Raw genomic sequence first — 144,179 nt, 5'->3', positions numbered from 1 at the left:
TTTGCCTAGCAGAGAACAAAAACATTGTTTTCCTGAAAGCCACATGAATTAGTTTTCCAGGTGTTAAAAAGGGGCATTGGACATCAATAGAAAAGAACTGGAGGAGAGAGCTGGGTTTTAGAAGTTGTCCTTTGGACAGTGATCATATTTATTATAATATCTCCATATAAATTTTATACGAAAATAAACACTGAATTTGCAAAATAGTCCCAGACTTAAATGGCATTAAGGTCACACTCCAAGTGGATATTTTAAAATGTGCTTCACTTTACTGACTTTAATTACTGTCCCTCTCTACCTATTTTCAGATGTTACCTCAAATCTGATATGGATAAATGAAAACTTAATCTTTTCCCTGTTAATCCCTTTTGCCTTCTTTTTAATCTCTGTGAATAATGCTAATCTGTTTACTCAGCCCCAGAACCCAGGCACAACCTTTGGGTTGGGCTTGAGTCCAGGCCTTCACATCCAGGCTCTGTGTGTGACTTTGCCATCTGAGACCTCTGTTCTGGGCTGGAATAAATCTGCCTCTTTTAGTGAATATACCCTAACTATATATATATACAGCAAAAGCAAGCAGTTTAGATCAGATAAATTTTTAGCAGGCCACAGCTGGATAAAGTGAATCCCTAGATGAAATTATGTGGGCCTGGATCAAGGATTTAGCAACATGTAAGGACAGAAAAGGTGGAATATGAAATGATCTGGAGAATGAACTTTAAGGCATAGCATCATTTTGAGACATCTAGGCAAAAGTGTTGTTTTTATTCTCTCTAGAGTTAATAAGATCTGTTTCTTTCTATTTTATTTTATTTTTAATTTCTGAAGAAAGGTGGATCCCTGACTTTTGTTCTCTTTAAAACAAGAATTAAAATACATGTGTTGGAAGAATTTACTGAAGTCACCCAAAGTGTAGGTATTCAAAAACCAATGGGCTTTGAAGATGGCATTGAAAAGCACAGTTTTTACACCAGACAAGGAATAGGTGCAATAAATTAAATCTGAGCCAAAGGATTCTGTTAACTGTTGCTGGAGGAGGCAGTGGGCTGATTGTGACAGCTGATATTCTCTTCAGCCCCCGAAGAATTGAAGCTGTAAGAGTAGGCTACCACCTGAGAAGATTATGCTGTCTTCATGGCCCAGAATGCAGGCTGATATTCCTATGATTTGGGGAATTGCTTTTGAATCAACTCTGCTAAGCACCTGGGAAATCCCTTCCTTTTCTTGACACTTGAAGTGAATGATCTGTCAAGGCAAATGCTTAATTTTTTTAAATTATTTTCTAAAATTATTTTCTAAAATATGAAGTCATTTGGTATAAAAACTGCATGGATTTTTTCTTGTTTCATGTCTATGACAAGTCTAAATCTGTGTTTGATCAATGGAGAAGGAGGAAGACCTCTAATTTCCTCCTGTTTTGCATTTAAAATGTTCTCTTACATTCCTGTGTGAAAAAAACAGAGCTTTTAATAATAAGTTTTTCTTTTTGTTGTTTGTTTCTTTGTGTTGGTTGGGGTTTTTTGTTTGTTTGGTTTTTTTGTTTGTTTTTTTTTGTTGGGTTTGGTTTTTAGGTTAGGTGTTTTTCTTTGGGAGGGTTTTAATAAATTATAAAAATGGAAGTTTATTTTTAAGCAGGAAGTAATTAATTTTTTTCTTTTTGGTTTGCTTATATGGACTCTAATTGCAACTGAAACAGATTTTTATTTATTTGAAGAGGGCTATGAATGTTCATAAAATAGATATTTAAATTACCTGAATGAGTACCATTTTTTAAGGCAGAAAAGGCACATAAATTTATTCCATATTTCCAGACTTTTCTACTTTTCTGGCAATTTAAAGCACATAATTCTCACCTGCATTTTTCTAGCCTTCATTACACATCAAAAGCCTAACAAACACTAAATGAAATCTATTTTTTTTTTTTATTTTTGAATGACTATTCAAGCAAGCTTTGTTGTCCAGATATCCAAAATCTCTGTATGGTATTCACCGCTGAGGATAACCCGATCTCAGGAAGACTGAAGGTAAAAGATTTCATGGGCATTATTTAAGTAAAATTACCACCTAAGTGAAATGGGAAAACATCACATGACAACCAAAAAAACCTGTCTCGTTAAAAGATGTCTTAAGCCCAAATGAAATAAGAATATCATGGAGTCTAGTTTAAAATTGATGTGAAAATTTGGAAGAAATTTGCAAGAAACTTTTCCATTTTGTTTTAAGAAAATGAATGGCTATGTTCCCATTCCTGTGGAAAATTTTGGAGGTACCTCACATAATTTATAATTGATTTTCCACTAAACTGTTGAAGAATCATTTTTGCTTCTGTTGCTAAAGTGCAGCACCAGCAAAAAAACCTGCAGAACATCTTGGCAAATTCTTCAGAAGTTACTTCTACCTCAAAAACCTGAAAGTATGATTTTTTTGGTTTGTTTTTAGGGCTTCTTGGGGTTTTTTTTGTATTCGAAAAAGAAAATACTGTAAACGTGTTGAATACATTAGTTCCATAACGTATTCCTATTCAGTAGGCTCATAGTACTGTAGTTCATTTCAGCTGAACATTTCAAATGACACTTTAAGGTAAATCTTATAGATTTTAGATTTGAAATTTCATAATTCCTTTTTAGAGTGCTTGGATCTCATCTGTGACTTAAAAGCCATACTTGAGCAAGTGTCAGACTTGCGCTTGGTTTACTCTTTCCTAGATTTCTGAGAGTCTGGATATTAGGACTTTTAAATAATCACCTCATGAATTTTATTACTCTATAATAAGTCTCTCAGCTTTGACTTGCTCCTGAGTTTTCTCTAGAAACAAAAATGCTTTATTATCTGGAGAGCAACTTAAAAGAACTCAGGAATTTAATTTAGTGTGTGAGAACTTTGCCCAGAACTTGAATGCAATACAAAGAGCCATTAGAATCAACCTTAATTGAGAAGTTCACTAGAAATCAAGGAGAAATTTATCCCTTCACCTGAAGTACAGTTTTATCTGCACTGTTTTGGTGTCTCCTGTTTGATACAGACAGAGCTGAGATGTACATTTTTCATGCTCATTATTGTAGTCATGCTGCGGAGTATGAAGTCTTCAGCTAAAGGTGACGGTTCTTTGGAATTAAATACACATTTTACTGCTGATGTCAGGGATACTAGCATTTTGCCCTTTGTTTCCATAAAAATCAACCTGGAATCATTCCCCATTGTTATAGTTTAGCCCCAGCCAGCAGCCAAGCCCCACACAGCCCCATGCTCACTCCCCCAACAGTGGGATCAGGGAGAGAATTGGAAGGGTGAAAACTGGAAAACTCATGGGAGGAGATATAGACAGTTTAACAGGGAAAGCAAAAGCTGTGCACACAAACAAAGTAAAGTATCAAGTCATCTCTTCCCATGAGCAGGCAGAGAGTTGAGCCTTCTCCAGGAGAACAGGGGACTATCACATCCAAGGATGACTTGGGAAGACAAATGCCACCACTCCAAACATCCCCCACCCTTCCTCCCTGCACTCTGTACACTGAGCATGATGTCATATGGTCTGGAATGTTCCTTTGGTCAGTTTGGGTCACCTGTCCTGGCTGTGTCTCCTCCCAACCTCCCGTGCACCTCCAGGTTCCTCACCAGCCTCATGAAAAGCAGCAAAAGCCTTGGCTCTGTCTAAGCCCTGCTCAGCAATAGCAAAAATATCTCTACACCATCAACCCTGTGTTCAGTACAAATCCAAAATACCAACCACTGTGAAGAAAAATAACTGTACCCCAGTCAAAACCAGCACACCAATGCACTACACTGATTTTTCAGTCCTATCTCTGTAGCATCTTGTGCAAAATTACTTACATGGTTGTAGGAAAGCTAAATGAAAGGGTTTCTCTCAAGCAACAGATGTGAAGCTACTTTTTATTTCCTAGACCTCTTGAGAATATATTTTATGTTAGCTTTGGTATTAGTTCTGGTCATATCACTGATAGGAGAAAGTGTGTGAAAGATTAATTTCACTGCCAGTGCTCATATCTATACATTTCACTTGACAGTGGTGAAATTTACAGAGACTCTTTGAAAAATATTTCTGCCAGTATTTTCTGTTGCTACAGAACCATCATATAGCTTGAAAAGTACTGCTTAGGAGACAGGTGCATACCTTGGTTTCCCATTTCCTAACATCTAATGTTAGATCATGCATATTAAATATCTAAAATTTAGTTTTAATCAAGCTTATTTTCAAAGTGCCCATTTTTACCTGTTTCTAGATACACAGCCAAGACTGGATATTATTAAGTTTTTTGACTTGAAAACCTTCAAATAAATGCTAGAATATTAACTGAAAATTCTGAACTGAAATACCATTTACCTGACAATATTGTTACCACATGAGGTTCAAGCCAGTCTTGACTACTTTCTACATCTGTTTTATACCTTCAAATTAGAGCCTGTTCTGCACTTCAAGGAGGGTATTTCTAGTTTAGATATATTTTATAATTAATAAATTGATTCCTGTCTTTGACTTGATTATGCAGTGACTGATACTGGAAATTAAAATTAAACAAAAAATCCTAATTGATCATTGACATAGAATTTAGGGTTTTTTTCCCTTGCAATGTATATATACGGTTTTTGGGTTTTTTTCTTTTTTGTGATGATTGATCATTTCTAAAGCTCTAAACACACACATATATAATGCAGATCAAATGAGCTTCACCTTATTTAAGGTAATACCTATCTTTAGCTAGAGGGAAAGTATGAAATCTGAATTCAGGTTAGCAATCTATTATTGTATTGTTTCAGGTTTCAGAATAATTGTCATGCACTCTCTGTAATCAGAATTAATGACTCAAGGCTTCTTTGCTCAGATATTTTTGTTATGGTGGACTTTGGCTGTGAATGATCTCATGCTGGTATTTATAAGTCTGATGTCACTTTATTTCTTGAAATGACATTAGAAGTTTTTTTGATTTATGTGACTTATTTGTAATTCTTTAGGATGCTAATTCTAATTCTTTAAATTTTTTGAGATGACAAGCTTGATGGATACCATAAAAAGGAGTCCTTTTTATTTATTAATTGTTTAATTTGGTAGTAATAAAATGCTGGTTCACAATTAAATTGATCTGTAAGCTCACAAAGACAAAACTGTTGAGGAAATTAATGGAAAAAGAACTCTCATCCCTTCCTCCTCTATTTAAAAAAGAAATTATATCAATTTTCAAGCTAACATATCCCAAGGGAAAATTACTGTGTAACTTCTTACTCTCAAAACTGCTCTTCAGTCAGATAGAAAAGAATGATTTTCTCCATAGATCTTTCTCCAAAGATTTACTCCATAGATCAGGAAGAGTACTTAAATGCATGGAAAAATAAGAGGATACATCTACTTTTTTATCAGCTGCGTATTAACCTTATTTTCATAATTTTATGAGTTCCTTTTAATTACTGTGAAATTAGATTTGTTCAAGTGGGGTGATTGAGATGTAAGTTCCTCTGTGTAATTTGTTCAGGTTTTGTTTTGGTTTTTTTTGTTTTGTTTTTTTTTAAAGAGATGCTTTAGAACAGGAATTATATGCTGGAAGACACTTTTGGTTCAGATAAGTACACAAGTTTGGAGTAGGAGAATACAAATACATATAGGACTTAAGAGTGTATGATGAGATCCTCAGCTATTTTAAATATGTCTTTGAACAGATTCAAATGGATGAAAATAGTCCTGGATGTAAATGTGTTGATATAAACTAATCTACCTTTTTTATTTTTTTTAATAAAGTAATTTGATAAATGCAAAAGAAACTGTAAATACTCCTGACTAAGTTATCTTCCACTCTTATGTCTCATATTTTCATCTGCTGTGATGTCTCTGAGGCATACAAATTCTTTCTGATTCAATTTTATTTCTTTTTTTCTTTCTTTTCATTCTGATTTCACCTTGCCTTTCACCTCTATTACTCTTTTCCATCACAGAATCTGCAAACACAATCTCTTGTTTTGGAGCCAGTGATTCTCTTTGACCCAAATCTTTACCCAAGGTGTTACAAACAGTAAGATGCAATAAATATCAAATAATACAATATTCAATTCCGCACTGTGATTTGAAAAGTGAAAGAAAATTATTAGTGTTTTGTACAGCATGAAAGAAATTGTCACTTAGTCACATGCTGCAGAAATTTATACAGATAGCTGAAGCTCTTTTCACATGTTAGCAGTTCTGTATGCAAGAAAATTCTGACATTTTCCATTATCAAGTGATTTTTTTTAAAGTGCTTTTAGCTTTGCTAGAATTAACCTGCTGGAGTTGAAATTTCCTTGTCTGACCAGAGATGGTTTTATTCGTTTTAAGTTTCAGTTTGGCGGAAGATAAGTTTTACACATCATTTTACACTTGTTGCCATAACAATGATGATCATGAGTATAGTCTTTGGAGCAGGGACTTGCTGTGTGAGAGAAGGATGTTTTGAGTTTTAGGAATGGACCATTTACTTGCCCTTGAAAATTTGTTCAGTTTTGGCTAACTCATAATTATTTGAATAGTCTTAACTTATACATCCTCAGTAGAGTTTTGTTAACAAATTTTCACACACATTTTATGACTATTCCCTACATCTAAGGTGCACTTAGTTTTCTCAGACAGCAGATGGGCAATTTATACTGCTTGAAACATCTTCAGTCTCACTGAGGAAATACCTGTTTTCATTGTTTTCAGGATACTGCATGAAGAACATCCACACCATGCAAAATTTTACTGTTTTCCAGGCTGGCTTGTAATGACTGGTGCCACAGATGGGTGACACAATGGTTGGCTCTCACAAGGGATGAATAAGAGAAGTTCCATTGATATATAGTAATGTTATTGTGTTTTGTTGTTTAGGCGTCCCCTGTTCTCTCCGTAGTCCCCTTTCCCCCGTATGGTTGCCAAGGGATGGCCTTGGTGGTCGGGACATGTGGCTGGAGGGCGCGAACCTGGGCCCTTCCTTACACGGGGCAGTTGGGAATGGGGAAGGCTTGTTGCTAGGGGGAGTGGCATGGCAACACCTGGCCTCCAATCAAGTTGCAGGAAAGCAGCTTCCACCAATGGATGGTGAAGAAGAGTTGATTGACAGACTTTGGGAGGGGCCAAGGTTGCCTGAGGCAAATTCAGAGATACAAAAGGTGGAGCAGCCATTTTGTGCGTGAGCATGTGGGGTCTAATTCCATGTTCCCAGCTCTGTAATTTTGCCTTATTCAGTCCTTTGTTGTATTTTGTAAAGGTTGAATAAACCTTTGAAATTTTTAAAGTGAGCAGTTGTTTCTCACACTGGCTGTGTCTGCGTTGCACAGAGCAAGCACTGTTATTCTTGCCTCTACGTAGTGCTGACCTGCACGGCTTCTGATCCTGGAGTAGCTAGATAGTTTAGGTATCTGCATTTTCCTCCCTCATCTGCTGTAATTACATCCACTGCCTATCTGTACTCACCATAATCTTGCTCCCAAAATGTCAAGGAGAAGGTAGAGTGGAGGAAGGATATTCAAGAAAGATTGGAGGCTAAGGCTGATCCCTCCCCCCCGCAGCGAGTGTAGCTTTAAGCAATTTGCTTTAGCAAATCAGACTTTTTACCAAGTTCTTAGAGATGGTACAAGGGGCAGTGGTTTTAAAGTGATAGATTTAACCTGGACATAAGGAATTTTTTACAACTACAATTGCAATTTTACAATTGCAGTGAGACACTGGAACGGGTTGCCCAGAGGAGTTTGTGGGTGGCCCATCAATGGAAGTGTTGAAGGTCAGGTTGAACGAGGCTTTGAGCAAATTGATAGTGAAAGATGTCCTCAGGGGGAGTGAACTAGATGATTTTTAAAGGTCATTTCCAACTCTCACTTTCTCAGTTTTTTCTCCTGCCATTTATTGCATTAACTCAAGTTGTAAATTACTGTGTTGTGATTCTAGAAGTTGTGATTCAGATGAGGGCCAATAAACTACTTCAGGTCAGACTTCTATGATACAAGATAAATTTCAGGCAATTACACTAAAATTACAGCAAGGGTGTTATAATTGAAAAGTCAAATACTTAAAAACTGTGCCAAAATTGGAGATATTTGTTCTTTTTCAAGTAGAGCTATATGACTATATTACAATGGTACTTTTAACTGTGTTTTTGAATGTTAAACACTTTTCTTTGCTCCACTGATGAGGCAGTTAATGAATGGTAGATTAAATGCTGGATATTTTGGCTGTGGGACAAGATGGATTAAAAATGTCAGAAAGCAACAAATGAGAAAACAAGAGAGAAGGGGAGGGGCATCTCTTTCTCTTCATTTCACTGGCAGACAGCAAGGGTTAAAGAGGTGTGAGGAAAGGGAAGCTGGATAAAGATAGTATTGGTTTTTCGTGACTTTGTCTAAGACAACTGCGCTGACCCATCTGATTATTCCATGTGAGTCAGAAAGGTAACAAACCTCAAACAGGAGGCCTTTTACCCCTACTGGAACAAGAGCTTCTCTCCTTCTGTTCCCATTTTTTTTTTTTTTTTTCTACTTTAGTGAAATGATTAATACATTCTGTGTTTATGATTTTGGCTGAAGCACCTATTCCTAGAGCAGCTACGCCCTTCCAGCCTAATGATGGGCCATTAACACCCCATGGCTTGCATACCCTGCCTTAAAGGTCCTCACAGCTGGACCTCCTCAGTCCCAGCAACTGTCTCCATCCTCCCACTCAGTGCATTCAGGAGCCAAGCTCTCCACATGCCTATTCCCCTGCAAAGTCAGAAAGGGACCACTATTCAACAACCCATGGACCAGGCATGTAGCTTTAAGCTACAGCCAAAAATCTGAGTGGGAGGAACACCTGCAGCTGAACAGAAATGTGTCAGCAAAAGTGTTCAAACAACAAATTTTTATTCCCTGAGAGGGCAAACATAACCCATAAGTTGTAAGAAGATGAAGAGGGAGAGAGGTTTGGGGGGGTGTAAGTGAATAGGAAATAGAAAAGGGATCAGGGTAGCAAATATGCCCACCTCTCTAATATTCCTTAGTAAGATAGCTTGGTCCACTAAGGACTAAAACCCTCAAAATGCCAGTGTAGCAATTCTTACACACCAGGATTGTTGAGAAGGCTAGAAAGGCCCCAGCAGATGCCCTGCTGTGCAAATCCTGCTGACATGCCTTACTTTCCTGGGTCTATTTGGAAGCATAAGGGCTGTTTCTGAGTACAGAGGATAAAGTGAGCCCCCACCTGGACTACTGTGAACCGTTCAGGTCTTCCCAACCAAAGACAGACATGGAACTGTTGGAGCAATTCCAGAGGAGGGCCATGAAGTTGATAAGGGGACTGGAGCATTTTTATTCCTAAAACAATCTGGTCAGATTGGAGAAGATTGCATGGAGGCCTCACAGCAACATTTCAGTATCCTAAGTGGGCCTTCTGGGAAGTCAGAGAGTCTCTTTGTATTGGTAAGACAAAGAGTAATGGGTACAAACTGAAAGAGGGGAAATTTAACTTAGATATTTGGAAGAAATTCTTTACTATGAAGATGGTTAGCCTCTGGAACAGGTTTCCTGGGGAGGAGATGGCTGCCCCAACCCTGGTAGTGTTCCAAGCCAGGTTGGATGACGGATTGGCAGCCTGGTCTAGTGGGAGATATCCCACTAGATACCCACTAGATAACCATGGCAGTGAGGTTTGGGACTAGAGGATCTTTAGGGCCATTCCAACCTGTTAAGGTTCTATGATCTGATCCCATTTCAGGATTCAGCTGATGTTTCTTCTCTGGTGTCTCCTGCAGCTGGCCAACGCGTAGTGGCCAGGGGAGCAGGATTTTGGAGGAAGACCAAAAGAGTCATAGAGGCTACTGTTTACACAATTACTCCAGCCCTTCCTGCTCTCAAGGAATCACCAATTCTCTCAGGCCCAGTAGCTGTTGTACAACCAGCCACAAGGATTCTACTGGGGAATCCTCCTGTGGGAGGAATGTTTGGACCTCTCCCAGTGCAGGCTGACAGATGTCATGTCTTTGGAGGCTTAGGGGACCTCCTGAATGTTCATCTGAGAAACTTCCTCTTGACACTAGGGAAAACAGTATTTTAAATTGTGATGGAGGAAAAGAGAGAATAGTTAAAAGAGTGAATACAGGGACAAAAATATCAAGGTCAGGTGAAAAAAGATGGGATATTGAGGCAGCAGAAAGGTTGGATAGATGAAGTCCAGTTGCACAGTCTTGAGAGCTAGTGTACAATAGCCACATAAAGGCATGGACAAATTTTGTCATTTTATATTGTATGAGAATTGATCCAGGGTTTTAGATATCAACAGTACCAGGACATTGTGTTATTGTTTGTTTCTTTGGTACAGCCTGGAAGACTTCACAAAAATGCATTCACCTCATCAGTACTTGTGCTGCACTGGTAGGTTGGCTTCACAATCTGAACTGATACCTGGTAAGCAAAGTTAAGTGGGGTATTTGCTTTAAATGCCAGAACAGAACTCTGATTTAGATTCATACATGTTACTCCTCTGTCTGTCTACAAGGCCTGTTGGTTGACCTATTTTACTACCAGTTTTTGTCTGCTTTTCCAGGTGGATGTTGCTTAGTATATTGAAACTTACATTTTTTAAGAGGCAAGGATGGAAGGAAACAGAACATCTTATTGGATTGGTTAATGAAAAATATCTATGCTTATATTATGTCATTATTGGAGTTGGTACTTCATTCTTTGCCTCACTTTATTGTTTCAAAATTCAAACTAGCTGTCTTTGACTACTATATAATACTAAGCTGTGAATTTCAGATATTTATTTTAATGAAGCTATTTTTCATCAGCACCTTTGTAAGGGTTATATGTCTATTTTGCTTATCTCTGTAACAATCAATGAGATTGTTTCTGGTCATTTTATTTTTCATTTGATTTTTTCTTCTAAGGCCAAGTCAGTAATTATTTTATTTTCCCTATTCAGGTGTCTGCAGTTCACATTTTCATCTGAGATAACCTTTAAAATAGTCAATATTTTTCCTTAGTAAATTTATTTTTTTTATTCAGAATAATGAAGATTAACTATCAGATTCTCTCAATGACAATGCTGTCAGTTTTCTAATCTTCTTTAATTTTTCTATTTAACTATCCTTTAATGTTATGCCAGCAAATTATACTAATGGTTTAGAGGTTTCTTCAGCTTGTTGATGTAAGACTCTTGAACCTAAGATATCTGAGTTTGTAAATGTTGAGTTGTCACAAAGCCTGTCACGTCCTCCTTTGTGTTATGCATGGCTAATTATTTGATCTATCAGTAATGCATTCAGAAGTAGCTACAGAGCTCGTTTCCTTCCAACTTCCACTGAAATATCTACTGGATGTTTCTGCTTTTCCTTGATCCTACTTCACTACCCCACTGTCTGAACCTAGCTATTCACTTAAAATTAATTCACTGAGTTTATTCTTTCTGGAATAATTTTAATTGCCTTATTATTTAAAATTTGTTGATTCAGTAAAACTCATTCATTCGAGTTACTAATCTCATTACCCATTTACTTCTATTTGTTTTTTATAGTAATTTCATTGTTTTTTTTAATTCCCTCTCCATGTATACATACACATACATACATGTACTATATGCTTGTTTATGTATATAGGTGTAAATACAAAATTTATGTGATTGCTTTCACCAAGAAGAACTTCTTCACTCAAGTATATCTTTTTGATCCTGAGGGATCTTGGCTTCTTGGGCATCCAGCAAGGTGCTCCTGAAAAATTCCCAGTTGTTTTAACACTTCTTCATTTAAATGGATTTTCCCAACTCTAAATTCAACTCTTCCTCTCAGTTTCAAAAACCTGCAGGTTTGAAAAGATCCAGCAGGAGATATTTCAGGTTGGTGACATATCCTGTTTGCATTAAATAAATCAAACCTCATTTCATTGGGCAATTTTTCAATTTTACAATTTTTGTAAAAGCCATTAACTGTTCCTTATTTATCATAATGAGGTCCATTACGGTGAGTAATTGATAATGGACATTACTGAGTTACTTGATATCCCATGCAGGATTTCTGTGTTAAGAAAAAAAAAAATACATTACTTCTAGAAATTTCTGAAGTCTACTGGCTGTGTAGACTGAGAAAATGATCTCCAGGATGAAAGTCACTTTAGGTAACAGAATTTTCTTTTCTGCTTTTAACAAGCAGATTTTTTGAGGGGAAGCTCCTCGACTTTTGTGAAATGTGGTGGTCCATTTAAGAGACCTTCTATTTGGATTTTGTTTGTTTAGCTAATTAGTATTTTAGCCACAAATGCTGTGGAGCCCACTCAGTCATCTATGACTTTCTAATCATATAGCAGGATATTGGATGCAAAATATCACTACCACCTTATCTGATTTTCCACTGTAGCTTTTATGGAACACATTAGACTTGAAATACAATCCTCCAAAACCCATTGGACTTACCCCATCAGGTTTCTCTATTATTAATCACATAATTTCTTTTCTCTTACATGACCATTTCCAACTACCCTTATTGACTCTCCAGGCTCCACACGATAGTACTCATATTACCTCTCAGCATACTTACTTGCTTTTAGTTTTGTCATAAAAAATGATGTTTTTATTTGGCCTATGTGCTTGGATATGTATGTCTCGTTCTGTCATCATGATTCTCTCCTTTCATGTAGTTTGAGTAGATTAAGTCTTCCTGACTACTTCATCTGTCAACCAGAGCACTGGTACATATTTTGTTGAAATGAAAGCCATAATACCATGCAATCTTTTATTTATATAGAGGTTACCCTGCTGTTTTATTGAACCAAAATCTTCTCTTACTCCACCTACCACCCCTACTATTGAACTCCATTATCTTCTGCCTGCTTTATAATTTTACTTGAAACAAATGAGTTTATGATTTTTAAAGCATCAGCTGGGGTAGCTTTTTTTCTCCTTGTCTCAGCTGCCTAGCTGATTAATGTTTTTAGTGGCTGAAAATCACCTGAAATAAATAAATGATCCTGTCTTCAAAGCTTTTTAATTGCCTTTAGTGCTTTCTGTCGGATGGGAGAAGTTGTACTGTTGTTTGTTGTGTATTGTGGAATACATCTTAGGCACATGCCCAAGATCTTTCTGGGGCACTTTTGTGTACTCTGGTTTGAGCCAAACATCAGCTCTCTTAATTTCCCTCTGCTAAACGAATAGATTTGTTCTCACAGGCAGTTCTTTTCTGATGCCTCACACACAATCAGGTAGTTATTTGTACCTGGGAAACTGTGACATCTGCTGTCATACCGACAGAGCTGATCCACCGGGGAATCCCACATATGCACAGTATATGAACTTCAGTATCACAGATTTCTTCCCAATTTTGGCTACCAGAGTGAACCTCTTATAGAGGTGAAATCATTTCTGTTCACAAGGAAGGATACAGATAATACTAGATTTGGTGTTGGTCACAGTAAATGATGACTATTCATCTTCGTTGCTATAGTAAAACCACATGTATACAGCAAAACTTATAAACACTGCTCTGCAAATTCTGATGGAACCTCTGCTGCTAACTTCTCTATTTATATTTTACAGTGTCTGTATTAGCTAGCTGTTATTGTTCAAGTCAATCCCATCCTGTGTCAAGAATTGTCAGCAAAGTTCAAACACCAGAGGAAGAGCACACACCTCAGGCAGTATGCGTGAAAATCAACGCTGCGTTCCTGTAATTGTTCATGAAACTTCCAAACAGGAGGGTTTGACTGGGCCATATATCCAGCTCTTTCCTCTCACAATGATCTACTGCTCCAACTCCCCCTTTGGTCTCTCCCTGTTTGTCACCCTGGCTGCTCTATGGCTTGGTTCTACTCCTTGTTGTGGAAGCATTTTGAAATCATTACGCCTTTGTTTTCTGAGAAGCAAGATTTATAGGGAAGGTAATATCCTTTATTAGACTGTTTGGTTCATTTGGAAAAAACGGGCATTCTTGTGGGGTCAGAGTCCCTTCATTACACTTGTTTTCTGCCTGCTTGGTTTTTCCATGTCTGAAAGCACTGCTTAGAGAAAGCAGGCCTGCTCATTTTGTTCTTTTTGGTTGCTACATTTTCTTCCAGAGTAATAGAGAGAACACATGTACTTGTGTTATTTTGTGGAGAATTGTGTTCTTTTGCGGAGACTTGTGTGCTTGTTTTTCCAAAATCCAAAATAAAAATAATAAAACCAATTTTAGGCCAAACATCTGTATTTTGGCCCTGGTGTATGGAAACCTCACTGCCTCCAGGTTTTTTGGAAAAAGTCCTGGACTGATATGATCAACTTCTCTTTCTCTTAGAGGAAAAATAAAAATCTGCTTTACCAGTTATATAAGAGGCAGAGAAAAACCCTATGGAGAATAGCAAGATATATGTATTGATTTAAAAATGACAAATAGAAACATTCCAAATATTTGCAAATTATTTCTTCTGCTGCTTACACCCCAACTAATGGAAAAACAATCTGTATTGAGTCAGAGACTGTAGGTTTTGAATGTTTTTAAGGTCTAATGCAGTCCTGAATTCCAGACCCATGCAACTTCTCAGCTATCTAGCAGAGTTTACATAAGTTTTAACTGATCTGAATGCCAATATATTTTTGCTTGACAGCATAGCCTCTGCATAGTGGGCAAAGAGTTTTATACTCTTCTAGTAATTCCATTCTATGCTTTTCTCACTCTGCTTCTCCCTGAAATGACCGTGACCTTCGGCCAGATTTTCTTGAAGGTTATGCTAATCTTTGTTGGCAAGAGAAACAGTAGCTGGAGCAAAAAAAAGTGAAAGAGAATGCCACATGAGAATGAACAGCATGCAGAGAGTGAGAAGTTTCTGCAATAACTGGAACTGGAGCAGCCTTGTCAGCATGCAGTCCCTGGAGCAGTAAGAGGGGATGTACGCACTGAAATGTTCAAGAATGAAATCTTAATTAATATTCAGGTACTCAGAAAGGCATTTGGGATAAATCTTTTGCTAAGGCAAGTGGGTGCCCCTCAGGTACTTTCCATGAAGTTTTGTGTAGCTCACACAGCCCCTCATTTGGCCCCAAAACGAATTTCTTTCATGTTTAATGAATTGCAATTTGGGCAAATGAATTAGTTTGTCTCCCCGAGAGTTTGGTGTACAGCCTTTCACACATAAAAAAATTGTGGTTTTGTGCAAGGTCAAACAAACTTCCCACAATATTTTCTGACGTGCTATCAAACAAGGACATCTTAAAACATGGTCAAAATTAAACTGCCTCGTGTTAGATTTGTGCAGATCGGAGCTGGAATTGCTGTTGCTTCCTAGAAGATCCCAAGCGTTGCAGTTTAAGCCACTTCAGGCTCTTGAACATTGCAACATCTGTAGCATGGTTCAGGGCCAAAATGCAAACAGTTATGTCACATCTACTTTACAAGATGGAACGTGGTTTAACCAAGTGGAGGGGCAAGCATGCTGCAAGGAGGCCCCACAATATGTTTGTTTTTGTAGAACAGATGAACCCTAAATTAGTACCAGATGTCAGTACTAGGTCTGCTGTATGGGGAACACAGCAGGGAACAAGCAATTATGGTGGAGCCACTGTGAGGCCATATTTAAGGTTGCATTCTGTTTTACGTTGACAGGGAGAACTCAGTCTTTTTATATTATATTAAAACACCCTCCTGCTCCATTCAGCATTGGCCCATGTGTATATCTAACTGGGGGATGATAAAGAGCCTTCTGCTTTCAAACCAGGTTACTATCTGCCTTTGGATTGCCTAAACAGCATATGCATGTCCTATTTCTATTTGTGCTCTGCTCTGAGATCGTGAAGAGTGGTGCGAGCTTCCTCTTTCTTGGTTTGCTTCAACTGCCTTTGGCTTCGGATGTAGCTCTGCTCTCATCACAGGCTGCAATGTTTTTGGCCTTGTGATCATTTTTCTGTCATTTTGCTTGTTAGTTTGTTCATTGGTTACTTAGCAATTTTCTTTGTTTTCCTAGACTTTTTTTGTTGCCAAGAACTTTCCTCTTGGCAAACACAGAAAAGAGGAGATTTTCAGTTTGAGTTAAGCCATGTGGCTTCCGATAGCCTTTTAGTTCCCTGCCTCAGAACAGTTTTGTCCCCTATCCCACATGGCTTTTTTGTGACAAGGTCTTCTTGCTTGCACTTCCCATTACATGTGTTGAGGGCATGTGTCAGGAAGAATCTTTATTGTCAGTAAAATAATTGCTTCCAGAAATAATTCTTTATTCTGGAGACTCCTCTAACTCCAGGTCTGTCACTTACTCAGATAAAAGAAAAGATCTTCAGTATCATCTCTTGAACTTAATTGGGAATCTCTGAGGATTTCTTCAGACACCAGCAGGGCAATTCAGAGGACAAGGACTCCATGTTTGGAAGGCCTTTTTTTCTCATTAATGTCTGAGTAGTTTTCCTTTGGTGCAATAGAGTGCATAGGGAGTTCAAGGAAGAAAATTTAATCCAAAGTCTTCAAATAAATGTCTCTTTTTTTTCCCTTGCTTTTTAACTTCCATTATTTAGTGATCCCACAGGCTCCAACTGTAGAAGTATACTGTAAAGGGCTGTGATTTAGAATTTGGCTACCAATCTCTTACAATGCACAGTGTCTAGCTGATAGCACACACCTTGGCACGGTTTACATGACAACCTGCATCCTCCAAAGTAGCACTCACTCATGGCTGAGGTTATAGGAAAGGCCAGGGGGTGTTTGTAAAAAACAGTATGGATAAAACAACTTGGTTTGGGGTAGCTGTAGTACATGGCTATGAGGGCACAAGTTTGCTCTCAAGAGCATGCCATTCCTTCTAAAGAACAGAAAATAGACCCTAGGATGTTTTATTTGCTTGGTCCTGAAGAGGTTCAGATGTATGTTTCTAAGAATAACTCAGTGCTGAGCTTCTGTGATGACACAAAATCATCAAGAACAGTAGGAAGTTTTTGGTGCTCATCTGCAGAAGTAAAAATTGTATCTTCTGAGAGCTGTTGATCTGACTGTATAGACCCTTTTGCTCACTCCATGACATCACAGACACCTATTGCCATTCAGAGAAAGATTTCTACACAGTTTTGCCCACTGGAAATTATTCTTCTAGTAACACATACTCCTTTTACAGGATCATAAAAACTTCTTTTGATAGAAACTAATTTTATTTCTCTCTTCACTGTTCTCATCATAACCAAAGAGACTTTTAGGCTGTTGTTCCTACACACTGTGTGTGTTCATTAGCACTGGGACCTCCCTTACTACCATTTAGCTTCCTGGTTTATGACTTCTCCTTGAACACACTCCTTAAGTGAGAAACAAGTCTTATGGGATTCACAACCACATAATTAAATCTGAATCCTCAGCCCCTCAGAACAGATAAAAGGTGCTTTTCTCATTTGAGAGTCTCAGAAGAAAGAATCTCATCAGTCTCCTGGAGTCAGAGTCTACTCTTACAGACACCTACAGGTTTTATTAGCCTAATCTTTTCCACAATCAGGCAAACTCAGTGGTACCTGTCGGGGGTCTGGGTTGTGAACACAACCTTGCAACCTGTTACCCATTTTCTTCAAATGGTTCAAATGAGCCTGGAGTTCAAGTTTATTTGAAGATAAAAGTGCCACCTAATGAACTACAGCACCCTGAATCAACTATCTGCATCTCCTCTAGATGAGTCTGTAGCCTTACCTGATACTTAGGAAATTATTTAAAGTTGTTCCAAAAAGTCATAAGGTGGTCCAGGATTTTGTGATCATAGTGGAGGAGTGACAGGTTGTATTCCCTTTTAGACTCAGTCTGGTTTTTACAATCAAATGTTATATGTCTGTGAAGATTTGCACCTCTTTAATCCATGAATAAAAACTTAGTGTGCTGAAGATGTTAAAAAAATTGAATGATTGGCTCAAAAAATTAACTGAGTGAATTCATTCAAAATTTTCTTTAGTATGTTACTGCATACTTCAGAACTGAATACTTTTCAGTCCCCTCGGCCTTAACATCTCAAAAAGTAAAAGGAATGTATGGAATGAAAGTTTGATAGATTTACTGGAGTTAAAGCATATTTTTTCTTTCTGTTAGTCAACCAAGTTTTATTTTTTCAGTGGCAACTTTACGTATATTAAAGTAAGCTAATGATAAAAACATTCTGCTCAAATTCTGTCCTTTATTTCAAGGGACAAAAACCCAGTAATACATTACTTTATTTGATATGGTATTTATAGGGATAAAACCCATATTTTGCCTGGTTGGAGAAAAAAAGCAGTAAAGGAGTTCTTAAGTTATGAAAAAAAATACATTGGTTGTTGAACATTAAAATAATTTTAATGTTTAGGTGAGGCAATTCTAACTATATGCCAGCAGGCAAATCACCATGATTGTGGGGACAAAGTACTGATGAATTTTGAGGAAGGCATCCCTGAAGAGAATCCAAATTTGCCATGCTATTGGGGAGACATGCTGCTGTCTGTGGAAAAAAGCTGCTAATGGCTTTGCCTTTCCATGTTTTTTTTGCTCTGTTTTGTGTTAAATGTGTTACACAAGTAACTGGTAGCACCCTTACATGTGGTATTGTAGGACATCAGTCTGAGGGGGCTATGGAAAAAGATGCTGCCTCAGAAGAGGTACAGGTTCACCTTTAACATAAGAGATGCAATTTTCTGTGAAAATTCTGCAGATTTTCAGTGAATGAACCATCTCACCCGCGACTACTCTGAAAATAAGACATCTCTGTCAAGATTTGAAGGATCAAGTTCTAGATCCCCATTTTTCTAAGAGCTCTTTTAGCATACAAAGAAGGTGGAGAAATGTCTGTTTCCTCCTGCAGGTAATCATGCCAAGCATGCCAGAGCCCAGACTGCATTAGAGGTATTGTGCAAGGAGCTTGCCAAATGCAGACTTCATGGAATACTTGTTAGGTTAAAGGAAGGCTTTTTCAGGGTAAGAGAAAAACACTCATAACTCTAATGCTGATGAAATCTATTGTGTGACTCGCCCTGAGCAAATTCTTCCCAGCCAAGGGATTGAAGAATGAGATTTCTGATACTTCTACTAATTAAATGAGGAGTAAGGTGTTCAAAATGTTGATGTCTTGGATGATATTCAGTTGATAACCATGCAGATGAATGAGATTAGGGAACAGGGGAGATACAGCCTTGCATGATGTTCTTTTTGAAACTCATGGCACAATACATTGTAAGAAAAAAGTTCTGGAGCTGTTAGAGGTTTAGAGCTCATACAACACCTAACAGTTCACCTGACTTTTGACTTGTCTCTGAGTGAGAAAAGAGGAAACTTCCAAAATAGGTTGCTGTCAGTGTCTCAGATGTTTTTTGCTTTGGTTACTGTAATCTTCTGTCTGGCCCCATGGTTCCTCTGCTTTCTCCCTCACATCTGTCCTAAATGTTTCTGCTAGTCATACTCATTTCCTCCCACACATTAGCACTCCATTGATTTCCTGTCACTTGCCATGTCAAATTCAAGCTGCTCATCTTTACCTACAACACCCTTATTGTGTGCTCCTGCCTATATATTCAGTTTCATTTCCTCTGACTCCCCCTCCCACATCTCTGATCTGGAAATTACCTCTGTTCACAGGATTTGTGGTCCACAAACAAAGAAACTGAAGTTAAACTGTTTTTAATCAATATTGATTTATTAAAATCATCTTGATTTTAATCAGCTGGTTTCTGTAGCAACCCATACACTCCCAATAGAATTATATTGACCTAACGTATTTTTAGGTCAATAGAATCAAACCAGGACAGCTTTATTTGGGGGTATTCCTCTTATTATTTTATAAGCTTATGATACATGCATTAGTTAGCATTGGCATACAGAAGCTAAACTGATAAAACCCTTTTGAGAGCCAATATGAGTGTTGACAAGAAAACAATCTTCTTCCATTTTACACTTCTAAGATTTGAAAAGAATAAATAAATATCCTCCAACTGAAACAAAGCTCTCAGAGCATTGTTAGAAATAAGGAAGACCTGCACCATTGACATAACAGCAGGGCATGAAACTGTCAATGAAACAGAAAAAAGTTGATCCTTGGTGTTTCCTGGTTTCTCACACTTTGCCTAATTACTAAGACTTTTATTGGTCTGTAATCTGTAGGGAAGCTGTGCCTTCCTTTCCATCATGCTCCCACCTCCTCTTCCTAATTTCCCAGCATGTCTTTTCTACTTTTTTTGGTGTCTTTGTTTATTGCCTTTTGTAGCCATGGCATAGAGGTGATGAGCATCTAGAGCAGCACTAAGACTGATATAAAGAAGAGCTTTGCATGCTACACTTTACCAGCTGTAACTGTGTACAATTTTGACCATGGATGTTCTTATGTGGCAATCTAATTACCCAATATTCCATCTGTACATACCTGTGTGGATATGCACATCTGATCCTTGGTTATGTCCTAATATGTCCTTTGCTATGCCTTCTCCTGCTGACTTCTGATCTGGGCAAACATTACCTAGTCAGTTAGTAATTGCATCTAGTTAATTCAGTTTAACAACTAGCTTCTCAAATAACTCAAACTTCCTCATTTCCCTATCACTTTCCCACAGTGAAGTCTGATTATGTGGAGGATAAGGAGACTGGCCTTTTTCTCCTGTCCGTGCTAAAAGGAAAAGCTACAGCTACCTACATGTACACAAGGAGTTCTTCAACTTCTGGTAGCTTCCTGTTCCATTTTATGTACCTAGTCAGTCACCTAAATGTTTGTATGGAGGTTTCAGAGGCTTAAGACTTGTTGATTCTTTTCCCCATATCAAGAAGATACATGTTTGGGAGGGCTCTTCTTTTTTTGAGAGCCCAGGGTTAAACACTGGCTCAGTCAATTTAACGCTGTTTTCCTTATAAAACTGCTTCAAAATGTGTCAGTACTCATGGGAAATATCCTGACTGTTGCCATGCTACAGAGCTTTGCACAGGGCAGTCCTAAGGGTTCACTTCTCTTGACATAAAGCAGAAGAATGGAAAAGCCAAGAACATAGTGCACACTGCATATGTGTGTGCATGTTTTTGTGATGGCTGTGGTGGATTTTTGCTGAATTTGTTTGCTTTGAGACTGAAGGTGAAAACAAGTGGGATCTCTCTTTTACTGAGGTCACAGTAGGTCAAACACATCAGTGGTGTAAAAGTGGTTTGGCTTCCTGGTTCTCCTCACCTGAGCTAGCAGTGGCTGTTTATCAAGCACGTTTATTTTACTATCAGCAGAGATAAAGGAAGTTGAAGAAGGGGTGGGGGTTACACGAGAGGCCAAGGGCAGGGAGCTTTTCGTGCAGCCTCTCAAACACTTTGATTGTAGTTTGGGATTTTTCAAAGCTGCACATGTTGAGTAATATCTGCCAATAAACACAGCTCAGTGGGTGAGAAATCTGTCTGCCTCTTGCTGAGGATTAGAAGAGAAAAGACACCAAACGAGCAGTTTCTTCACATGTGGGTCATGCCCCTCACTGGGGTACTTGCCCCTGACCTAATCCTGTTCTACTTTGTCTCCCTCACTCCCTCCTGTCTTCCTTCCCCCTTCCACTCCTCTACTGCTGCACTACTGGTGGTCTGGTGCATGCTGCACAGATGTTTTCCCCATGCTATTATAAGATTATTTTTCAAGTGGCTTCTTGGAACAGATGTTCCAGTGTATGCACTCTCCTTCTCTTGGCTGAAAGTGCTCTTTGCAAAGAGCAGATTGCATTGCTGCTCTCCTTTTGATCTAAAGAGCGAGCGCAAGAAAAAATCCCCACACAAATGATGCTGGGTTTTGTTTTGGGCTGCTTGGCAATGGTGCACCTGGGTGTGTGTCTCCTGCTTCTTTTCTCCCCATCACTAGTGCTGCTTGCAGATGGTTTTTTCTGTGCCTTTCTTCCTCAGCCCATTTTTTTTCCCTTTGTGATCCAATACTTTACTCCCACTGCCTTTAAATTTTCTTTCATCTAACACTCTGGTATTCGTGCTTCCAAAATCATTCTCTACCCATTGCCAGCACCTCATCTTCATTTTTTCCTTCCCTTGGCAACTCTTGGACTGTTAGGATGGATTAGTCCCATGAGTTTGAATACAGAACCTGTTCCCTTTTTGGTCTTTTCATTTTGAATTTATATTCATTGCTTAGTTTCTCAGTTGTCCCAGTGAATTCACCTGGTTATTGTTGCTGCTGCTTTTTCATTTTATTTCTCCTATAGGATCAGGAACATTTTCAAGAATCAAATGTTCTCATGATGTCAAAGGAGCATCTTTTCCAAGTGCCACTTAATTTAGAGGTGTAACAAAGGCATGACATGACGAAGTTGTGAAATGTATGCTATGTTTTAGAACCCTGTAGCTAGACTTAACCCACTGAATCTCATCTTTTATGATTAAAAAAAATTAATTACAAAATCTTTATTTGCTCACATCCTGTCCTTTAAATAGGTAGTGTGTCAGCTTCAACTCTGTTGCCCTTAAAATTTAAACTTACATGAATTCAGTCTGTAGGGACAAAAATAAATATTGCTATTTTTTTCTGAGTCAATGACAGGGAATTTTGAGTGAGTTTCTAACTTACTATTAATCAGGTTAAGTTGACTTGGGATGATTTACATCAGGAGAGAATTTAGTTTGGATATGTCTTAAAAAAAACCTGCTCATTCTAATTCTTGTTTTAATATGGCCAACACTGTATGTACCCATTAACTCATTTTATATTGTCTTCTTATGGAAAAGTTCTTCAGAATTTAATGGGCAATGATAACCTCACCTAGGAATATAAAGGATTCTCTAACAGGAATATTATTTTCTGTTGCATTCCCAGTCTGCCCTAGATTTCTCCAGAAATGTTAATACTCCTTGTTCATTTATAGACTCGCAGAGTAAATTCTCCAGAACTCAGCTGAGCTAAAATTATGAAGTAACACTCCTTCCCAAGTTTTATTTTTAAACTACAATTGTAACCTAGTGAACCCTTCCCTTCTGAAGGTTTGCTCATAGGATTGTTCTAGGGTATTGTATTTCAGTGTGTCTTTGCAATAAATGAATACAAAACCAAATACACACACACACACACACACACACACACACACATATATATATATATGGGCATATATGCTTTGGCTGCATTCTCCATCCATTAAACTACTCCTACCTGTGAGCTAAGCTTGTAAGAGCTGTGGTTTTGATGCACTGCTCTCAAAGTAAGAATATCTGTAAAACTGACCTATGGGTATGAATTCACCTAGAATCCAAATAATACATTTCAGATAAATGATTCTATTTCCATTCAAATTTGGGGCCAGACTGCCATGCATCCTCCTTCTCTGGAAACTTAGAAAACTGGCCTTTCAGTACTACTGCTGGTAGGTTTCTCCTTCCTTTTGCGTTCTGCACTGAAGTATTAGAAAGCTGGCTGAGCCACCTCTGTAATGTTAGCATCTAAAAGGCTAGTGGAAGGGTAGAAAAATAATATTGAGTGGTTTAGTGATGATTTTCAACAGGCTTATGAAAGAAAGATCATATGACAGAAAGCATGTGATCTCAGGAAACTGGATTCTCATGCTTCAGGAAATCCAGTCCTGTTTCCTGACCTTTCTGTGTGATCGGTGTTGCAGATGACATTGCAAACATTGTCACATCCAGCATGAACCTGAAGTTTGCAGGAAAAAAAACCCAATAATCTCTTTTCAAACAAAATGAATAATTGAAAGTAGGCTGCAAAAACAGAGGCATGTTGGCCATCCAGGTAATTTCTTCTGACCCAAGCAAGTCAGGTGTCATTCATAACAGATACTGCATTGCCTTCTTGTTTTGATTCTTCGTTGGCAGAAATTTCATTGGATTGCCAGCCTATTCCAGTGTTTAACTCTTATTGCTGCCCATAAATTTTTCTGAGTCTGAATGACATTTATGGTAGCCATTGTACAGGTAGCTGCAGCAGGATTTGTCCAAAAACTCACAGGTGACAGTGGGAATATCGAGGCTGTTTCAGCTGGGCTCCTTCAAGCCTCTGATTCAGCTGTAACCTGTTATCATAAGTCCCATAGCAGCAGCCAGGGCTTGCTTTAATTTGATTTTGTTCATTTGGATTAAATAATGAAAATGAAAACTTGACACATATTTGCTCTCCTTTTTATGTAACTATTTCATTAATTGTGTCGAAATGAAAAACTGGGGGGTTGGTTGGTTATTTTAGTTGCTTTTTTGCCTTTTTGCAGACCTAAAATATAAAACATATGGAATTATTATTTTTAAAATGTGGAAAAATTCAGTGTCACCTAAACTAATTTCTACCTGATAATATTCTGTGTGAGGATGGTATTGTAGTTGCCTTTCTGATTATCCTTCTTCAAAAGAATACGGAGCATTAAGGAGGGCTTAAACTGCACATTTCCACAAGATGGTATCACAGATGTCTCTGATGAAGATTTGCTTCCACATTGAATATCTTCCTTACTTCCAAGATGGTCCAAGGAAGAGTTGATTATAAAACACTCTTGATCTGTGCTGGACAGAAAAATGTGAAGAACCACAACTCCTCCTGCAGTGAACATTTGCAGAAGTAAATGGCCACGAACAGCAGCAATCAAAAGCGGCACAGCCCCTGCAAAGCTTCTTAGGGATTTACTACAAATTTTTATTATCATTTATAAAAAATAGCAATCTAACCTGTAGTGATTGGCAGTTATCTGGATTTGGGTGAGTTGACAGTTGTCATGACTTTATTCACAGAATCATAGAATATTTTGTATTGGAAGAGAGCTGACAGACATCTAGCTACAGCTCCCTCTGCCACAGAGCAACCTGAACCTGCTTGCTCAAAACCCCATCCTAATCTACCTTGAGCCCCTTTGTCATTTTAGTTTTGTTTTTATACCTAGTCATTTTTTTTTATAACATCCTCCTGCACATTTCACTTTTGTAGTCCTTTGGAGGAAAAATTGCATTGCCCTGCTTCCAGATGTGACCACCCCAAAATTTCCTGTTAGAGGTATTGCTAACAGAGCTTAGGCAAAAGAAATCATGAGAAAGTGGCTTTCCAAGAGCATCCAGCCAAGGAACATCAGGACAAAGCGATAGCTCTAGGTTGCAAAAATGAAAACATAGATCCTGAATGATTGAATCTGAACACTTCAAGAAAGATTTAACAAGGCTAAAATCCTATTTCTTCTACAATCTATTATTTAATAATCTGGGAAACCAACAAGGTAATAAATTTGAGAAAACATTATTATTCATGATAGACTGCTGTCAGTGACTTGACTTAATTTTGTGTATTCATTAACAGTTATACTCAATCAGAGAACTTTGAAATAAGATAGCAAATCTTGTCCTATTTTATCTGAGAAGATAGAAGGGGAAGACTATTCATAGCAAAATTTAAAGGAAGTATTGGCTTAACTTGCAGTTTTGAACTCCAGTCCCTAAAGTGCACTGAGTCCTCCATGGGGGCTGCCATTAAATTTGGCAATCAGTGCATCTGCCTCCTACCCTGTGTCAGATACACCTAAAGATATATAGGCACCTTGAACCCCAGTCCCACAATTTATAGGCTGTGGATGAGGTGGAGTTCCATAAATTTAAGTTCCTCTTTCACGGTAACAGGTTTGTGCTCTTGGACTGAGATCTCTGTACTACATCTTTCTGAACCATAATAAATACCTTTTCTTTTTCTTTTTTTTTTTTTGTTTCTGATCAGCATTGTGATATCTATGATGTTCAGAATATGATGTTCCTGAGAGACAAAAGAGAGGAATTTTTTTATTTTTGTCCTTTTGTCCTACAATTGCCTTTTTATTCTATATGCACATTTTATAACACCTACAGCTTCTGCTTTGAGGCTTCCATAGAGTTACGGACTTGGCAGAGGCCTGAAGGACTAACTCACACTAAGTCTGATTTAACATCACTGTTCTCTTTTGTGATTTCCAGCTTTCTGAGTTCCCCTAGGCAACCTTTTCCTGGATTGTGGAATGGTTTGTTTGGTCTGACTCTTCATTGCTTAGAAATAGGGCCCTTACTTTTGGCTTGTAAGTGTAACTAAATGTCAAATAAATGCAGTAATGGTAAAAAAACCACATCCCAAACATGGTGATGATAAACTGACACTAAGTAACGTTTTCTGGGAACTTTTTCTGTTCCGTCAGGGTCTGAACATTCCCTTTTCTTCACAGTTACTGAAGGACATTCATGTCCTCTCTTTCTTGCATGCGTCTGGATGCCGCAGATTTGTCACACTCATCTCAGACAATCCTCCTATCCCTCTTCTTTTCCTCAGTCCAGCACAGCTCTGGATGTATCTGGATGCATCACCACCAACCATCTGGATGCTAATCTTACTGCAACTGTTTGCCCCTGGATATTTGAGGCTGCAATCTAAAATTACCTTGTAGGAAGGATAGGGTTAAAAAGTATCATGGGGTTCACAGGAAAGTGTTCAGTGGGCAAGGATAAGAGACATCTTAATCCACAGGATGATCTTTCTCCATCAGTACCTTACAATTCTCCTACGGGACTAATTATTAATAGTTCAGTAATCCTCAGCTGGCAAACGTTTTTAATGACAAGCTTCACTTCCAAAGCTTCTGTGTCCCTTCTCCCTGGACAAACATGTGGCAATCTATTAATATTAAACCAAATGTTGCTTATTTAAATGATAAATGGAAACCATGTTATTGTTTAACAGCTCTGTTTGGAAAGAGGTTTTGAGGTGGGCACGTAACAGAATGGGAGGAACCCAAGTGGCAACACAGAGCATTAAAGTTGAGGTGGTAACAAATGCAGCAGTCAGCTAGGAAAGGCTGTGAAAATTTACAGACAGGAGAATGGGGCTTTTTGATTTGGGAATCAGGTTTTAAGCCATATTTTTTGATTGCACAATTGAATTTAACTCTTAGCTAACAAACAGACCTAGCATTTGATGTTGCAAAGTCCATCTCACAGGATGTTTTCCTCCTGGCTCATAAGACTTATGAAATAGGCTTTTTTTTTTTTTTTTTTTTTTTTTTTTTTTTTTTTTGTCACTGCAGTGCAGTTGATTTCAGAGAAGGCTTGAATAACATTGCAGAAGTCTTCTTTTCCAAAGGACAGCCAAAACTTCCTTGGCTCACCTGCCAGTTCTATTCTGACTCGTGTGTCACACAGCTGTCAGCTCACACCACACAGTTGGATGACTACTGAGTTTATGAGAATATTTGTGACCACTCTTAATTTAGATGAAAGCTATGACTCCAGCAGCCAATGGCAGGCAAACATTGGCTGCCTAAAAGATATGAGCACTTTCTTTTATAAAAATGCATTCTAGTTTCTGGCACTTCCTAGATGGCTGAGCTCAAGGGCTGGAGAATGTGAGGTTGGGACACTGTGATTCAGCTGTTTGCTGTATAGCATTCATTATTATCTTGTGTATTTTCCCACAAGGACAGTTATAAATAATTTTGTAGTGATCAGATGGGAAAAGTAAGCACAATCCTTACTCAGCACAACTGGAGAACAGGCTTCCCATCACCCCTCCTCCTCCTTTCTCTGTCGACACCCTTGTTGTTCCCTGACCACTTTTACTACTGGAGTAGTGGCCCCAGCCTGGGTGCTGGTGGTGCAGGGACTCATCACCTGGGTGAGGAGGGTGAACAGGAGGGTGAAGAGACATGAGGAATGCAAGGAACCTGACTCTGCCTCCCCTTCCACATGCCAGCTGGAGCAAATGGCTCTAGGTCTGATTCAGGGTCCTCTGAAGTCCATGTAAATATTTGTGTTGATTTCAGTAGTTTTGGATCAGCACCTGTGTACACAGATGAAAGTAAGGGGTTTTTTTTCCCATAAAAGGACAAAGTCATGTTTTCCTTTCATAGAGAGAAAGGAAGCACCAATACTGCCTTTCCTGCTCTGTGCCTGGGATAGTCCCACTTGATGTTGCTGTGCACCCTGATTAGTTGTTCTAGCTGATCCCTAGAAAGTCTTACTCGGGCACACGCCTCCATTCTTCTTGTTCCGAGACAAAGGAATGATGCATGATGTTTTCTGCCTCGTAGTTTTCAATGTTCAAGGGGTAATGAAAGGCCAGGAACACTTAATGAAATGTGTCCATTCCAAGAGAGGGAAAATTAAGCCTTTGTTACCCAAGGCAACTGTAAGTCAGTGTGAGTGACACAAGACATTGATTCTTTAAAAGTACGTTCCACTTGTGATACCATGCAATTCCTGTTTTTCCTTTAAAGCCTTTGTACCTGAAGCTGTGTGGTTTAACTGATTCGTTTGGGGTTTTTCTTTTCTTGGAAGAACATGGATGAGGAGCTCACAAGCAAACAAAGTCTAAGGCTACAGTCCAGAAAAGTTTACAATTTCATAAGTCACAAGTCACTTAAGTTCATGTTTATGTTGCTGCATCTCTGAAAATAAAGTGTAATAAGGTCAATTCCCAGGCACCTGCATGATTTAAAAAAAAAACCCAAAAGGAATTTATAGCCCATGATTCATCAATTTGATTGACTGCAGTTGCGTTAATGATCTGCATTTAATCCATTTTCTTCACTTTAATTCTGTGGTTTCAAAGTCTGTCTCATAGGTTGATCAAGTCCCTCATTATAAAGTGTACTTTGAAATTTGGACCACAAAAACTTTCTTTTACATGTCATCAAGATCATAATGAAGATGAAATGAAAAAGATTATGGCAGTAATTCTGTGGGATTAAAAAATTATTTCATATTGTTTTTCAGTTGGAAGGAAAAGATGGCTTTCTGTATTCTTTTGAAATGCAAAGGAGTTCAGTTATTCTATTCCTGGAGTATGTTTCTATTGATCTCTTATGATTCATCTCTGGAAGAAGTTTCTGGATTGAACACTTCTAAATAAAAATCTTGTCATTTGGGGGAAAATGGACATTAATGGTGTTTTGAGAACCCTTGCAATGCTTTCATAAGTGACAATACTTTGATGAAGGCTAAGATTCTGTGTTCTGGTCAATAACACAAAAATTTCCAACTCTTTATGGACTACAAGTCCTGTTTGGGGCAAAGTGGTAGTGGGGAAGCATTGCAGGAAGTATAAGTATATTTGTGTGTAAATAAGGAGAAATTAGGGAGATGTTGGCACAGGACTATGCAGCAATAACAGATTTGGAGGTCAGAGAATTGTGCAAAAGCAAAGATCACAAAAATTTAGAGAAGTGTGTGGCACAGGGAGCAGCATCCTTTGCAGGAGGATAAGTTAACCAGGAGGGGAAATAGAGAATAAGAGGAATGAGATTTGTTGACTCAAGAGCCAAAATCCTGTTTAGCCATGGGAGAAACATAAAGGGTGGTTGATTAAATATCAAATGAATACTTGAAGAAGGTGAATACATAAAGTTGTGTGAGATGCCATTGATCAGAGCAGAAACTGATGCCATGTGAATTCTGCCAGGTTTCTGGAAGAGTCAGGACAAAAATTGCTGGCAGATATCCAATTTCCTTGCTCTTAGGCAATCTGTAGATAATTCTTTACAGTCCCCAGACCTTGTGAACCACCTTCAAGTGCTGTCTCTGGCACTGTCTAGAAGAATCCCTGAGAGTAAGGGATCAGGGTAGAAGTACCTGCTGAGAAGACAAAAGGGCCCTGCCCAAAGGACAGAAAGACCACTTTGGACACTTTTGGACTATTGATTGGTTTTTTAATTACTTTTCATGTTACAGCAGAAGCAAGGATTAGAGCTGAAGAGGCTTCTCTTTATTTTCTGTGGGGTTTTTTTCAGGAACAATTATCTGAGGACGCAGCAAGCCTGATTTTTGAGCTTCTTACTAGTTCCAGAGAATTCTCAGACACATGAGGATAAATAGTCTTCTTATATTAAGTGCGTGGTGCCATTTTCCCCTTTTCCAGCCTGGGCTCTTTTCTCCTCATGCTGGTAAACTCTGTTGATTCAAATGTCTTGGTTGCCTGTCTGGAAAGGCTGGGTGAGACCCAGACATATGGTAGGGGGTTGGCAGACAGCAAGGCTCCAAGGTCTCAAAGGTCTCATGTAGCTGGGGTACTTAGCACACATAGTTACGGAGAAACTGTTCATGTTGGCTGATGTTAATCAGCTGTAGTCAAGCCACAGGGAAGAAGGAAGGCAGAATAAAGAGGTGCAGGGGGAAGCTTTCCTGCCATGAACAGGGATAGGCAAGGAAACACACTAATTTCAGTGTCACCTCTGTAGGACTAGGCGACACCAGCAGTATGTATTCACAGTCTGGTAGAAGACCAGACTAAGAGCGTCACTGACCCGAGTCCTGTTCTGTTGGGAGGGTGCTTGTTGTCAGAAATTACAAAGGAATGGGTCAATAAATGCCTTCATTTGGAGCCTGTCAAAGTTTTGTGTGTTGTCCTCAGAGCTTACAGATGTACATCTCTTCCTCAGAGAGTGTGAAATGACGGCCAACCTGCCTTATGCACCAGAGACAGCTCTTTGATTAAAGAATCCTGGTACTTCTGGGTTGAGTCAAACTTTTGATATAGGGCAGAGTGGGACATTTTAGAATTGTGAGGTGCAAACATACAAGGAAAAAATTGAAAAAGGCACTGTCTATTGAGTATCAAAAGTTTGAGAGTAAGACTACCTGTCAGCAAACAGACTAGATTTGGCTCAGTTTAAGGTGTGCTAAAAGCCTGGACTGTGAGGATGGATGGGGCATTTCAGCCAAATACCATAATGAGCAGTGCCTGTGAATGCTGTTTTAGAGGTGTGGATGTGACCAAACAGTAATTCATGGTGTCTGCCAGAGCCCCAGGGCTTTCCAAAGAAGTGATTTTGAGAGTGGAACATCATATTACTGTGACAAAATACTTGTGCTGCCTTATCCAGTTGTCTTAGCTTGTGTATAAGAGACAAAAATAGGAGAAGTAAGAAATAATGTAAAGTGTCTAACGTATGACAAAAAAAAAAAAGATTGTAACAAGTATGGGAAATAAAATTGAAATGTAACTTTATCTGATTATGAAACTACACAGTGGAAGGAGGGTGACACTGGTAGCCTGTTATGTTCAATGAACTGTTAATGATGGATAGTGTACTGGAAAAAAATTAAGATCCATGGCTGTGAATGCAAGAGAAACACTGAAGAGTGACTAAATGTCACCAAGCCCTGGAGATAAGTGAGAGCTGGACTGTGCACATATCCACCATGTCTGCAGACAAATAGACAAATAGGTTATCATGGCTGTGGTCTTGGTCCTGGGCAGCAACAGGACCAAAAAATCACTCTTGAATCTCTCTCACTAGGGACTGGAAAAGGGAGAGTTTGAGCTTATGGTTACCTCTCCTCCCCCTGCTGCTACAGTTGTCTGAATATGATTGCAATTTTATATTTTGTCTCAGTAAGGCTTTAGCAACCTTCTACCTTCCTATTGCTACCTCAGTACCAACTGTCTCTGTTCTCTGCACCCACTTGTCCTGGCCCCCTGCTTGTCTAAGGGAAAGACACTAATGCTGCCGGTGAAGTGACTGTATATCCAAAATATGAAAACACAGCCTTTTTCATTTGTGTAAAGATATGAAGAAATATCCATAAAAAGACAAGCACTTCTATATGTAAATAATATCTGGTAAGGTGGTACAATGCATTTATTTTTGAAGAGGAAAGCTTTCTCCTGGAAATGTGGAACTCTTGATTACTTTTTCTTTTTAGAAACTAGACTTAGACATTCAACAGTCATCCAAATATTGAAGTCTTCTGAAAGTCGGGTTTGGATGGTGGGCTTTTCTAAAAAGTATGCCCTAAATCAATAGTGAGCAATTATAATTTCCATTTGCACTGAAGAAATCCTTTTTATAAGACTGGTCTTACAGTATAGTTTGTACCAGCTCACCTTGTGGAATTTCTCATTTACTCTAAAAGTAGAAAAAATAAAATTGAATCAATGAAACTGGTTCTTTGATACAACAGGTTAGGGCTTGTAACGCCAGCTATTATTTCTCATATCTGAGGAAGTCCATATCTGAGGTAAAGGCCAAATAAATACATGGAGTAATTACTCAGAAGAGAGGGGCTTGCATGGAGTGGAGGGAAATTAATTCTGGAAGAAGTCTCAGAAAAAGAAGATACAGGCAATCAAGACATGATTCTTTTAAGAATCACAGACCATTGCTTTGCAGAGTGGTCACAGTAAATCGCTGATTTTACCAGTGCATATAATGATGTTAGAGGTTACAAAATTCATCTAAGAACTAAAAGAGTGGCTCAAAATGAGGCTGCAACAGTACTTCAAAATGGTGAGCTGCACCAGACCAAGATCTTAAGATTGTGGAAATAAGAATTAGAAGGGAAGATAGAACTGAATGATCAGAATTTAAATGTACAGGTTATAGAAGACCTATTACAAAAGTTATGCTCAGGAAATATTTCTCCCTTCAAGAACATGGAAATACTAAGCCTGATAAGGTAAGCTAGACTTGAGTCTTATTAGAAAATCACTTTTTAGACTTATATTTTCTAACCTCAAGATTCTGTGTTTGAGGGAATTATTCTTGGGGTTTTTTTTGGGGGGAAGCTAAGGTCTGGGAGCTGTTCTTCACTAAAGAGATTTTTCTGAGACAATATTTTACTACACTTCTATCTTAGTTTCCCTTTTGAATGATCTGCCTGTCATTGTGGAATTTAAATTCTGTATACAAAACAAAACAAAACAAAACAAAAAAGCAAACATACTTAGATGACATAGAACTAGTGAATATACATGGGAAATTCTGCCTTTCTGTAAGCAGAAATGTAATAAAAAACATATTTAAATGAAAACAAAAATTATGGATATGTAATTGTAGGATTTTTCATGTTAGTTGAATTGAAATTGAATTGAAAGCTTATAATTTTATATATTGAACAGTACATAGGAAAAGTACAATCTTGATTTCACACCGTAATACCTGTGAGTCTTTTTTCCTCAAATAAGTATCTGTATTCTGATGTGTAAGACCTCTGTTCTGCAGCACTTCAGTATGCAACTGGGTCAATTTTGTTTAGGACAGCCATCAGCCTAAATGAATAGCACATTTGGATTCAAATTCCCCAAAAGGGGTAGAAAAATTAAAGTTACTGGCATATAGGTTCAGTGTAACTGCTTAGATATGGACAGATATTTCTAAGTTTGCAGGAGGGAGTTATTAGATCTAAATCTTATTTTAGATTCTGGTTCAGTTTATTACTTTGTCTGGCCAGAAATAAATGCATGTTTTAGATCTTAGGGATTAATCTTGCAAATATGTAATGCAGCTTTAATTTTACTACCTGAAAAAGTTTTAAGGCATGTTAATATTATCAGGCTAAGGTTCTCTGGGCAGGGGAAACCTGACTTTCTCATTGACTTCCAATTGGGATCAGCAGAGTCAGGATTTGCATTGGTATCCATGATATATGAGTTTATATACTTGATATAAACCATAAGGAATACAGATATGTTTTCAAGTGTCCTTTAGGGACTTCCAGACCACTTTCCTGTAATCTCGTGTTCCGTTTCAGACCTTGCCTTCTGACAAACTTCTACTCTAAAACCAAGATGCAAAAAAAGTTTAAGTGGAGCAATGGCCATCTCATTTGCTGTCAGAATGATCATAATAATGGGTCAGTAATCAGAGGAAGAGGACCATGGTTCTTGTATAAAGGGGATACATCTGTGAATAACATCTTAGTTGGCACATTCTTAACAGACACCAGATTGCTGATATCCACAGCTGACTGCAGTGCTAGGGCTGGAGGAAAATTAAGGCTGAATACCTTAAGGAATATGAGGCTTCTAAGAGTGTTTTTAGGAGGAGTGTCATGATCAATTTTAGATTTTAGATTTAATTAATTTAATAAAAAATAATTAATAAAAATTAGATTTATATTTTTTTCTCTAAGGTCAGTAATGAAGGAGATAAAACTATCACATTTTGAAGTGTAGAATAAAGGGCTAACTTAGGGTGGAGGGGACTTCTGCTGCTGCTGTTTGTTCTGCTGCTGCTGCTTCTTCTGCTACTGCTTCTTCTTCAGCAGAGCCAGCTCTGAGATCAGACCAGGTTGCTTAGAGCTTTATTTAGTCTGGTCTTGAAAACCTCCAACCTTCCTAGGTCTCCACTACTCAACTGTCCTACTAAAGAATACTTCTGTAGGGCAGCAGGAGCTGGTTCATGTGCTTTCTTGGGGCAAGCAGGGAAAAAGAGACAACTGCTTTCCCAGATGAGGTTTTCAAGAACCAGGATGAGAAGGTCCCAGAGAGCGAGAGGGAGGTGAGTTGCAATCTATTTCTGTGCATTCTGTTCCTGGAAGTGTGAGAACTTGGGTGTGGAACAGCTGTGGGATGTGATGTTGTGATATACCTAATTCCTTCAAAATAGTTTTGTGATACCAGCAGTGTTTGTAGAGTCAGTTTCAAAACAATATAACTGAAATATCTAATAGTTAATAGAAAGGTTAATGGTTACTTAGAGCAGTAAAATTATTTTTATGCAGCTAAGATAATAGGCACCTGAGTGACAAGAATCACACTAACATAGTAAAGCTAAATGACTAGAACTCAGCTTTTAAAACAGTTGAATGCCATTCTGATAACCACCAAGGTGTTTACCATGTCTATTGGATAGGGCATAGATAGTCTTATAATTGTATAAGTTATAATTATCGTTTAATGGTGAGAAATGTTCCGAACTTGTAACACAAAAATTTTAGATCCTTCCAAAACATGCATACAACAGTGCTAATAATCCTTTCAGAGCCTTGTGGAATAAAGTTAAAGGGCTTAGCAGACTTAGAATGTGCTAAATGAAGTCAGAAGTCAGTGAACTTGAGTAATGGTATTACCACTGTATATGTTTAGAAGGGAGACAAAGCTATCAAGTAATCTCTTAGTCTGTGAGAAAAGCTGGAAAGGACAAACCTATATTATTTCTTTAAATTACTTTCTTTTTTAACTTTTTTTTTTTTTTTTTTTTTTTGCTCCAGCCTATGGTTTTGGCGTGTTGAGTTAGAATCTTCTCCTTGGGCAGATAAGTTGAAGTGCTTTCACTGCAGGATTCCACCGACACATAAGATGTACCAAAATCTCTTTGACTGGAAATAATGATTGATGATGTGCTTATTTGGGACAGAAATTATTATGTGTTATAAAAATCTATGCAATGCATGCCAAGCAAAAAAAAGAAGCCTTAAATTGAGTGAGAACTAATATCCAATTGGGATGAGTAAGACTGGTTATTTAGGAAACCTACCATGATTTGTGTGTCGTGACAAAGGAATTTGACTCAACATCAGTAAGGTAACTGGACAAGTGGAACAACTTCAAAAGAGAGAGGCCACCCAGAGATTCACAGCCTCATCACTATTTCTAAGCAAACCTAGTCCTTGATTTATTATAAATATTCCACTGAGCATATTGCTACGGGATGATAGTGAACAGTGATTACAAGGGGAAAGAGTCAGGGGGAAGCCACAGAGGAGCACAAATTAATTTTTCTTCACTTAAGAAAGAGTCCAGAATGACACAAGTTTATGTGGATTAGAGACTGCACTTCTGGAACAAGATGGTCTGAGGGCATATCCTTTCAACACACAGATTTGACTGTGATGGAGCTGTGCTCAGACTGGAAAATGCAACTGCTGCTTATTGGTTTGACTTAGGAGTGGTGTCCTATATATGTTTATAAATCACTTTAGGTAAAAACAGCCCATATTACCACAGGAATCTATGCAATAGAAATTACTTCACTGATCACCCTTTTAGCCTCAGAAAGTGTCCATTTATCATGAAATTGATAAAATAAAAGCCTTCAATTTGAAAAGGGCATGATTAGAATATGCATGATTATGAGAGGAAGCATGAAGTGGTCTATGAGGGCTCTTTTCAGGGATATCCTTGCCTAAGCATAGATTTTTGCAAAGGTGTTGGAAGTGAAATGGAACATGCTGAGATCGGGAGGGTGTCACTAGGTAGTGTCAAAATGTCCCTGTGCTGACTGTTGGAGAAGTGCTAATGGAATTTTAAATAATCTTTTCTGCTCCTTAGGTCTCATAATATGTAGCTTTCTTTGCTCCAAGGACCTGAGTACATTATCAGAATTTAAGTATTAACAGGTTTCTAAGAAACATAATGCTGATAAACAAACAAGAAGTTGAAACAATAGGAAGATCTTGCTTGCTTTTGTCTGAATTTGATTTATCATTTTGGATTACATTGTTTTTTAATGAAAAAGGTTTTGTTTAAATTTAAATTGCTGTATGTTACATCTCAGAAAACAACCACTTATGAGTTTGTAGTATATTCTCCCTTCCCCCTCATACAGGATTCCAGATGAATTAATAACCAATTGTGTTCAGCAGTCCATAAATTTCTACTCTTTTCAGCCAACCTTTTATGAATATTTGCATGGGTTAGCAGAAATAGTTTGGTTATGAGAATATATTCTGGAGCGTTTAACAAATTTATTCACATTGAGCACTGTTGCAAAACATCATACATCTCGCTGCACAGAGATGATGTTAGAGACTTCAGGGCAAAAGAACAGAGGTTTCAGTGCCAGAATGTAATGGGTTTCTTGAACCAAAGGTGGTTAACTGTGGTTAGCCAAAAGTACTATACATCAAGAATGACGAATTGGGCAGAAAACAAACTCCAAGAATGTACAATAGTTACCATTAATGTCTCAGAGCATATGTCAGGCAAATCCATGGGACTTCTGCTGAGGGAATAAGCTGATGATCTTAACAATGCCCTTTCTCATAAGTACTCATGATGGTAAATGCTCTCAGAAGAGAATTTCAGGAGTCACCGGCTTTCTGTTTCTTGGGAGCAAATATAAAGCCAATTAGAAATGGAAAGCCACAGGAACTGTGGGTCGAAACCTCCAGAATGTTCCCACATAAAGAGTTGGTTGGGCAGCCTCATGAGCTTCAGAGTGCACTGTGGTGACACTGTGATGGTAAACCATGGGGAACAGAGGTGATTACTGCTAACAGAGATCTCAAAATCATCACTACAATCTGCTTATGACTGTAGGGAATTCTGAGAGTTTACCCTCTCTTCTATACTTATTGATTTATTCTGACTAATTGCTTGAATTCATCTATGGTAGTTGTTAGTTTGGGTTGAAATGTTTGCTTTTCATATCTAATTTTCCAAGATTAAAACAATATCTGGAGTGTAAGGGGATATAATTTAGCTAGTAAGTCCAGTGCCTGGGTCTTTTATGACCCAGCCCATATCCTATGGTTAATGCCAGAAATACAAGCACTCCTTTGTGTTAAATTGCAAGGTCTAAAATGCTGAAAGAATATTGTCTTTCATTAAATTAAACAATCCTTCAGCAGCTCCTCAGATAAGTCATATAACCAGTAATTTTATGCACATCATTAAAGGCTGAGATGCTCACTTTGAAGCTCAGAATCTTTGCCCACCTTCCAAACTCTAATAGGGCTCTTTTAATGGGTCATCTATTGTTGCCCCAGTATTACTGGTGCCCACTCAAAGAGTACTACTGGTGTCATGTTACCATAAATATTTGTGTGAATAAACTCTTAGTATTTCCTCTGGCACATCACATCAGTTTTCAATGAAGCAATGAACCTATTTGAAAAAATACCAGTCAGGTTTAACCCTTCAGTTGTGTTTTGTCTGTGACGGTTCTCAGATCCAAATAACTTTGCCTAGAAATATTTAAAAATATTTTCAAGATATATTAGGACATAATTATTGCACATCAAACTTTCCTGGATTATTGATCAGTATTTTTAATGTATTGAGACAGCTGCAGTATTTTCCAATAAAAATTGCTTTATAAAGTGTGCCCTCTTATAAATGGTCTACTGCAGAACCCTGAAATCTCATTCTTTCTCTATGTGTATACATTCACCTTTGAAGAAAGCATTTATTTTTAAATAAAGTGTAAGCCAAACTTTCTAGTTAAGAACTGTAGTAATTATATTCCTAGAAAATAAAAAAGTTTAGGTGGTATTTTCTGCTTGAAAATAGAAGTGATGAAGCAGTTTCACAGTTAAATTGCACCTTCTTAATTAAAATACTTTTCATTTACTTCAATTAGTTTCTTAAAACTCTTTTGATGACTTCTCATTTTTTCATTATGAGCAGTGAGAAAAGTGCTTTATAGAAGCTTTTGCATGCCTTTACCTCCCATTTATCTCTTTCAAGGCTGAAGAGCTCTAGATTTGTCCTCAAACATTGGCAGAAGTTCTTTTGTCAGAAATGTCTATGGCAAAGACTAATCCAAATTCTCTTTTTCTCCAAGTCACTGTGCAGGCCTGAATTTTTCAGAGGAAAAGTGGCTGGGTATAAAAAGGAAGAAAGATGATGAACTCCTTATTTTAGAGGGATGAAGCAGTGTGAAACTCTGACCTAGGAAGAGCATTGTGGATTAGAATTATAGAAATTGTTCCCTTTTTTTTTCCCCCAAATGTTACTTGGGGCTGGTGGAGGAAGGTTCAGTTGTTGAACCCAAAACAAGTACTTGTGGTCAGCCCAAAATCAAATTTTTGTGTGAATTGAAACAGAAAGTCATTGCCAGTAGGAATGCTCAAACCCTTATGGAGAAAATGCAGTTTCTACAGTCTGATCTCAACAGCAAACATTCTCAGCAAATATTCACCTTTTGCACCATATGCTTGCATGACCCATGGTAACCCCACATCCTGTTGCTGTAAATAAGAAAAAAGGCTTTCCTATACATGTTTTCATTTTTCCTGTTTCTGAAAGAAATGGGATGTTGTTTAACAGCAAATCTAATTTGGATGTGATTATTGCTGTTGAGAGAATAAGTGCTGGCTGGCTGGGTAGGGAGCCAGAAAAGGTTTCTAGCTACAAGCAAAGAAATCAAGAAGATGGGACTCAGCAACTCCATGCCCTTGATAAAAAATAATAATACAAAGTTTTGAGAGAAGGTCTCTCTCACAGGCATAAAGAAAAGACTTTTGCATGTTGGGTACTGAAGTGTATCACTGGATTGTCACAGTCCTAAAGGACCTGTAAGCAAGTGGGAGACATGATAAGCATTTGGTATTTGAAATGAGAAGATAAAGTAAGAAAGGCAAATAACTCTCACTTCTTTACACTTTTGTGTAGCTGCAAAAGAAGCAGGGGCTTGTAACTTTTTTCTGAGGGAAAAGACTGATGTTTTGCTCTCTTCACTAGTACCATCCTGGCTGTGGTTGGTCTGAAGGTTGGGAAGAAGGTCTGAGGCACTGTGCTCACGGCAATATTACAGCTGTATCCACCTCTGGGCAAAAATGAACTGGTATGAGAAGAGTAAACAATCACAAAATAACAGCGTTTTGGGGCTGAGGGGGAAGAAAATGAGGGAATTGGGATGTAGGTTGACCTTCTCAGGCCCCTCCATTCTTGTAGAGCACCATTTCTGTAAGAACAACCAGCCAAGCATAAGATCTTAGCCCCTGATAACTAAATTATTTAACTCCACCCTGAAATTCCTCAGATTGCATGCAGTCCCCAGGTTCCTTGGAAATTTTCTTTGGCAAAACTTTTAATGACAGTAGAGAACAAGTGCAAGACAAAGTGAATGCAACAGAAGACTGGCAGAGTTTGCAGTCAGCAGTTTGCATAACCTGCATGATTCTGAAAGTCGTGTTGCACTTCATCTTGAGTGGGTTTGCTCCGAGTCTGTTACGATCTCTCAGAATCGCTCACCCCTCCATTGTGTGCTGGTATCACTTCTTTGGCAAAGAAAGCGTGGTCTGTGCTAAGCCAGTAGCTGTTCCTGTACATGCCTGGAGTTGTAGCCTGACTGAGAACTCTCCCCCAGTTAAGCTGAAATGGAGGGTGTTCAGATCTCTGTGGGACTCTGTTGCTTATAAAAATAAGAAAGCATGTCTTATGACAGAAATTGTCATTGCCGAAACACATTCTTTAACTTGTAATGAAAAACTCACCATTGCAATTATTTCAGTAGCTCTGTTGGAAATCCTTTTCCTTTAAAGAATTTAGGCCAGAAAATTGGATGCATTTTTAATATATATTTTTTGGGAAAAAAAATCCCCTACAGAAAGCATGTATCCTTGTGAAAAGTTGTTGGTTTTGTTTGTTTTCCTTGCCAAATCCCTAATTTTCTATCACATAGTTCCAACATTTTTTTTTTTCTGAGAGCCCAAAGACCAAGAGAGATCAAATGAAATCTATGAAATGCTCTTAAAATTGAGAGGAGGAGTAAAATCCTACAAAGAAAAAAATGTTGTTTGGACCACAAAAGAATACTTGGGGTGATTACTAAGACTTGTCTGTGTCTTGTTGATTTGCCCTGAAACTGCTAAACAGCTAATGAAGCAAAAGTTCAACTTGAACAGTTTAATCTAGAGCTGACGGAAAAAATATTTGGAGTAAAACATTTCAATATAAAATGGCTTTTTTCCAAAACCAGAACTTTCAGGAAAAGCTTTCAGTTCCTTCTACATTTTCTTCTTTTTTTTTTATTGGAAACAAATATTTTGTTCTTCTATTAATATTTTTTTTTCCTCCCTCCCTGCACCCTACTTTCTTTTGCTTCTGAATGCATGTAAAGACTAATGTCTAGGGACTGTTCACTCCTGAAATTTTATTTAAGATTTTCTTTCTTTGTTTTGTGGGGGCTTTTGTTTGTTTCTTTCTCAGCTTTGAAAAGGCTTCAATGTTACAAATAGAGAAATCCTTGAAAATTCGCAGATTAGATTTTCTGCTGAATAAAATTAATGTTGTCCAAAGAAAAAGAATGGGCTCAAAAACTGAAATTTAATTTAAAATTTGACAAAAGCTTTGTAGTTCAAGCCACATATGAATGAACAATGTCAAAATGTTTTTTCCAGACCATCAGATTATTCTTGTTTTCCTGTAGATTGCAGACCATAGCATATTACCAGTTATTCCTGCTTGAGCTTAGTTACTGTGCCCAACAAATGTGGGACTTCTGGGACTGCTTGTGGACCTCCCTTTTGTTTGTGAGCTTTCCAAGGTTGGCAGATGCTGTCAATTACCACTTGAAACTTGACTGATAATCTTGCCACTGTGCAACAATGACTGGAGAGCTATAGGCATGCTCTGTATTTTCTTCAACCCTCTCAAGGCACTCACAGGAATGGTTGAACTTCCCTGTAGACATGCCTGGGGTCCTTCACAAACACCTGGGTTTGACACCAGGATTCGAGGCTGTAGGGACCTGGGTAGATGCTTAGACATTTTGTCTGTGCTGAACTTCAGTCTGCTGCAGATGAACTCCTGCCTGAGGCACCTTAGGTCTGTCTGCACAGCTGTTCTCACTGTTGAACAGAGATATCTTTAGATACAAGCTTAAATATTTTACTGACTCTAGACCTCAGTTAAGGTGAAATATCAGTCAGAGGAGTCAGTGCCTCTGGGACCACAGTCAACCAGCGGGCTCAACACAAATGAAACATGAATGCTAACTGGACATCTGAAACAGAGCCCCAAAGAAGGATAACAAATAACTGCTGGTCTTGGGTGAAAATAGGTGTCAAACTGTGGATGAGTCAGGCTCTCCCTGAGGTCTCACTGCAAAATCACAAGGTTTCTAGCCTGCCAGTTGGCAAGCACCAGTGCTATGGTCCCATCATGATGGAACCCACTGGCATTGGTGTAAGAAACTCTATTCCACTCCTCCTAATAATTTAATAACTTAGGTGTTCTCCCTTACTGTTTTTTAATTGAGAATGGATAATGGAAAGTCAAGAGACACCAAGACAAGAGTCAATGGAACTGGGTTATGATTATGAAAGAAACAGGAAGGATTTTTTTCTGGTATCCTGATTTTTAATGGATGGGTACAGGAAAAGTGTGTCAAGAGAAGGCAACAAGTAACTGTGAGATTAGGAAGAAATCCAAGAACTATTCTAGATTTTGAACAATATATGACCAAGGAAATGAAAGAAAGCAATTCAAAGGAATAAGTGAATCCAACAGAAGAGCTCTTGGTAGCTTTGGGGAAGGAGGGAAAATATGTAGGAGAGGAGAATTTAAAGCAGAGAAACATAACATAGGAAAGAAAAGTAATGATTTGAGAAATGTGTGTCAAATTTGATTCAGAAATAATAGCTTTGAGTAGGTGTTAAGGGAAGAAAAAAGATCACAGAGGAAGTGGCAGGGGCTGCAGAAAACACATGGAGATGGGAAAAGAATCAGGAGCTCAGAGATATGTAACTGTGAATTGTGAAGAGGAGTATTTTTGGGTGAAAGGCATGCAATGAAACAATTTTTTTCTCCTTTAGTTTTCCTCTGTTGTTTGTTTATTCCACTGCAGACAATCTGATCTTCCTCTTCCTGTCCATGTTGTTGTACCTCTGGCTTTGCTGGTTTGATAGCCATCCCTATCACTAGAGGATTTTGGTGTGCAGACACTAGAAAGATATGACTGTGCACAGTGTCGTCTGTGTGTGCTTAGCTGACAGCACAGGAATCAAGCCTAAACTGACTCAAGCAAATTAGGCCATTCCAGGGAATGTTCCTGAGAGCTGAAGACCACTTTTTGCTATGAAATTTTTAGCATGGATGCTGGCAACACTCTGACCCAGGTCAGGTAGCACTGTCCTAGATGATTCCCAAATATGGCTCAGGAGTTAGTGCGTGCCAAGGGCAGCTCCCAGTAGGCAGTTTGGATGCACTCGCCCCAGTTTGGCGGGTAAAGGAAGTGAATGGGATTGAGGCAGCCTGTTCTGTGCCAGATGTTGCTGTGGGCCAGGGAACATTCCTTAGCACATTTAGTTTACTAGCATGGATGCAGCCAAAGAGTGCATTGTTTCTTCTCTTTAAAAGAGAGGATGCAGTTGCTACTTAGCTTAGAACGAGGTCACCTTCCTTTGGATAGAAAAAGGTAGAGTTAGAAAGCTTCAGGAAGAAACATGTGAAAGGGAAGAGACAAGACACAGACAAAACATTGCACCTCCAGGCAAAGAAAGAATGGGAAACTACAAAACTAGAAGTGCATGTATAAGTCTGGAGTGGGGAGGGGAACTAAACTGAAGCTAGACCTGTATCTGGACATGCTGGGACCATTGCCTACACTGATGAAAATATCAGTGCTATATTTGTACAGGTGATGGCATGTGCGGTCTTTTCTGTGCTTATAAGCCCTGGGACAGAATATCAGGCATAGGAGTGGACAGTGTTACTTGTTTATCATCCTCTGTAGTGGCTGTGCTCGTGAAAGCACGTGTAGTGAGTTGTGCTGCTCTAGGCAGAACATGCAGTCTAGAAGCAACATGAATCTAGTGGGAAATGTGCAAACGCTGTACCTGCAGATTGGCAGATTGTCTGATGGAGGTACTTGGATGTTAGGTACAACTAGACCTGGAAGTAAGTACACAGCTTTTGGGTCTTTCTTCACTTCCTGCTAGAATTAGTTAAAGTCAACATATTGATGAAAAATGCTTTATAAAATTATAATTAATGTATTTTAAAAAGGTTTTGTTTTACTGGCTTTACCTAAATTATACCTTTGTACCTAGATCCAGCCAGTCAGCTAACAGAAATTATTGATTTAAAACAGCTTTTAATGTGAATACTCTGTCAATGAATACCATCTTCTGTTGTGCCAGAAGCGTTGCTTTGCTCTGTTAGCAAGGAGAGTCTTCAGGAAGATCCTGCATGTGTGCAGGACATTGGAGAGTTTAACAATGGGGTGCCTGCAGTGAAGTGATCTTGTTCAGTGAAATCCTCTGGCCTTGTACTCTCCATCTGTTTCCATTCAGGTCAAGTGCATGTGCTTCTCATTTATTACTGACTGTCATCTGCATGACAGGAGCACCGAGAGGCCCCACCTGAGATCAGCTCCTGCTGATTCTAGGTATTGTGCAGAGGCTTGTACTTACTCAGGTTATAGCACAAATGGCTGGGACAAAAAAAGGGATGAAGGGCTTCAGGTGGAAGATAAAGAGCTCCAATGCAAGTAGATTAAGATGAAATCATGCCCTCATGTCAATAAGAGTTTTGCCATTCATTTCTGTGTCACCTGGATTTCTACCCTGGCTGACTTGTCCAAAACTGTGGGGGAAGTCTGCATCAGAGACAAGAACTTGTCCCATGACATCACCCTTCCTGACAAAGGGGTGGGGTGATTAGATCTGCACCCTGCATGATTCTCTCAACAAAATTAATGGAAGTTTTGCATGTTGAGTGACTACAGGCTGGATCTGTTTGTTCCTTGTACATCTTTTCCCTTCACCTCTTGGTAGAACCTCTGAGCTCTGACTGTGTGAGATGGATAAACTCAGCAGGTTCACAAAGAAGGCACATATGAACCTTCTACAGCCTGAATGAGAGCTTAAGGTTGGAAGGAATCCAAAACCTCAAAAGGAAATTCAGCTGAAATGACCAACTTTTGCCTGGTTTGGGGTCAAAACCTAGGGAAAACAACACTTCAGATGGTTTCTATATAAAAAAACATGAAGCCACCCAGGTTTATAGAAAACCACTTCAAATTTTCTTACTGCACAGCCAGGTTCAGAAAGAAAGTATGGAAAATTGAGTAATACTGCTCAAGTTCCAGATTGATGGCACAGATTCAAAATATTTTAAACCTGCTGTACTCTAGGTTCATTTCACTTTCAAAGCCTGGCAGGAATCCAGCAGCTACCTCAAATGGTATAGTACCAAGATACTTACCAGACATTTGTAGTCTTCTCCACCAAACCAGTTGCTAAGCTTTTTTAGCTTTTTTGCTTTTTTTTTTTTTTTTGGCATTTGCATTTAAACCTCAGGGACTCGTGTTGATCCTACCAGAAAACTCATGACTTCCCGTGTTCCTTGGTGTTTTATTCTCAAGAATTTTAATTTCAGACAGGTCCACCCCAACAAAGGAGACAAAATGCTAAGGTCTAAAGTAAATACAGTACAAGAGTTCTCTTAAAAGATATACCATCAGCCTACAGTGCCTGTAAAAAGACAAGGCTGTAGATATGCAGCAAATCAGTAATTTTGGTAGAGCTAGACTTCATGAAGACTTGTTCTTGCAGCAGTTGACAGTTGTCAGCTTCATCTTCAGTACTGAGAGCCTTGTTTTCATGGTGAAATGTGAGACAATAATCCTTCCTTTGTGGACTAAAAATGCGTTTGCTAAAACTTAACGGTGTTAGATAAGGGTCTGCAAACAATGATTTATTGGCCAGTTACACAGAGCAAAAGGCTGGAAAAGAACAAACCTCCTAAGAGAAAATGGTCCTGATTCAAATCTCACTGAAAATATTTGCACTGCTTTCCCCATAGAATTTGAGTACTGTGCTTAAGCCTGAACTAGATAGTCACTAGCTTGGAATTAAGCCAGGTGAAAAAAAAAATCATTATGATTTTAATAAAACCTTTCTTGGGAAAATCTGCTAATGATGACACTTGAATGAAGCATCCAAAACAAAAAGTAAGAATTTAAATTTGCTAAATGTATTTAAAGGCTCTTTCCTAACTGAAAGTTTATATGCACAGACGTGCTTGAAGGATCTCAGGTAGAAGTTTTGTTACCTATGGCTCCAGTGCTGCTTGTTATCCATTGTGAGCTGAGATAAACTCTTCTTCACAGTATCTGAGCAATGTTCTTACCACAAATGTGAATCAGGATAGCATCTTTAGTCGATGAATAAGACCCAAGAAGAGATAACAGAGAGATAAAAAGTAGCTTCTCTCTAAGACAACACATTACACTCTGTTTTTAGCAGTCCTCTGGTTGCCTTTAGCCTTCTCTGAATCAAGAACAAGGTTTTCATAGAAAATCAATGCTGTTTTCAACTCTACTGAATTTAAAGTTTGCTAACGTTAGCCATGGCAATATGTGAAAAACATTCCTTCTGCTAGTCTCTTTAATAATGATGAGAAACAAAATTGAAATGGAAGAGAAAAAAATAAGGATATAAACTGCCAGTAAACTAGATATCATCTAATCCATGAAAGAAGAGAGCCCATCTTACACCATTTTACTTATGTTTCTATTGTGTCAGATAGTACAGAAGCTTGTAGGACACAGGTGCCCCGGGGAATTACCTGCAATTAAATCCTACCACTGCTGCAAAGGAAGAATTTTGTCCAACCTATGAGGGTGATAACTGCTTAGATAAGAAAAGTTCTGATTTCATTTCAGTGCTACCATCTGGTGGGCAAAATGCAGACAGCAAAAATCCCATTGCTGTAACACTGGAACATTCTGATACAGTGAGTTTTTGTTTTATTTTGTGAAAGAAACATAAGATATTATTAAAACAACTTGAACATCTGGTTTGGGGATAAAGTCATTTTGCAGTGTTGCTGCCAACCCTCAGGGCCAAGTGCAAGGAGAACAACCTTCCCTTCCAGACTCTCCATAATGCATAACACCAAACTAAAATTTCATGTCCAACACAAATGAAGAACAAAATATACTGGAGCTGTAGCTGTACACATCTAGGGAAATTCTGCTGATAGCTTGAAAGCCAGAGAATTGTATGAGATTGAAGCTGCAGAATTTTAAAAACTAACACCAGGGAAGAGGAGTCGTGTGTATTTTATTATGGGTAAGTTAAAGACAAAGTTATATCAGGCATTTTGAGGAAAAGAAATAGAAAGGAAAATCACTAGGAAATCTATGTGATTAGTTATTGAAAGGATCTGTTAAGACATCATAATGAAGTGCAGTGTTGTTTTCTCTGGTACACTTAGAACTTACACTGTGAAGGTGGAAATAAGGGTCAGATCTGATCTTCTCCAACTACTGTCTGAACTTTGGAGATCTGGAAGAAAAGGGACTAATTGTTCCAGTGTTGTTACTTACTTTCAAATGAATCTAGCCCAAAACCTCAAGCATTTATGCAAACTTCTTGCCTGTTAAGATGTATGTAACTGTCATAACCACACCACTTTTATTTTTACAAAACTTTGAGGGAGTTTTTGCAGAAAAACTTCTTCAGGGTAGAAGTGCTGGTGTTATTTAACCTTAGTATGGCTGAAATTTTACCCTTAGCATTCTTCAGCTTTTCTATACTGTCATTTTCTCAGGTGTAAATAAGAACTGGCCACTGATGTTTCAAATGCTTCTAGTCCCAACTCAAATGCTCTTTTTGGCCATCTGCCTGCATGCAAAAATGAGCTGTCTTTTAAAAAGTGATTGAAGTTGTATTATACCATCAGGGATTGCTGTCTCTTTCAACCTGGCATAAATTTATTAAAAGGAAACCCAGGTAGAAAAATTAATCAATAATGAGGTTTTTGAGCAGGTGTGAATACTGAGACTGATATAATCAATCCTTTGATTTAACTTGGCAAGCTTTATATAAAAATCTTCAGTAATTAAATGCTGATATTGGTGTTTTTTGAGTCTTGGGTAATGTAAATCTACTACTTCAGAAGGTCAGCCAGTAGGTGACTTAATGTCTCTAAAAACTTCCACTAATGAGTACAACAGTAATTCATGATAATTTCAGCCTTGGTAACAAGGTTCACAGAGATCTGGTCAAGCATCCCAGAACTCCAGCTTCATCAGGAAATTTGTATTGTGGTTGAACAAGAATAAATAGCCTTCTCTGAGATTTTTCTCTTATATTGGTCTACTGAGTTCCTGCCAGCCTGTCAACTAAAACAAATATTCATATCTTCCAGTATAGATTAAAGTGATTTCTATTTTTCCTATTACAGACTTGGCCCTTGACTTAGAAGTGATAGAGATCAGATGCAAGGAAGACTGAGGTGAGTTACTGTGTTATATGCAAAGAAATTGAAACCGTTTATTGTCTCTCGATAAAAAATATTCCTGAGATTTCTGAGGTTTAATCCCCTCAATACATCTCATGATGAAAAGGTGAAAAAATAATAGAAATTCACAGATTTTAATTCCAGAAGAGAAGAAAGAGCAACTGCTGTTCATTTAATCAGATTTCCTACAGCAAGTATTTCAAGGGAGTATGGAAGTTTGTGGAGCTTGTGGTGTGTTTTGGTTTCCTTTTTTATTAATGCAAGTGTTTTATCTTTTGAGATATCTCTTTCTTGCAGTACCCCAGAAATTCAGTGATTCAGTGATGGCTCCCATTAAGACCTTCTATACAGAGGAAATTGCACATGCTGGCTCAGAGATGTTACTTCTTCCATGTGTACTGTTCTGTATTTGCTGAGGAGCATCACTGATCAGAATATCTTTCGTCAAATGCTGAGGTTGAAAGGAGCTCTGGGAGTTTGATACAGTGTACTTTCCCTTTGATTTAAAGAGTTAACTGGGCATTTATTGTCAGAGATAGGCTACTGGTCTTAGCAGAGCTTCTCTGAGGCTGTGCTTGTGTTTATTAGAACACTCCTGTGAGGCCCAGTCACTGCTTTCCTTTATGGAAAAACCACCTCAGAACCCACGTGCCCAAAAGAAGAGCTGCTTCTAGTCTAAGAGGGCATGGAGCAGCTGCCTTTCTCCCTGGACAGAGACCTCAGAGGGAACTGGGGGTCAGGAACAGCTGCCTCAGGCTAGAGGCCATATCCTGACTCAGTGGTACTGTCTCTTGGATCCAGCTGAATTCCAAGTTTACCATGTGCCCCAGCTTCCATGGGGATGGAATTTTCTCTGTTTGAGAGGCAAAAGATTTTGGATCCCCCTTTACTGACCTATATTAATCTTTCCTTTTTATTTCAAGCCCCGCCTGTATAATCCCAGCCATAAATTATTTCCTAAATAATGCTTTATTTAACATATTTCTTCATTTTGATCGCTACGATATCTTTTAGAAGGAGATCTAGTTTCTGACTTGAAAACTTGACCTGATAAATTTTCCTTCCCCTCCTCAACATTCAGTAACCCTACTAGATTTGTGTGCATACATTTATTTATTCATTGGCTTTGAGTTAAGACAGTTCATGTGCAGGGAAAAGACCTAGAAACATGGCCAAAAGAAAAGGATGAAAAGAAAGCTGCAAGGATTTCTTACTCAGGCTTTAGTGCCTTTTGAGGAAAATTCTTTTTGACATTTTTTCACAGTTTTTGGCTTGTGCTTTGTGGTAGTTTGCAATAACCATTTTGAGGTAAATACTCCTTAGAGAGCATGACTGGAAAGATCTCCACATCACGATAAGGCACTGGTAGTACTGTAGGAACAATATTCCTTTGAGATGATCTAGAAGGTGTGCTAGGTTTTCTGTTGCATCATTTGATATTTTTTTCTGATGACCTACACAGATGGTTGCATGAAATTTGTCTTGGGCTCTGGTCTTCTATGGAAGGCATGATTGTCACCATCGGAATGACCTGATCTTTAATGAAGCTTTTCTGGCATTCCTAATTGTCTTCATTGTGGACTACTGGCCTTGCTGCTGTCCATGTCATTAGATGTACTCAGAGGGTTTCTTGCTTCCTCCACAGGGGGCCCAAATTGGTTTTTAAACTGAGAGCAGCAAAGATGTAGCCCTGCAAATACTGTGTATTTTTTGATATGTCTAGCAATACTAGATTTGAGAGAGGCAATTTCCTGTATTTAATGTTTTAACATGCTGAGTGGTGAAGTAATGACTATTTTCAATAATAGAAGTTTTTAGTGTTTTTTTTTTTTTTTTTTTTCCAGTGGAAGCTCATTCCCTTTTCATACAGCAGCTGCTTCCTACAGGGTGACTTTAGGGCTGCAGACATTACAAAGAGGTATTGAAAGTGACAATGGCTGGATGTGCTTCAAGTACATCGGAAGAGAACCCTACTGGCCCTCAAAGTGCCTGGGATGGGTGGCATGGGATTAGAGGATGGGGAATGGTACTCCTGTTGGATCTGAAGCTGGATCCCAAGAGTCCATCTGTTCTGGGCTTTTGTTACTTATCCATGCATTAGCAATAATTTCACATATATTCTGCCAATTCCCCAGGCTTGTCTGGTTGTAGGGTTCCTTCCGCCAGATTTTTCCGTCTGTCTTCTGGAGCCCTTCTCTGGGGGATCACTCCCACTTCCTTTATGTCAGAATGGATAACAAGGCACTTACCTCAGTAAGCCAGCAGAGTCTATCCAACCTTTCCCTGCAGGCTTCGCCTTGGATAACGAGTGGGATTGTCTCTGGCAAAGACTAGTGTCTTGTGATACAGTTCTTTTAAAAGCTCTGGTGAAATAGGGTTTACAGTGATACTGGCCTTTGAGAATTTGATTTCTCTGGTGCTGTTAATAGAGTTGTTTTTTCTCACCTTCGGCTTTTTGTCTCATAGCAATACTATCCATTCATTTTTTGAACATACGAATCGTTTCATGGCCAGCAATGACGTCTGGCGCTATAACATTTGATCGTGGACAGCAGAACAGAAAGTGAAAATGCAACCTCCCTATAGAAATTTTAGAGATTTCAGGGGAGATGTATGGAATATACAGATTAGAGGAGAACCTTCCTCCAAGTGGCTGGCTTTCCAGGCTTTTGTTATTGGTGCAGTACAGAATAAATTGCACTGTATCACCATTGAGCTTTTTGCTGCTGTATTTTGAATAGTACCACAGCCTAATGAGTGAAATTCTTGGATTTCAGTACTAGCTTTTTCAAGACCCAGTAAACTCTAGTGAAATTCCTTTTTCTTTTTTTCTCTTTTATTTTATTTTCTTTCCTATAGTATTCAGCTATGGAGATAAGCATTTCACCAGACCTATGGAACACATTCTAACAACTTTCCTGAGTTTTATATTACATATCAACTCTGTAGATGGGAGGGGGAAAAAAAGCCAGTCTCTTTTAGAAGACTTAATTAAAAATAAATGGAGTGGGTAAAAACTGCTTCTAACTTCACTGGACCTGGGAAAAGAATGATGATTACATAGTATTTTCAGTGTAAATCCTCCTATATACCTATGTTTGTAGATATAGTATCTCCATTTGTAACATAGGATTACTCAACAAGTCACAGATAACTGTAAGACAGCAGGCAAAACTGCAAGCAAATGACTAAAAAAAAAAATAAAAAATCAAAAGACCAAACCATAGACAATACATTTCTATAAAGGCAAGATAAAGTTCAAAGAGAGAGCTCAGACATTCATTTATGAGAGATTTATGACTGTACTAGAGAAATATTTAAATATGACAGTTCCCTTGTTTATGGGTAAAATAGCATGTTCCCACGCGATAAATAAAATGCATTTCAATATTCTTACACTAGTCTTTGTTTATATGAGTTTATTCCAGAATTCAGAGTAAAGATAAGGATTTGCTACTGCAAATAACTAAAGATTAATCCAGATATTGGTGTTGTTTCTTAGAGGAGTAGAAAGCAGATTTATTGAGAGCAGTGGAGCTGCTGTTGATGGTTTCTTATCTTTGGTATTACATTTTGTAATGTGTGGCAGAGATGAAAGCAGTGCATGGAATGGATGAATGATATTTCAATAATTGGTATGGAGCAGTTAGTAAGAAACATATTTTGTACCCGATGGTGGATAATCTTAAAGTATTCAGCTTCATCTTCAGTGCTTCTGTTGAACTCTGTTGAATTATATGTCCTTATTAAAAATTGGATTTCCCTTATGTCTTTTTCATTGTTAAAGGGAAAAGCATAGTGGTTTTGCCATCAAGAGTTGTGGGGTTTCCTTTTTAGGGAAGAAAAAAAAGGTGCTGTTCTGCTCTGTAAATTTGAATGCTGTGTTAAAGAGTGGGATGGAATGTGAGCCCTTTGACTTTACTATGGATCAACAGGCAGGGAAAAACCTGCTCACTCTTAGTGCACAGAAGAGCAGCTGCTACTCACTAGATTTCCTGGGAAGCATGGAAGCTGGAGGCCCTGTTCAGTCCAATAACCAGTTTGTAATCTTGGCTCGTATTTACATAGGAGAAATATCAATAGCCACTCAGTGAGACCATGAACAGCAAAGAGTGGGGGTTGCAGGGAGGGGAGCATCAAAGCTCCATTTAGTCTTCCAGCAATTTGAAACCTTTTAATTTCCAGCCTAACTTTAGTCCTAGACAATGTGCAACCACTGAGATTATTATTATTATGTTATTGTCTAGATGTTCAAATTTCTTCTCTCTGTCTAGTTTTTCTCTTTATGTCTGCTGAACTTGCAGTCATTGGGACATCCAGCACCTTTTGATTTGCTGGGCTGAGCAAACAGTTGGTTAAGGTCTTCTGCAAGGCAGGTTCTGATCAGCTGCTTGGCCATTCTCTGTACCTGATACATTTTCAATACATCTTTGCCACACATGGGTGGTCAGAATTGTATTGTATTCAGAGTGGAGGCTTGCCAAAGCTTTCTGGAATGACAATAATTCTTCCCTTTCTTTAGCAAGACATGCTAGAGTCATAGCTGTCATCTTCTTTGTGGCTGCATTTCATTAATGACTAATCATCAACCTTTTCCCCCTTCTGTCCTGTAAGAGCTGTCCTAACAAGATCCATAGCTATGAGCTGTAGCTAATAAGATAGATATTTTTTCTTTTGCAAGGCAGTGCTTGGATATTCCCATAAAAGTTTCAAAGGGGAAGTTCATTCTCTTCTCACTTTTTAGGAAAAATTGGCTGTTCACTCTGATCTCAGTAGCCAAAAGGTTATTTTAATAGGTGTGGGTTTACAGGTAAAGAGTTAACAAGTGAGGTTGGCTTGGTGGTGACTTTTCCCCTTTTTCCATGCTTTGCCGTGATTATGAGGAGAGATCCAGGGATTAAGATGATCAGAGTCACCCTGTGTCTGATGGTCCCACATCCTCTTGATTGACAGAGAGAAAGAATTCATCAGCTGAGTGTCAGGACCACGTTTTTTAGGCGATTAACATTTTCCTTGACAGTGCCACTTGGCAGCTGTGCTCATGGCCAGAGCTGGACCCTGCTTAGCCCTGCCTGCCTTCCCTCACACCAGCCTGGGCTGCCTGGGCCAGGGCTCAGTTATTAAGAAATACACACAAAATCTCACAGGTGTAGAGGAACAGAAAAACAGAACTGTTGGTGGTGCCCTCATTCTCTCAGCATCACACACCTCGAGGTTCCCTGATATCCCAAATCACCACTTGCTTCCTAATGGGCTCTGGTGCCCATCTCTCAAACTGTTAGCTCCAGAATGCCTATTGAAGAACTAGAGAGGTCACAGAATCACATAATGGTTTGGATTGGAAGGGACCTTTAATGGTCATTTAGTTCAATGCACCTGATGTGGACCACGTGTTGATTTGTCTTCTGTCTGGGAAATAAATTTAAATCCATCTATGCTGTTCTCTGTGTTGTGGTCATGGTAGTCACCGTAAGCTGTAGTTTGGGACATTGGCGTCATTGCTGCAAGCTTTTATCAATAGGATCCAGCACCATCAGTCCTTGATTCCTGGTTGATATAAATACCCCAAGGCTGTTTTCCCATATTTGCAGGGAAGAAGTGTCTATGTTATTTCAAGGATTCTTGGGACACTGGTTCTTCACTAGGAAAGCAAAGTCAGTGGAGAAGCAGACTGGATCTTTGGTCAGTCTTCAAAGACCCCCTTCCCTCTCTTAACCTCAGAAGAGCTTCAGCCATTTCCAGGATGTATCCCAGCCTGCTGGTTTGTATTCTTCTCCAAAGAAAGTAGAGAAAAGCAAGAGAAAGCTTATGGCCAGAATATCTAGCAGCCCATGAAGCCAGGCCTGAGGATCAGCAACAACAGAATCTATTTTTCCTTGCCTTTGCCAAACTTTTAACTGGTTAGAGGATTTTAAGAAGCCTGGATAATCCTCTGTCCCTGCTTCCAGTGTTAAGAGCTTAAAATCCTGACAAACTAAGCCCTAGTCAATGTCTTCAGAATGGATTTACTAGAACTCCATTAGGAATACACTAGGAATAGAGTTTATCTCTTCACAGCCTATTGATACATTAATGTTGCTACTGCTACAACTATAAATAACCAATAGTCATAAATATTACAGCTTATAAAGTACCTGAAGGACACCTAAGATTGATATAAAAGACTATGTATATTTTAGATAACACTTCATTCAATTTTTAATCTACTTCATGTTCACTTTCCTCAGGCATTTGTTGTTGACATTTGTTTTCTTGTCACTGTAGTCCAAATTTCTCTTTGAGGCATGATTCTCTGCCTTCTTCTCCTGAGTAATTTGTTTTGACTTTCATCTTTCCACTGGGTGTAAAATATGGCCATCAGCAACAAGTGGCTCTTTTGCATGGAAAACCCGTGTCTCTCTTTGTTTTGGTAAGACCACTTTGATGCATAAAAGTGGCTTTACTGCTCTGCTCCCAGTCCCATGATCCCAAAGCATTTGATCAAGTCTCTCAGTGGTTTCTTTACCACCAGAAAGTCCCTTTCTTATGCTGCTCATAACTCCCAAAAGGCTGCTTCTTGAGCTGGAGAGCAATAGGTCTTTAAGGTCTTTCCATTTACGCTGTTATCTTGCTGCCCTGTGCAGTGCAGGGACTTGAGCTGAGTGCTGCAGTATTCCCAAACTGCCATCCTCTGTAATCCAGAGTGCTTCCCAAAGGCTGTGGAGCCAGGTGTGAGGCGTGTTTATGTCCCTGGGCTGCTGCACAGTAGTCTTGCTGGAGCTGGCAGGCTGGCCTGGACCATAAGTGTGCTCAGAGAGGCAGGCAATTCAGAAACTCAGGAGCCACTTCTCTGTGTGCTGGCCACAATTCCTGCTTCCCCTGCCAATGTGCTTATGGTTTGGCATTTGTAGACACACCACAGCTGTCCAGTTGATAAACTGACACACTCTGGGTGGCCCTCATCTCTTGAGATTTTACAACTGCTGTTTGCTCCACCAGACATGAATTGAAGTCTTCCAAACTCTCCCACAGAGACTTTCCTGGTACTCTGGTGTCAAGTTCAGAACAAGAATCTGGAGCAGACTTTTTATTCCTAGTAACACTTGTTTTCCTACAGTGCTGCTCTCTTCAGCTACCCAGTGCCTATGATGAACACGTGTTTCTGTTCACTGGTTCGTCCTGCTCAGCAGAAATCAGAAGTTATTTACAGAACCTTTCAATCCATTAGGCCTCTGCCCTTGAGGAAAAGAGGTCTGTGGATGCACAGTGAAACCCAGGATTACAGATCAAATGCACTGCTGTGCATGTGCATTTATATGACCCTTGTGACTCCTTCTGGTGATTCCTGAATGCTCATTGTCCAGGTTAAAGAAAGAGGCATCACCTACTCATGTACAGTAAAATAACATTGAAAAATGCATATGTGTAGCAGTATTCTTGAGAAATACAACTGCTGGGCTGTCTGCATGTAATGTGAATTCTGTAGCAGCTTTCAGGGAGAGGTATGTGTCTCTCATACAACTTTTGCTTTACTCACATATTACTCCGGGAATATGTGGCTACTTCATCTAGTAAAAAAGGCAGGAAAAAGAATAATACCAAAAAGAGGTGATGTTTCAAGTGTGGGGAAATGAAATAGTTTTACTTTTTAGTGGCCACCATCAAAATCTTGTCAGGCTGGTTCTTTTCCAGCTCCACATCATGGCATCCAGGTAGCAGTGAAATGCATTTACAGATAACTCTCATTTAATGCCAAATTGATACCATGGTGGAGCAACTGTTGGATTGCAGACAGAAGGAGAGGTATTCATTTCCTTTTGCTTCTGCAGTAGATTCATTGAAATGTGTTAGCTCAGCTGTGTGCAGATATGCTGATGTAATCAAGCCAGGTGCATGCACAGGATTTTCTAACAGGAGGTGGAGATGAGTCTGGATCATGTAAAGAGGAGCTGGAGAATTGTGCAGGATGTTTAAAGGTCACAAGGATGCTTAACATTTTGTATCAGACACGTAAGGAAGAAAAATAGCACAGGGATAGAGTCATTAACGCACTAAATGGCAAGAAGGGTACAAGTTGAGCAGTGGAAGGTCCAGAATTCCAGGTTATGTATGGTGCAAAGGAGAGAGGAGGGGACTATGCTCCTGAGTTTTGATAGAAAAGGTTAAAGTAACTGGGCGTCTTATGGGAAAGGCAGGGAATTGAGTTAGGATTATTTAGGGAACATTTCACTATGCCACTTGAACCCAACCAGACTTTTCAGTAGGCAAATATTTGTTTCAAGCAAAACAGACCCAGAATCAGCTCCTCTAAAATGTATAAGGGGTTTGGTTTTTTTTCAGTCATTCAAGTACTGCATTCTAGTTCAGACTGTTGATTTTCAAGAGGATGTATTTTTCTCTTTGTCCTCTCGGGAGCAGAGAGAGAGATGGGACAAGGGTGTACAAGAGGACACGCAGATAAACAAGGCTGAGTTTGTAGAGAAGGGTCTTCCAGACCGATTCTTGTCACCAGTGACTTGTACACCACTAAAATTCTTAGATATCTTCTCAGATTGTATAAGTGAAAAAGAAATTACATAAACTGCCAGCATTTTTCTCCTTTTTTACTTTGAGAACCACCCTTGTGGGACAATTGTAAGGAATTTAGTGGGGTTGGCTCTAATAGGTTTCTGTGGATAGTACTCTAAAAATACAGACACAAGAGGAAGCAGTGTTGGGTTTTTTCTTGTTTTGTTTTTAAACAGTTACAGAATTCTACAAAAGGGATACAATTCTTTTAAAAGGCTTTTTAGGTTACTGTGAGAAACCTTCCAGTTTTCATTGCATTCTGTTCTACTTTCAGTATGAAGGAGGTGCTGGCAGGTATTTTCAGTGGATGCAAGCATGTGCTTTCAGTTCTCACGAAATCCCAGCTGGATTACGTGTTTGATCCACAAAACTTCCTGTGGCTTGATACCTGCAGGTTGATTCAGTTTTGCATTCTTCAAGAATTCACCGCTTTGACAGGGATTGTTATTCCATCCCTACAAGAAATGGCATGCTGCTGCAGCCCCAGAAAGTCCAGCTACAAATTCACTGAAAGAATAGTTGAACAAGGAAGTCATGTCCCCCTCCATGCTGCTCATCAAGGGTGGCCATCACAAATTATAGTCCCCTTTGGCCATCTCAAGCAATAACTCCCTCTGTTCACCCTTTCTTCTAGATCACAACTACTGTCTCTTAATATTAGTGGTATTATCCCAGTAGTCTGGGATACCAATGGTCTGGGATAGAAGAAAAACACCTTTTATTTTTAGTTTCAGTAAAAGTTTTGTGGGGAAAAAATTAAATCCTGCATGAAGTCCAAATCCAGTTACTTTAGTTTCCAGGTTCTATGGAGCTCTGAGGTCAGTTTCTCACAAAGAGCTGGGATGCAGGGCAGTGTGTGGTCTGACACAGAGTTCTGGCACCAGCTCACACAGGAAAGCCCTGGCTCATACCTGTCCCTCTTCAGCTGTCTCTCTTGTTCCACCATGGGCTTGCTCAAAATTAACTGGCTTATGCAATGAAAGCTGACCGAGGTCTCTGTTGGTAAATCCAGTATTACAGGCCTTTGCATAATAATTCCAGGACCAGTCTTTCTCTCCATCTTCCAAGAAATTTGATAGCTAAAGATTATGACACCTCTGCGGAGTGACTTTTCCAGAGCGGTGACCATTCCCTGTGGAAGTTTCTTCTGTCACTGCACGTCTACGGTAGCTTTGGAAACAATTTCTTCTCTCATTTTTTACCACACCAGTTTGGTATTACTAGTGCTGCTTCCAAGGTCAAATCTATATCAGAATTCTTTTTCATGGGGATCACTAGTAACCTCTTAAACAAATGACCTCATAAATGCACTTTTTGTCAAAGGCTTTTCAGAGAGAACAGTAACATAGACACATACACACACTGCAGCTGGGAAAGAAAGGCTCTTCTCAGCACTCTTCATGTATATTTTTTGTGGCCAAAAACTAGAGTGGGAAAGAAAAAGATAACATCTGAGTTGGGATGACCAAAGTACATAGAGAGAACAATTTAGTCTCTTTAAACAATGCAAGAAGTTAGATTCCAGTAGTAATTCAAGTGAAGGCAGGATGTTGGGCCAGATCCAAATATCCATGCAGTCCCAGTGACCCAAGCTATCACATGTGATATACCTCACTTCTTTATTTGCTTGATTATTCTGAATGACTACAAGGGCACTGGATGTGATAAAAAAGTGGACAATGTCCTGAGTTCAGCTGGAGTGAGTTAGGATATTATCTTTCTGGAGCTTCTCCCTACAGTAATGATGATACCTGTTTTGGGGTTAATTTTCTGTTGAATAAGCACGTCAGGTTTTAAGGCACTGGTCCAGACTGTAAACAAGTCAGTCTCTTTGGAGCCTGCTTTGGCAGCTCTGCTGAGGTTGCTATTTGTATTAAAATATTTGCTAACCTATTCTTCATAAAGCCAGGTATGTTTCCGTGAAAAGGAGAGGCAATGTTGACATCTGTCCTCTTGCCAGCAGCAGCAATCAGATTACCTTTTTATCTCAGCTAGCCCTCCCCCATGCTGATGCCCTAAATAAGGGACTGCTGAAATTCTGACCCAGGGCTCATTACATTTCTGCTCCACACACAATTCTGAGTATCTGTGCAAAATTCAGTCCCACCATTTCAGTGGCACTGAGATCAGAAGAAGCCTTACTGCTGAGAGAAATCAGTTATAGAAAACCCTGGAATGTAAATTTTAGATGAGTTAGATATTTTCGCATGTGGCTGACAAGCAATTTAAAGCACTAAGGAGAGTTCAAGAGGGAGTTAAGTGGTCCACATAGATATATGGATACTGGAAAATTTGGATGCATTTAGGATACAGGATGGACAAAGAATCCATCTCACCCCTGAGCTGTTTGGGGCTGTGACTGCATTTTGGTTCTCAGGTCATATTAAGTTTTCTGTAGCGAGTCTGGCTCCAGCTCTAATAGATCATTGTCATGGCTCTGTTCACATTACGAGGTTGGGGAGTGGAAAGAAAACAATCTCAACAATGTACGACCACCACAATTACTTCAATTGTTTTTATAGGTTACCCATAAAATTGTGGGCACTTTTCAGACCTAGAAAATGGCATGGACTTGGACATAGATCTTTCAGCCTAAAGCTTTATCCCAGCATCTATGCCTTCCTCTTTCAAAGCTCCCATTGATGGCAGTAGTAGATCTAGGGTGAAATGCAGGAAGTTCAGGATTATTATTTATGTTCCAAGATTAAATGAGGTGTCTACAAGAAGAAAAAGGACTTGATTCTGGGAACAGAAGGTCGCTGTCACTTTAGTATAAATGTGCAGACATAGTAGGCTTTACCTGGCTGAGGGCTTGATCCTTCCATTTGCCATTGGGTAGAATAGCTAGTGATAACTTTGCTTTCTTGTTCCCCATTTCTTTTCTTTTGATACACAGTTCAAAGTCTGATGAAGAAATGTGAAAAATATTTGATGCTGTATACACAAAAAAAAGGAGTTAATTCATGCACTCTGGTGTTTGATTTTTAAATGATGGGATATATCTTTAAGGCACAGAATTATTTTCTTTGATATAGGTATGATTTTTCAAAGCTGGCTTCTCCCACCAAAATGACAGGTTAAGGTTTCCTTTCTCTTCAATAGGAGCAAAGATACATAATGAGCATATTTGGTAGCATTCCCTGTCAAGGAATTAGGACTAAGGATTGCTGCTGGGTGGATCCTGAAGTGATTTATCAGCTGATGAAATTAGATGTGGATTCACTTTACTCAGTGCAGATGGATCAATTCATATCTGACCCTTTGTTCTGGGGATTCCTAATGACTTACTGATATAACTATGAGGGGTTAAGTATACAGGCAAAATTAATTACGTGGGAAGCGGTGGTATGCTTGTTACTCCAACTTATATTGTTGGAAATTCAGACAACCTTCAGAGCATTTCAAATCCTTTTCCCATTTCATACCTGAAGGTTGATCTATTTTTCTGAAGGCACGTTTATTCTTTTTTTAATGGTATTATTTGTATTGATGTAAGGTATTACCTTCCTCTGCAAACTTAGATATGGGGATTTCTTCAAGATGGGACTGTCTATAACAGATTTTTCTCAGGTGTCAGTCTCATATACGGCTGCCTCATGTTTTTCACTGACTACTGCTGTTAATTTCAGCCCATTTTCTTCTCCCCTTCCCAGTTCTGCCCATTCCCATCCATTATGGTTCCCTTTCAGTAATCATTAAGCTGAACTCCTTTTAACTTTTTTTCCTTATTTGGTGGTATGAATGGGCTTGCTCCACAGAAGACAAAGTATTCTACAGTATCTTCATTACACATTTTTTTATTCTCATGTAATTACAGGCTGAGTTACCTTGATGTGGATCTGATCCAACTTCTGAATATTTTGTTGGTTTTCATACATTCAGTATTAAAAATTACCTTTTCCTTTTAAAGTGACAAGCTTCTCATATTTTTCCCATCTATTTTATTAGCTTTCCTTTACAGTAGGTCAGGTTAGGTACATTGTCACCTCTGCTGCTTCTGTCATCTCTAATGTTAAAACTGACTTTTACAGAGTCTGTTTTTATCTTTGAGCTTTCAGAGCAAGGTCTGTATATGAGGTAGTTTTGTTTTCTTCTTTCTCTGTCTTCTCTGCTGTCTCTGCTTCTTGTCTTTTGGTTTGTCTTTGGCTTTTGCCTTTCTGGTTCTTTTTTGGCTTGGCTGTTCGGTAGCAGAGGCATAGTTAATGTGAGGTGGCTGAGAGAAAATATGAGATGGAGAAGCTCTTCCATAATTTAGTTTGATGCAAGATCTTCCATTTTAAGGTTAATTTTGAACCCTACCCTGACTTTTTCAAGCTGAAATTAATCCACCTGAAATTGCACAGGGAAACTTCTATGTCAGACTACAATTTTCCAGGAAAACGTGACTGATACTAGGCAAAATATTTGGGAGATAGAAAGATATTTTACAAAGTAGGGTGATCTCACTTTTTTGGATAATTTCCTGATGTTTATTTTAAAGAAATGTCATGACTCAAAACTATCTTGACCGAAAAGCTCCAAACTTGGGTTACTTTATTGTCCCTGGCAAGGATTGGTACTTTGGACTCGGTTTGGAAGGTGGAGGGGAGGGGGAAGTGTTTATAATTTAGATATTACTTACAACAATGTCTACATACATTAGAAACACATCAGCTTTCCAAATACCACATTCTGGCTTGTGCATTGTTTATAAACCACAGACCCAAGAGCCTTTGTGCTGTTTGACCAGTGTGCAGCACTACACACTCCTTTGGAAGCGCATAGCCAAAGGCTACCAGATGCCTGAACAGTTGCTATTATATCCATCGAGCAGGATGTGAGAAGCACTCAGTTTGAAGCATCTTCTGATCTCCACAGGAGTTTCTACAGTCTGTCAACTTCTTGGGCATCCTTAGGATTTTGCCGGCTGCCTCCCTCAGTGCCTCCCAAACGTGACGTCTCAATGAACCTTTCTCCCAGCCCACTGCTTGACTGGGAGTAGTTCCCTGCATTAGCTGTGGCTTTTAAGAAGCACTTACACATTTCTCTTCAGCCCCAGAATGCTCTAACCAAGAATTGAGTCCAAGGAGAAAAGTGTAGTTGAAAGGGGATGTGGAAGTGCCTGTGGATAAAAGGATAATCCTGAAATAATGTCATTATCTGAACTGTTCAGGTACTGGCAAATAAATATATGAAAAGTATAGAATTAGGGAAAACTGGACCTGAACACCTTGTTAGAGAAAATTACTTTGCTATGCCTCAATTTTAGTACATTCAAAGACAACTTTGAATGCTGCAGAAGGTCTGCATACCTCTAAAAATTCTGGTCCGTATTTCCTAGAGTCCCAAGCCTGCTTTTTTGTGTTGTTTTGCTCTTAACAAAACTGATATAGGTCAGGCAAGTACTTTATTAACTGGTATTACTGTGACACATACTAGGACGTCTTAGGAGTGAGTTTTGAGTGAGCTGTGATTCCACTGAATTGTGGAGGTGGCAGACTTGGCCTCCAGCTGCAGATGAGTGCCAGCAGGGCAATTCTGGTCATGGGAGCAGGAAATTCAGCAGAGGCTGCAAAACTCTCCCAAGATGGGCAAATTAGCCCTGACTAAGCTCCTTGCTGGCACAGTGAGTCAGCTACCGGTGTGCAAGCAAGGCAGCTTAGGTTAGATAAGTTTACATTGCAAAACCATTCCATCTGCCACGTAGAAAAGTGTTGAAACATATTGAAATTCCTCTAATAGCAGTACCTTTATTCATTATGAGTCTGGGAAATTGTACCACCTAGTAAAACCATAGTCCAGACTTATTCAGTGTGTAAATAGCCACAGTAATTAATTCAAACTAGTGCAATCACATCCATTTCCAAAAAAAGGAGACCACACACCTCCAAGGTACCAGTTCAAATGCTTCTCTTCTGAACATCCCAGTGGTCAGGGGAAAGTAGTGAAGCTGAAATGCTCTTTCTGAAAGCCTCTGCAGAGCAGTGCACTGATGAGGGAAAGTTGTCCTGTTATGGAGTGTATGCATTTTGCTGTTTTGGACCCAAGACCTCTGTTCCACTCTGGAGGAATGAGAAACAAATTTGTTACATTAGTGAAATGGGCAATGGCTGCCTCTTCAGTAGAGACCTGGTGTACTTCAGTAATTAGATTTTAGGTAAGTTATCAGGCAAAAGATAAATGGAGCTAATACATTTAAGTGCATCTTCTGAGAAGCATAAACTACCTTCTGCCCCAGGAGGGGGAAATTTTGACTGGTCAGGATTTTCTAGAACACGGTATCTTCTTCAAGAAGAGCACTTCCTTCAAAATCAGTCTCAGTTGCATTTGCTGTCTGTTTCAAGCAACAGCAGAAACACTTTGGGGATAAAGGATCATTTTCTAGAGAATGCTTTGGTAAACGAGGGGTCTTTAGCCAAATAGGACAATAGTCAACATAGTTCCTTGTGTACTTCACAGTTAAGTAATCTTACTGAAAGTTCAAAGGATTGGATTAAATTCCTCTTGGACTTCCTGTGATAATCTCAGTTGGATCATCTGCTCCTACATGCTCGAGTTCAGCAATGTCCGAATCTGTTAAGGAAAAATGATATTTATTAGACACAACTTTCTTTTACAAACCTTCCTCATCTGACTGGGGCAACATATGCTATTTAAAGGGCTGTCTTGCAACTAATGAGAATTTTGCATGGATAACCAAAAAATTATGTCAGATGGGAAATAATGAACTCTATTAGCCCTTTACAATTAAAAAAAAAAAAAGAAAAAGTGGTTTTGGACTTGGCTTCTCCCTCTCCATGTGCTAGGGTCCATTTATTTTATACTTCAGATTCTGAGGGGTTTTAGCAAAGGTTAAATTCACCCTGCCTTGCATTACTGCTTGAGAAGTAGTTTGGTGAACTTTAAAGATCAGAGTCCTTGGATATAGACTTGTATTTCAGGAGGTGTGGTTTGTGAATATTGAAAGATAAAATATCAGTCAAATGGACAGATACTTCTTTTGGGCAGAAGAATTATTTTTGAACTTGCTTTTTTGTATATATATTGACAACCCCCAATAGCTATTTTTAAGGACATCTACACTTTGGAAGGGATGCTTATATGTTTGTAAAATCAAAGTGGGCAAATACTAAATGTTCAGGTAATAGAGACTAACATAACACCACTGATATTAAATTTACTCAGCTAATTTTTTCTTCTAGTCTCTGAAGAAATTGGAAATTCATCTGTCAACTTTAGAGCACTAGGTTTTGCTCTTTTAAATGTTCAAGCAACTATATTTAGGAATTGTGATGCTGGTGAGTGCTTTGAATTCATGTGATAACGAAAATTCATAATGTGTTGTCCCGTGTGGTAAGAATGCATTGTTATTTTGTTTGGTTTAATCTGTTTTTTTTTATAGAGTACTTGAGGAGAAATACATAAATTTGTATAGTTTAGTCTGTGAGTTAAATGAGTGTAGTGACCTCTTTTGGTCTAGATCTTACTTTCTCTATTTCTAATGCAGAATTTCTCTCGTAAAGGTTTGCCTCTATGACAGAGGGAAGGTTGCTAATCCTGCATAATAACAAATATGTATTTTCCTTGAGCAAGGTTAAATGACCGATACTGGTCTGTGTCATGACTTAACTACAAGTATGGGAGGAAGTCTGTGCTGCCTTCCCTGAAAGAATGCCTTTGCTGATTTTTATAGGATTCATCCAAAACTCAGTAAGTGAACTCCTCAGTGCCATTAGAGAGGCAGAAACATTTCCAAGAAAAAGGAAAATTTGAAAATCTGCATTTTCAGCAGTGACTATTACTGGTTATTCTTCACTTTCAACGTTCACAAACAGAGAATTCAAAGGAAAATTTGGATGAAAATCCAAATGAAAAGGGGCCCCAGTTTTCTGCTTTTCAGACTCCTCTTTTGAAGTGCCTCCACCCAGGCAACTGAAGCAGTAGTCATTTTAGAACTCTCAATCTCATTCTTCTCTTTTCCTCATCTTTTTCTCTTTTCCTCTTCTCTTTTCTATTAAGGTCAAATCCTGCTTCTCCTGATGCCAATAATAAAACTCCCATTGATTTCAACATCAGCAGGAAATATGCACTTTGTTATTTACCACAACCACCACAATGAATCTCTGGGAAGAATTCATTTATATTCTTTCCAACAATGCCATAAAAAATGGGCCCTTGCTATTTTATCACATCCAAACTGTTGCTCTAACTCTAACATCCTAGCTGTTGCTAACAAGTCAGTGATGATTTGTAAACCAACAATTTATGGTAACCACATTCCATCCCCATTATGATGTGTGGTTTGGAAATGGAAAAGTAATCAAGACCTCCTGTTAAGAGACTTTATTTCAGTTGAGGGTTTCTGTAAATAAAAGCATTTTGAAAGGATCATTGCTATATGATTCTAACTCCAAATTGTTCATTTGATCTAGGTCCCATCTATGCTCCAAATTCCTGCCAGGCTCTGTCTGTCAGGAGTGTGAGATCCCCAACAGTGGCATGAGCATACTGGCAAAACTGTTTTTATCAGTACAAGTATTTTCACTCAACTGGATAGTTTCACTAGACTGGAACAGCAGTTCCATTTCTTGGAGACAGCTATGTCCATTCCTTGGAATACTTTGTAATACTTTATCAGCACACTATAAGGGTACTCTGACATAAATAAAGGCCTCCTACTACAGTTACAGTAAGAGATGAAGGACTGTAGTCAGACCCCTGGTATGCAGTGATGCCCTGGGGAACAAAGAGCCTGCGTAGTTTGTGCAACACTTTGTCTTGGTTGTAAGGACTGTGGGCAATCACTGTGACACTGAGGAGGACTTTCCAGCACTTTAATGGGAGACCACCTAGAATTACTGGTAAATAAACTCAAAGAAGGGAATTTTGTTCCAGTACTAGGTTCTGGGACCAGCCAGGTTGAAAATCTTCTTTTGATCTCTTTGGTGTTGATACACCATGTCCTCTCAACACTGTGTAGGAAGCCCAGCTTGGCTTTGAGGTTAGAAACACTTTAGTGACCTGCTGAAAGAGAGAACAATTTAGACAGTCTAGAGAGTGCCCTACTAGTCAACCCTAACTATTATGTGATATGATGAGAGAGACCATGCTAATTAGGAGATAAAACTCTCTTCCTACCTCTTCGTCTCCAGCAAAAATCACTACTTGATTAGGTTACATATCCCAGAACTGAGCACAATTCACTGGGGTAGGGTGTCACCTTGAAGGGTTTACTCTGATTTTCCATTGAACAAAAGACTCCCTACAAATAAACACTCTTAAAATTTAATTTTATTTTGTGACCTAATTCTATGAAGAAGATTTGAACATGTATGAATCTTCATGAGGTGTTAATTGGCTTAGCTGTATTTTAATTATGGTATGAAAATGAATAGCTATATTTTTATTAAGTAACTTTCTAAGTAGTTATCTCTGTAACATTAAGGGAAATTACATGTTTTAAAGTAAAATTTACCTCATGTAGTACAACAGACTGAAAAATAAGACACAAATCCTGGCAGGAGAGCTTGTTCAACATCTGAAACTAAGCACAGGTCAGTGATAAAATGGATTCATGGGCTTAGATCTGGTTTAATGTTTCTGCCCACTCCTGACCTTCTGCTGTAGATAGACTGTCTGCTTGTTTTTGATAGCACAGCAGTTCATGAATCTGCATTGGACTGCTGGAATTTGGTTGAGGAAAAGCAGTTTGCATAATGGAGAGAATAATAATGGCAAAGTAGTTTCCTGCTCTGTCATAGTTGTGCTGCCAGGTGTGGTGTGTAGCAACAAGCAGTGGAAAGTCAGAGAAGGTCTCAGATGGGGCTGTCTGAAACCAGTAGCAGTAGGAGTAGTGCCAAGGAGAAAACTGTCACTTAAACTAGTTTTAGAAAAGAGCTCAAATATTTCACTAGAGAGATGCCCAACTTATTGTCCTACAAGCTGCTGGACATGGATTCTGGTGGGCCTTGAAAGGACAATCTGTCACACTCTGCAACCACTCGAGTGTGATGATAGGGACCACTGCAGCCCAGACTGGTTCATTCCCCTGGAGCAGCATTTGATAATATCTGGCCTCCCCAGTTCTGGAAACAAGTCAAAATCTCCAGGCTGGATTACATGATTTTATCCCTATCACTCATTCTTTCCACACAGCCCTTTGGGGCATGGAATAGATATATCTTCTTTATTCTCAAATATTTATTCTCACAGATGCATTGGGCTGTTCTTTAATTAGAAAGTTAGTGAAAAGGAAGAGACTTGCCCGCGTTTGTCCAGCAGCAGGAGTGTGCCAGGTGAGAGGGCGAGGGCTCAGCCAAGCCTGTTTACGTGACTCTGATGCTGCGCTACCACCTCGTGGGGGAAAGGTAAATAGCGCGGAGCTGCGGGGCGAGAGCCGCGCTGGCCGGGCTGCTCACCGGGGCCCGGCTGCTCGCCCAGGACCGCACAGCCTCAATCCTTCAGGCTGAGACAGCTCGGGATCTGGGCAGCCAAGAGAAGCCGAGCAGATTGTGAAAATCTGCTGGAGCTCTGAAGTGTGATAGCAGGTGAAGGGTACCCTTCGAAGGGATGTGACAGAATGGTATTCCTGTGGGATATAAAGAGAAGCAAGTAGGATGAAATCATGTTCCTATTATACTAGAGTACCAATGTCTTTATATAAAGTAACTCTTCTGATCTGCCTGCTCTTTACCACAATCCTCAGAGCTACTTATGAGTTCCTTCCACCTGACTCCTAACTTCCTAACTCCACTGACAAGTCCCTTGGCAGTATGCTGCCTTGGAGTACCAACACCTCCATGGTCTTCTCTCCGCATTCCAGGATTGCTGCAGCTCTCTTGAATTTCAGTCCTGTGCTTCAGGGAGGAATAGAAGTAAGAAAGCTACCTAAAAGTCAAGTATTGAATATGTTATTAATCAGAATATTATTGGTAATCTCTTCATCCCTTCAGGATTTAGCACCCCATGGCGCTTAACAGATTCCAAGAGATGATGTATTCAAAACATTATCTTCCTTTTCTCTAAAATGGATGGAATCTTCCAGAAGATCTGAGACTCTGCACATTCAGATGTACTGTCTGATATGCCTCCTCACACTTAAGTACAGAGGGCTTTGGAAAACAAGGGTTTCTCTGACATCTGTTACATGCCGAAGACTGCCCTGGAATTGTTCAAGGAACGACTCGACCTGGCACTTAGTGCTGTGCTTTAGTTGATATGGTGACAGCTGGTCAAAGGCTGAATCTTGGAGATCTTTACCAGCCTTAACGATTCCATGACTCTGTGATTGGCTGAAGGTAAAAGCTTTTGGGGAACTGAGCCTCCTGTTAGTCAACAGGCCAGAGTTCCAGATTGATACGGATGCCAAATTCTGGGGCGGGATGTGATGCAAAATCTTACTGAGGGTTTCCACAGCCAGAGAATCTGTCCAATAAGCCTAGTTAATCTGATATTACAGAATAAGCCTTTCTCAATTGCTCTTCATTTAGAGCAGTCCTCTTCACATGGTAAATTAGGTGTCTGCTGGAGTAAGCAGGTGAATTTGGGTCTCTAACATGACTACAGGTTGCCTTAGTGGAAGGCAATAGAATTCTTTCTGCTTTCCTTCTCTCTCACCTCCTCCATCCCCCACATTTTCATAAGATAGATTGACCATTTAGTCCAGTACTGCCTCTTCCAAGATCATTCTATCAGAATGATCCATCCTGACAGACAGGAAGCCAAGGAAAGATGGGAGGAGGTCTGCATGGACGAAATAGGAGCTGCAGACAAACCTCAAATACAAAAGAAAGAAACATGAAAGAGGTGGAATTAGTTTCAGATCTCCCATAAGGAATATAGACACATTATGTCATGCAAGGATGAGGTTAGGAAAATGAAAGCCCAGATGGAGTTGAATCTGGTGAGGGATAGAAAGGAAAACAGGAAGGGCTTCTATGAGTGTATTTACTCATAAGAAAAGGAAATAAAAAGGGCAAGGGGGGAGTGGAATGTAGGCTTGCTGCTGAATGAGACCGTGGAAAAGACCAATGACTTCTTGTCTGGAGATATGGGACACCCAGAATCTTGGTGTGAGACAGTGCACCTGATGGTGATTAGCCCCAGGGAGATCCACCTGGTGTGTACTCCATCTGCAAAGCACCTTGGCAGAAAGGGCCTGATGGCCTGTGGGTGCTGGTGGACAACAAATTGACTGTGAGCCAGGAATATTCCCTTGAAGCAAAGATGGTCAACAGCATCCTGGATGGCCTGAAGAAGACCATTGCAGGCAGATGGAGTCAGGTGCACCTTCCTTTGAGCTCACCAGTGTAGAAGCAGCATCTGGAGTGCTGCAGGATAAGGACAAAAACATACAGGGGCAAGTCTAATGAAGGAACATGAAGATTTGAAGGAACATGAAGGTTATCCATGGACTGAAGCATATGACATGCAGGAGGATGCTGAAAGTTGGAACTGTTTTCAGCCTGGGAAAGAGAAGGCTCAATGGGATCTGAACAATCTCTGTATCTGATGGAGACAGTAAAGAGGATAGATACTTCTCAGCAGTATCCTGTGAAAGAGTCAAGGGCACAAAATCAGATATGTGAAATTCCTTTCAAATTTTAAAAGCTTTTTTTTTTTTAAGTTTTTTTGAATGGTCAAATACTAAAACAGGCTTCCCTGAGAGTTTGTGTAGTCTCAATCCTTGGAGATATTGAATGTCTGCCTAGACACAATGCAACAGTTGACCCTCCCTCTCTGTGTAGGGTGTTGGAGTAGACAATCTCCAGAGGTCCCTTCCAAACTCTGTGATTCTGTACAGTAACACATTTATTATTCCAGGCACAGTTCTGATATGACCAGTGCTTCTATGTACAACTTCTTTTTTTCTTTGTGGCAGAGACGAAAAACATTTCTATCTTTTGATTCTGCTTTCAGGATAACATTCAGCCCACAGTTATTGTGGGACATGAGTGAATCCTCATGCTCTCTTCAGCAGCTTTCTATGCCCTGCTTCTCCTGTTGCCCAAGGAAACTTACTGAAGCATCACAGCTCATCTCTGTCCCCAGCTTCTGTCTCACAAGGACATGGAAAATACCAAAGTATATATTATCTTTTCGTGTGGGGTAAGCACAAGAGAAGCCTGAGGCATGAAGAACAGTATGTGCACTGCAGGCACTCTTCCACTCCAGCTCTGTCTGAGAGTGGTCCTTTAATTCAGGAACAGATCACATACCCCTTACTCTGCTTCAAGCACAGCAAAATTGCTGCTCAGAACTACCATGCATCCAGGACTCTCTCCCATTTTTTCCCACCTGCTGTGCTTTTGCTTTTCTCTTCCACTGACCAAAAGTGTGAAATAGCAGAGCTGCTGTGGAGTAACAGGTTGTGTACTACATATCTTGAAGATGTGCTAATTTCATCTACCAAGATCTTGTTAGTGAAAGATTTTTATGTCATGCTCAAAATAACTCCTTTGCTGAGGGTGGAAGTCTGTTAATGTGACAAATGCTGAACCTGTTTCTCTGGAGAGAAATTGCTAGCAGAAGATTGTGATGGCGTTGTAGGAGGAATTCAGAGTAAAACAGTTCTTGATGGTTTTTGTTGGTGCCCTCAGCTACATGAGTACCTTCTTCCTCACTTATATGAGTGCTGCTTCTTATGTAAAAAAATATTTCATCTTGCTCCATGCTTCCTAAATGATACAACTTATCTTGCTCTGTGTCACACACAAATATAAACAAGATTTCACAGTCTTCAAATCTATATTAGAAAGAAAAAGACCTGAACTTCCTTGCCTGAATTCTCAGGCAACATAGCACACCATATAGCATAGCCTAAGACAGCTCTTCTGAAGTTGTGTTGTAATACCACTTTCTGTCAGCCTAATACAGAGCTAAGCCATCAGTACAAATTATGCCGGGTCCCAAAGTCCTCTGTGATAATTTTAGTGTCTTCAGCTGTTAGTCAACACTCTAAGGCTTTGGTAAACTTCCTGAATGTGAGGAAGAATTTGCAGAAGTTCATCAGGAAATTTTTTGTAGAGTTCTTCTTTTCCACTTAAGTAGTAAAGAGTGATGTGTTCTCTAGCCTTCTCTATAATGACATCATTGCTTCTTTGCTTCACATTTTCAGTCTTGGACAAATAGAGATGTCAAGGCAATAGGAAGTCAATTTTCTCCATGATTTTCTTTTTTTTCCCCCTAATCTATCTTTAGCTCCTTTTAACCGAGTAATATAGCAGTACAGAAATTAATGATGTATCACAAAGTACAGAGAAATTGCCCAGATAGCCAATATCATCAGAAAGCCAGTACCACATTAGTGATGGGGTGGAATTATTCCCACACTCTGTATGCACATGATAGCAATATTGGATGATACATTTGTAACAGAAAACCCACTCTGGTGACCTTTAATTTGTTTTCTGCCCAAGGATAAAGATTATAATTGGAGGAAAGTTACTAAGCAACAATGGCTAGCAAGTTTAATTTACAACACTCCTTCCTCCTCAGCCTCCCTGCAGCTCACACAGTATTTCACAAAGGGGCTAAACCTCAGATTCAGTTGCAAAGCCTGCCTTTGTAGGACACTAGAGACACAGGAATCAAGTTCAATCGTTTTGTTTACTCAGATTTAAACCAAGAAATATGAACTAATTCAAGAGTCAGAACCAAATTGAAATGTCTGAAGTGCAAGAATTAAACACTGTACAAAATTAATATCAACATCCAACACACATTCCATTTCTAACCCATCAGTTTTGGGATTCATTCAGGAAATACTTAAAAACAGTGTTTTTTGCCTTTTTTCCTTTTTTTCCTTTTTTCTTTTTTTTTTTTTTCTTTATCTTACAGGTTCTATTGAGACTGCTCATAACAGCCTTGTACAAAACACGTTGAGCATCTGTGTCATCTTGTGAGATGTTATTGAAAGACAGCATTTGTTAATTAACAGATTAATAGATATTTTCCTTCTATGAATTCATTTTAATTGTCTGTTTATATCAGAATAACTAAAGTGTGCCAGTCTACCACTTCAAGAAATATTTCATAATAACTGACAGTTGGGGTTTTCTTTCTCTGTCAGTAAATATAATAGGAAAGTACTAAATCTGCACAGTGATATGACTGTAAATGGATCCTCTATTTTTACTTCCACATATTAGCTATTAGCCTGCTCAACAGAAATTTAGCTGTTGATTCTGAGTCTTCAAGTGACATCAAACTGGCTTCACTAAAGTCAGCAGTACACCCTGTTTTATTGCACGCCATGCCCAAACTCCACAGCTTCAGCAACAGCTGAAACAAAACACACCACTGTAAATGCTATCCAAAATTGTTTTAAGGCAGGATCCTTCTTGTTACTGTACCTGACAAGTGATAGGTGCTATGTTTTATATTTAGATGTTTGTGTTTAAATCTATCACAGTTAATGTTGTGAAAGACGTACCTTGAAGATTAACACCACTGGTTGTGGATGGGAGTAGAGATTTGTTTTGGATACATCAGATGGTAGCTGTCACCTTCTTTACCCAAGTGTAACAATTTTGCCAGGTCTGAACTGCCTTCATCAAGGTCCAGGTTTAAGTCTAAGAATCTCCATTCTTAGTCTGTTGCTCAAGTTCCACCCAAAAACTCTGGGAAAATAATCTTGAACTTTCTCATGTTCAACGAGCTAATTTTTCCTATTTGCAAACACAAATCAAAGGGATCAATAAATAACATTTTAAACTAATGAAAATAAAAAATCTTTTGATGAAATGGTTAAACAGGGTAAAAGACAGCACCTAGCATACAGTTACAGCAGCAGTAATTTTACAGTCTTCTGTTGAGATGGCAGTGCTTGGCCAGCTGCTCACTTTTCCTTCCTAAGGCAGCCTTCACTCAAAATTTAGGCCTCCTGTGTCTTGCAAGGCAGTAAGACCTTGTCAGCTTCAACTTTCACAGAACTGTAGAATCATAGAATTGTTAAGGTTGGAAGAGACCTTCAAGGTGATCCAGTCCCACTGTCCACCCAGCACTACCACTGTAACTCCTGAACAATTAAACCACATCCCCCAGTGCCAGATCCAGGTACTTCTTGAACACCTCCAGGGACTTCAACACCTTCCTGGGCAACCTGTTTCAATGCCTGACCACCCTAGCAGGGAGCAAATCTAGATATCTAGTCTGAATCTCCCCTGTCTCAGCTGAAGGTCATTTCCTCTGGTCCTCTCACTGCCGGCACAGCAGAAGAGACTGACCCCCACCTCCCTACAGCCTCTTTTCAGGGAGTTGTAGAGAGGGATGAGGTCCCCCCAGGCCTCCTCTTCTTGATACTAAACAAACCAGTCTCCCTTAGCCTGTTCCTCATAAGATGTGGAACTCATAGACCCTTCACAAGACTTGTTGCCCTTCTTTGGTGTGTTGTTTTCCACACAACATATAAAAACCTCTTTTCTAAAGATCTGTTTTTTCTGTTCTCTGTCTTTTATAACCCATGTTCAAAGTTAAATGCCTTAGATAAGGCTAACATTCCTCAGGCAGGGCTAAAAAGTCTTTAAGTGACCTTGACTCCTCCACACTCTCACAAGTATAAAATTTCATCCTTTACACGAAAAAGCTCCCGTTCAGACAGAAATGTTTCTCAAATATAATGAAACAGCCTATGCAAAGCAAACATGTTTCAGGCATATCTACTGGCCCTTTCTGTTCCTCATCTCTTTGCTCTGCCAGTTGTCAGCCTTTCTGCTCCTTTTCTAGTCTGTCTTTCTTCCCCCTGAGGAATTTGTGTGGTAGGAGAGGGTGCCAGAGATTTGCTTTCACTTTGGGCCTCAGCCACCAGCTTTACCCAAACCTAATGTATATTTAATATGATACAGCCAATAACCCTTTCTGCCAACCTCTGATCATGTGCCAGCTGAAGAATGCTGAGAAGTAATGTCTTCTGACTAAATCTCAAAGCCCACGTATAAACTCCTGATTAGTGGTGGGTGAGATTGCTGGGGATGTGTGTATGTACCCCTCTGTTTCTGTGCCAACTGGAATTTCTCCATACTGTAGGATATCTATGGAAGCAGGCTCCAGAGAACCTTCTGTTTTTGCAGTAGGTGCGTAAGGCAAAGCTGCTGCAGGGTTCTTCCTGGTAGCTTCATTTCCTGAGTCAAGAAGTCGTGTAACACTTCTGTGCTCAGTTAATTGGTGGACATGATTCACTGCGGGAGTTATGGCATTTCAGTGATGGGTGTACGGAGATCTTCATGGGTGAAGCTGTACATGGAAGAATTTAATGATGTAGGTTTCTTTGGGAATACACTGTCTTTTCCATGGAAACTTGATTTGTTGTCTTCTTTCCTCATGGATCAGCAGAGACAAAGAAGACTGAGGAGTAATGAAGTTTCCTTTCTTGGGAGGTCTTCTTTTTTCTTATTTTTTTTTTTTTTCCTCTACTCACCCCTACTTCACCATAACCCACCACCCCAGCATTTCTTGAAGTGGTTAAGAAAGGTTTATATTCACCAGGTAGTACAAAGATCAAAATGTTAAGGGAACCAGAGGGAAGTGATTGAGAAGGTCTTTCTGAGGATGACAGCTCTGCCTTGTAATACAATACTATTTCTCATGGGAGTGGGTGGGAGGCCAGCCTAAATTTCCTCTTGCTGTCCTGCCAAATTCCCCAAATTGCATAACTGTGTATTCTCCTTACACAGTGGTACCCTTGGCATCACTAGCAAATCTGCAGGGAAGCAGTGAAGCAGCTGGAGGCTTGAAGGTGGACCAAAATTGGTAGAGGACAGACTTGGTTAGCCAAAAAACAAAACAAACCCAAACCCACAAACTGAATTTACTAACTCTCCCATGTATAACTGAACAGCACAATGCAGTTTTAATAACATACACTATTTTGTTCTAAATGCACTCCATCTAGGAAAAATAAGTTTATCAGGATAAGCAAAGGGCCCATGGGGAGTTCATCAGTTCAGTTTCAAGTCACAAGATGTGTTTTACTTGGCTTTGGAACCTTTTTGTGCAAGATTAATATGAAACTGCTGAAACGCAAACTGACAAAAAGACATATTTTTACTGGTTGGTGCTTCTTCCTCTGTGCCATTAGTTTCATCAGGAGGCCCCGTCGCTGCCTTTCCCATCAGTGCTGCCTTAGACTGACAGGAGGATGAGGTACTTGTTGGCTTCTGTGAGGAAATGAAAGAATGACTATTGGAAGAGCAGAATGACCAGTAAATGTAACTAATAAGGATGTGACCCTGAAGGCTTTTGTTTTGTCACTACACTGAATCAAAAGAAAAGAATTTGGACCTTCTCAGAGGGGAGTGTCAAACGTGGCTAGCCTGGGGTAGGTTCTGCCTGAGCAAGGAGGGAAAGATTTACCTCCTTTGGAAAAATATTTACACATCTTAAAATCTCAGGTAGCCAAATCCATTACTTTTTGCAGCTTCACCAAGTGTCACTGCAGCCTACCCTAGCCCCGTATGCCGGCTGATTATCACTGCAGCAAGGAAAAAGCAAGTACACCCACTGTGGTTTTGATAATATTGCTCTTATTGCCAGCGTGCAGCACCTTAAACAGGCTCAGTGCTGTTGCTGGGATTGCTTGAGAGGCTGGGTACTACTCAGCATGTGTAAGGGTGGGAGAACCTGGCTCCAAAATGGTTTCTTTTTCTCTCCTTGCTACAGGACCTGGAAAAGACAAGGGTGTGTGGGCGGGCCTGGAGTCCCTCCAAAGAAAGTGTGAGGCCTTGGGCAAAACAAATCCATCAGGTCTCTCATTTCTTCCAAATATAGGTCTGTTCTGAGTAATAGCCAAACTCAAGTCTAAATTCCTCATTCAACCATTTCAGAGGGAATACATGAAAAAGACCCTATGGCCCAGAGAGTCTGTCTATAGAAAATATTTTGATAGCTCTTCCGCTCTGGCATTATCTTCCGCTTAAAAAGAAAGAAAAGGAAAACACATAGAATTGGAACACATGATTCAATTTTCACTGTAAAAGAACTGATTGATGAAAATAATACTTCTGAAAACAATCTGTTGTGAGCTATCAAATATTTTTGCCTATGCACCAATTGGCAGGAAGCAGACAGATAAATTATTACAATATGTATGAAAACAAATTGCTCTGAGGAGGCATGGTATTTGTATGTGTGTGTGTTTATGAGCAGGATAAGTAGAATTAAACCCATAAAAGCATGCTGAGAGATCATCTTCCATCACAGCAGAAATACACTGGAAGCAAAGGAACTCACTTCAGCTCTGTCCCTGGCTGAATTTCTAGAAAAACAGGGTTTTGTGATATGCAAGTGTTCTCCAGGAGTAGAATTTTTAAGAAAATTAAGACAGAAAAGGAGCTTGGGATATTCCTGCTGTTAAGAGGAAGGGGGTCTCATAGCCATTTTTGCCAAGATACTTCAAAATTTTTCAGTCATCACCACATTTTAATAAAATGGAGCAGTTGCAGCAGATCCCTAGATCCTGAATATTACTGCTCATGGGAAAATTTTAGGAAGTGCTGTAGACATGAAGCTTTAAGAACCAGCATTCTATTAACTTTCAGTAAGACAGTTTCTGTAGAGCCTGACAAGTGGACAAATTGCAGTGAGATAAGGTCTGTATGAAGTAACAGCCTGTGGACTGCTTTGTGGTGACTGTCTGTGTACGTGTTCTGATCCCACAGCGAGCAGCTCAGGCAGAGATGGTAATTCACTTTCCAATAACTCTTTTTCCATTAGGAGCCAAACCACCTCGCATTTTCCTCAGAGCTCAGACCCCTACACTGGCAGCTGGTGGGTAGCAGTGGACCAGGCAGCCACGTGATAATTAAAATTTTGAATAAATAAGTAGAGCTTCTAAGTGGCATGGGATAAATCTACCTTTACATTTGTAGATAACTATCACCCAGCTTGAGCCATGAGATCCACATTTTCCCTTCTTATGCCATGCCTGTAACCTGCATCAATCCCGTCTTGCACTGCCGCTAAGAGGAGAGGGAACCCTTCTGGTCTGGAGCACCATCTTCTTTTTCTGAACTACCCTCTTTTGGTGCACTGTAAAGGAAGGAAGGGGACACAAACAGCGTTAAAATCTGGAATAGACAATAATAAAACTGATTCTGGGAAACGTGAGCTGTGGAATGTAAATAAATTTCAGGCACATCTCAGGAGCTGGAGAGGGAGACGAGATGAATTGTAGAACATACCAGGTATTTTTCCATAGGAAAGCTATACAGCTGCTAGTGGTTTATCTTAGGTTTTCCAGGATGTTTATTATAGGCTTGGCCTTTTGATCATTACTACAATCATCAGGACATCAATAAGAGGCAGAGATTTCTATTGGTATCCAGGGGAATCTGAATTCCATGAAAAAAGCAATGGAAGCCTATTTGCTAAAGGGCTTTTTACAAATCTTTCCTTACACAAGTATTTCCTTCCCAGAAGATAAATTTCCCTTTCAAATTAAACATCCTTGTATGTGACAGAGGCAGAGTATCTTAGACCTTTTATTCCCTGCCTTTTCTTTCAATGAAGGTACAAATATTCTGTGATCTTAAATGTGACAAGAAATTATTTTGTCATATTTCAAGACTACTGAATGAGTACTTAAAAATAAATAGTGAGCAGAAGTGCTCCTCTAACAAATTCTTCTATTTGCATATTTTTAGAGGACCATTCATAGTTTGTGGGCAACAGCTGATGCTGATTGCTAGATGCAAGGACTTCTAACTGGAGACAGCTAGCCAGCCTAAGAAGTTGTGATTGTGTCACTAAGGCAGCAAGTGCAACACAGTATGGATGAAAGGTTACCATGCTATTTTGTGAAAGATAACTTGAAAAGGTGGAAAGGGAAGGAAAAAAAAAAGGGTAAGAGTCCCATAACTCATAAATATTCTACAAAGAGGTGTAACTCATATCACCTAGCAAAAATTGAAGTAAGTCTTGTTTGTCGTCAAAACATTCTAAGTAGGAGCTCATTATTTCATCTATGTCAGCAGCCTAAATTGCAGTGAAAAGATGACCTGTACTGAGCTGATTTGAGCATTTAAGATTTCTGCCTGCAAGTACAACTTCATCACTAAGCTTTCAAGTGCTAGCACCACCTACAAGTATTTCAGTAACAGTTGAGATGTACTGCTGCATTTTTAAGAGAGGTTTTCAAGGGCCAAACAGAAGTTTTTCAGTTCCTCTTTTATCTGGTGGAGTGCCCTCTTGACTTTCTGCGGTGAGTTCAAAACTTCTACGCTGCCGGTGAAGGGGTCATAGTGCAGACCAAAAGGCTTCTTGATCTTCATTGCATAGCTCCTGTGGGGAGACAGGACAGAGTTTCCAGTTCAAAAGGCATTTCCTTAAGTGCAAAACCCACAGGACCTCATTTCTCAGGGTGTAGTCACGGCCTTACTGGGGAGCAGAGGATGCTTTGACACCTCCTCACTGCTTCTCCTGAGCCTTGCCTGCTGCAGCACATCCTGCCCACGGCTGAACCACTTGCAGCCCCAAAGATCTGCAGTGCCTCATCTCAGCCTGGCTGGCTGAGACCCGTCTGTGCTCTCACAGCTCTGCGTTCACACAATTCAGAGTTATTACAACCACAAGCTGAGGAATGCAGGAGCACAGCATGTCTGCCGCCTTCACTTCCAAGAAATAACCTGGAGCAGCTCTTTCTGTGTAATATTCTAAAAACCTGTTGATACTAGGCATCCTGGGCTATTTTTCTGTCTCTATTAAAAGAAAAAAACATGACTGCTTGCCATTTTCGACAATATTTCCATTAAGTACCCGCTGGTAGGAACCCCCTGTACTGATGTTGCCTTATGTTTTCTGTGCTGACAGATTCTTGTGCCTTCGGTTATTTTGAGCAGCCTTGGCTCTGCAACTGTCTTGAAAAAAATGTATGAAAAAGCTTCATGCCTGAGTGGTGTATTCCTTGTCCTCGTACGTTCTTTGCAGGTTTGCCTGAGTCAAATGCTTGGCAAGCAATTGCCAATCACTCTGCCAGTGAGTTCTCTCCCGCGCTTTTACATGTATTAAAAATTTAATGTGAGCATTCAGATTTAAGATGAGGAGCCTAATTAGCCGTGGTTATAGCCCCAGCAGACAGTGCTTCTGGGGAAGAGGTGGGGAGAGTAAGGAAAAGTCTGGCTCAGGTTCTCTTCCTCTAATAAATTCCTCATTTCAGCTCCTACATGCTCCCCGGTAGCTCCACAACCAACATCCTGCCTCCAGCCAGAATTGGTCATGTTGTTCTAACTGTTGGAGATGAAGGCCAGAATTTAAACCCTGCTTACTTAAAAAAAAAAAAATAAAAACAAACAATAAAAACAAATCCTTACTGCACAACATCACATGGTTAAGGAAATGTGTTTAGAAGCACCTGAAGCTAACTTGGAATAATGTTATTTGCAGACAGATACTTTGTAGGAATTAGATTGCCCCCTGAATGCTGATTCTGGATTCTTGTGAAGATATAATCAGAGGAGAAAGGCAGTCTTGTTTTTAAGCCCCCTGCTGATCCATGTTAATTCCAGCGACTGCCATAAAATTTCCATGTGACCTTGGGTAAATCAGTTCTTCACGATCTGTTTGTATGGACTAGAACATAGGGTGGGATTGCACTCTTACAGTTCAACTACAGAATTTACTTCAGAAGGTGCTAAAATGAAGCATTTTTAAAATGAATCATGGGACAGGGCATAGCAAAAAGGAATTCTGAATTTCTGTGAACCTTTTCTGAGATACACAAGCTCTTGCTTAACTTTTCTTGTACAAAAGCCACTATGCAGATGCAGCAAGATAGCCTGGCATGGTTGTTGCAATAGTAATAGATGCATTTGAGATTAAGGATCAACACAGTGTGCCCCCACAAGGAAAACACCCATAAACTCTTTACTTACTGAAGCTTGACCTTGGCATCTTCCATATTTTCTGCTACAAAATAGACAGGCTGGAAGGCTTGATCCTGATAGGGGTGAACTGCAGCCACTTCTGGATCAAAAGGCTTGTACTCTGGCTTGTTTGACAAAGCATACTTTGTAGCAGGAACAACACGGGTTGGAGCAGGTGAATGAACAGAGAAAGAATTAGTCCCTGCTGGGCTGTGAAATTCTCTCTGGTGAATAGTTAGGGGTAATATAAAGTCCTGTTCCTTCATAGGTCAGAACTGTTTTTCGTAATTAGCAGTTAATAAACCAAGTAATAAGTATTTAAGATTAAAAAAAAAAAAAGAAAAAAGAAATATGTATTTCCTGTATTACAGTGATGTACAGCTGGATAGCACAGCTATGTTCTCAGACAGGGAGGGGAAAGTCTATGCCACCCCCCAAAATATAAATACCTATATATTCTATAAATAAATAGAAAAAAAAAATCGTGCTGCTTTTTTTCAAGTAGTATCAGAGAAGTTTTGCACACCTGTCTAGGATTACTTTAAAGTCCCCTAGCCCATGTCACAAATGTCATGCTTCCTGCTGCAACAAAGAACAGAAGACAGAATGCTTCTGGTATTTTATGCACAGCTCCCAGGTCAATATAGCAGCCTAAAATCTTCCCTGAAGTCCAAGAGATAAATAAACACCATACTGCATGTGCACGTTTGTATTTTTGAACCCACAGAGGTTCTTCTATATGTTCTTCTCCAGTTCTTTTACATTGTCCCCCCCAGGAAAAGAGGAGGCTTATAGAAGCTGCTTCTGTCCACACTGCAGTCCATAAGTACATCTATATCATTTGTTTACATATACTGGAAATGCCCTTTAAACCAGCCACCCGTTTGGCACCTGCACAGAGTCCTGGGAAGGCAGCTCTGCTTAGGCTTAAAGTGAGTTCCCAAACACTTTGTCTGCCCCTGAAACCCAGGTGAGGTACTTTAAACCTAGCTCAGCCCCACTGACATTCCAACTGTATCACAGATGTGCCTAAAAGCTGGTTGGGCCTCCAGCTGGCCAGGTTGGTGAAGTGTCCTGGGTACAAACCAAAAGGAAAAAGGAACGCATCCCATCCATGCCGAGACCCTTTTTTCCACCTTCAGACTGGACAGTGGGCCCCATTCACCTAGGGGCAATCTTTTAGTACCCACCCTTCTCTGAGATCTGCCTCTTTCCCTTTCTCTCCTCTTCCCCAGTCTTCAGAAGGCTCCCTTCACCATTTTATAATCCAAATGTCACCTCTCAGATTATTACTTGTAAATAACTGGTAAGAGTGGGTGATGCTGCTCAAGACTTTCAGTTTAATCTGCTAGCTGGAAAAATTCAGACAGTACTCTTAAGCACATATTTAGGCATTTCAATGAACTGGTGCAGAATTAAATACCAGGCTTTAAAGAAAACAAACCAAAAAAAACCTAAAAAACCAAAACCCCCCAAGAATATATAAAAGACGGTGTTTTTCTTGCTCTTCATTTGCAGTGTGTAATTGAAGAGTAAACCTTGGATAGCACTCATACAATCTAAGATGGTTGGTGTACACAAACATGAGGCTGCTCTTAGAATCTTAGAAGCTCTGGGGAACTAATGGGAAAAGATTTCAGTAACTCAAAACCTGACAGGGGTCCCACTATACTGTCAGTGTTGAAGCAGAACTGAAATCCCATTGATTTCAGTGGAAGTTCAGCTTGAAACCGGATGGCCTTAAAGGCCTCTACAAGTTAAGTACTGGGTGTGCTGCAAGAAAAGCATATGTAGCACTGAGTGTTGCCAGAAGTGCGGTATGAGCCATAAGATTTTACAGTATGTAGGACAGAGTCCAGCTGAGTGTTAACAGAAGAAGCATTTGGGATAATGTAGAACAGCTGACAGAATATAGTGAAATAAACAGTGCAATACTGAGAGCTTTTGGGGAGGAATTCTTACAGTTCAGAGGAGGCAAGTTTGGCCAGCAGTCATACACCCATTACAACTGCTCACTTTAGACTCAGGGATGGTTATCCTTCTGATACTGAGCTGCTGTTACAAAATGCTTTGTTAGATAACAGGAGTTCAAGTGCAAGAGTGTGTCAAGCTCTTCCTCTCATCCTCTGCTTTTCCCTCAGATTATGCCCTGAGTTTGGGCAGGATCAACTCATCCACAGAAATTATCTACCTGAAGCTGGGCTCAAACTGGTAAGAGTGGGTGCTGTGGAGAGAAGGGAAATGTTTTGAAGATTCCATAGTCAGGATGTGGTTCCCTTGGTTACAGTCACACACCCACAGACAGGCAGTCCAGGCTGCAGTCCAGGGATGTTCCCAGGCTTCTTGCTGATGCTAAGTTCTCATATAACAAGCTGGATGACTGCTGCTTGCCCTTTCCTGCTGGTTAGTTGTTATCTTCTTGTAGCCAACCATCTAACCTCAGTAACTCATGCCCTTATCCCCTCCTTGGTGACTGAATCATTCTGCTACTCCTGGCCTAGAAGCCTTCAGGTACAAGGAAACCCCTCCCTTGCCCAGGCTGCTGCAGTCTGTCTCCTTCAACACATGACCTGCAGTGAGATTCCTACAGCATTTGCTATATTCGCTGCCAACAAAATGCCAAAACTTCACTGCCTGTGCCAAATATGTTGATCAGCTAAATGATAGGGAATCAAGTCTGGGAGGTCCATGCTGAAGTCTGTGTCTGGGCCCTCTGAGAAGACTGGCAGATAATTATTAGGTTGGATAATGGCTTTCTGCCGAGCAGCAGCAAAACCTATCTAGAGCAATAAACTGAAGTCTACCATGAGCCTCACTGTCTTCCAGTGCTCATCTTCTCTAACAGATCTGTCTAGACACTGCTTTATTTTAAAAAAATAAAAATCCCTTCTATGAAACAGGCACTGCACTACACATGCTTTCTCTCTTCAGCTGTAAAAGAAGCAGCTGCCACAGGTTTGCAATTTGCTAACAGGTGCTTAAGTAGTGAACCTCACCACTTCACCCACACTGCCAGCGCCTATACTGAAGTTAGAATCAGATGCTCAGGCAGACTAGAATGAATAAATGGAAATATTTCTATATTTCAGTTTTATTGTCAGTAAAATTCAATGAGATGAAAACAGTCAGCTAAAGAAGGAAACTTCAGCACTTAAGTTCATGGATATAATTAACTGGTGTACAGCAAGTTTCAGGAGCTCAAGGTGAAGCTCACAGAATCACTAAGTCATTGTTCCAGAGGATGCACAGGGAGGAACTTGCAGAGCTCACAAAGGGATTCTGCTGGGTGCACAGCAGAACTGCTGGTTAGCTGCTTGCCCATCTTCCAGCCTAGGTGCTGTAATGTGAACATGCTGGAAGGGGGATAATCCTATTCATTACCTGTTGAATATAAATGCTATCACTCCTGCATGCATTTTCAGTAATATGATGGATAAACACAGAGGTAGACCCAGCTTTATCAAAAGTGTATCCAGTAGCTTTACCCAACAATTACCAGTGATAAAAGTAATGACAAGAAACTGCCATTTATCAGCTCAGGAACAGTCAGGACTTCCACTCTCAGCCTCAGAGGTAGGGAGTTTGAGATGCAGTTGTATTTTTTTATTGTATATAGCACAGTTTTGTGCACAAGCAGTCCTCACCTATGGTTTTAACCAAAAGCAGAAGAGCTTGTTGGTGTCTGAGGAAGAAAAGAGTGGCAATAGAGGAGAGAGTGTACAAGTCTGGTGCACTTTACTCCAGACACCAAAAGGGAGCATTTCTGATCAGATTTTTACCTTCATTTAACCCAAATTTAAACAGAAAAAGGGGGAAAACACATCAGATAGATTTTGTCTTGCATATTGCTATAAAAGCTACATAAATATCAGCAATATGATTACCTCTGCCCTTTATTATCCTGCTTAGCATGCAAATGAACTTGATTTAAAACCATAAAATATTAAGCCAGGCAGAGTAGAATAAATGTTGCCTTGAATTGTGCTTTGCCTGGACATTTCTGGTTTTACTGGGTAAACAAAAACAAGTTTACATTTCCTGTTTGTTGTCAGTGAATATAAGAAATACTGACATATTCCCAGATAAACAGTAGTTTCAGCAGTGCATAGTGTGGAGCTGATGAGCAATCAGGCCAAGATCAGGCTGCTATGTAGAAAGGAGGTGATGTTAGCTCCTCTAGAGGGCCAATGAACATCAGAGCTTTCAGCTTATCAAGAGAGAAACCTCTCCACAGAGTTACCTCACAAAAATCTCAGAAATTGCAGGTGTTGTGAGGAAAGACAATGCTAAACTCAGCAAGTGGTAAAAGTGAAGGTTGATGTCTGGGAAGGTTCCCCTTTCTGTGTGTTAATTTCAGCTGCCCTTCTGGGGGGACTCCTACTTGAAATGCCTTGAGATACATCAAAATGTTGGTTTTTTCCCTCCTGTCAATTGACTGGGAAGTGAGTTGACCTGTACACAACCGGGAGAGTTTTGTAAAATGTTTATTGTCATGACAACCCAACTATCTCCAGTTCTGGGAGTCCAAGCTATGCTAATTCAGAAAAAATTCTGTGTGAATGTATCATGTATCTGGCTGTTAGGCTGCTGAGTTTATGTGTTGAGCTTAAAATATATCTCCCATGAAAAAAAAAAAATAAAAAAAAAGGTTTTTGGTTTATAAAAATGCTTGAAAAGAGTAGTATATATTTTCCTTTGGCCCTTACCAATTAAAAAAAAGTCATCTGATATCTGCGAAGCTTGAAGTATTTGAGCCCTACTGATACCAGTTTAGGGTTTTTGAGTTAAAGAGTGATCACGTGCATCAGTGCTGTTCAAAATTAAGGAGAAATCAATATCTCTCCTATCAGCTGTTTGGTCAAAAGGAGGGGAATCCCATTTTCTGTAAAAGTGTACAAGTCCTCTTTCTACAGTTAATCTGCCTAAGCGAGGCTGTATGAAACCTGTGCTCGCAGATTTTGATCTACGTAAAACCAGAGCTGACATTAGTTTTGAAATGTATTTAGGAATGAAAATTACTAAAGCAATTTCTTTCTGTCAGTGTCCATGCTATTTCCAGTTTCTTTGCACTTCATTTGGTCCAGTCAGTCAGTGCCTTTCTGGTTCATGTGTGTGTGAATGCCAATAGCATGGACAAAATAGCCAAGCTCATAATAGGCATAATATTGCCCTCTAGCGAGTAATTTGGAAAGGAACACAAGTTTTGTGTCAAACTCAGCTGCATTACTACTGGCAGAAGCAGGAAGAAGTAAATCTAATATTTGATGGGATGGTTGCTTTCACTGCATTTTGTCTCCTTGGATGAAATACAGGTACAATACCACAGTAGCTTTCCACCTACTCAGTAGCTTCTGTGAAGGGAGAATTATTTCCTTGTCAAAGAAAAATTTGAATTTCAAATCGTATTAATTTTTGTAGAAAAACACAGTTTGCTTTTAGCAGGATAGTGGATTATAGGAATCTTTCAATACTATGCATTTGACACATACCATCAGCTCCCCATAAGATGAAAGCAGTCCTGCCCCATAAGCTTTGATCAATCCATTTTGCTTGCAGAGGCCAAACTCCACAGTGAACCAGTAAAGCTGGGAATAAGAGGAACTTGTGAAAAAAAGTCTGAAGAAGCAGGAATTTTTAAGCTTCTCATATTTCCATTAATATTCTTTTATCCTCGTTCCTTAATATCTTTGTATCTTCAAATTTTATAGTTGCATATTTTAAGAAAATTAATTTTTCCTCTGAGCATATAACACACGCTAAACATAAAATGAATTTTTTCAAAACTTGTTGTCCCACTTGGAAAAAAATAATAAAATTTTGAATGATAATACATGGGTAAATAAAGTCATATCCTTTGCTTTCTTTGGGAGATGTTACAAATTACCCTGCAACTTCTTAGCCTAGAGCGTCACCGTAGTCAGTGGAAGCTGACAGATTTCCACCCACAGCCCCCAGAAGCTCAAGTAGATCCTGACAGAAGGTTCAAGACCTTTGGAAAGGTACTTGAAAGGAGAGTTTCCCTCCTTCTTTGTCTGTATGATCTCACTCAGAAGAATTGAAGAACGCCTTTTTCCATATTGTGCCAATTGTATGTTAGTCATGCTCCAGCAGCAAACAAAGATACATTTCTCTGGGCTTCTCTTGTGATAAAAACATGCTTAGGACCCTACTTCCTTTATCTGCTGGACAACACCAGGATGAAAGCAACTCTTGACTCTGCCAAACTCTTAGTGCTTCCCTTATTATAAAATCTGAGGAAATGGACAAGTCCTGGGCACAGCCTGGTGTCCTGAGAAGGTGGATAGGCATTGAGCAAAGGGAAAACATGGTAAATATGGAAAATGAGGCATTTCAAGGATATGGCTTTTTTCACAACTCTTCAAGGTTCCTTTAGAGACACAGAGCACTTTTCTGCCTCATACACAGGGACAGACCTTGGCTTCATGGGTATGGCATCTTCAGGATCCTGCTTAAAGAACCATAGACAATTTGTAAAACTATGGGGAGCTCTGTATTATTCCATCTATTTTCATAAATTATCTTTCTTTCTCACACCCTCCCTCAAACACTTTTTCATTATGAGGACTTGGTTTTAGCCTTCAAATTTATCACTGAAGAAATAACATGCCATTTCCTTTTGCAGAATCCTGAGTTGCTTTCTCTACAGTTCAGCACATAATTATGTGTTTATATTCTGTTAATAATCTTGATTCTTATTATTTCACAGTGAAAAGTCTTTTGAGTATTTTCTCATTTTGCAGGAGGCTTTTTTGACTGCAAAATGAGACATTAGAGGAGGAGGAATTCTTTTTGGTGTTTCTTAAGATATCCTGTATTTGGCTTTTGGTTAGTGAGGTTCTTTTAAGCTCTCACTGTTTCAACAGAGTACAAAAAATGTATTAGTGGCATTCTGGATGACAAGGACACTGCCAGTTTCCCATCTGCATGGATCCACCTGCTTAGAGAAGTCAAGGGCCTGAATGAAATAATGGCATTTCAAAATTTGTCTTACAAATGTTTTAGACCATAGCAACAAAAAAATTTGAGATTTTTTCTTTAAAGAAACTTCTAAGCTAGTTACCAAAATTATTTTTATGAAGAACAGAGAATGACAGGGACTTCCAGAGATAAACACAGAAATTGTGTTTAGATTGTCATGTCAGGATAAGGAATACAGTTCAGGTTCTTCTCTATTTTCACTTCTTAGAAAAGGAACTCAGGCTAGATTAGGTATATAAATTTTAAATATTTGAATACTGGGATTTTAATCCAGAGTAGGTTTGCTGTTGAGAATACTTGAACGACACTTACAAAATTGTATTCTCACAGACCCTGAATGGCAGGGAACCCTTTAAAAAGGTGTCCTTGTTCTACCTCCCCAAATCCTAGATGATACAAAGTTTCAAACATGAGACCCATTATTCTACTGACTTTAACCCTATCTCTTGTCTAGGCCTATTCAGCTGGGGATCAGGAAGAGCTGCCTGCAGAAGAATGCTTTTTAAACCACAGGCCTTAACCCCATCTCACCACGACTTGGGGAATGATATAAAATGGTTCTCTGGGACTTAAAATGTTTTTAAACCTAGAAAAGGCATGGATCTTAATCTCACTCTAGCCTCTCTAGACCCAGATAGTAGAAGAGGAAATGTGGACTGTCACTGCCACTGTCTCCTCACATCACCAGCCCAGGACCTGGATGAAGTTATAAAGGATTCAGCACTTGTAGCAATCTTCCAAAATAATGGTAGTCTTACTTAGTCCTAACCCAAGGGTGGATAAGTGCAGATGGATTTTAGGTGATCCACAATCTCCTTCCTGAGTGGGACTGTGGATTGGGAACTTCAGGAGTGACATTCTCCGCTCATTCACTACCTGTACTAAATGCGTTTCACTTGGTGAGGGTACGTCTCCTCTCCTCCTCTGAAAAAGTCATCAAGACTGGTAAATGGTTGCCATTATCAGAAGAAAATATCACCTGGCCTCCAGACAAGTTTCAGAACAAGCTAAGATGGCAGTAATGGGCTGTACAAATTGTTTTGACAATTGCAGGCAGCCTAGTGACTCAGAACTGAGTGGCAGTACCTGCTCTCAAATTGCTTTTACGTGTTCACCTGTTTGGTGGGGTTAATGAATATGGGATGAATGAAATTCTGATGGTTCCCTGCACCTCGTGTAGGAGAAAATACAGGTATCCCACTGGGTATCTAGTGTTTTAGATGAATCTGGAATGTGAGTTGGGACCATCCTGTGCCTGAAATTGAAAAGACTCAGCTTAAGAAATATATTCTTATAAAATAAAGAAGTGTAAGCATTTCCTGATGGAATCACACCATTCTGAGCTCCCCAGAGGGAATCCAGTCCCTGCTCCAGCACCTTCCTAAACTATGGAGGTGAAGAGACAATCCTGCTGATGCTCCTGTTTCTGCAGACAATCTGAGACACAAAAAGAGCCTTCCCTGCACAGCAAGGGATATGCAGTGAATCGTTTGGGGTTTGCCTCCAATATTAAACGGCCATCTGTACTTACTGTGGCCAGTTTCTCAATCTCCTCTTCAGATGATCCAAGAGAAGCCAGTCCAATATCCTAAAGCAAGTAAGCAAGCAGACAGTGTTACACTAGTGTGATTATTCAGCCCAAGGGAGAGAAAGAGGGGGAGGGCCACATCATTTCTAGCATGAATAGCATGAACTATTCATTGTTTTTGTCACCCAAAATGACCTTCCATGGCTTCCAGGATGCCTACCTCTCCCTGGCCCCCAGCTACATACCACTGGGAGCCACATTAGATGAGTGTTTAATCCTCAGTGTTCTCTGTGTAAAATTAACCATCTCTTGTCTTAATGCTGGACTATCTACACCAGGCAAAAATTTACAGGAGGGCATGAGAAGGAAGGACAGCAAAGGTGGGTTTTATCTTCGTCGTTACCTTTCTGTCCCTCACTCTGGCAGCCCTTATGAGAGGGTCAGATCTGTGCAGGGGTGATTCTGTTGGGGATCAGGGATGATCACTTTCATCTGTTCTCCCTGTTAAATGTTACTCTCACAATAGGAATCTGTAGATGTCTCTTCTTTGCTATCCCAGGAGCCATATCATGCAACAAACAAACAGAATTAGGGCATTTTAGCCATTCATCGTCTCATATTGAATGGAGTGAAAAAGAATGTTCATGGGGTGAATTTCAACTGTGAAAATACTTTCTGGGGACAAAAAAGTGAAGTGTGAAAATTCACTGAATGTGATCTCATGTTGTATAGTCTGTGTTATTGATAGGAAAAGAAGAAAATTGAAAGCTTTGAAGATGCTGTAATCTCTTTTTTTCCAATGTGTCTTAAGTTCCGGCATTGAACTGAACTTGTTTCTTCCAGAATAAATTATATATAACTAGGAAACTTAAAGTACTGCTCTTCTGATTCTGTTAATAACCAATATTTATGATCAAAATGGTTACTGGCATGTATTCAAGCTGATAAAACTGGCAACTACGTCATATGAGGTGAACTGATTTTCTTTTAAAGATATTTTCTTCAGGGATCTACATCATGTTGATACCTACATCATCTCTGATCTTATCATCAGTTTCCACACTGTCCACTGATTGATAAGCCTGAACAATGAGATATCTTCTTCCCCCTGCTATGGTTTTCAGGAACATTCGTAGTTCTGGGGTCTTTAATTATGAGAGGTCATTGAGTTCAGCTGGGTCTGACACTGACTGCTCGTACTAAACAGCCCCTTATTGTACAAAGAAGCTCTGTTTGCTTTTTGGAGCCTCCTCACCAGTGTGAGCAATGCTGTGAGAATCTGGTGAGTTGTAAAGGGAAAAACAACTCTGATGAATGACATGGTGATGGACACAATTAAGGTCTGTTGTGAGACAAGAACGTACATCCAGAGACAGAACCAGCTTGGAGGCTCAGCAGCTGGTGCTGTGGAGGTTCACGTGCTGTAGGACAGGAAGCCAGGGGAGCTCGGTCAGCAGAGCTCAGACTCCAGCCCCACAGAGGCATCCTTCTCCAGAGTGACACAGCCCTCCCACAGAGAAGTCCCACAAGCTCTGCCTGCCCTTCCTTTCACACTGTGTCTGTAGGGAGCAGTGCTACCACTCCCTTGGAGGAAACCCAGGTTGCTGCTAGCCCACCACACCTGGAGGTCGTGACTCAGGCACAATCCAGTCTTAAAATTGCATTTCATGGTGAGCTGTGTGTATTTGAGGCCCCTTTGGCCTGCTGTCCAGAGCAGGTGGTTAAAGAGCCAGCAGAAAATGTTCTTACCTGTGAGAACTGGGCAAACTCCCTGTCAGCCAGCATGGGAACATGACCCAACAACTCATGGCAGCAGTCTCTGGAAAATAAGTGACCTTCTTGTTTATTAAAGGCGTCCTTTCCTGCCTTTCATGAATTCCTGTGAAGGACTTTAGCCAATAGACCCCAAAGGGAGCTGGTGTGAGTGCTGCTCCAGTGGCTGCCTCCACACCTCGCCTGGCTCTGCAAGGATCAGAGCATTCCCTTGGGCCACAGGCAGCCAGCTGCCCCCTGCCACCTTGTCTATTGTCTCCTTGGGATGGCATGGGCACTAAGCTTCTATGTCACAACATCTTTGAAAGGTCCCTGTTTTGTCCCAGCATACAACAAAAGCGTCTGTGTGAACTTGTAATTTCTCATGAAATGTAATTGCTGCTGTCTGGCCAGCACTTACTGGGAGAGTTTCACAGCAGGAAATCAAACCCCAGCAGATGGTAACTGAAGGCAGGATGAAAAGATTAAACCAGATATTCTTCAGTCTTTTCCTTCCCCAGACAACTTTGCAAGAGACAGAGAACCACACCCTCTCATGCATGACTTCCCCTTCTAACTCTCCGGCTACCAGTTTCTCAAATTGTTTCATTCTGTGGACTACTGGATGGAAGTCCAGGGCCAGTCCCAAGAGAATGATCCCAAACACATTCAGAAGGATGGAATTAGGGCATCAAACTTACGGTTCTGGGGAATGCATAGGAGAAGAGAAATGCCTTATATACTGTGTGCACTGAAAGACACGGAATGCCAGGCTGGCAAGGAAGTCACGAGCAGACAGCAGTCCTGCAGCTGGTCTCAGCTGGAAACCTGTTCTCTCTGCAGAGGGAAGGGACACCAAATTCAGCTGTTTCTAGGGTTAACTAGAAACACATTTACCTTAGCTAAGTAGTTTCAGGGATCATTCCTGCTCTGTTGGAATAGTTCCCTCCACCAGGCACCGCAGGCACACCTTGGCTTATCATTATTGATGTGCCCCTGTGCTGGTGCAGGACCAGTTCCTGCAACATGGAGTCACCCATCCATCCATCCTGTGTGTATTCACACAGCAATGTCCCGAGGTGTGGGGGTACTGCCCACCTCAGTGCCCATTTTTGCACATATACACACAATTAATCTGTGTTCCACATGACAGTGGTGTGTCTGAGGTCACACGTGGTCCTTACGATCAAGCAGGGAACAGAACCTGCATCTGGTTTCTTTTCCTTTTTTCCTTATCTTTTTCTTTTTTTTGACATTTTGTTTGTCTAGAACTCACTCCACAGCCTCTCAGTGATGTGATCATAGGCTTTGCACAAGTTTTGCTTTGCACAAGTCCATGAAACAGGACAGAAGAATGCAACACTTTTGCACTGTGATTTCAGCTTGTACATCCTGTGTTACCCCAGAGCACCCTGAATTACCAAGAAAGGACTCTGAGAGACAACAACAACAACAAAAAAAAAACAAAAAAAAAAACCAGTCTGGTGGTCAATAGAACTCAGACTACATTTCCATGGGAAACATGTTGGTGGTCTGTAAAGCTAAGAAAATTGAAAATCACTGCTTTCAAAGTGAGCCAATGATAATATTTTTGAAGTCCTATATTCAAAATGTGCTGCATTCTCAGCTCCCATAAATGACATCTCGTCTTCTTTAAAGCATAACACTGCATTTAAAAAAAAACGTCAGAAATGGCTTTATTCTCAATTCCTTATCCATATTCTATTGTGTCATGAAGCCTATAATGTTTTCTTTCCATTTTTTTGTGTAAACAAACAAACAAACAAACAAAAAATCCCACCCAGAAACTAAGCCATTTTCAAGATTTGTTTTGATCTGTTTTTTCATGTTTCTTCCAGAATTTCTTGTCTTACTCTGTCAGGCTATCAGTATTTTTTCCATTAAAAAGCAAAACAAAACACCCAGAGAAAGAAAAAAAGAAAAAAATTTTAAAAAGTGACAAAATATATAAAGAAATATAGGAAAGAGAGGACAGCAAGGAGTGTTTCTTCCTGACATTGTGATGGACTAGATGGTGGGCATTTGTCACAGTTTCTTCTATTGCTCCACTCAAATTCAAAGGTAATTAGTACAGAACTGCCTGAAAATGAGCAATTTAAAAAAAAAAAACCTATAGAAATTATGTATCTACCTTTATCTATTTTCTGATCTAGTCCAGAGGAATATAAAAATTTCAGAATCTGGTGATCTTTGGGCTGAATTCTGAGTGAAGTGAAAATTGCACTAGCTGAAAAATATATTGAAAACCAAGACCTTAATAATTCAGTCTTGGAAGGACTATGAAAGAGTCTAGGGGAATTTATATAGCTTTAGCATCCATGTTGGAGGAGAAGGAGGGAAAATGAAAATTACAGCTTGTGTTCCCTTAGATGTCCTTTTAAATAGAGGCCAGTGAATCAGACAGTCTGCTGATGGAACAGACTTGGCCAGTTGCCTCGAAAAGCCCTAGGAAAAAGTTATCTGCTGAAGGTAATATCTGCAAAATCTGAACTTCTAGTTCATGACTGCACAATAAAACCAGCAATCAGTAGAGAATTGGGGGTGTGGCTGGTTGGACCTGCTGCCCAAAGATCTGGGAAATCAAAGTGCATTGCAGAGAAGGTCTTGAGCAGTTGACCTAAAGTGATCTGCAAGGCTTAATTCTTGGCCTAAAACCCGGTGTATACAGGCAGCCTGTGCATTGTAGTGTGAGTTTGCTTGAGTTCACTGGCTGTAATTTCTTCCAGCTGTGGAGCACAATGACTGCCTAAATCCAAACATCTTTCCTAGAAAGAAAGATGTGCCTAGGTTCCTCTAGTTAACCCTTTGGAAAAACACTTGTCATGTGTAAACTATCGCACTGTTAACCTCTTCATTCCCTTTAAGTAATTATTAAATATTCATGAAGTACAGTTCATTTCTCTTCAAACCAGCCTAATAGCTACTAGCAGACAAATCTCATACTGAATCAAAAGGAATTGCTTTCTTATGTTCACAGATACTGCTAAGTTAAAGAGAAGATGGAAGTTTATCTGGCTGGTTTTAACATGATCACTTTCTTTCCAGGTTATCCCTGTCTCTCTGTGCCTCCCATGTTTTATTATTTTTCAGAGCTGTGCAAGATGAGGTTCAGAGTAGATATTCAGAAGCATTTCTTTACTGAGAGGGTGGTCAAACACTGGAAGAGGATCCCTAGAGAATTGGAAATGACCAATTTTCAAAGCCTAACAGCATTTGAGAGGAGTTTGGACAATGCCCTTAACAACATGCTTTAACATTTGGTCAGATTTTAGACCTTGCAGGTGTTTCTGACTCAGACTCAGTTTGGGCCTTGCAATGATGTCAGTTTTCATGCTATTCTAGAAAGTATTCTGCATAGTGAAATGACCTTGTTAGAGGAAAGCAAGCCAAGATATCAGTTCAAAGCCTAATATAATAGGACTAAAATTGTTTCCTCACACTTAATTGTATCTAGCTCTTAACACAGCTCTTCTGAAAAAATTTTGTTTCAGTCATGCATAACCTGTAGGCTAAAATAATCCAATTTTAATCTGTAGTTTTATGAGGGTAGGACCACTGGTCCCAAGAACTATTTAACATTTTCCTTAGCTTTCCATTTCAGAATGGAATTAAATGTCTCTGAAATGCTTGATATTCTTTCCCAGTTAGACCATACAATTAGCTTATAGTAGACACCTTGTGTTTATAGTAAATGAGTTAAAACTCACAGAGGACATCTTTCCAAACATTATTGGCAGGTTTTTCAGAGCTGCTGTTTACTTTGTTTTGTTTTGTTTATGACACAGAGAAAATTTAGAACCAGAGCCTGTCAAGGAAGTGAGCAGACTCCAGGCAATTAAATCTTGTCAACTAACAGGAGCAATACAAATAGAATTATGGCAGGACAGTCTTACATTATCCTAAATTCTCCCACTTTGAAATCACCTGATTCACTTAAAGGATATGAATATCTGTGATAATCAAGTCAGAATCACAATTCCTAGAGCTCCCTGCTGTCAGCTACAGTGTAAATTAAATGAGATCAACTACTTCAAGAGAAAAAGTATTTATCAGCCCAGTTAATATAAGAGGGATATATATAGGGTTATTATAACACTATATATATATAATATATTATAAATAATAATATATAATATGTATAATGTATAATATATAATGTATATATATAGATATATAGATGTATAGGGTTATTATAAGAGTAAGATGGGTAGTTGAATAGAAGTGAGAATACATGAGAAGATACATAATGCCTACACAGAAAAATTCCCACAGCTGGGTGCAGTGGTGTTCATGGAAGATGATTTTCACATGGCCACCCTCCCTTCCCTTACACTAAATATGCAATAAAAGCCTTGTCATCAAGTAGCTTTATCTTCATGAGAAAGGCCAAAGTCTTAGAAAACTTGACTTCCTGACTATTTTATTTTATTTTGATACAATTTATTTAAATTTAAGCCATATTTTTCATTGATTATTTAATAAATAATAATAATTATTTATTATAATAATGTCCTCTCTCTGGCACATCTTTTCACTGAGGAGGAGGCTTTAGAGATCACCTTTCTTTAGTAATTCTTGATAATCAGGTGGTTTATGGAAAGCACCTGACCTTGGGAATCCATGCAGCCTGTGGCTTCATAAAAATAATGCAGGATCTCTTACTCTCCTGCTCCTTGCTAGTCATCCCCCAGCTAACAGGTCAGCCTAGCAAACCTGTGTGTCCTTTTTCTAAGGTCACCTCTTCGTGCCTCTAAGGACCAGCACCACAGCCCTCGTGCTCTCCTGTCAGCCACAAGGTAGGCACCAAAGAGTTTGGTGTGACAAGTTCTGACGGAGACAGAAAGAAGCAGAGCTGTTTCAGGGAGACTGCTGATGGATAAGCAGGATCTCCTGGAAATCATTTTCTCTAGCACACATCCCCATTGTGCTTGGTGGATCAGGAAAAGAGCGTACTTGAGAGGTACCAGGTACCTGTGTTTGGGTTTTATTGTCAGCATGGCTATCGAAGCACAAAACAGAGCCAAGCCCATAGAAAGGCTGTGTGGAAGTGGTGCTGAGCAGGGTCTGCTGTGACTGTAGTGCTGCTAGTACTGGGATTAGCTGGTTAGTGCCACACCAGCTGCAGCCCCTCACAGAGCAGACACACAAACTTACAGCTTGGTTCCTGGATGTGCCTGGCACGAGCGTTCCGTGCGACATCTCCCTGTGTGTGAGGGAACACTACAGCTCATCAGCTCTGCTCACCAGCCTGCTCCCTAGGAAATGGTTTGTGGTGCACAGACATATGCAGGGAGCCCTAGAATAAACCATGGTTTATAATGGCTGACCTTTTAAGAACCTGGAGACGTCCTGAAGCTGAGGGATGTTATCCTCTCGGTAGCCACAGTGTTTCTCGAGCTGCTGGAAAGCATCCAGGTACTCTGTACAGGCGTGAGTAGGGTAAAGGCTCCTCAGCTTCCTGTAGACTTCTCTCCTGAAAATCAAAAACAGGACAGCATGAGAACACCTCAATAAAACAGTGCTTATTTTTACCATCTACAGATCCACAGAGAGAGGTAAACCCCCAGCACACATCATGGTATAAGCTTGGGACACCTGGCACTTGAAAGCTGGTGCTGGCTGGATGTAGCAAACCATTACAGCTTTTTGTTCCACTTTTCCTTCAGAAGGTGTCCTTTAATGTTACAGAACTCTAATTCGGGGACAGATTAGGCACCTTCTTTCTAAGGGTGTTGGAGGCATCAGGGAAATCCCAGGGAGAGAGCTGAGTCTGGGATATTATCTTGTTCAGTTCAAGAATGGAATGAATCAGGCATTCCCCTCCTTTCTATGCTGGGGTACAACTTGAAATTCTGGTCCCTCCTTTTCCACCCCAAAGCCTAGCCTAGATTTGTCTCTTAAAACCTCTGGAAAAAGCACTTTTTCTGTTACTAAAGAGTAATGTCTGGACAGGTGAAGAGGTTGTATTTTTGCAGTTCAAAATGCCTGGCATGGTCTATGTGTTTGAAAGATTTGCCAGCTTCTTGAAGCATTTATCCCAGTACACAAAAAGACACCAGCTGAAAATGATATATGTAACCTGATTTGGGCACAGACTTTAAGCTTCTCACAAACTTGATGGTGTTTGGATTTAGAGTTGTGGTTTGGAATATATTTAGCTGTTGCAAAATAAGCGAGTAGTAATAGGATGGCAAAGAACCTTATAGAAATGGTTATTTTTGTTCAGACATGGCCCTAGGGTGTTAACAACTTTATAAACATTGTTTTATGAAAATTGAGATCATTCTTGGAAATGCTGGGTACGGGAAATGATCCTTCACTGGTTTTGTAATTTTTATTTTTATTTTTCACTATTATTATTATTATATTTATTCTCTTTTTTGTGATGCTGTTGTTGCTATGGCGATGATAGCCAGTCCCTGGTAATGGCTCCTTATTTGTACGAATGTCTTCCACAGTGTGGGAGTAATGAACCAGAATGGAGCGGGGGAGGAAAACCTTAGGAGGAAAAAAAAGTTACAAGAACAGAGGGAAACAGTGGCTGCTGTCACTATTGCAAAAGCCACGGGAGACTGGGCCATTTCCATGGAGGAATTAGGAAAAAATGAGGAGGACTAGCACTCAAGTGTTGCCCTGGCTTATTTCCTCATAGAATACTACTGACTTCAGTGGGGCTGTGTGGGATTTGAACCAGGACAGGGTCCATGCCCAGACTGGAGCCTAGAGAGAGCAGGCTTGTTTACACTTCTGCACATATGTTCTCTTTTATCAAAGTGTCATTCTGCTGAGTGTCCAAACATTGGCTACCACAGAAATGCAAGCGGACCCAGAGAGCGGTGATGAATTATCCAAAGCTAAGTGTTCCTCTAAGACAATCATCTAAGTGCACTCTCCAAAGTCAAGAGAATAGCAGCTATGAAAGAACTGCTGGAAGCACAGTTTATGAAATACTCTAGAAAGGAGCATCCTAAAAAAAGATGGAGCCAGATGCTTGAATAACTTTAAAGGCGTTCTAACCTCATTTTACGTAAATTTCCTTATTGTTCAGGAAAAAAAAAAAAATTGCACTATTCAGTTTCATTAGGAAGATGTGACAGGTGCATCCCCATAATTTTCTGCTGAATTCTCCATTTTTTTTACACAGCTTTTACCATGTGGCATCTCTGACTACTTAGTTTCAGGGCCTTCCTTCCAAGAAGTCATTTTGAAAACAAAAGCTCAGATCTTCTGTACCCTCTGTTTTCTAAACTCATATTTCTTGGCTGCCTTGGTTCTCATTTTTACAACCATGTTGCTGCAAACTGAAGGCATCCAGCAACTCCTCATAGTGACACCGAGGGAATTTAATCTGTGCTGCAAATTTCCCCTGCAACTGCACAGGGCTCAGTTGAGTTGTGCTGTAGCAGCTGACCTCAGGGCACAGCCTCAGGGGGCTGTGATAACAATTGGGAAGGCTAATTTTGGAAACAGCTTTACATAACAAGAAAACCTGGGGTTGGCTGTTTAGGGAAATGGGAAGATACTCCTTTAAAAACCTATTCTGTTGCCATAATGGATCTAATTCTAGGTGGAGAAGAGCTGGAATGACGAAGGTTGGCCACAAAAGAGAAAAACAGGAAAGAACACAAAATTAAATTTTCTTAAATATGACATTCCCACACGACATCCCATGCCAAGATTGTTGGCTGGTGGTAGTAATCAAGAGCATGACACTGACCATCAATCTCTGACTATTGAAAGATGCTATAAAAACCTATTTGAGCTTAATAAAAATGTGTCCTCCTGGATGAGCTGGATGCAAGATTTTTATGTGGCCATGGATTTCTGTGGCACAGTAGATTCTATTTAAAATTAAGTAAGCATTGAAAGAGATGGGATGGCAGTGTGATTGAGGTTCTGGCATGAGACATCTACTTTTATGGATTTAAATCCCAGCATTGGAATAAACTTTGCATGCGATTTAGGGCAAAATACTTAAGTTCCAGGGTTTTCAGTTGCACAGCCAGAAAACGAGATCTTCCTTCTTCCTTTCCCCCAGCTTTAGGCTTTCTTTCCATTTAAATTTCTGAACAAAGACTCTCTCTTATGTGCACCTTGCACAATCCCAGGACTCTGCTCTTACTTGAGACATTTGGACATATTAATGCTTTGCAGTATCACACAAATGTGAAATTACTGCTCCTTCCTGATATGTTTTAAAGTTAGTGGGAGGCAGTGGAAACAGAGGGATTTGAAGTTAGAACTCTGCTCTCTTTCAAATCTGACACATACTTCACATAATGTTTAAAAAAATAATTTGAATTGAATTAATTTTGATTAATTCATTTGTGGGGTTTTAGGTTTTTTTGGGGGTTTTGGAATATTTGGGGATTATTTTTTTGAGTGGCAGATCTTCAGGAGAAACAAAGCCCCAGTAAAGCAATGCTGCACCCTTGCAAAAGTAACTTACCATCATTTAATATGATATCTAAGGCCCTTTTACAGTGTAAATAATGTATGTTAGAAGGGTATTTAAAAATCTCCTCTACCTTCAGTTTGAGAAAATGATACATATTCATGTTAAAAGCAATGAATACTCGAAGGAGAGCAAGCAAGGCTCCTCTGTCCTGTGAATACTGAATTAGTCATATCCTCTGAGCAAATCTCTGTCCTGTGAGTGGGCATTTTCTCCTGGTAACACATTTGAAAATGTGGTATTTCTGCCAGCACCATAGCTATGGTGAATTAGAGATGAGTTAGAAAAAGTTATTCTATAGGGTCCAGCTATTTTCTGGTTTCTGGTATCCTGATGGGATCTGCAGGCAGGGAGATAGTCAGGAAAATGCATTTTGCTCTAGGAATTGAATAGTTAAGACCAGCCCTGAGAATGGCTTTCTGCAAAACAAATGACCAAAAGATGACATTTAGCCAACAAGTAAAATGGGGGGGATGAATAATTTTTAAATTATTCATCAATTATTAATTTTTTAAAAGGTTATAGCTGTCTCACATGTCCAGTCTTTCCTGGGACTGCTATGGAATGGATAAGTACCAAACTCACCAAGTTGCTGTTTCCTGTGCTGTGTACTCAATGTGAGGTAGAGGGTCTCCTCTGTAATGAAGAGAAGAAATGTGACACGTCTCAAGATTTCAAGTTCAGTTTCCAAGTTTTTTTGTTGTTTTTTTTTTTTGCCTGCACCATGAATTTTTGCCTCAATGAAAATAGAAACAGCAAAATAATAAATGAGGAACTGTCTATTTGTCTTGGTTGGCTCTAATGTGGGTGTTCTCTCTTCTGTTACAATGTGGGGAGGAAACAGAAGGCTGTGTCAGAACAGGAGCTGTGCTCTGGCTCACAGATGGAATAAGAGACCTCCAGGCTTGCCATCACCTCTGCTGAAGGCACTCTAGCAAGCATCACACAGTGTGTGCCTGGAGGGGCCCTCCCTGGAGGATGTGATCAGCACAGTACCATCACTGGGAAGCTTTCATAAACCCAGGAGCACAGAGCTCGCTGCCCAGGCGTTCGCTGCGTGGTTAGCACTGATTCTCTGATGGGTGGTCTTTTCTGCTCACTACTCTGAGTCAGTTCAGTTCTGCTCTTGGGCAGTTCTGAGCTGTGCTGACCCTCATACTTGATGGAGGAGAGAAAACTCTATTCAGAAGTCTCACTAAACTTTGGAGACTTCACCACGCAGTTGATAATCCACAACCAGTTGTACCTATACCTTTGATTTACCCTGTCAGAAAGCAGTGTAGTTCTGGTGAAGGTTTACACATAAAGAAACATTTTCCATCACTTACACAAGAACTGAGAGCTTTTTACATTTTTAAGTAGTTAGTGTGCATGGACAGAGACATTTAAAATGCAAATAACAAAAATAATAAATCACTTTCCACTGTCAAAAATATGTTCATAAACATTGTTCTTCAAATTTCCTTGAAGAAGATTTGCCTCAGCTCAGGACTGGGTCCTTAAAGGAGCTTGAAAATTGAAACAAAGGGTCATACTTCAATCATTTCTGCTAAAACAAAATCCAGCACTGGGTTGGGATATGTGAATGCAATCTTAAGATTTTGTCATAAAATGTATTTGCTGTGTCACCACAAAAGTCTATTTCATATGGAGTGAAAGCTTTTGTGGCTGAAATTTGTTGTCTCAAAAGTGGCCCCACAGATACATTGACAAAAATATCACATCTCTGACATTTCTTGCACATGGAAGCACACGAGGACCATTAAACTTTCCCTTCAGCAGCTTTGTACTTACGCTCTGTACTTAAAGGCCAGGTCGGCAAAGAATGCTCTCCGTTTGTTATACTCCAGGTCAGAGTATCCCTGGGTTAGAAAATAATCAGGAAAAAAAAGTTTTACATTATCAGAGGTCTGTGGGCATATGCAGAAGTCATCAGAACCACCAGTGGATCTGTGGGAAGTACAGGCTCCCCACCCAATTCTTGCTGCCCATTTATTATACATTGTGATAAAGAGAGACTCAGTGGTATCTATTTAAAGAGGAAGTTTGCCTACTGAAACCAGTGTTTTCTTTCTGCTCCTTCTGTGTCTACCTGAATTTAAACTTCAAGCTGGCTTTGCCACCTATTGAATATGCATACAGACATGGAATCACATTCTTTTTAATTTTACATCATTCATAAAAGGAATTAAAACTTAAATCTGGAACTGTGTGGTAATATAACTCAGAAAACAGTGTTGATCAACATCACTGTACAAGTATTTATTATCCTAAAATATTCAGAATTTACTGGAACCACTTTGCACACCAGAAGCCAAATCTGTCCCTTAGGTTTATTCACATAATTTTTAGTGTAGCAATAATACCAGAAACCCTGCAGTCGATGAGTGTTGTGTGCACGAGTCTGAGGAAAGGGCTGGATCCTGAGAGAATGTTTATTTTGTCGTGTGCTGTGGATGACATGTTCATTCAGGTGCCACCCTTGCTTGTCAGTGGCTGTAATAAGTCCATGAAAAGCCCACGAAGAGCTGTTGGGCCAGGCTCACACAGAAGCTGTGACATCTCAGCTTTGTCCCTGTGGGCTCTGTACCCACCCTCTGTGCTGCAGGAGCCTCCTGGGGGACCAGCAGCCAGTGACAGGGTAGCCCAGAAATTAGTGTCACAGTGACATCAGCTTGATTGCTTTGGCCAGTAAAGAACAAATGGAAAGTGTGGAGATAAATGGAAAGTGTGGAGATAAACAACCCAAAGGGTCTATTTGGTAGGAAATGTACATGCAAAATCTTTGCTGAGCTACCTGCAAATCAGCTTCTCTTGTGCTTTCCTTCAGCCCCTCCATTTCTGAGCTCTGCTCAGAAGCCTGGTCAATCAGCCCATGCTGTGCTCTCTCCTGCCACAGACAAGTGATGTGCAGTGCCTGAGGTAACTTGTTTTCAACTTGTTAGGTATTTCTAAATTGCTCTACGTTCTTCAATTTAGATTTATCCCCACTCAATATTCCAGTAACTCAGCACCACTGCTGCTTTCTCTCAACCTCTTCAGTGCTCACACCTTCTGTTTGGCAAAGGATGAGGGGAAGTTAAGTTCAAATAATTCCCTATGTCTGTTCATTTATCTAATGAGAAACAGCCTAAGAGTTAGCTCAGGAAAATTACAAACACTTGGATGGTTTGTATCAGAAAGAAGTGAGGAAGAATTAAAGATGTCCTGGTTAAGGAGGATATGAAGCTCTCCTAGAGCACTATAGTTGAATCAGTGGTTCTCAAAAAATAGAAGATAGACTTATTGACATGGAAAGGTCCATTTTGTATTACACAGGACTGTATGTAGCTCACAACAAAACAGGGTGTAGGTTAATGAAAGGGACTAAATAGAATTTAGACATGTAGAGGAGGGAACAACAAAAATGTTCTTGTAGGTTCTGTTGGCACACATCTACATCTTCACTGCATTTCTCGGAGCAAAGTATGCCTTCTTTTTTCATGTATCCCTTCTGTGTGATGCTTGACAGAATAAAATGCTTCTGTGACCTGCCTTGTCAAGTGACAAAAAGCTCTTTGGAGTCCCTTTTGTGTCTGTGCCTAACTCACATCTCATCTGTACTAAAGCTGGGAAACTTTGATGAGAAACGGGTGTTTGCTTGTTTGTTTTTTTGTTTCCAGGACTTTTCCTTGCTATCATCACTAGAGCAGGACTCCACAGTGCATTTTTCTTCCCCTCTCCTAGAGTTTGTGCTTAGGGCATGGCCAAGAGTGCACACATAAAGCTGTTACAGTAAAACACTTCTTGTGGTCCATTCCTGCAGGGACTCTCACACTCCCTAATTCCACTGATGATGAGTTTTTATCTGCCCCTGTGCTTTCTTCCTCTTCTTTCATGAGTATTTCTGTACTCCTGAAGTTTCCCTTACAACAATCTCCCTTCAGAGTTTGTCTTCTAAAGATGAAATAACAGTAATGTTAAACTTACTGGGTGACCATAGTCCAAACTGGGGTCATATTTAGTGATCAGATGATGACACTTGTCCAGATCCTGAATTTTTCTGGGAAACCAGGGCACTGGAAAAAAAGCAGAGAGTTCAGTGAGAGAAAATCAAATACATTTTAGAAGGCACAGAAAATAAAAGCTATGCTAAAGGTTACAAACTTACTTTTCGTCAATACCTAAGAATATTCATATCTACATGTTACCATAATTATCATATATCTCAGTAGTTTACTTATTTCCTGACCAAACTGGCACATTACATGAAAATTTAGATAATTTTTATTGACTTGAAATTGACTTGCTGTGATAATCTCTCAGTTTTAATTAATAGAAACAAATTCTAAAGGCAAAAATAATTTTTTAGATCAAATATGCTTTCTGTTTAACACAGGACAGTAAATTTATTTCTACATTCTGGATTTAAGAATATATTTTGATCTTGTCTAAAAAGCAGTCTTACATTTTCATACCTTTAAAAGTGAAACAATATTTTAAAAGGAAAACATGAAATTTCTAAAGTCTCCAGAAACCAAAGAGGTGAAAAGTAATCTTCAAGTTTTTTCCTTCTGAGTAATTTTTTTTTACAACAACATTATTGTTCAGCTATAATTCCAAACAGCTTCCTTCTCATGAAGCAGGAAGCTTTTCCAGTGACTAAAATTAAAATAAATTGTGATCATTTTAATTTAAATGCCAGCATTTATGGGAAATTAATTAAAAAATAAATGCTGGAAAACCACGAAGTTGATATTGATCTCCAAAGTCAGACTGATGCTATAATCAGAATTTCTGTGTTACAACTCAGAAAGATCCATTTGGGGTCACCTTAATCTCATACTGGACAAGACATCAAACATCTCTGCCTGGAATGGTAAATGTAACTTTTGCTGTATTATATTACATCCAAGCACATCAAGTTTGGATAGTACAAATCTAAAAATACCCACAGATGTTGGGGAAATTATAGGTTTTTCATACATTACAACCAATTCTGTGATAAGTAGGAAGAAATACCAGTCTGACAGATGCCTTGTGTGCACCCAGAGCTTTTTTTCTGAGCCTTTGTCTCTGGCTGTACCAGTGGTTCTGCATGCAAGGTACTTTTCTTGCTATCTATTGCCATATCCCCTCAAAACCTGTACCTGATCACAGCTGCCCCAATGTGTCCCCATACACATCTTGCCTATTCCATACAGAAAAAAAAACGTATTAACACACCTTCTTTTAACAGTCCTTTGTTTTTATTGCAGTTCCAAATCCTGGCACATCTGAAACCTCTCAAATCCCAAGGAAATCCTAAAGAAATGCTTCCCCAGCTCCACACCCCTCTTTGTGTCTCCAGTTTCCCTGATAATAGTGATGCCCTTTTGATATGCCCACAGTTCCTGAGAACAGTGGGAGAGCTGCCTCTCCCTGTTAGCCTGACAGTGAATTTCAAACAACACCCAAAGGTGCCCAAACAGGACTGTGTAAGTTAAAAGTGCTCTGGCAATATGTGTCTGGCCTTTCAAGGGAGGGAAATCCCATGGCAATTCTGTATTCAGAGAACTCAGCCTGTGAGCTGGACCCTCAGCCTTCTCCTCTGTCATCCTCAGGACTGTATTAAAGGTCTCTAACAGCTGTATTCACCCATTCCTGCCTGAAAACAGGAAAAATACCTGTCTGCCTCTGTGTTTGTCTTGAAACTATCTGCACAGCTTTCAGCACACAACCTTCCTGACACTGAGGAGTTTTTAGTTCCTCCTCAGCTTTGTTCTGCTGCTGTATCCTTCTCACCTCCCTCTTTGCTGGAACACTTCTCACCTCAGTTCCACTGGCTATGATGAAGTGCCTCTCTTTCTGCACCAATGGCAATGGAAAGCATCCATGCAGAGACAAACAATGAATGCACACTCACCGGCTTTCCAAATTGAATAATTATTATTATGAAGCTGAAGCTAAAACTAAAAAAGTTAGTCCAAAAGAACTGCACTAAGAGATACATGTATTTCTTACCTTTGTCTTCTCTGCTGGTTTTCACATCCTTTGCTACTCTCTTTAAGGAGGTGATAAGGATACCAACATCAGCACTGTGAACTTCACATTCAACAAAAATGTCAAGATCATCCACAGAGTTCTTGGGCTTTTTGGCTCCACGGGTTTCAAAGTGATAGATTTGAGTTTCGAACACCTGCAAGAGCCAAGTGTTCATATGATGAAGATTCTCCAAAGACTGAAAATCCAGGTAAGTCTAGATACATTTCTACAATGTCTTTAAAAGATGACTGAGATATTAAATAGGAGAGCATGTTAAGCAATGAAGCCCAATAATGTCTGGTTTACAAAGAGCTAAAATGCAGACAGAGCTGAAGACTAAACACTATAGTGTTGGGTAGAGAAAGAAGGAGATGAAAGATGAGATACTGTTGACTGTAGAATTTAATCTGTGCAGAAAGAGCAAATGAGTGGCTGGGTAACTTAAAACCCTGCCAGAATGAAAGCAGATCTATTGATGCAAAATAGCACCATAATCATTAAATAATTGAGAAAAATAAGTAACAAATACAATACTTTAGAGTTATTCATTTTCCCAGATAAGAGTGAGCACCTGGTAGGGGTACTTCAAGTGCTCAGGCTACATAATGCCCATGAGGTTTACAGCTCTTATAGTCTTTGTATCTCCTGCCAAATCCACTGACATCCCCTCAGTCTGAGTGCTTGAAATGCCAGCCACCACAACTGCTAGAAAGAAACAGCGGATTGGTATCTGCTCTAAACGGCCCTTGCATGAAATGGTGATTCTTCTGAAAGAAGATGCTGCCTCCCTCCAGAGCACTCTCCCTCTTTGCCATGGGACCAGAAAACCTCTCTGAGCAGCTGGAGCCAAACCAGGACAAGGAGACTTTCCTCAGGAGAAAGCGGGGAGGCAGCATGGGGTGTAAGTCAGGCAGGGAGCAGGAGAGGGGCGAGAGGAGGAGGAGAGATGCAGACTGAGAGACGAGAAGGCAGTAGGGACAGAAGAGAGGGCTCAGCAAAGGAAGGGGATATTGAGGTCTGTACCTCAAAGACTTGGGCTGCCTTAGAGAGCTCAATCTTCCTCACATTGCAGAGGGTGAGGGTCAGGATGAGAGAAGCTCTGTCATCCTCCCTGTTGGAGTCCAGGCTGCCTTGACTGTTCGATGACTCTGCACCGCACATCTCCTCCTTGTTGGCCTCTTCTTTTGGGCCAGACATCCCCACCAAATCAGTCTTCATTGGGAGATAGGGGAGTGGATTGCAATAGCCAGCTATTGAGTGGGGGGTGTGTGAGCAATGGCCAGGGGAATTGGTGGGACTGGAGGTGCAGTGTGTGGTGAGCTGAGAGCTGCCAGAGGCAGGGACACGAGCTGGTTGTTGCGTATTAGAGTCGGGACATTTATGTTTGCTCTGCCAGACACATCAAGGGAAGCCGCCTCTCTAGGATGTGCGCAAGAGCCCAAGACGGCCCTCCTCCCCTGGGTGACTTCAAAGTGCTGTCCTCCTGCTCTGTTTGAAGGTGTCTGCAAGCTGCTCAGCCCTGGATAGGGGTTTCTTTGTGGAGAGGCAATTAGCCCGAGCTCTATTTACATCTCCCAGTCTGGACTGACCTGCACAATGTCTGAGACTGTCCTTCATCCCCACTCTCTCTTATCTCACTGGCACTCTCTCTGTATTATCTATAACCCCTGTGAACCAATGGGCTCTTCTCCCAAATCACAGCCCAATCCAAGTGTTGTCTCTTCCGCACAGACACAGTTCCAGGAGTGCCAGAGAGACCTCAGCCAGAGTCAGAACTCATTGCTTACTTCTGAGCTGTTCCTACCCACAGGATCTGAACCTGTTCTACCCTACCCCTGCAAGAAAGGAGTGCTCCAGTCTCTGTTCCTCCATTGGAACTTGCTTCTGTCCTGGTTTTATCTCCAGTGAAACAGGTTCTCAAAAAGACTAGGGTCACATCTTTGCTGTGGGTGGCAGGACAAGCTCTGGGGGAATTCAGCTCTGGTCCTGACAGGGCAGGCACATCTTCCCTTCCCTTACACTTGACATAAAAAAACCCCATTTCTGGATATGAGCACCCATAATCTCAAGTTACAGTGTGCCAGACCCCTTGGGGAGGTCCAGAGATAAGACCACCCCACTGGCCTCCCTTTACAGATGGAGCCATTTTTTATGTGTCCTTTAGTTTATCCTGGCTCAGTCACACCCCTAAGTGTGCTTTTGTGCTCTTACTTCTTCCCTAGCCATGGAAGACAAACAAAATTTTGTCCTCTAGGGATCATGACAGCACTAGTTTTCTCTTGGGCAAAGAGAGAGCACTGGGAAGGTCTTGATTTCCTTATCTGTTTCCCTACTGACAGAGAAACCCGAGGCGAACTTCGCAGCACCGTGCCCAGGAGGGAGGTCTCAGCATCCTGAGGAATGTTGGCTCCTGCAGACCTCAGGTGCAGGGGGCTTTGCAGGGTGTGGTGAGTGCTGGCCTGGGAAGAGAGGTGTCCCAGCCATGCCCAGGGGCCATGGGGCAGGCCACTGTCTGCCATGCAGAGCCCACCCCTGACTCAGAACCCATCCCTCATGCACACTGCAGCACCCTCCAGGCCTGCCTTGTGTCCCTGGTGACTCCAGGAGGGCAAGGGAGCACCTCAGAGGTGGTTGAATGGCAGCTGCAACTGAATTAGTTGGGCAGAGAAATGGACTACAAGAGGAAAAACCCTCTTCCCACTCCCACTTCCCTCCACCAGCAGTGGTGGCAAAGCTGAGCACAGGAGAAGGCCCTGTCTGATCACAAACAACCTGCCCTTTTTTTAATCTGGTACCATTGCTGGTATCTTTATCCTGTATGAGCAAAGCACCACTCATTTGAGATGGATGCAGCATTAATATTTTTAGTTTATTTAGGTTAATTTAGATGGTTACATATGAACATCAAAATGCGTTCTCTGACAGCTGCCAGCATGGTTTGAAGCAGCAGAGGGAGGTTCAAAAATAATGCATTCCGTGGACTGCTCCTGTGCTTAATCCCTTTTTCAACAATTTCTGCGTTCTTTGGGGAATTCTTTGGTCCCTTCTCCAAGGCTGCTGTCAGATGTAGACATCTTAAGACACCCAGAGGAGTCCACCTGTGCCAAAAAGTCCTCCCTCCATCACAACCATTGGCCTGGGCCAATGTCCCTGTAAAGGAAAGGGTCTCACAAAAACCTTCTTTGATCACCTGAAACTGAGCTGGAGATGAGGACACCAAGAAATGTCATCATAGTGGGACAGAAGAGAGGAAGGTTACTTAAAAGCTTAGCTGGGGATAGGTTACTCAGAGTAGCACTCCAAGACTTATGGAGTATGCAAAAGTAGAGCAAGCTGGGCTTTGTTGTGCATTTCTGAGTAAAGGCACACATTGGGAAGGGTTTCTTTCAGGCTCATAATCTTGGCTGGATGAGTAACAACCAGCCACTGTGAGAGAAACTTTTTCTGTGCTGGGGAGCAACTCAGATGGGCATCCTGTCCTACCTGGGTATTTAATTCTCGTAGACTTGAGTGGTTACCATACAAGGAGGATTTACACTGGTCAGATAACACAAAAAGCATTTTCCTACATAGCTGGAACTTTCTTTAAGCCTGGAAATAAGAAGTCACCCATTAAGGAGTACTATTTAAAATGTGATTTATTTGTAGTATTTAAAGTACTTATGTACAAGATTATTTGTTCTGCAAGAAAATCTACTTTGCATACATTTCCTCTGCTTTTAAAATGCTGAACATTTAATTTTTTCTCATCTGTCTTGCTGAGCAGCCATGCTATGCTGCTTTGGCTGGAGCTATTTCTCATTTAAACCTGCATTAAAGGACAGAGAACCAGACATGTGGCATCAATGATCTCTAACCATTCCACTTGCACATAAAAGAAAATCATGAGTCTTGGGCTCTCAATATCACTATAGAACTACTGCCCCTGTCATTCATAGCAACAGCCAGAAGCAGAGGAGCTTGGAAAGCTGTCTGAGGATTAGATTGAAAGACTTTACCCTAGGGATGAAATTGTCTCTTTGTGGCATACAGTTACCTCATGGGTCCTATTATATTATATTATATTATAATATAATATTATATGGGCTACTTTCACACTGAAAATACATGTCAAGTGGGATTGAAAGATCTAGAGAGACAATGTGATGAGAAAAAAAAAAAGGAATAAAAAGATGCTGAGATAAAAAAGGTTACTTCAAAGCACCAAAATGATACCATTTTGCATAAGCATATGTCTATTGAAAAGGGTTCCAGCTGGTAATCTTAGATTAATGTTATTACCCACTATATATAATGAAAAGAACTGTACTTTCTTATCGTCCTAAAGGATGATGCTTACATTAAAGCAGTATTGATTTTCAAACCATAAATAGGAAATTGGTACTATGGCAGGTATGAGACTCATGAGCTTTAAAATCCCTCTCCATCTTTCAATCCTCTAACAGAAATGTGACCCCTGAGCCATGTTAGTGTCATGATGCAAAATTGTTTCAAGCTGGAAACGCTGCTCTGCTTCACTTTGCTCCATTCTGTTCCAATGCCAAGTCCCCTCCTTCAACCAGGGAGCTACAAGGAGACACTATAAAATGTGAACCAGTCCAAGAGGGCATTTAGCTGATTTGAGTGAAATTTATTGGATAAATACAGAAACAGCTTCCTGAACAGCAAAACTCCTCTCTCCATGCTCAGCCATTGAGTTAAGCTGGAGTCACCTTTGGTTCCATTTGCTGACTCAGCTGACATATACTCCAGGAAAAACAAAACTGCTTTCACCTAAAAAAAGGGAGATTAAAGCTCAGATGGGCAGTGGAGATACAAAAAGGTGTTGTTACTTAGGACCTGTCTTGAAAGATAACATGTTTGGGTTTGAATGCAGTTAGACTGGGACAGAGCTGACCCAGGTCTTCCATGGCTTTGGCGGGGACTCTAGCCACAGATGCACTGGGTTAGGAGGCTCTGTCATCTTCAGCTGCATTGTAGCAGGCTTCTTCCTCTCCACTTCCAAGGTGCTGGTTTCCACCTTGTGAGACCAGAAAGTTAACAGACACTTCTCAGGGAAGGACACACACAAAAAAATGTGGCCTTCACGCATCAGCCATCCACTGTGAGTAGCTGCGTCTGTCCATGAAGAGAAATCTCCCTTTGTACCCTGAAAAATCTCCCTGTATACCCCAAAAGGTACAGAGTTTCAGACTCCATGGGAATCTTGGACAACTGGGAGGCACTGAGGGGAGAGTGACTGTGAGAGAAGGCAAGGAGGATCACTCTGTTCATCATTGACATCCCACCCCTGGTCTCAGACGTCATGGGTGCAGCAGATTATAGCTCTGCATGGGGAAGATCTCCTTCTGCTAGCCTTTGGCACAAAATGTATACAGACTTCTCCCAGATTCCCAGGAAAAAGATAATTTTTATACATTAGTGAGAAAAAAATGGATTAGTGTCTGAAGGCCAGAAGAGCTGAGGGTCTCCTATAGATGTCTGTTTCTCTGCTAATCTCTAACAATTAAGATATATAACGTAAGTATTAATGCAGTACACTAGAAGATAATAGACTGAGGCTAGATCAAGAGTGGCACTTGCACATGATAGCTTCTAGTCACTAGCAGGTTACTGCAAATCTTCATTTGATCTTCTGGAGGGCATTGCAAAGGATCCCAATCTCACCTGCAAAGGAAATAATCAGAGTAGTTGATTCCAGAACCAACACATTTCTAACACTCCTGTATGTTTTTACCCTTTATCTCCATTCTCTTAAAGAATGAGGTGAGCAGAGAAGCGCTGAACTGGACATGTTTATTAGGTTCTTACTGGAGTTAGGTCTGCAGAGTCATCCTTTGCCTTCATTAGCCATAGGAGGCTGGCTCACAGGATCAGAGGAGCTGGCTCTCAGCAGGCCAGCCAATGTGAGGGGGAAGATGAAGAAGCTATGCTTCTCCTTCCCCTCCTTACTGAAAACAGCTAGAGCCACATGTCAGGATCCACCTCAAGGCCATCTGACTTTTCCTAGCATCTCCCCCAAAAATGGGTTTTCAGATTTAACAAGTTACAGTCAAGCTTGTTGAAGCTTGGCTGGAACTGGGAAGTAATTTTTTCATGAGAAAGAAGATGTATGCTGCCTTATCTTGGATAGGCTCAGAGCATTAAATGCAACCAGATGGAATCCATCTTGTGGTTCCTATTTCTGGCCCAAGTTTTGAGGAATTCAAGGTAACAAATCTGCAGTTCCTTACTATTGATGGTGTCAGCTAAGTTCTTCAGCTGCTTTGCGTTGTCCAAGACTTCAATCCTCTGTGTGTAGGGATTATAGCGAACAGAGAAAGGACGAGGGATTGTTTGAGCAAATTTCCTGAGGGAAAAAACATAAACAAATGTACAGTTGAATTTTTATTTTTTTTTCACTAACTCTTCTCTTGGTGTGTGCATTTGTTGATTGTGAGGATAAGAAAATCTATGGGAGGAAATAACTGGAATTCCTACTGACTGATCTGAGACCTATAGTGTTCTGCAGCTCACTCGTAACTGCATTTGTCCTTACCACCTGTTTTTTTCTGAGTAAGACTAACTAAGCTATTGGCATGGCAACACTGCTCCTGGTACAGGCCAGCTATGTAGCAACTGGGACCTGCTGAGCTTGAAAACCTCATCTTCCTTTTGTTACTGCAAAATGTAGGAATTCTAATCCAAGTGTGAGCTCCGGGAGAATTAAGGCCAAGGGTCTATGCCATCCTGGCATGCCAAGGAGCAAGCAGAGACCTAACTTCTGACATGGTCTAGCTCTTAAATTACCTGGTAGCTTCCAGGAAATTTAAGAGCTAGACAATAGTTAAGGGAATGAAGCAGCATTCTCTGTTGCAAAATAGTTAAATCCATGTCAGAATCATTAAAATTTTGGTGTCTTGGGAAAAATATTAATTTGCATAACCACAGAACTGTGGAAAGAAGGGCTCTGAATGGGATGAGATGGTCAGAGCTATTGTTCCAGGCTCCTTGTAGACCCCAGCAGGATACTGGCTTATATATCTGCTTTGGATTACTGAAGTTATTGCTGAAAGAGGAAGGGAAGCACGCAGGAGTTGATTATGGAGCCCCACTACACAGACTGTGACTCAGCAGGGTAAATCCCATACAACTAGAACAGTGGAATATGCTGGATGCCACCCCCACAAAGCTTCTTCAGTTTAAACCTTATTATCACCAGCTAAGGACATTGTCTCAAACAGAATTCAGTATGAGCAGGTCACTAGGTGTGAGAGTGAAAAAATATTACATTGAGTATGATGAATTTAACAGCATTGGTCTATTTTTCCTAAGAGGAGAGATCACATTAGAAGATGGCTTTCCTAAATCTCATCTGAAGATCCCAGTTAGAAGAAGAAGGTGCTTTAAACTGAGATCTTTTAGGTCAATCTCAGAATAATTTATCAGAAAGGTATTCTGTGACCCACAAACATGCATGTCTAGATTCAAGTCACTAACACAGGCACTAGACCAACCCCCAGAACCTCTATTTTAACCACTTTTTCAATTTGGTCACTGAAACGAGCGAAAAAAAAGCTCCAAGATATTTTGTTGCAGCTAAGTAAAGCAGGATTTTCCACTTCCTCAAGTGGAAAGCACAGCCCAGAAGAGAAGGCAATCTCTTTCCCAGGTATTTCCCCAGAGAAAAGGGCACAAGGAAAAGCTGCAGACTTACGACAATTAAGGAAGCAGCAGGGGAAAGAGCTAGAAAGACCTCAGAGCTGGGGAGCCTGAGGTAGCAGAGTATCTTGGGATGTAGCACAATTTATCTGTGAATGATAGAGGAAGATGAGGGACTGCAGGTCTGGGACAAGTCCAGCATCTCCAAGTGAAAAACATGTTTAGTGTGAACCCAGGCTAACCCCCAGTGGCTTGACTAACACCCAGAAATATGGTGGTGTGTTGGTGTTTTAACAGGAGTAGGAATGCTGTCAAGGTGAAAACCAAGCTAAACACCAACACAAGCTGAGCCATTCCTATTTGAAGAATCAGAGCTGAAGCTGGACATAACTTCAGAGAAAAAGTAGATAATACAAGATATTTTTGGTTATTTTTACAAGAACTGCTAATTCTAGTAATGGCTCAAGTTACTTGGTTTGCATTAGTTAGCCAGATTTGACCTTAAATGTTGGTATCACTGCAGTTGAACAGATTTTTTTGTTGTTGAATTTTGGTTAGACAGACAAAGCTCTTAGTTACACTTAGCACAAATTCTTGTCTTCATGCATGAGGTATATTCCTGTTACTACTCATTTTTCCCCAAGATTCTGAGGATATAAAATGTTTGTTATCATTAAGTATTGCACAAATTTTTCTGATGCCTCTCAAAACATGATTGTCAACCCAAGACCCATTATGGCAATGAGATCCACTGTATTTGCAGCAGGCAAGAATGGGTTCTTCTCTGGAATGACTGGAGTACCTTAGTTTTTCTTTTGCATCTTTAAAACTTTCAGCAACATAGTAGATAGGCTGGAACTCAGTAACAGGGTACTTCTGCACAGAAGTCTTCTCCAGGACAAGAGGCTGAATCTCAGGCTTACTTGATAAACAATACTATGAACAAAAAGGTAAAACATTTATTTCAGTGTAAGAGTGTACGAATTTGCTGTGAAAGAAATAGAGAGCCACCCCATTTCAGACAGGGAAGAGTTGCTCCTGTGTTATACAGTAATAAAGTCACTCACTGGGAAAGAAGGAGATGCGAGTTCCCTGTATATCCATACACCTACGCATATATCAGAGCTCTATAATGAAGAACTACATTTCATGCTAGGTCTATGCACAAAGTATGAAGCAAAACCAAAGATCCAAAGACATTTCAAAAATAAATTTGAATAATTATAAACATCTTCAAAATATTTTTCTAGAACACACCTGCAGCTCCCCAAATGAAGACAGAAGCCCTGCACCATATGCCTTGAGAGAATCTCCTTCCTTACATAGTCCAAACTCCACTGTAAACCAATAAACCTGGAAAGAAAATGAGACAGAAACTTACAATTCCTTGATAGAAAGTAATATGTGTACACCCTTTATTTGAATACATCTGGAGTTTTCATTTCTATGTAAAATGTTGCCCTGTGTCAAATTCAAGTGTATAAATGCAATAAATGTCTGAATTCAGACTAAAATTCTTCTCCTGGGAGAAGCACAGCACTAGATTCTTTCTGAGAATCAGTTCAGTTCCATGACAAACAAAGCTGTGTTTTACTGTGCTTATCTTTGTCAGCAGGGACGGTGAAATTATAGCAATAAAGCTTTCCTTTGGCTGGCCAACCCTGGAAGTTCTAACCTTAGTTTATTAAAATTAGAGTTCTGCTTCACACAGGGCATCTGACTGCAGCAGGGGTGTGAACAGGCACTTTTGGTGCTGTAGGGAAGGAAGATGGAGTGTGGCCTAATTTGACTCCTGGGTCTGTCCTTTTGGAGGGATACCTGCCCTGGCTCAGAAAAAACTGCCCCATCTATCAGAAGTGTCGAAGTTGGTGGAATTCTTTGCCCAGGTGGCCTCCATTTGGTACTGGGGACACTAATCTCAGAGGAAGATCCCTGGTTTTGTTCAAAGTTTGCAGCTCTGGGTCTCAGTAGTCTCAGAGTAACACCCAGGTAATCTATGCTGACTACAGAGGATATTGCCTGCCTGGCAAAGTGGAAGAGATGCTTGAAGGTAAAACAAATACAGAAGCTGCCTCTTGAAATTTCCTGTGGGGATGTAGTAACATATAATCTTTTCTTGCCCAATATGTTTGTGCTGGAGGAAATCTAGTTTGGGCTTCTGTGTTTAATCACAACTGTCACTTTGAATAAGGGGTGCCAAAGCTATTTTCCTTTAGTGCAACTGTTTCAGGGTGGGGTTTTCCAATCATGGTCTTCACTCTGATCCCATTCAGCTCTATGGGAGTTCTATCAGTGACTTCAGTGGCAGCAGAATTAAGACAACACAGGGTGCTTTGGAAAATTGAGCCCTCATTTATTAAATTACCGTAGCAAGTTTCTCGATGAAATCATCTGGAGCACCCAGAGATGCCAGTCCAATTTCCTGTAACAATAAACCATTATTCTTCAAGCTGTTTATTGCAAACATTCTTCCTGCCCCGTCTTATGTAATTGCTCACATTTTAAATGTTACCATTGCTTACTGCCACACACAAATGTTTACAGGACATGTTCCTATCATGCAAGATCAATTTTAAACCAGAAATCTCTCCAAAAATGAACAAAGGGTCTTGTCCAAATGTCATTTACAAGGCATGATCCTTTGTGCCTGGTACAAAGCCCATTGAGGTCAAATAAAATTTTCCTCTTGCTTTGACAGGCTTTTGATCAAGCCTACAATGAACATCTGAGAGCATGATAGGGACAAAAGGAGGCAAATCAATCACACCTACACACCTTATATATTCCTCTTTGTTTTGATGGGTCCTGATTAAAGGAGCTTTCCTGGAGGCTTGAATGAGCTGGTTTTTTCTGAATGACAGGGCATGATTTGAAAGAGCTTATTCATACCTTGGGAACTAAAGATTTTTCCAGGAGGCATGCAACAGTTGGATTCAAAACACACACACATGAGACCACATGTAACCAGGTTCCTTTCTTGATTTGCTCTAGTGAGGACTGCACAGTGCAAAAGTCAGAGGGTTCCCCCCACACACAGCACAGGCATTGGACCACCTTCTCACCATGTCAAATCCTACTAAGCCAAGGTACAGGAGGGCTTGTCTGGAAGGAAACACCAGTTCTGGGAAAGGGCTAAGCCTGAAGACAATACTGAGAACTTACTAATTAGATCAAACTGACTTTTGTCTTTTGAGATGTTACATCAAGCCTACGTTCCCTCCCTCCTTTTCCTTCCTTCCTTCTTGCCTTTTCTTTCCTTCTTTCTTTTAACCTTTTCTTTCTTTTTTCTCCTTCTCCCTCCCCCTTCTCTCTTTCTCTCTTTCATCTGTCAGTCTTTCTGTCTTTCTGTCTTTGTGTATTTCCATGTTTTCTGGTAGGATGCAGCCAAAAGTTTACTGCTTCACCAGGCCTTGGCTTCTTTTCCAGAGACATTAACACTACCAAAAAGGAATCTCCTCTCCAGCCTTCTCCCATGTTAACAGCTGAGACAGTTCCTCACTTTACTCAGCCTCCAATGTCACTTCAACAGAAAACAAAACAAAATCTCCACTTTCCCTAACATTTGAATATCATGGTGAGGTAACAATCCGTCTGACTCCTGATCTACGTGACTTCCCTCAGAAGGATCAAAATCTGCAGGGAGGTTTTAAGATGATGGCTTCACAGCACCTGTCAAAAAGCAGCTCACTCAAGATCATGTTTGGAGTAGGACTTTATGATTTCACCTATATGAATTGTGTCCAGATTTCAAGCAACAAGCCATCTCAGCCACCCTTACACAGTATGCTTAAAGGTTAAAGCTTTAAGCTTTAAAGCTTAAAGATGCTCTTCATCACCCTTCACAGCTCTTGGATCATGCTCTGAATTACTGTGTGTTTGACTATATAAATATTATAACCACCAAGAGGCTTACCTGGGAGAACTGAGCAAAACTGGGATCAGCAAAAAGAGGCACGTGTCCTAGCAGCTCATGACAAATATCACTGCAGGAAAACATGACATCTGAATAACTGTGATTCAGGAAAAGTCCAGAAATGCTTGGAAGAATGCCCTAGAGCCAGCACACAGTCAAGAGTACAGTGCATTTGCTCCTACAAAGCAGATATCATTCACAGGAAAACATTTTGCTCTGAAGCTTTTCTTGTGATGGAAAGGCATGCAAATCCCAGGAGGTTTGTATTTTTTGTGTCATACATCCCTCAGTAGCAGGGATGGTTAGACTTTTTCAAATACAGGGAAGTGATTTGGTGAGATGGGAAAGGGGTAAGATGTCCAAAAAAGGCCAAGTCTGTGGAAGGTGTTTCAGCCTGGCATGATGACAATGGGGTAAGGAGGAAGGAAAACAAGAAGAATCAAAAATAGACAAAAAAGAAAGGGAAAAGAGTTTGTGGAAAGTAGGAAACAAAAAAAACAAGGAGGAATTGCAACAATATGAAGCACAATAAGCAATCTGTTTTAAAAATGGCAAGTGGAAAAGGACAATGGACAGGGACAAAGAGAAACACTCCAAAAATGAAAAAGAGATGGGTTAAATGGTCTGGGCTTCTATCTTACTGCCAGAAGCTTGCTTGCAACAGGTTGAGTCCTTGCTGCACTACTTGAGTGCTAATAGCTTAGCTAAATGCCCTTGCACACTGCTCTCCTGTATCCCAGCCACCACACCAGCAAGCCTTCACTGGCAAAATGATCTCGTCTGCCCCAGGAGAACTTGCAGAAGTGGATGCAGGCTGTTGAACAGACTAGAAACACTCCATATGTGTTTTCAGAAGAGAGCAGTGCCAGGAGTGCTGCAGAGTCCCTCGCAGTCATTCCCAGTTGGACTGACCCTGCTGCTGGTGTGCTGCAGCGTTACACCCTTTGTGTGCCAGAGTACTTACGGCTCTGGGGTGTACATGGGCCTGGAGCCGTGGCGGATGTACTGCGTCGAGTGGAACACTCGGAACGCCAGCCCAGCCAGGAAATCCCGAGAGGAGAGCAAGCCTGCAACAGGGCGCAGCCGAAAGCCAGTGCAGCCTGAAGGGACAGAGAGACAGCATCTTAAAAATGGCTGATATGTTTGATTTATCCTCCTCCAGACTCCTCACAGCAGGAAAAGTCTGCTGATGGTTGGTTTTGTTTTTTAGTTTTAATCTCCTTATGTTAAATAAAATTTAATTGCAGGCAATTTTCTGCCCAGGTATACCACCAGCACAGTATCTGAGCATCTGTCCCATTGTACCCCTGGAAGCATTAGAGAAGGATCTGGGACACGGGCTAAGTGATGTGCCCAAACATCATAGGGAACCTTTGATAAATCAGGGATTGTTTTTCCTTCTCTGGAAGCACCACCCCCCACTGATGGTTGACCCCTTTCATTCCATTTGGTTCTTTTAGGTGCTTTGAACTTACTCTGCAAGAAATTTGAAACATCCTCAAGCTGGGGAATATTGTCCTCCCTGTAGCCACAGTACTTCTCCAGCAGTGGGAACACGTGGTTGTGTTCATAGCAAGCATGAGTTGGATACAGACTCTTCAGCTCCCTGAAGACAGTTCCCCAAGTTTTCTTTTCTTCTTCTGTATAGGTGACACGAGGAATAGGTTGGCCACTAGAAAGAAAATGGATACCCTCAATAGCAGCCACAGAAAATGTCCTATTCCATCAACATCATGCTCTTTGTCCTTTCCCACTTGCCATTTACAAAACATGTAAATGTTCTTCATGTTGCAGCTTTACTAGGGCTGGCCAGGAGCTGCTGGTGCAGGAGGGGAGATGCTTTTGGGCTGCCACATAGGTGCAAAAGGAGCCTCACTTATCCCTAGGCACTGGCTGGAAAAGACTCTACTGATCTTGGCTAAGATAATGGCCTTTAGACAATGGTCCTTGCATTACTGTGTTAAAAATAAATCAGTGCTTTTTTGTCTTTTAAAGGCATTCTTCTAAAATACTTGCTGGCTGTTGATTTCAATTTCTTTTCCTTCTAGATATGAAGGAGCTATTTTACTTGCTCTAGTGAGCATTATATTAATTATTTTTGTAAAAACATGAAACCATCAGCTCCATAAAACTGTTGCAGTGGCAGAGAAATTCTGATCTGTTCTCTGTGCCATAAGAGGCACAGACTTCAGCCAGTTGGACTTTATAATTGTGAGGAGTACTTATGAGTTAAATCCCACCCTCAGGCCTCCACGTGCTTAGTTGAAGCTAACAGGAGTTGTACATCACTAGCAGTGCAGTTTGGCCTCCTGTGAATAACCAACTTCTTAGCAATAATGTTAAGGTCATAGGTGAATCCAGCAGCTTTGAAAAATCAAAGGGGTTTAAAGTAACTTAATAGGGTTAACAGCACTGCTAGAATAACTCTGAAGCTTTCCAAGCTCCAGAGATCCATTGTAAAACTCTTGATGACACCCCACCATCTCCCACTCCCTCATTTTTCTCTTGAGCCTCAGGGCAGCTCCTCTGGAGAACCATCACTTTCTGTTGCTCTTATATCAGTTCTCCTTGATCTGTGGAGCTTTAAAGACATTGAATTATGAAGATTGCTGGGAGATTTTTTGTTCCTACAGCACTCCTAAATAATCCTCAACTACTTTCCAGGGATACAGGGGGAAGCTCTGGCTTAAAAACCTTTCAAATTTCAATTAAAAAAAAATTTCTAGGGTCAATGGGGCCAGAAGCAAAGTAAGGCAGAGGGAAAAGGCAAGCTAAAAGCAAAGAAAAGAGAAGTCAGGGAAATTGAACATTCAACAGAAACAGTGGGTTAAATCTATCACGAGAGGAGGCAAAAAAGTGAAGGCGAAGTAGAGACAAACAGCACAAAGGAAGAGGACAGAAGAGATGCAAAAGAAGGGGTACAGAAAAGGATTAAATTAATGTTAGGTAGAATACAACACAAGCAAGCACTGACCCATCTCACTCTTGCAGCTGTGTAGCACTTTCACAACTTAAGAACCCTTGCTTTTTCAGTGAAGCCTGATAACTTTGGTTGTTCCCCTCCTCCCGCCCACTTCTCTGTATCTTCTGTGGGATATCAAAGAATAGACATTAGATCTGTTCACATCTGGACACCAAATCTTACCCAAATTTTCTAGCTATAAACTGGATTTCTGACTTTTTTCACCTGACACTTTGTACTTTCCACCTACCAGTCCAATTTTGTCTCTCATTTTTTGATTACATTGTTAGCTCTTTGGCTCAGGGGCTATCTTTTGATCCTCTGCAAAGCATAGCCCAAAATTTACAATATATGTTAGTTTTTTCTTTACAAACACAGCTTTTAACCAGTCCAGCAATAATCAGGCCCAATAGTATTAACCTATACACGTGAGTGTCTCTGGGAACATTTTTTTTTTCTCCTTCAGATCTGATCATTGAAAGCAATCAAATAAGCCTGTTCTGACTGAATTTATCATCTCTATTAATTTATTTTTCTTGGGAAATGAAAGCCTAAATTGCTGATTGCAGCTGGATTAGGCATGATAAAAGTAGGGTAACAGACACAGGATTAGCAGCAGAACCATAAGCTACTCATTATTTTAATAGTGTATGCAGATCCTGCTTTAATGTTAATGATAGGCACTCCTCCCTCAGCCCCAGTTTAATGGGGAATACCAGATTTATTCAATGCTCAGGTCTTTGTAGTAGCAACAGTCTGCTGCTCAATTAGAGAACAAAGCTGGGAAAGAGGGGTGTTGTGGGGAGAGAAGGGAGATGTCTCCTCTGAACGTGTGCCTGGAACAATTTACTTTTGTTTCGCTGCGATTTGGGGATAAATGCACGAACAGGAAGATTTAAACACATGGCAGGGAAAAGCCAAGAGCAGGAGGATGCTTGTGGAAAAGCAGGGCTAGCCAGCAGGGTGAGCAGCCTAGGAGAGGGCAGGAGATGAGGGCTTGCTTTCTGCCCATGCCGTGGGCACTCACTGTCTATAGTTGTAGGCGATATCTGCAAACTCCTTCCTCCGGGCCCGGTACACGGGATCTTTGAACCCCTGAAGAGAAACAGCCACGGTCAGCCCACGCCTAAGTGCAAAAGGTGAAGAGCCTTCCTCGCAGAGAGCACCCTCGGCTGTGGCTGGTGCATCCAAGCGCAGCAAGGTGGGAGGGAAAGCTGCCTCCGCCCTGCCAGGCTCCACTCCCGCAGGGCACCGCTGCCTCCCGGGCTGCAGAGCCACCGGAGCAGCCACTGCTTCGTCCCCCAAGCCCTTTTGTTTCCTCATTTCCTATAATATAGGTAAACTGTTCCTTTACAGCAACAATGAGGTGCTCCTGGCAAGAGCCACCCAGAATTATCAGTGCTTGGATAACCATGCCCTTCTGGTTTCCCGTGGAGCTTGCTGCTGTCCCTGGCACAGCTGGGCTGCTCTAGAGGAGCAGAATCAAAACACATTAGAAACACAAACATCGGCTCGATCGGACCTTTTAGGCAGATTTTTAGCCTGAACCACGCTTAAAAGTGCTCATTTTCCATCTGCTGGAGGATCAGTAGCCATTTAGCAGGCAAAAAAAAACCCTATTTGTAGTACAAATTCAACCATTTGAAGGCAATTAATGACTACAAAGACTGTCTAATAGACCTTGTGGCTGGGAGCTTGACCTTTGTAGCTAATTAGCAACAAACCCAAGGATAAGAAATAAAACCTCTAAATCTTCATCTGGGATAACCATTCTCCTACCCAGTGTGCCTGCTGTTTAGACTAAAAGATCCTCAGGACCAGGAGTGCCTTCACCAGCTGGAGTGCAGGAACATCCTCCTTCCAAGCCAGGATGCCCTTCTGCAGGACAAATTGGAACAGCTCCTGGGTGCTGCAGCAGTCCATAAACATTTCTCTTAGTGCTGAATGGCACAACTGGATTGAGTGACCATAAAACACAACCAAGTACAGGAGGCAGCTGAAGTGGAGTGTAAATTCAAGGGTGTGAATCAAAAAGAGGTAACCAATGGCTGAAAAAAATGCACTGTTCAAGATTAACCTGTCATGGAGGTCACTGTTATTAAATTCCATGCATCACTTAGCTACTAAAAACATGGTCTGCTTTAATTTCTCTTTTTCTGCACTTTATGGACCGTCACGCCTATCTACCCCAGCAGCTGGCTTTCTTTAGTAAGGCACAAGTGCTCACTAACTAATTCTAGGAACTGGAGGAGAGATGCTTCATTCCTTTTTATATATTTTTTTCTTTTCTTCTGGTTCTTTTTTCACATACAATCTTGGTCTATTCCGGCATGACACACAAGGGGGCCATTGGCTCAGTGTACCTCCTTTCATTCTGCCTTTCATATGACCACAGTGAACATCATGAATCATTGTACATGGTACATAACACGTCTCGAATTAAGCAATAGGTAGTGAATAACTAATCACCCCATCTCAATTAAACTAATAGCAGCAATTTTTGGTGCGCTGCATGTAATTTATTTATAATCACCCTATCTCAATTAAACTAATAGCAGCAATTTCTGGTGCACTGCATGGAACTCAGCGTGTTTTGACAAATGAAAATAAGTTGTTGTTTGCTTGGAGAGGGAATAGAGGCAGAAAATATTCTTGTATCTGAACAACCAAAAAACCACAAAACAAATTTTTTTATCAGCTAAGTCAATGAAAAAAAACTTTCTGATGCTACCATTTAAACCACAAACTTTTTTAACCAAGAACCTTTTCTTTTGTTGTGTTTCACCATAAAAGTACCATGTGAGATTTAGCATCCACATAACAATACACTGAGCTAAGTCATGTGTACATAATCAAGGATGAAAAAAGTCTTTCTCTGGGCTATGATATGTTGCTTCTTTTTCTTGTTAGTGATACATAAAGTGAGCCTGAAATCACTACTACATCAGAGCCTCCTGGGAAGACTAGATGTGTCCCTGCAGTGGCCATGTGCTCTGAAAACCACAACAACTTTTAAGATCTCCTGGCATTTGCTCAATTACAGCAGCCTTTAATTATTTCAGATTTATTCCATAACCAGGGATTGGGATGATTATAACCCTAGAAATGTGGCAGACTTCTTGTACCATGTGAGATTCAGTCTACTAGATCTGTACTAAAGAAAGCACATATAAATGAAACATCAGTGCCAATAATTAGAAAAAAAATGCTAAAAATAATTCTTACAGGATGATCAGCATCCAATTCTGCTCCATAGCTTAGGATCTGATTGGCAAACCTGTCCAGCTCCTGGATACTTCTTGGGAACCATGGTACTGCAAAACAGAAAATAAATATAGACTGGTATCCTTTTTTGTTACTTGATTTTGGGCTGCTTTCTGACATTTTCATCTTTTCATCATATATATATAAAGAACCATAGGCAAGGGGCTAAATTCTTTCAATCCTTTTCCTCATAGTAGGAAACAAGAGCAAACCAAGGAAATTGGCTTGAGTTTGTGATTGTTTTACACTGTTGGAAGAATACAGAGCATCAAGAGCATCTGACCCTTGGTGCAGAGCTAGCTTGTAATGTTTATGATTTTCTGTTTATTACTTCTGGTCTCTTGGCTTATCAAAATGCAGAAAATTTTCACAATAAGCCAGAATCATCCCTTTCAAAGGAACAACAAGAAACCCCACAATAAGGATAAAGAATTTTTGGACTGTCTGAAGCACTCTAAAACCCACTTGAGCTAGGATTCTGAAACAAAATGATAAATTGCATCCTAATACCTCAGACTAGTGTCACATCACTGCACTCATTACACAATAATGCATTCACTTGATTAACTGCCTTAGTCTGGTTCTCTACTGCCTTGTAACTCATATCCTATGCACACTGTCTCGGGCACAGCAAGCATGTGAGAAGGGACTGTGTGGGCCACACAGAGTGTAATGCCCATGTGACCCTCTGGTTACAGAAGGACATCAGGTGAAGGACAAAGAAGAATCACAGGGATTTCCAGATGCAATGTGTTGAGATAAGACAACAGTAAGTCAAGCATCTTCACAGCAATTCAATACTGAACAGGGGCAGCCTCTATCAGTAAAAAGTTTGCAATTCATTGAAACTTTCTTGTACTGATGGGTGTTGTTTGCTCAGCCAGTGCTTGGAAAACAGCTGATTCCTCTCCGTGGCTCTCTGCTCAGCTGGGAGTGCCCATGCTGGGCCTTACCTCCCCATCTTACTTTGGGGGCTGTGCCAAGTGAACCTGATCCTCGGCCAGCAGCTGCTGAATGAGTTCTCTGCCTTGCCTCGGTGATGGGGCTCACCCCAGACTTGATGGACCACCTACAGCATAAGAGGATCTCTGTCTCCAGGACTATCCAGCCGTGCTCACAGCAATGGGCTTCTGCGGGGCACCTGCACCGAGGCGCTGGAGCAGCAACAGCGGCTCTACAGGGCTCGCTTTGGGGGGCCGCTGCTCAGCCCCACGCTGAGAGAGGGAGAGACAGCCCACTCCCCTGACTGCTGTCCCATCTCCAGCCTGGCTCCATGCCGGGAGCCCTCACGTTTGTTTCCAGCAGGAAAACTGGCTGCTGGCCAGGAAGATGCCGGGATGCCGGAGCTTTTCGGGATGCAGGGACCCGCCGCGGGGCTCAGTGGTACCCCCGGCAGTGCCTTCTCCAGCCCAGCAGAATCGGGATTTGGTCTGCGTCCTCTCCGGGATGCGCAGGCTTCTCTTTGCCCGAAAAACCAGACCTGAGCAAGTCACTAGATGGCAGCAGCAGACCCGGGAAGGTCTCCAAATGGGTTTCTCTGCTGCTACATGTGCCGCTCGAGAAACAGCTCCTAGCTTCTCGAGAAACCCTCTCTCCCCTCTCTGTTAGAAAGTTTCCTGCACCTCCAACCCCTTCACTTAAACTAGTCACGGGGGGGAGTAAAAAAAAAGGTGTGTTTGATCCATAGAGATCCATGGTTACTACTTACACCATGTCCTGCCCATTTTCTATCTGGGTTTATCTCTTGGCTGTATCACTGAGCTTAGTTTAATGGTGGGGAATTGCTTCACTGTGCTTCAGACTCCCCACTACCAGCCTGGGGTTAGGCACACTGGTGAATGGTTTTGTGTTAGGCACTGGGGAAGAAAAAGCTGCCTGGCAGCCCCACAGCAAAGGATTAGTCAGTGCTGTAAAGAAAACCACTCTTCTCAGGGATGCACCATGACCTGAAGGGTCCAGGCTGTGTAGAAAATTGGTGGGGGCTGAAGTCTGCACTGGATTTCAGCAGTGATGTCTGCAGGGCTTTGCTGGCCTGAATAAGAGAGGTCTCACTGAACAGGGTTTGAACCATTGCTGACTTACCTTCCATACTGACTTACTTTCATTAAATATTTTATTCTCAAGATTGCCTTAGTGCTTGGTGCAGACCTCATTAAAGACTCAAGGCAAAACTGACTCCAGGCTGATGAGGTGTCAGGCCTGGGTGTGGAGATGGGTGACTTGCTTTTCCCCTACACAGGAGCAGCAACTTATCTTCCTGGCATGCAGTCCTGATCCTGCCTACCCAAACACCAGCAGCAGCTGAACGAGAGCAGCTCTGAGCTTGCAGAGTTGGATGAAAGTGGTGGGCAGTGAAAGGGAAATGCCCAAGGAGACTTAGTGCTGCTTGCACCAGCATAAGTTGTTAAGTTGGGTCCTGGAAAGTCCTGAGCTTTCTCAGCTATTAAGGAAACAAGAATCGAAGACTTTGAACACAGTTCTGAGGCAAACACTTCATAAAGTCCATACACCCCTCACATCGAGGTCCAGGGTGAAAAAAGGCTACTGGTGGGTCTTCTGCCTAGATGTGATGTGCCAGGATGCTGTCCCCAGCCCTCCCAGAAACTATTCAAAAGATCAAATCCAATTACCCCCGGCTAAATCTATCCCATATTTTGTTTGCAACATCCTCCTCCCGCCCGTTTGCCAGACTCGCTGTCTGTCTGCACAGCCATTAATGAATTGCCAGGGCCAGCTCTTGCAACACTGGCCCTCTGTGAAGGTCTGAGGAGCAAACGTGGGCTGATCAGTAATAAATATTGATTTGTCTGTAAGTGAAGCAGCAGCATTTATGGGATGGTGCTGGACACCCAAGTGGTGACCAAATTACCGTGGGGTCAAATGCTGAGCAGAATGCTAATAAGCCATTTATATGAGAGGCAGCAAAGCAGGGGCAGCGAGGACTTCTGCAGAATCCTCCACTTGGACCATTGTGAGGAGGGTCAAAGACAGGTCTATGCAATTTATAGCAGTTCAAGGCCCAGGTTTAGCCCTTTTTTAAACAGTCTCAAATGCTCTGGCCAGCCTCAGGGTCTAGCAAACAAGGCCCCTACAGATCCTCAGCTCCCAGCTTGTTTCAGAAATGCAATAAATTGTCTGCATATCCCTAATGCTGCAACAGAATAATATTTAATTACTTTTATTCATGGGCTCCAAGTAGACTGCAGACACCCATCTTGTTTTTCACAAAGAGACATTAAGTGATGCACTGTGATTTTACAACAACTCTTTCCATCTACACAAAGAGCTTTTGGCGCAGGAACTGACTGTCCTACTCATCTGAAGTTCTAAAGCTACATTTGGATTTAGAGCACTTTGCTGGCCTACTCTCACCTAAAATTTCACTGGTGATCCAAATCTGATATTTGTAACAGTGTAACTGTATCATCAAAACTGATATTTGAATGTATCAATTAAATTTTGCATTTAGTGGAGAAAAACTACTAAAAGCAGCTAAAGTGACCCAAAAAAAAATTAAAAAATAAAAAATAAAAAAAAAGAAAAAAGAAGCCATTCCTTTATCCCTAGCCCAAGAAAACACATACACACAAATGTTTAACACTAAGCTATACAGAAGAGGCAGAACAAAGAAGTTTCCTCTGAGTGCCCACAAAGCAGTGTCCCAAGAATGGGACTGTGTACTTCCCACAGGAAACAGAAAAATACAGTTTTTCTTCCTCAAATCATGAGCAGGAGCAAAATCTTTAGCAGGGAAGAAATAAGAGCATCTTAGGCAGCAGTAAAAGAATCAGTCCCATGGGATTCCAGACTGCCTCTGGAAGAAAAACCTTCCCAGCCTTTACCTGCCCACTGAGACGAGTGTGGCAACATCCTCATAAACCATCTGTCTGAGATTTTGCTCCCTGGAGGCATAGTGCTCTTGTTCTGTGTTTTGGGAATAAGATTTCACACAAGCACGTCTGTGGACTATGACCAGATTTGCCAGGAGAATACATTTGAAAGACAAGCTGGCCTAAAATGCAGCACAAAGCCTGTTATTTGTTAATGCCATAGCTGATAAAGGACAGCATCTCACCACACTTCCTACAGCTCGGGCTGTTCCCATCTCACACTGCCCCTGTAGCTGCCTCTGCCCAGGATTTGCCACCCACAGTTCATCCCCTAAGCAGGGCTTGTTTGACCTTTCAAAATATGGTCCTTTGGGGATTTCAGTTTGACTGGCCTGGACCCTTATTACTCATGAGAGGAGTTGAAATTTAAAAAAATAAAAAAAAAAAAAAAGAGAAAGGGAAAAAAGAAATATCAATCTTCCTCTCTTGCCTCAGTAATAAATTGTTCCCATTTTATACTATTTCTGAAACTAACAAACAAATACAAGTTATCCTCTCAGACAGAAGAGGATCAAGTCCCTTTTTGAAGCACTGACAGGATAATCTAGCTCAAAAACTCCTTTGATCAACACAGTAACATGCAGTGAAATCCTAATCCTACAGCTGACCACAGGAGTTTTGACTTCTGTGAGGTCAGAATTTCACATGCAAGACTTTCCAGGATGATATTTAGAGCTGTATCTCTGTCTGATTCGGGCATATGTTTATAGGCAACTTTATTATTTAGTAAAATTTATTATTAACTTCTTTATAGTAACTAGAAAATTCATGTTAAGCCCTAGTAGGTCCTCCATCTTTCTTCTGAAAATAAAAAAGCCCCCAAAAGTGAACCTCTTCAATCTGACATGATGATAAATCACCTAATCAACCTTTTGTCCCTTTGTCTATGAATGGAGAAAACTGACTCCAAAGAGAATCTGCCTTCTTCTTATTCATCTTCAAATGTAATGTCATGGGTGGGACACAAAGGAAACGGTAAAAGGATTACGAGCACTGATCTCAAGAAGGTATTAATGTCCTTTCATGTTGTTCCTAGGAAGGAAGAGGAAGATCCAGACCTAAAGTATTTAAAGTCTGAAATCCTATTAAAATCACATCTGTTATCTGAAAAGGCATTTAAGTCTGTCTCAGACTATCTGCTGGGCAGCCACCACTGCACCAAGCAGCCTCGACTCCAGCAAATCTCTGAGAATTAGGAGCATGAAAAACTCACAAAATCATTCCTTATTTCCCTCTGAAGGCAGAACTGCAAGTGACCTCCCTGGGATTTCTTACAGTAATAGCAAGATAGTCCTGTTCCCACCAAAGTGGGTGGTGAAGCCTTCCTAGTTTCCCATTTCTGATTTCTAGTCAGAATCGTGGCAAAAATTTACACTGACATAAAATCTCTAAATGAAAAACTTATAGTATAGAAAAAACAGAGAGAGAGAAGTGTAATCATAAAGACCCAAGAGGATCTCCTTTACTACAGGGAAAAAAAAAGTAATTTCAGTATGTGACATAGTGAAATAGTCTGAGTCAATGTTAACCTTGTCAGCATATCCTTACCAGTGTCCTTCTTCTTTGTTCGTGAAAGCTCATGGACTGTTGCTCCAATATCACTTCTCAAGGACTTGATGATCTTGTCCAGTGCTGGGACATTCTTGCCTTCCAAGTTAATGAAGAATTCATACTCATCTTTGTTGAGACGGGAAGGTCGGGACTCAATGTGGGTCAAGTTTATACCTTTTTCCTAAAAGAGGGAGAAATTTTGATCCCACAGTTCTTGGGGGAAGGAATAAGACAAAAACTGAATAAATACATGTGTCAGTCAACAAATCATACTGTACCATCCAAATAACTCAAAAGCATCCACTGGACTTGAGGACTTTCACAACAGAGAAAGAAACAGAAAGGAAGAATGAGAAATATGTGGGAGTCACCCTTGTACAGAGCACCATCACAAACACTAGGCACTACTGAAGGCTTAGGGGAAGGTGGAAGCAGAATACAAGTTGTAAATAGGCTTTCTATTGTAAATGGCAACTCCAGTACCTCAAGCACATAATGAGAGCTTGTCTGTGTTGACAGAGACATTTCCCCAGGTTCAACACAGGAAGGAGGCATTCCACCTGTAGAGCACCCTCTCATGGGAAACTGAATGCTGTCTTGATGAGCATCTTGACAGAAGACTAGATGAGCAGGCAGCTGGGCACCCTGTGAGATAAGCTTCTGCCAAACCTCTGCACAGTCACCTGCAAGGCCACCTGCACAGTTTCCAGTGCTGTGAGCAGCTGCTGGGCAAAGATCCAAAGGGAAACACGGATCTGCACCAAAAAAGGCAGCCTCCATTTGTATAAATAAAAAGTTGATGTTCTAAACCACAGAATTGGTGATGTTGATTGGGACCTCTGGAGATCAGCAAGTACAATAACCTGCTCAGGTTGCCTGAGCAGATTGCCCAGGGCTATGTCCAGTCAAGTTTTGAGACTCTTCAGTCTCTCTGAGCAACTGCTCACGAGCCTAATCACCCTCACAGAGAAGGATTTTCTTATCTCAGAAATGCAAGCTCTGTCTCACCAAATATCTTTGCTAACCATCAGCAGGGTCTCCTAGCCCTGAAGAAAGAGACCATTGGCACCTGTAGCATTGACAACTATAGCCAGTGGGAGCCTGACCTCAGACATGCTGCCATGTTGATGTGTAAGTTGCAACTGCAAGAAAGCAGTTGAACAAAAAACTTCAGGAAAACAAACACAAAACCAAACAAAAACAGAAAGTCCAAAAGAAAAGTCTGCCCCCGTTAACTGAACTCAAATGTTTTATTGAGCACTATAATTTGAATATGAAACCACTAGTTTTTTTCCTTTTTTTTTTTTTTTTTTTTAAGAAAAACCTTTTAAACAGGTTTCTATGGGCATTGATTTTGCCACCTGACCTTCCAGTCACTCACACTGGTGCTGCAGACACAGCATGCCATGGCCAGGTCTGGACTTCTGTGCCCTGGGAGGAATACACAAATCTCTGGAAGAAATCTGGGCCAGGCCTGGCCTGAACCCAAGGAATCATAGAATCATTACCCACAGAAGGGTCAAGAGGGGCTGACACATGGTGATCAGCATCCCTGGAGAAACTTTAAGTTTTTGTCTTTCAAGCTAAAGATGGCTCCAAACTCCATGGGGTAAAGGGATGGCCCTGCTGGCGTCAATGTCTAATCTCCTGCTACAGTGGGGTCAGGATTTCTTCCACAAAGTAACACTGAGCATCTACTTTTGACCTACAAGGAAGAAAAAGGGAAGATTTTTTAACTGTACATCCCTCTTTCTAAGCCTCTTTAGGATTTTCGTTGCTCCTCTCAGTGCTTGCACAGCGCTGGAGGGCATCTGGCAATCAGCAGCAAAGGACTGATTTACTCCTCCACAAAAGGCAGTTTATTCCTTGGTAGGAAACATATATGTCATTACTCTGTTCCCTGAGCATTGCACACTACAGATGAACTCAAACTGTTTGGCTAGATACCAATACAATAAGTTGAAAAGGTCAAAAGCACATTCACCAACTGCTGCTCTCGAGAGATGCTGTTCTTGGGGGAGAATGGGCAGCACTGTCCTTGGCCCCAGGGACAGTTTGTTTTAGGCCTCCAAAGCCATTTCCCAAACAGACTGCACATTGTCCCATCTGTGTGGTGAGGCACTGGGAGCTCCTGACAGAGAGCAGCCACAGGGAGCTGCTTCGCTTTTGCAGTGTCTCAGCATCCTCATCCTAGAAGTTTACTTCCTTATGCCTACTCTGGATCTACACTTTTTAGTTTAAAACCATTATCCCATCTGCCATCACAAAAGGCCTTGCTAAAACTCTGTCCCCATCTTTCTTTCTTATAGGACCCCTCTGAGTACTTGAGGGCCACAATAAGATCACTCCAGCACCTTCTCTTCTCTGGGCTGAAAGCTCCTTAAACGATATCCCTTTGTTTTTTGATCAGGTGATTATTCTACTGTACCAGCTCTCCAGCTGGGCTCAGTGAGCAGCTGCACAGACAGCAATGCCCCCAAAATGAATGGAATGATGCAGGGGCTGGGAATGAAGAGACAAACTGCAGGGTGGGCAGGAGACACGCTTAAGGCAGCAGGAGTACCAATACCTCTCAAACTATCACAACCTAAGACTGTGAGACAAAGCAGGGGGGGGAAAGAAGATGGAGGAAGGAGATCATGGAAGAAGGAGCCCACAAAGAGAGTTACCTCTGTTCTTACACCTGAGAGAAACAGAACACCTTCCCACAGAGTATCAAGCTGCTTTGCTGTTTATTTGAGGGATATCTGCCACTCAGCAATGCGCAGAGCCAACCTGTTACCTCTTTGTGCTGAGACTTCAGAACTTCACAGCAGAGAAACTGAAGGGAGAACCCTTCTGGTGACTGTTTTAAGAGCAAGAATCCAGCAGCATATGTCCAATTCCCTGAACTGGCACTCCTGGAGAAATATGTTCTTGCGTGCTGTGCCTTGCTACTAAACCCTTGATTTCAAAATATTTACAGTGGCTCTGTTACTAGAGTTGCTTTACAATACAAGTCTCAATTTCATTCTAGTCCAACTACTCCATCTAGTGTTTAATCTTCATAGTTTCACATTGTTCAGGAGTTTTTTGTATCCTTGATGTTGCCAAATCTTGCTATTGCATCACATTTCTCCCAATAGCTGGTGTTTTCTTTAAAGCTCCAACTTCTGGAGACAAATAGTTACCTGAGAAAGGAGAACAGAGGTATCTTTTTTGTTTAGTTGTACATTTTAAGCAGTTTTCAATCTCTATCTGGTTTTAAGTACAGATTGACCTCTTGACAATGTAGGTCTTCAAAAGTCAGCTAATAAAAATTGTTCCATTTTTATGAGCTATTTTTTGTTGATGGAACCTAACTCCTAACACCTTTGGAAGACGTCAACTATCACATATTTGTGGCTGGATTGACACCTGAATTATGAACATGGCTCTCTTCTGCCCTTCCTATTTTAGAGCTGGTGGGAATCAGATGAGCCCATGGAGTGAGACTAGACATGTCTTAGCTGAATTCATCCCACCACCCATTGCAGCTGCTAGGAACTTGGAGAGCTGGTTGGGACTTCTCTCCTTCTCTTCAGGTTTGTGACCATGGGAGATGTTGAGTCTCTCCTCTATGGACACATCCTGTCATACAACCACGTGTCTGCTGTAGGTTTTGTTTTTGTTAAACCCCTCACTGCTAGGGGTGGAAAACTCAGCTTTTGTTATTTTAACACCCAAATCAACTGTACCTCTATCACTTCCCATTAGAGAAGGGAGTCTCAAGACGTTCTTGGAGCTCCAAAATCAACTTAGAATTAGTTCTAACCGAGTTAGAAGGGGGCAGAGATACAAATATCAATTTAAAACAGAAACAATGGTGGATGCAGGAAGGAGATTGCCCATGTCCCTTCCTGCCTTACCTCACAGTGCTGGATTTCAGCCTTGGCTCCCTTTCAGAGTCTGTGAAGCAGCTCCAGCTCCTTGCCCAGGTTATTCCAGTTATTCCATCTTTACTGAGTACCACCTATGCTGCAGCTGCCCACACCAGCAAGAGAAAAGCAGACTGGTGTTGCACTACACCGGCAGTCTCACTGAGGTCACTGCCAAGAGAGTTTAGTCCCACCCTCTGTTTGATGGCCTGGGCACTGGAAAAGGAAAGCTGGGTGTTCATAGCTACACAGGGAAGCTTTCAGTAGGGACAGATATAACTTCTGAAAACATGAGTTACTACTTCCCATGAAACTCACTCATCCTTCTGTTCACTAATTACTAAATGCTCCTATAGCTGGTTCTAAAACTAATTACAGCTGTGAAATCCAGCTGCAGTTTGTTTTCATGACTGTTGTCGATTAAGTTTGGCTTCATCAGGATACCCCACACTGTTACCAAATGAAGAACTTTTGACCACACTATGGTGCAACTAATAAACATTAAGTGAGAATTTGGGTAAAAATCTCCCAAAAGAAAGATTTTACTTGCACTTTCTGGTACCAAAGAAAAAGAGATTACATGTTCTTTTAATCCTTGCCATGGTATAGTTCAGGGTTTCATGAGGGAGGACACCTTCAGAAGCACAAGTATAAACTCAGTGCTTAATTTTCATGTATCAGAGGACTTAGAAAGTGACAGTGGTGCCTTCAGCCATGGATTCTCAAAGCAAAGGCAAAGACAGCCATTTGATTCAGCTTTACTGAATTCAGCAGTCCAAGAGCCTGCTTCTCATCTGGAGACAGTGCTTCCCCATCTTCTCCTTCCCAGCTGCTAGGGTCTTCCTTCCAAACTCCTGGAGGAAAAGTGTCCTAGAAGAGGTCACTGCCAGCAAAGAGCATGAGAGGGCAGCTGGCCTGGAGCAGGCCCTGGTGTCCATCACTCAGCACTTCTACTCCAGCCCTGAAATTCCGTATGAGGCTTGCAGCAGAATCTGCTACAAAACACGTGGAGCAGGACAAACCAAAAACGTGACAGCATGTGACATTACATAAGTACCTGTGAAGAGGACACTCCTCTCTTTAAACCCATGCTGGTTCTTTAGATCAAGAAGTCCCGTTCTTGTGACCATAGGAAAAGGAGGGATAAGACCAAGGATGTGGATTTGTAAGAGTGTAATGAAATGATCATCACTGTGCATATGTACAGTGTAATGAAAAACAATCCTGTGGTAGAGGCAAGCCTGGCCTGTTCACCTATCGCTGTAGGCACTCCCAACACACCCCCTGGCCAAAGTGACTGTTTTCTTCCCCTGATTTGGAAAAAACCACCACAGAGCCAATACCTTCCAAAGGTAGGGGACAAAGTGATAACAGTCACGTAGGACTGCTTGCAGAATAAAGTTCCTAAAGAGAAGCAGAGCAGTTACCTCTGCTGACTCTGAAAGTGCCAGGTCTCCTTTAGTACAGCCTCTTACTCCCATCCCATCCTTCCAGGAGCAGGAACTTATCCCCATGGGACAGTAACTTACTCTGGGAGCAGGAGTACTTAGTGCAAATCAACTTTTTTTTTTTTGCTTTTGAGCTAGAGCCCTACCCATTGATGGCTGTGCCTTTCACTGAAGTCCTGCTCTGTATCTGAGAAGGTCCAATCAGTGAGGAAAAGATAGAAGGCTGCTCTCTGACAAAGGATTGAGCAAGCTTTTAATGTATCCCAATGCTTGCCACCTAAAAGAGCTGATGATTTACTACTCGTAAATTCATCAGAAAAAGAACTTCAGAAAAGATCTGTGTATTCACAAATCTATGTGGAAAATCCTCAAATTGAAACTGAAGGCAATCCTTTTTTATATGAAAATCCTTATTTCTGATCTTTTTAATGATGAATTTAACTACAGAAAAGGCAGTCTTTGAGGGGGAACAATGTGAGTTTTTCTTAATTTTTTTTCCTTTCAGAATGAACTTTCTTGTTTAAAAAGCTACCTCAATTTCAATAGGCTTTTATCACTAGAGAGAAACAACTATTTCTACTACGTGTAACACTTGAGTCAAAGTGCTCAGTTTTGCTTTTTCAGTTTTGATAAAAACCTAGAAGATTTCTCCTTTTTTTCGCCTCAGCTTATATTCAGAACATATTTGATGTGTCCAGTGAATCAAAAAAAAGAAACAAATTTCACGATGACTGTTCTGTCTTCCTGATTTTAAGCATGATATTTTACTCATGTGTGCTGTTCTGTTTTAGATGAAGGTATTTATTTTATTTTTGGCTACCTAGCTGTCATCTTCTACAACACAAACAGCACAGGGCTGCGCCAAGGAGTACCTCAGAGTACAGCAGATCCCATTAAAGTGAAGCTGGTGTGAAGACCCTGCTGGTGGGTTTGTGCTGTCCCTACAGCCACCCTCAAGCCTGCAATGAGGACAGAGGTGACAAAGGGACTTTTCAAGTACAAAACAGTTGGGTTTTATAAGCAAAAAGTGAATGTCAGCCACATCCCAACATACAAACAGAGCAGTCAGCACAGAAGCAAAGTGGAATCAGTTTTAGCAATCTGCTTATTGCTGAGCATGATTGAGCTGCTAGCACTTTACAGCACATCACAGTGTGAATCTGGCCCTGTGGCCACATCTCTCCACAGGACAGGTGAAGAAGTGGCTGCAGGGGCTGTACTGCCAGCAGTGGCATAGAGCAGTCCAGGAGGAACAGATTCATGCAGTCAGACAAAGATTTTCTAAGGAGAGAGAAGGAACAAGAGCCAGGGATCAGAAAAGCTTAGAATCCTACTGAGGTCTGGTGTTCCCATGAGTCTTCCTGAGTAAACACGAGAAAAAATTGGAAATAATCAAATATGTTTTGGACATAAAGCCAACAGAAAAAAAAAGCTGAGTTCATTGAGGAGATCAAGAAAAAAACCTTCAAGCTAAACAGGAAAAACAAAAGTTGTCACTGTAGCCACATACTTGTGTGCAACTGGGACATGAACAGAAGACTAGAGTTTGGGTCTTTGAGCAAAAACAAATGTGAGAGCATGCAGTACTCTGCCAACTGCATGAGCAACCTGAGGGATGTTTGAGTAGGACAAACATTACTTTTTCCACAAAACACATTGAAATTCTCTTAAACTTGCTGTCTCAGAGGACATAATTCTGTGCCATGAACACTCTGTAGTCTCTAGCCTTGAGCTTCCACCTACCTGGGGGAGGCTCCCCTACCTTCAGTCCATCCTGGTTCCCATAATGGGGGCTTACCCCTTCCATCTGGGCCATGTCTGGACACCAATTCCTTTCCTGGGTGGTTTGCTCTGTGGGTGAGTAGAGATTCTACCTGCCACAATGCCTGATGAGCCAGAAGTCTTGGACCTCATCATATCCAGGGGCAGACCCAGCCTAGAGCACAAGCCCAGAACAAGCTGTGACAGGGGCTAAATCTGGGCAGTTTCACCCCAGCACAGGAGCGGGACATGGGCAGGATGTGCATCCCATGAAGGGACTCAAGAGTGGCTGAAGTATTACTCCCAGAGTAACATTTTATTTTTTTTTTTCCAGTTCTTACACCAAAGAGAGGATGAACCTTCCCAGATCCATACAGAAACCTTCTCTACAGAAAGACATCCTGTGTGCTGATGGCAGCTCAAGATGTCTCCTTTCTTTAGATATCCCCTTAATTCCCTATGACTCAGCCTGGACCTTGCTTCCATGATTCCTTCCCTGGGAGAGAGGGCAAATTTTCAAGTCTTTTATATTTACAGCTCATTCAACACTCCTCCTCTCCCCATCATATTCCAGACTAGTTTTACAGACTGTCTAGAAAATAGGAAAAATTGTCAAAGCCACTGCTGGAGGCAGTGTCCCTTAATCACTCCCAAATCCAAGCTGGGAGGAGAGGGTTGAGCTGTGCTCACTCCCTGCATTCCCATGCATGAGTGCCCAGGGAGGTGCCAAGAGTCTGGGCAGCTCTGAGCCTCAACAAGGAGCAGAAAGCTTACAGACATGCAACACATGGCCATCAGAACCAGCAGCTGCACAAGGTGTGGACCCCCTCCACGAAGTCAGTAATTGCAGCACCACAGCTGCTCCTGGAAACAGTCTGATCCTATTTGTGGCTTGTCAGTTTTCTCTTTTCCTTCTGCATGTGGCTGTGTGAGTCAATGACAGCTGGAGCAGTCATCCTCACATCTCCTCCTGTGGGGCCCCTCTGAGACAAACCCACCACATTTCCACAAGCCAGCAACAAGCTGATGACACAAACCAGGGGACAAGGCTGGGTATCTCCCTGCCCAAGGAGCCCACCCACAGAGAATCTGAGCTAACTCCTGTAGCATCTCACAGTTAATGTTATTAGGCAGTGAAGGAGTACAAGACAAAACAATTCCCTGAAGTTCTTTCTGTGTGTTTCCACTCTTCACCTGCATATCGCCACTTTCCCTGTCTGTGCTGTGGATGTCACTGGGCACAAAGTCTGTTTCTCTGAGGCACCACAGCTATGACCCAGGTGGAAAAGGGGGGAAGGTTATCTCAGCTGGGCATGTATGTGAGACTTACACCTCTGTGCACTTCTTGGAATGGAGTCACAAGAGCCCAAAGGCAGCTGGTTCACACCAGGAATTCGCTAACAACAGCCCTGAGGAGCTGTTCTCGTACCATTAAATCCCATCCACCCACCCATCCGTTTCCCCACTGCAATGCCAAATGTAAAACTGATATAAGAGCAGCTACGCCAGGTCTCTTGTCAAGTCCTGATGCTGGAGGAGGCTGCAATTTAGCACAGAAAGAATTGGCTTTGTTGGGATGGAAAACCAACTGAGTCCCAACCTCTCAGCTACAATCAGGGTCACTGGGAAAAAACATGACTCAGATGGCCTAGTTTAGGTATCTGCTTTGGGGAAAGAAAAGTCACATCCAAAACGTGGTTACTTCTCTCTTTCCTGTACTAGCTCCTCTACAATTTTTTTCTTTAGAGCTGGCAGCAATTTAGTTAGTAGACAGCAATGCATTTAATGAGAGAATATCTGGTCTCATTAATTCACTTACAGACATGCACATCACTGACATATGGACATTTTGCAGGACTTTATTGGTCAGTTTGTAGATTCAGACTTGCTCTTCTGTTGTTGGTGTGAATTTCCTTTTATCTTAGTGAATTAAATATGGCCTATTTTTCTTTTGTACCCATAACACATAACCTTTCATTTCCTGGTAAATTCAATTTAAGAATGGAAAATATGCAGGCCACAACTTTTTAGAAAGAAATTTCTGTTTTCAGGCACAACTATTACGCAAAAAAAAAAAAAAAAAAAAAGCCACAGAACCAATATAAAAGTGTATTTGCTTGGGAGCACAGAGTACACAGTTGTGTGTGTTGCAACACAACCATCCTGAATTGCAAGGGTTTCGTGCTTTTCAAACAATATTCATGACATCTGGACATTTTTCTGCAAGAATAAATAGGCACACAATGTCCTGAAAGGTAAATGGCTCCTTTTTTCCCCTAAAGATTTTGAATCACTCAGCATAAGTTACTGAGTCCCACTGGTGTAAAAAAAAAAAATTGTCATTTTATGCTGTTCTGTAGGCACCCCCTACCCACTCTGTAGAAGTACTGAAAGTGGGAGATGGTAGAAATTTTTATATCAGACTTATTGAGGTGGACAAGAGCTAAGAGCTGCCCCCAGCAGAATTACCTTGTGCAATGTGCATTGGGAGTCACATGGCTCACATGCAGGTTATATTTGCCTTACAAGTTATAAGGCAAATTATTTAGTTTTAAGTCAGTCTTACAGCCCAACTTACTCCTACCTCTTACTACAGCGGTTATAATTAAATATTTCCCTCTTAAGTGGAAAAATTGCATTTTTCCCCACCCTTGTGTCAGTTAAAAGTAGAGGTTTTAGTTTAAAAAAGCTACCTCTTCTCCAAGACTTTAAGGGATTTTAAGCCCAGAAAAGAAATGCAAGCTGCTTTCCCCTGTAATAGCAAAGAAATAGAATCACAAACCAAATCTCCAAGACCCTGAGAAAACGTGGTTGCAATGCAAAATTGTAAAGACCTGAAGGAAAATCTTTACCTCAAATGTGCGCAGGACTTTAGCCAATGCCCCAACTTCTTCTTTCAGAGAGAAAATCAAAGAAATCACACCATTTTTATTGGGGGAGTCTTCAATGTACCTAGATTCCTGAAAGGAAAGGAAAAAAATACACAAACAAAAATTACTACCATTCACCCTAGGAGTCAGTTTTGCCTTTCTCCGTTTCCCTCTTGCACAGCACCAGTGATGTAAGGAGGGTGTAAAACAGCTCTAAGTGGGAATCAAGGCAACTGTTGCTGCGAGAAGCAGAGCAGCTGTGGGGCTGCTCTGATTTATGGTGGTAGAGACACAAATCCCTTCCCTCAAACTGGAGCCCTCATGAGAGCAAGGTAGTCAAAAAGAACATTCAAATAAGCCTAACACCATCCTTGCCTCACTTCACCCCTCAGGGAGGACTGAGAATATTACTGCACTTCAGTTTCAGCTACAGTGCAAAGTCTGTCCCTCAGGCTTCCCTTCCATCAGCACTCAGGGTTAAGCAGAGTAATGTAGATGTGCTCTGTGCAGAGATGCAGACCATGATCTGTTTCCCTTCAGTTCTGCTTGTACCTTCCAGGTACCCCCAGGAGAGAGGGGTAGTCACAGGAAGGATGGAAGGTGATTTTAAAACAAAATAACATCAAGCAAAGAAAACCAAAGGGGAAAAAAAAAAGAAAATTATTCAAGTAAACAGTTAGATCTTCCCTAATTCCCGTAATGAGTAAGGATTCAATTAGGGCAAGATGTGTTTTCATTTATATTTGTTCCTTTTTCTTATTGATTTTCTGCTGTGCAAATTCCAAAAGGAAATTTCCAGTAGTCTCAAAGGTTTATTTTTGTTATTTTCACAGTTCTCATTACTAGAATGTCTTTGCATGTCTTTACATGTGTTTCTTTTCACAAAAGCTCTGTTAAGCAGGGAAGAGCTATTTTACCACTTCAGAAAGATTAAACTGAGCCCTGGAGTAGAGGCAGATCTTAAAAGCTGGGTACTTGGCATGGTACTTAATTTTCCTGATATCAGAGTAAATGTGATGTACAACCACCACAAACTTTTGGAGGCCACATTAATATCTCATTTGCTTGTTTATTTCATTTAAAAAAAAAAACATTTACTGGCCTTGGACAAATTGCTTGTGGTTGGCATTTCAAAGATCACACCAGACATCTGCAACACAGATGAGTCCTGGTGTAACAAGTCCTGGGCTAAAGCTTGATTCAAGGTACTCATTCAAATATTCCTTATAAAGATCTGTATTTTTGGGCAGAGCTCGCCCTCATTATGGCCATTGCACAATTAAACATATAAATCAGAGTAAAAAGAGTCCCAGTTCCCAAATATTGTCCTCAGTAGAGATAGCCTTTTCAGAAGACAAATTAATAATCAAACCCAGCTGCCCTGAAGCCATAAAGTTCTTGGTGGGCCTACATTTCCTGAGGCAGAGCTATGAAGAGCTGCCTTCTTTTGTAAAGTAAATAATGCTGATTCTTCAAGCCATCTCCAAGGAAGCTGCTAACAGACTGGCCACACATTTTTCTACCCAGCTCTGTTTCCAGAGGCTGAAAAGGTTTTCCAAATGTCTTCCAGCTTTATGAGGGACCTCTAGTGGGAACTGTAGTAGAAGTGCTGGCTTTATGCACCAGAAGGAAGATTGCCACCTGTTCAGCTGTGACACTTCCTGCAGCATCTGTGTGTCTCCTGAGTCCTCATCCAGCCAGGGAGTCAGCCCAGCTCCTACACGGGGAGGACCAAGAGGAAAAGCAGCTGGAAGTGATGTGTCAGCTGGCTAATGAAACCCATTTACACCTCAAGCAACCACAAGGGAAAACGATGACAGAAGTCTGGCAAAAGTCAAAACAAATGTCTGTAGTACTGAAATTTTATGTTAGCGTGACCAAAACTGTCATCTCAAATACTGTCCATGCATTGATTTTTCCTTCTGTTTTCACCCACCACAGCCAAAACTGATCTTAAGGACAGAACTGGCTCCACCACTGTCTGTTCAATGGATCGAGATTTTGGTTTTCACTGTCTGCAATGAAACTGCTCTAAAAATCATGCAGTTATATATTCAACATATTCTTGCCAAGTCATGCTGTGAGGACCAACTTATATGACAGCTTGACTTGAATGTGTGTGACAAATGAAGAATTTGTGGTTTGGATACTTGCAAGGGATATAATGCAAAGTTGAAGTCCTGAAAGGTAATTCTGATGATTCTGATCTCTTTGTACAAAAAAGCCTTAAAGAAACCTTTCAAAACTTACTGGTCACTAGCCTTGATTTGTTGAGATCAGCTGCTTTCAATCTGTCCTCAGTCATTTTCCCATTCTTGTAAATTGATTTATATTGGTGCTCAAGAGAAAGGCACACTGTAGTAGGGAGTAGGCACAAGTGCTGTAAACAGCCTCATACTTGCTTAACTTCTTGCACATCTGCATATGCACTCAGTTCCCTGGAAGGCCTTTTAACAAGCATCAGTCCATGCCTGAGGCTGTCACAGAGGTGACATCTTTAATTGCAAAGGGGGAGAAGATTAAAATGATTGTTTTCATGGTACCCAGTTCTTGTCAGTATATAAGGAGGCAGCCTGCATCAATACACACTGCAGACAATAAACCTCAACACATGCACTGGAGGTGATAGCAGCAAAAACACAGCCAACTCACATTATTGTTGAGCTTTTTGTAGTACTTATGCATATTTTAACTGTTGATCAGTTTTTCCATTCTTATTTTGGACTTTAACTTCTCATTCCTCAGCATACATGGAGGAATTGCAGCTTTGGGGTAGTTCTACTCTTCTGTTACTATTGTGATTATGATTCAGAGTTGAAGAAATAATTTTATTGTGTAGAAACATTGTTTCTGTGATATGTATATGTGATTTATAGTGTGCAGTAAATTCAGCTCTAATTTTCTTCCAGCTCTGTTGTTTTCCAGGAAATAAAATAATAACTAGCTAATGAGCATGAACAACCATCCCTGGACCTAACACTATCTCAAAAAAAGTGTTATGTAGATGCAATTTACCTCACAACAAACCTGCATTTTTAGTTAGCCGCTTTGCACATAGACTGGTATTGCCATTCTGACAGAGGTGGCAGTATTAGGGGTCAAAAACACAATCTTGTCAGCCTTCTAATCCATTGCTGAGATATTTAGCTAAAGCCCTTTAGAGTGAATTCCAACACTGATAAAGCCAGAGAAAGCTTTTCTTGTAATTTCCAGGATTAAAAATTTTCACCAGTCTGCTGTACATTTCAAACTTACTAGATATGCAACATGGGGGAGGGGGCAGGGAATATTTCAAATTAAAAGATTTCTAAGTTACTTGTGAACATGGAACTACTTTCCAAGTCAGATTTCTTAAGGCATTTAAATGCTGATCACTGCAGTTCATTGGAACCAAGCAATTACACAGCTTGGCTAAGCAGCAAGGTGAGACCCTAGAGAAATATTGTGGGAGTTCAGCCTCAGCACACAAAGCAGTAGGAATAGAGGCATCTCTGCTCTTATAAAAAATAGAAGCCTCTTTTTTTGCATATCTGATGGAGCTTGTCTCTAGCTTCAGCAGCATTGCATAGGACACACAAGTGCAGAATTTTGTCCTAATAATTAACCATGCTGGCCTCAGGTTACATCACTTGCCCCTGCAGTAACATCAGTGCCTGTATTCAAAGGCATGAACTTCAGGTCTTTCCTGTATTTCCCAAAGTAAAGAGTTCAAAGTCAGTCACTAAACATATAAAAAGAGGACAAGAGAGACCCAAAATTTAACAAAAAGCTCCACCAGAAGAACACATAACTTCATCTGTTTTCCTTTAACAAAATAAGACAGCTTTCTTACATCACACACGTTTAAGACCTCCAGTAAGCTTCTGGTCTTTTCTGATGCTTTGTTTTTTTTGCCATGTATGCAAGGATACTGTTGCAATGTTTGTTTGCATTCTCACTGCCCTTTCGTGAGCACAATTAACAGCAGACAAGTATGGGGGCTGCCAAAACTGTTCAGGTATGGCAAAGCATCGCAAGAGGCCACCTTGATTCTTCCCCTCTTGGGTCACACTGCCTCTCAGAGAGTGGAGGACAAGCATAGGAGTGCAGGACTGAGGCAGGACATCCCTCCACCTCTACAAAAAGCAGGCACAGACCCCCTCACTTACCAGGAAAGATTCACCATTCATTTTGCAGTGCTGTGAGTCCATGTTGCAGAAGCCAGCAACGCCCACACCAAGGAGGCCCCTTCAATACAGCAGGTGAAGCCTTCAGACCTAACTGCAGTGGCCAGAAATCCGTGCAAAGGTACTTAAAGTGGAGCAAGCAAGGCGAAGCCACCCCCTTCCCCAGCTCCCTCCCCTGGACAGCGTGCCAAGGGGGCGTTCTCCCTGCACGCCCCCCCCACCCACCCCTGGCACACGGAGCAGCCGCTCCACGCTGACCATCCCCTGTGAGCCCCACGCCTGCCTGCAGCAGCCCTACAGCAGATTGTTTCTAGCTGCACCCAACGTGGAGGAGCAGCATGCTCTGAATTAACAGCCTTCCTCCTCCTGATCAACATCAGCTGTTTTCATTTTTTCACGTCAACACATCGTTTTCAGTTCAGCCTCGGGCCTGCTCCTTCCCACTGCAGCTGCGTGTTCAGCCTCAGGTGGGTTTCCCATCGGAGTCACTTCCCTTGGACAGACATCAGACGTTCTCCAGGATGTGTTCTTTGGATGTCAAACATCAGCCATGGAAGGCTCTGGCAAGGCACAGCAGCTGAGGGATTTGTCCTTTAATAGGGCCCCTGGGACTGCTTCCAAAGAGGTCAGAGAGCAGCAGGCACCACCCCGCTCACCAGACACTGGAGTGAGACACCCAGTACAAGGGAAACGTGAATTAGGAGTTAGCTGCATGAACCTCACACTGGGATATGAGCCTGAGCATGGGGGAAGGAAAGAAGGTAAAGGAGGAAAAGGAGCAAGAAAGAGTAGGTGAGAGCTCCAGGACAGGAAGATGAGGAAGAACTGAAGATGTGTTTTTGTGCATATGGTGTCAGCACAAGGGGAACAGGGTGGGACATATAAATGATTTCAGGTGAGTACAGTACTGATATGGAAGAGCCCAGATTTGGCTTAATAAGAATCACCAAAGAGGGTAAAGGAAATTAGAAAACTGTAGCCCAGTATAGGAAGGCAGGTGAAAAAATGAAGCAACTAGGCAAGTATCTATCTTGCTATTTGGGAAGGTGAAGTCTTCAATAAACTTTTAGAGACAAATTGTGCCAAGGCAGGTAATCTTGGTGTATTTTCATGATGAAGACAAATTCTCTTTACAGTTATTTTGTCCTTGAGGGAAGCTCTACTACACACACCTCTGCATGTGCTAGTGGTGAACACTAGCAAAGACTTACTGTAAATTGTTCATATGCAAAAAACCCCAGCAGCCTTACAGTGGGGAAACTGAGTGGAGCCATTTCCATGGTTCTCAGTCCAAATCTGTGTTGGACCCCATGACTGTGGAGTCAGAATTCATCCCACTGAAATGATCAATTATACAATATGCATCTGCAGTAACTCAGTGCTTTGGGTACAAATACATAGCTTTTTCAGCAGAGCTGCTTCTTTGTGCATCCTGAAACTGCCTGTAAGGATAGAAAGTTATTTCTGAAGTGATCAGCAAGCCTGTGTTATGGACTGGCAGGTCAAGATAGCCAAATATGATGCACACTAAACACACTGGACACTGCTCATATGACAGTAGGATGGGGCAAGGAAAGACAGAGCAGCAGGAGAAAGTATCCTCAGTAATTGCCAGGAGTAGAAAAACTACTGTTTTTTTAACTACTCAGCCAGTGAATTCATTAAATAGCCAGTATTTTGTGTCCTGTGTTTGTGCAGCACAAGGCACAGCCCTATCCATGACACAGATACATGAAGGCTACGTTGGAAAAAAAAAAAACCAACAATGAGATGAGCATGGTGACAACTCTGATTAGAGCCCATGTGCAGGACAAGACAGACTCCAGGAACTAGTCTTGTTTACTTTCCCCACACACCATGCCTTGCCACCTGATGTATTTTTCAGTGAGATAAACTACTCTTTCCTCTGTTTGTGCCTTCCTCTTTCTTTCTTTATTCCTTCTCTTTACACTAGTCTTTTATATCTCTTTTACTACTTTGTGGCTTTTACATGCTTTTGGTCTTTGTTTCTTCCCTTTCTCCATCCCTTTTCTCACACATGTTCACTCTCTACCCAATGGTAGTGGCAAGACAAAGTGAAATATTAAATACCCAAAATACTGCTCATGCCAAATCTTTGTCATTATCTATTTTGCCTCCTACCCCCCGCTTTTTTTATTTATTTTGCAGGACTATCTCTTAACCCTGTTGTTACACAATCATAATAATACCACCAGTGTATTGCCACCAGTTCACTGTTTAAGCAGTCTGCACTGTCAGAGGCTGTCTGGTCACAAAAGGTACTGGCTGGAGGAAACAAAGCTCCATCTTGCCAGGAGGAATTCCCAAATTCTCTTGTTCTGGAGCAAAGTGGTACACGGGGGTGTGTGAGTATGTGTGGGCCCAGTGATGCTACTCTAGGAATATGCAGTTGCATCAGCAGCTGTTACCTTGGGCCCTTTCAGAGTCCAAACTGCTGGAGCTTCCCTGTCCTCTTTGAAGTACTACTTCAGCGTGCCAAGCATGCGTTCATCCCCTGCAGTGACACTGACAAACAGGTTTTCCCACTTGTGTTTCAGGTTCCCTCGTGTGCCTGATTCCCGAGCCGGTGTGAGCACCTCGGCTTTAAGTCTGTTAATCCTGACTTCTGCTGCAGCATCTCTCTCTCCTTTCAACCATTGATATGGTTGAAATATGCACTGATATCCCACCTTGCCTTTGCCTAAAAACATGTGTTCTCCCTCCAAAAAGCACTTTCTTTGTGTATGCACACACCACTTGTAGTCCTTTCTGGCTGTGCTCTCAGCCACAGCTCACAGAGCTCTTTGCACTGAAGTTGGCAGTCTCCCCTGGCCGGCATGATGCGAGTTCAAGGGGCCATGGACTTTGGCTGCTCTTCAGACTGCTCTTTGCTGCCCATTTGCAGAGTGGCAGCTTCCCTGGAGCTGTGAGTCTTTGTGTCTGGGTGAGGATGTCCCTTCTCCTGCCAGGACACTGGGCCTATCCTTGGCCGGCGGCTCCCTGCCTTCCCTGCTGGTCCAGGATGTCCCAGTGCATGTGAGAGAGCAGTGAGCAGTGGAAGGGGGATTTTCTAGTGAAAAGAGAAGCTTGTGGAAAAAGTTTCCAGATGAGGATTCATGAATATCTTAGGTAGTTTGTGTGTGTGTGCATGTCAGGGGCA

At 40.7% G+C, this 144,179-nt stretch overlaps 2 protein-coding genes and 1 long non-coding RNA gene across 5 annotated transcripts in view; 1 reads left to right on the top strand and 2 right to left on the bottom strand.

The window, feature by feature from the left end:
* Window positions 1-14,609, top strand: part of LOC107204611 — an 86,214-nt gene extending 71,605 nt beyond the window's left edge. Inside the window, exons 3-6 of one of the 3 annotated variants that reach the window (XR_001521660.2) lie at window positions 829-912; window positions 1,946-2,024; window positions 10,307-10,392; window positions 13,511-14,609. This is a non-coding gene — a long non-coding RNA (uncharacterized LOC107204611). Of the gene's footprint in view, window positions 1-828; window positions 913-1,945; window positions 2,025-6,682; window positions 9,337-10,306; window positions 10,393-13,510 lie in introns of those variants that run through there. The other 2 variants (XR_004497477.1, XR_004497476.1) reach the window with 2 other exon arrangements.
* Window positions 14,610-75,090: 60,481 nt separating this feature from the next.
* Window positions 75,091-104,854, bottom strand: LOC107204189 (tyrosine 3-monooxygenase-like). The gene is made up of 12 exons (XM_015627002.2): window positions 104,681-104,854; window positions 103,637-103,811; window positions 101,624-101,712; window positions 99,449-99,516; window positions 98,240-98,290; window positions 94,527-94,672; window positions 89,880-90,015; window positions 89,176-89,245; window positions 87,430-87,486; window positions 84,389-84,484; window positions 78,909-79,042; window positions 75,091-77,319 (listed from the first exon to the last, which is right to left on the bottom strand). The coding sequence occupies exons 1-12, from the start codon at window positions 104,852-104,854 to the stop codon at window positions 77,160-77,162; spliced, it is 1,356 nt and encodes a 451-aa protein (XP_015482488.1). The 3' UTR covers window positions 75,091-77,159.
* Window positions 104,855-107,269: 2,415 nt separating this feature from the next.
* PAH (phenylalanine hydroxylase) lies at window positions 107,270-141,113 on the bottom strand. Its single transcript, XM_015628058.2, has 13 exons — window positions 141,002-141,113; window positions 136,836-136,943; window positions 126,876-127,059; window positions 121,399-121,487; window positions 119,201-119,268; window positions 116,687-116,883; window positions 116,176-116,311; window positions 115,212-115,281; window positions 113,664-113,720; window positions 112,556-112,651; window positions 112,101-112,234; window positions 109,891-110,006; window positions 107,270-109,324 (listed from the first exon to the last, which is right to left on the bottom strand). Exons 1-13 carry the CDS (start codon window positions 141,041-141,043, stop codon window positions 109,281-109,283), a joined length of 1,341 nt encoding a protein of 446 aa, XP_015483544.1. The 5' UTR covers window positions 141,044-141,113; the 3' UTR covers window positions 107,270-109,280.
* Window positions 141,114-144,179: the final 3,066 nt, after the last annotated feature.

Source organism: Parus major, chromosome 1A (genome assembly GCF_001522545.3).
Source record: "Parus major isolate Abel chromosome 1A, Parus_major1.1, whole genome shotgun sequence".
In the NCBI taxonomy this organism is placed as follows: Eukaryota; Metazoa; Chordata; class Aves; order Passeriformes; family Paridae; genus Parus; species Parus major.
The sequence above is the reverse complement of the archived record's forward strand: the minus strand, read 5'-3'. Positions and strand labels throughout refer to the sequence as shown.

Excerpts from the sequence above, each read along its gene's own strand:
- PAH (XM_015628058.2), bottom strand. The coding sequence starts at position 141,043 with ATGGACTCACAGCACTGCAAAATGAATGGTGAATCTTTCCTG. Across the intron at positions 127,060-136,835 it reads AAGTCCTGCGCACATTTGAG|GAAAAAGGTATAAACTTGAC; the intron begins GTAAAGATTTTC and ends TCCCTCTTTTAG. Across the intron at positions 112,235-112,555 it reads CTTCATTTGGGGAGCTGCAG|TATTGTTTATCAAGTAAGCC; the intron begins GTGTGTTCTAGA and ends TTTTGTTCATAG.
- LOC107204189 (XM_015627002.2), bottom strand. The coding sequence starts at position 104,854 with ATGTCTGGCCCAAAAGAAGAGGCCAACAAGGAGGAGATGTGCGGTGCA. Across the intron at positions 101,713-103,636 it reads AACCAGCAGAGAAGACAAAG|TGCCCTGGTTTCCCAGAAAA; the intron begins GTAAGAAATACA and ends CTTTTTTTCCAG. Across the intron at positions 87,487-89,175 it reads AGTTTGCCCAGTTCTCACAG|GATATTGGACTGGCTTCTCT; the intron begins GTAAGAACATTT and ends TACTTGCTTTAG.